This window comes from Somniosus microcephalus, unplaced genomic scaffold (assembly GCF_052327205.1).
Source record: "Somniosus microcephalus isolate GS21.2 unplaced genomic scaffold, FLI_Smic_1.0 unresolved_chr5, whole genome shotgun sequence".
NCBI classification, from domain to species: Eukaryota; Metazoa; Chordata; class Chondrichthyes; order Squaliformes; family Somniosidae; genus Somniosus; species Somniosus microcephalus.
The window spans coordinates 856,076-1,000,254 of record NW_028225183.1 but is presented as its reverse complement, the minus strand read 5'-3'; positions in this window follow the sequence as shown (position 1 = coordinate 1,000,254).

Below are 144,179 nucleotides of genomic sequence, written 5' to 3'. Positions count from 1 at the left end.
CAATCTAATCCCACTGCCCCGCTCTCTCCCCAAAGCCCTGTATCAATCCCAAAGTAATCCCACTGCCTCGCTTTCCCCCCATAGCTCTGTCTTGATCCCAAACTAATCCCACTGCTCTGCTCTCCCCCCATAGCCCTGAATCAATCCCAAACTAATCCCACTGCCCCACTCTCTCCCCATAGCCCTGCATCAATCCCAAACTAACCCCACTGCCACGTTCTCTCCCCATAGTCCTGGGAGTGTTTGATGGGACAGTGTAGAGGGAGCATTACTATATATATCTAACCCGTGCAGCACCTGCCTTGGGAATGTTTGATGGGACAGTGTCGAGGGAGCTTTTTGTCTGTATCTAACCCGTGCAGTACCTGCCTTGGGAGTGTTTGATGGGACAGTGTAGAGGGAGCTTCACTCTGTATCTAACCCGTGTTGTTCCTGCCCTGGGAGTTTTTGATGGGCTGGTTTAAAGAGAGCTTTACTCTTTCGATTCTGTAGCAAACCTTGATAGATTGCAAGTCCGGGGATTCAGCGCATACACAGCGCAGACGGAAACACGGAACTTGCGGGGCCTCTACCAAGGCCTAAGTCATTGGTACGGAGACCATGATTTCAGGGCCATTATCTTTGTTTGATGTAATCCTTCTCTCCTGTGTATAAGACAGTGAGTCTCACGGCCTAAAATTCATTCAAATCTCAGTAGGAATACCCAGAACAGACTTTAATTGTCTTTTATTTGCTTCATTTTTCTAAGGTGTACCCAGATATCTGCAGACCAACATTCATCCGCATGTGAATCCCTCCTCTTCATTTAAATCAAATCACGGTAACACTTTTATTTAATCTACCGAGGTTCAGTATTGAAATATACCAGGAGATCCAGGCACGTTTTGATAAAGCAGATTAACCGTGAGTTCAGTGGGGAAATTGAGCAAACAACAGGCCGATTTTAATATGATAAGGCAGGATCTGTCCAAAGTGGACTAGGAACAGCTACTTGACAACCCTCTGTCTCAGTCCCAAACTAATCCCACTGCCCTGCTCTCTCCTGTTAGCCCTTTATCAATCGCCAACCTAATCCCACTGCCCCGCTCTCTCCCCATAGCCCTGTATCAGTCCCCAACCTAATCCCACTGCCGCGCTCTCTCCCCATAGCCCTGTATCAATCACAAACTATTTCCACTGCCCTGCACTCTCCCCATAGCCCTGTATCAATCCCCAACGTAAGCCCACTGCCCGCTTTCTCCCCATAGCCCTGTGTTATATCGAAACAAATCCCACTGCCCGCTTTCTCCCCATAGCCCTGTGTTATATCCAAACTAATCCCACTGCCCCGCTCTCTCCCCATAGCCCTGTATCAGTCCCCAACCTAATCCCACTGCCCCGCTCTCTCCCCATAGCCCTGTATCAGTCCCCAACCTAATCCCACTGCCCCGCTCTCTCCCGATTGCCCTGTATCAGTCCCCAACCTAATCCCACTGCCCCGCTCTCTCCCCATAGCTCTGTATCAATCCCAAATTAATCCCACTGCCTCGCTCTCTCCCCATAGCCCTGTATCAGTCCCCAACCTAATCCCACTGCCTCGCTCTCTCCCCATAGCCCTGTATCAGTCCCCAACCTAATCCCACTGCCTCGCTCTCTCCCCATAGCCCTGTATCAGTCCCCAACCTAATCCCACTGCCCCGCTCTCTCCCGATTGCCCTGTATCAGTCCCCAACCTAATCCCACTGCCCCGCTCTCTCCCCATAGCTCTGTATCAATCCCAAATTAATCCCACTGCCCCGCTCTCTCCCCATAGCCCTGTATCAGTCCCCAACCTAATCCCACTGCCTCGCTCTCTCCCCATAGCCCTGTATCAGTCCCCAACCTAATCCCACTGCCTCGCTCTCTCCCCATAGCCCTGTATCAATCCCCAACCTAATCCCACTGCCCCGCTCTCTCCCGATAGCCCTGTATCAATCCCGAACTATTCCCAATGCCTCGCTCGCTCCCGATAACCCTGTATCAATCCCAAACTAATCAGACTGCCCGGCTCTCACCCCATAGATATGTATCAATCCCCAAGCTAATCCCACTGCCCCGCGCTCTCCCCATAGCCCTGTATCAATCCCCAAACTAATCCCACTGCCCCGCTCTCTCCCGATTGCCCTGTATCAATCCCAAACTAATCCCACTGCCCCGCTCTCTCCCCATAGTCCTGTATCAATCCCAAACTAATCAAACTGCCCCGCTCTCTCCCCATAGCCCAGTATCAATCCCCAAACTAATCCCACTGCCCCGCTCTCTCCCCATAGCCCTGTATCAATCCGCAAAATAATCCCACTGCCCCGCTCACTCCCCATAGCCCTGTATCAATCCCAAACTAATCCCAGTGCCCCGCTCACTCCCGATAGCCCTGTATCAATCCAAAACTGATCCCAAAGCCCCACTCTCTCCCCATAGTCCTGTATCAATCCCAAACTAATCCCAATGCCCCGCTCTCTCCCCATAGCCCTGTATCAATCCCCAAACTAATCCCACTGCCCCGCTTTCTCCCCATAGCCCTGTATCAATCCCAAACAAATCCCACTGCCCCGCTCTCTCCCCATAGCCCTGTATCAATCACCAAACTAATCCCACTGCCCCGCTTTCTCCCCATAGCCCTGTATCAATCCCGAAACTAATCCCACTGCCCCGCTTTCTCCCCATAGCCCTGTATCAATCACCAAACTAATCCCACTGCCCCGCTTTCTCCCCATAGCCCTGTATCAATCACAAACTATTTCCACTGCCCCGCTTTCTCCCCAAAGCCCTGTATCAATCCCAAACAAATCCCACTGCCCCGCTCTCTCCCCATAGCCCTGTATCAATCCCCAAACTAATCCCACTGCCCCGCTCTCTCCCCATAGCCCTGTATCAATCCCCAAACTAATCCCACTGCCCCGCTCTCTCCCCATAGTCCTGTACCAACCCCAAACTAATCCCACTGCCCCGCTCTCTCACCATAGCCCTGTATCAATCCCAAACTAATCCCACTGCCTCGCTTTCCCCCCATAGCTCTGTCTTGATCCCAAACTAATCCCACTGCCCTGCTCTCCCCCCATAGCCCTGAATCAATCCCAAACTAATCCCACTGCCCCACTCTCTCCCCATAGCCCTGCCTCAATCCCAAACTTTTCCCAATAGCCCTGCATCAATTCCAAACTAATCCCTCTGCCCCACTCTCTGCCCATAGCCCTGCATCATTCCCAATCTAACCCCACTGCTACGTTCTCTCCCCATAGCCCTGGGAGTGTTTGATGGGACAGTGTAGAGGGAGCATTACTATATATATCTAACCCGTGCAGCACCTGCCTTGGGAATGTTTGATGGGACAGTGTAGAGGCAGCTTTTTGTCTGTATCTAACCTGTGCGGTACCTGCCTTGGGAGTGTTTCATGGGACAGTGTAGAGGGAGCATTACTCTATATGTAACCCGTGCTGTACCTGCCTTGGGAGTGTTTGATGGGACAGCGTAGAGGGAGCTTTACTCTGTATCTAACCCGTGCAGTACCTGCGTTGGGAGTGTTTGATGGGACAGTGTAGAGGGAGCTTCACTCTGTATCTAACCCGTCTTGTTCCTGCCCTGGGAGTTTTTGATGGGCTGGTTTAAAGAGAGCTTTACTCTATCGATTCTGTAGCAAACCTTGATAGATTGCAAGTCCGGGGATTCAGCGCATACACAGCGCAGACGGAAACACGGAACTTGCGGGGCCTCTACCAAGGCCTAAGTCGTTGGTACGGAGACCATGATTTCAGGGCCATTATCTTTGTTTGATGTAATCCTTCACTCCTGTGTATAAGACAGTGAGTCTCACGGCCTAAAATTCATTCAAATCTCAGTAGGAATACCCAGAACAGACTTTAATTGTCTTTTATTTGCTTCATTTTTCTAAGGTGTACCCAGATATCTGCAGACCAACATTCATCCGCATGTGAATCCCTCCTCTGCATTTAAATCAAATCACGGTAACACTTTTATTTAATCTACCAAGGTTCAGTATTGAAATATACCAGGAGATCCAGGCACGTTTTGATAAAGCAGATTAACAATGAGTTCAGTGGGGAAATTTAGCAAACAACAGGCCGATTTTAAGGCAGGATCTGTCCAAAGTGGACTAGGAACAGCTACTTGACAACCCTCTGTCTCAGCCCCAAACTAATCCCACTGCCCTGCTCTCTCCTGTTAGCCCTTTATCAATCGCCAACCGAATCCCACTGCCTCGCTCTCTCCCCATAGCCCTGTATCAGTCCCCAACCTAATCCCACTGCCCCGCTCTCTCCCCATAGCTCTGTATCAATCCCAAATTAATCCCACTGCCCCGCACTCTCCCCATAGCCCTGTATCAATTACAAACAAATCACACTGCCCCGCTCTCACCCCATAGCCCTGTATCAAATCCCAAACTAATCCCACTGCCCCGCTCTCTCCCCATAGCCCTGTATCAATCCCAAATTAATCCCACGACCCCGCTCTCTCCCCATAGCCCTGTATCAATCTCAAAGGGGAAATCATCCAGGGTACCTGCTCCTGATCACTGCCCAATGACCACTGGCTTAGAGAGAGGGGGAATCAGCCAGGGTTCCTGCTCCTGATCGCTGTCCAGTGACCCCTGGGTTAGAGAGAGGGGAAATCAGCCAGGGTTCCTGCTCCTGATCACTGCCCAGTGACCCCTGGGTTAGAGAGAGGGGAAATCAGCCAGGGTTCCTGCTCCTGATCACTGCCCAGTGACCCCTGGGTTAGAGAGAGAGGGAAATCAGCCAGGGTTCCTGCTCCTGATCACTGTCCAGTGACCCCTGGGTTAGAGAGAGGGGGAAATCAGCCGGGGTTCCTGCTCCTGATCACTGCCCAGTGACTCCTGGGTTAGAGAGAGGAGGAAATCAGCCAGGGTTCCTGCTCCTGATCACTGACCAGTGACCACTGGGTTGGAAAGAGGGGAAATCAGCCAGGGTTCCTGCTCCTGATCACTGCCCAGTGACCCCTGGGTTGGAAAGAGGGGAAATCAGCCAGGGTTCCTGCTCCTGATCACTGCCCAGTGACCCCTGGTTTAGAGAGAGGGGGAAATCAGCCGGGGTTCCTGCTCCTGATCACTGCCCAGTGACTCCTGGGTTAGAGAGAGGAGGAAATCAGCCAGGGTTCCTGCTCCTGATCACTGACCAGTGACCACTGGGTTAGAGAGAGAGGGGAAATCAGCCAGGGTTCCTGCTCCTGATCACTGTCCAGTGACCACTGGGTTAGAGAGCGGGGAATTCAGCCAGGGTTCCTGCTCCTGATCATTGTCCAGTGACCCCTGGGTTAGAGAGAGGGGAAATCAGCCAGGGTTCCTGCTCCTGATCACTGTCCAGTGACCCCTGAGTTAGAGAGAGGGGAAATCAGCCAGGGTTCCTGCTCCTGATCATTGTCCAGTGACCCCTGGGTTAGAGAGAGGGGAAATCAGCCAGGGTTTCTGCTCCTGATCACTGTCCAGTGACCCCTGGGTTAGAGAGAGGGGGAAATCAGCCAGGGTTCATGCTCCTGATCACAGTCCAGTGACCCCTGGGTTAGAGAGAGGGGAAATCAGCCAGGGTTCTTGCTCCTGATCACTGTCCAGTGACCCCTGGGTTAGAGAGAGAGGTGAAATCAGCCAGGGTTCCTGCTCCTGATCACAGTCCAGTGACCCCTGGGTTAGAGAGAGAGGGGAAATCAGCCAGGGTACCTGCTCCTGATCACTGCCCAATGACCACTGGCTTGGAGAGAGGGGGAATCAGCCAGGGTTCCTGCTCCTGATCGCTGTCCAGTGACTCCGGGTTAGAGAGAGGGGAAATCAGCCAGGGTTCCTGCTCCTGATCACTGCCCAGTGACCCCTGGGTTAGAGAGAGGGGAAATCAGCCAGGGTTCCTGCTCCTGATCACTGCCCAGTGACCCCTGGGTTAGAGAGAGAGGGAAATCAGCCAGGGTTCCTGCTCCTGATCACTGTCCAGTGACCCCTGGGTTAGAGAGAGAGGTGAAATCAGCCAGGGTTCCTGCTCCTGATCACTGCCCAGTGACCCCTGGGTTAGAGAGAGAGGGAAATCAGCCAGGGTTCCTGCTCCTGATCACTGTCCAGTGACCCCTGGGTTAGAGAGAGAGGTGAAATCAGCCAGGGTTCCTGCTCCTGATCACTGCCCAGTGACCCCTGGGTTAGAGAGAGGGGAAATCAGCCAGGGTTCCTGCTCCTGATCATTGTCCAGTGAACCCTGGGTTGAGAGAGTGGAAATCAGCCTGGGTTCCTGCTCCTGATCACAGTCCAGTGACCCCTGGGTTAGAGAGAGAGGGGAAATCAGCCAGGGTTCATGCTCCTGATCACTGTCCAGTGACTCCTGGGTTAGAGAGGGGAAATCAGCCAGGGTTCCTGCTCCTGATCACTATCCAGAGATCCCTGGGTTAGAGAGAGGGGAAATCAGCCAGGGTTCCTGCTCCTGATCACAGTCCAGTGACCCCTGGGTTAGAGAGAGAGGGAAATCAGCCAGGGTTCCTGCTCCTGATCACAGTCCAGTGACCCCTGGGTTAGAGAGAGAGCGAAATCAGCCAGGGTTCATGCTCCTGATCACAGTCCAGTGACCCCTGGGTTAGAGAGAGGGAAAATCAGCCGGGGTTCCAGCTCCTGATCACTGCCCAGTGACCCCTGGGTTAGAGAGAGAGGGAAATCAGCCAGGGTTCATGCTCCTGATCACTATCCACTGACCCCTGGGTTAGAGAGAGAGGGAAATCAGCCAGGATTCCTGCTCCTGATCACAGTCCAGTGAACCCTGGGTTAGAGAGAGGGGAAATCAGCCAGGGTTCATGCTCCTGATCACTATCCACTGACCCCTGGGTTAGAGAGAGGTGAAATCAGCCAGGATTCCTGCTCCTGATCACTGCCCAGTGACCCCTGGGTTAGAGAGAGAGGGAAATCAGCCAGTGTTCCTGCTCCTGATCACTGCCCAGTGAACCCTGGGTGAGAGAGAGTGGAAATCAGCCTGGGTTCCTGCTCCTGATCACTGCCCAGTGACCCCTGGGTTAGAGAGAGAGGGGAATTCAGCCAGGGTTCCTGCTCCTGATCACTGTCCAGTGACCCCTGGGTTAGAGAGGGGAAATCAGCCAGGGTTTCTGCTCCTGATCACTGCCCAGTGACCCCTGGGTTAGAGAGAGGGGAAATCAGCCAGGGTTCCTGCTCCTGATCACTGCCCAGTGACCCCTGGGTTAGAGAGAGGGGAAATCAGCCAGGGTTCCTGCTCCTGATCACAGTCCAGTGACCCCTGGTTTAGAGAGAGAGGGCAATCAGCCTGGGTTCCTGCTGCTGATCACTGCCCAGTGACCCCTGAGTTAGAGAGAGAGGAAATCAGCTGGGGTTCCTGCCCTGTATCAATCACCAAACTAATCCCACTGCCCCGCTTTCTCCCCATAGCCCTGTATCAATCCCGAAACTAATCCCACTGCCCCGCTTTCTCCCCATAGCCCTGTATCAATCCCAAACAAATCCCACTACCCCGCTCTCTCCCCATAGCCCTGTATCAATCACCAAACTAATCCCACTGCCCCGCTTTCTCCCCATAGCCCTGTATCAATCCCGAAACTAATCCCACTGCCCCGCTTTCTCCCCATAGCCCTGTATCAATCCCCAAACTAATCCCAAAGCCCCACTCTCTCCCCATAGCCCTGTTTCAACCCCCAAACTAATCCCACTGCCCCGCTCTCTCCCCATGGCCCTGTATCAATCCCAAACTAATCCCACTGCTCTGCTCTCCCCCCATAGCCCTGAATCAATCCCAAACTAATCCCACTGCCCCACTCTCTCCCCATAGCCCTGTATCAATCCCCAAACTAATCCCACTGCCCTGCTCTCTCCCCGTAGCCCTGTATCAATCCCCAATCTAATCCCACTGCCCTGCTCTCTCCCCAAAGCCCTGTATCAATCCCAAAGTAATCCCACTGCCTCGCTTTCCCCCCATAGCTCTGTCTTGATCCCAAACTAATCCCACTGCTCTGCTCTCCCCCCATAGCCCTGAATCAATCCCAAACTAATCCCACTGCCCCACTCTCTCCCCATAGCCCTGCATCAATCCCAAACTAACCCCACTGCCACGTTCTCTCCCCATAGTCCTGGGAGTGTTAGATGGGACAGTGTAGAGGGAGCATTGCTATATATATCTAACCCGTGCAGCACCTGCCTTGGGAATGTTTGATGGGACAGTGTAGAGGGAGCTTTTTGTCTGTATCTAACCCGTGCAGTACCTGCCTTGGGAGTGTTTGATGGGACAGTGTAGAGGGAGCTTCACTCTGTATCTAACCTGTGTTGTTCCTGCCCTGGGAGTTTTTGATCGGCTGGTTTAAAGACAGCTTTACTCTATCGATTCTGTAGCAAACCTTGATAGATTGCAAGTCCGGGGATTCAGCGCATACACAGCGCAGACGGAAACACGGAACTTGCGGGGCCTCTACCAAGGCCTAAGTCATTGGTACGGAGACCATGATTTCAGGGCCATTATCTTTGTTTGATGTAATCCTTCTCTCCTGTGTATAAGACAGTGAGTCTCACGGCCTAAAATTCATTCAAATCTCAGTAGGAATACCCAGAACAGACTTTAATTGTCTTTTATTTGCTTCATTTTTCTAAGGTGTACACAGATATCTGCAGACCAACATTCATCCGCATGTGAATCCCTCCTCTTCATTTAAATCAAATCACGGTAACACTTTTATTTAATCTACCGAGGTTCAGTATTGAAATATACCAGGAGATCCAGGCACGTTTTGATAAAGCAGATTAACCGTGAGTTCAGTGGGGAAATTTAGCAAACAACAGGCCGATTTTAATATGATAAGGCAGCAACTGTCCAAAGTGGACGAGGAACAGCTACTTGACAACCCTCTGTCTCAATCCCAAACTAATCCCACTGCCCCACTCTCTCCCCATAGCCCTGCCTCAATCCCAAACTTTTCCCAATAGCCCTGCATCAATTCCAAACTAATCCCTCTGCCCCACTCTCTGCCCATAGCCCTGCATCATTCCCAATCTAACCCCACTGCTACGTTCTCTCCCCATAGCCCTGGGAGTGTTTGATGGGACAGTGTAGAGGGAGCATTACTATATATATCTAACCCGTGCAGCACCTGCCTTGGGAATGTTTGATGGGACAGTGTAGAGGCAGCTTTTTGTCTGTATCTAACCTGTGCGGTACCTGCCTTGGGAGTGTTTCATGGGACAGTGTAGAGGGAGCATTACTCTATATGTAACCCGTGCTGTACCTGCCTTGGGAGTGTTTGATGGGACAGCGTAGAGGGAGCTTTACTCTGTATCTAACCCGTGCAGTACCTGCGTTGGGAGTGTTTGATGGGACAGTGTAGAGGGAGCTTCACTCTGCATCTAACCCGTCTTGTTCCTGCCCTGGGAGTTTTTGATGGGCTGGTTTAAAGAGAGCTTTACTCTATCGATTCTGTAGCAAACCTTGATAGATTGCAAGTCCGGGGATTCAGCGCATACACAGCGCAGACGGAAACACGGAACTTGCGGGGCCTCTACCAAGGCCTAAGTCGTTGGTACGGAGACCATGATTTCAGGGCCATTATCTTTGTTTGATGTAATCCTTCACTCCTGTGTATAAGACAGTGAGTCTCACGGCCTAAAATTCATTCAAATCTCAGTAGGAATACCCAGAACAGACTTTAATTGTCTTTTATTTGCTTCATTTTTCTAAGGTGTACCCAGATATCTGCAGACCAACATTCATCCGCATGTGAATCCCTCCTCTGCATTTAAATCAAATCACGGTAACACTTTTATTTAATCTACCAAGGTTCAGTATTGAAATATACCAGGAGATCCAGGCACGTTTTGATAAAGCAGATTAACAATGAGTTCAGTGGGGAAATTTAGCAAACAACAGGCCGATTTTAAGGCAGGATCTGTCCAAAGTGGACTAGGAACAGCTACTTGACAACCCTCTGTCTCAGCCCCAAACTAATCCCACTGCCCTGCTCTCTCCTGTTAGCCCTTTATCAATCGCCAACCGAATCCCACTGCCTCGCTCTCTCCCCATAGCCCTGTATCAGTCCCCAACCTAATCCCACTGCCCCGCTCTCTCCCCATAGCTCTGTATCAATCCCAAATTAATCCCACTGCCCCGCACTCTCCCCATAGCCCTGTATCAATTACAAACAAATCACACTGCCCCGCTCTCACCCCATAGCCCTGTATCAAATCCCAAACTAATCCCACTGCCCCGCTCTCTCCCCATAGCCCTGTATCAATCCCAAACTAATCCCACTGCCCCGCTCTCTCCCCATAGCCCTGTATCAATCTCAAAGGGGAAATCATCCAGGGTACCTGCTCCTGATCACTGCCCAATGACCACTGGCTTAGAGAGAGGGGGAATCAGCCAGGGTTCCTGCTCCTGATCGCTGTCCAGTGACCCCTGGGTTAGAGAGAGGGGAAATCAGCCAGGGTTCCTGCTCCTGATCACTGCCCAGTGACCCCTGGGTTAGAGAGAGGGGAAATCAGCCAGGGTTCCTGCTCCTGATCACTGCCCAGTGACCCCTGGGTTAGAGAGAGAGGGAAATCAGCCAGGGTTCCTGCTCCTGATCACTGTCCAGTGACCCCTGGGTTAGAGAGAGGGGGAAATCAGCCGGGGTTCCTGCTCCTGATCACTGCCCAGTGACTCCTGGGTTAGAGAGAGGAGGAAATCAGCCAGGGTTCCTGCTCCTGATCACTGACCAGTGACCACTGGGTTGGAAAGAGGGGAAATCAGCCAGGGTTCCTGCTCCTGATCACTGCCCAGTGACCCCTGGGTTGGAAAGAGGGGAAATCAGCCAGGGTTCCTGCTCCTGATCACTGCCCAGTGACCCCTGGTTTAGAGAGAGGGGGAAATCAGCCGGGGTTCCTGCTCCTGATCACTGCCCAGTGACTCCTGGGTTAGAGAGAGGAGGAAATCAGCCAGGGTTCCTGCTCCTGATCACTGACCAGTGACCACTGGGTTAGAGAGAGAGGGGAAATCAGCCAGGGTTCCTGCTCCTGATCACTGTCCAGTGACCACTGGGTTAGAGAGCGGGGAATTCAGCCAGGGTTCCTGCTCCTGATCATTGTCCAGTGACCCCTGGGTTAGAGAGAGGGGAAATCAGCCAGGGTTCCTGCTCCTGATCACTGTCCAGTGACCCCTGAGTTAGAGAGAGGGGAAATCAGCCAGGGTTCCTGCTCCTGATCATTGTCCAGTGACCCCTGGGTTAGAGAGAGGGGAAATCAGCCAGGGTTTCTGCTCCTGATCACTGTCCAGTGACCCCTGGGTTAGAGAGAGGGGGAAATCAGCCAGGGTTCATGCTCCTGATCACAGTCCAGTGACCCCTGGGTTAGAGAGAGGGGAAATCAGCCAGGGTTCTTGCTCCTGATCACTGTCCAGTGACCCCTGGGTTAGAGAGAGAGGTGAAATCAGCCAGGGTTCCTGCTCCTGATCACAGTCCAGTGACCCCTGGGTTAGAGAGAGAGGGGAAATCAGCCAGGGTACCTGCTCCTGATCACTGCCCAATGACCACTGGCTTGGAGAGAGGGGGAATCAGCCAGGGTTCCTGCTCCTGATCGCTGTCCAGTGACTCCGGGTTAGAGAGAGGGGAAATCAGCCAGGGTTCCTGCTCCTGATCACTGCCCAGTGACCCCTGGGTTAGAGAGAGGGGAAATCAGCCAGGGTTCCTGCTCCTGATCACTGCCCAGTGACCCCTGGGTTAGAGAGAGAGGGAAATCAGCCAGGGTTCCTGCTCCTGATCACTGTCCAGTGACCCCTGGGTTAGAGAGAGAGGTGAAATCAGCCAGGGTTCCTGCTCCTGATCACTGCCCAGTGACCCCTGGGTTAGAGAGAGAGGGAAATCAGCCAGGGTTCCTGCTCCTGATCACTGTCCAGTGACCCCTGGGTTAGAGAGAGAGGTGAAATCAGCCAGGGTTCCTGCTCCTGATCACTGCCCAGTGACCCCTGGGTTAGAGAGAGGGGAAATCAGCCAGGGTTCCTGCTCCTGATCATTGTCCAGTGAACCCTGGGTTGAGAGAGTGGAAATCAGCCTGGGTTCCTGCTCCTGATCACAGTCCAGTGACCCCTGGGTTAGAGAGAGAGGGGAAATCAGCCAGGGTTCATGCTCCTGATCACTGTCCAGTGACTCCTGGGTTAGAGAGGGGAAATCAGCCAGGGTTCCTGCTCCTGATCACTATCCAGAGATCCCTGGGTTAGAGAGAGGGGAAATCAGCCAGGGTTCCTGCTCCTGATCACAGTCCAGTGACCCCTGGGTTAGAGAGAGAGGGAAATCAGCCAGGGTTCCTGCTCCTGATCACAGTCCAGTGACCCCTGGGTTAGAGAGAGAGCGAAATCAGCCAGGGTTCATGCTCCTGATCACAGTCCAGTGACCCCTGGGTTAGAGAGAGGGAAAATCAGCCGGGGTTCCAGCTCCTGATCACTGCCCAGTGACCCCTGGGTTAGAGAGAGAGGGAAATCAGCCAGGGTTCATGCTCCTGATCACTATCCACTGACCCCTGGGTTAGAGAGAGAGGGAAATCAGCCAGGATTCCTGCTCCTGATCACAGTCCAGTGAACCCTGGGTTAGAGAGAGGGGAAATCAGCCAGGGTTCATGCTCCTGATCACTATCCACTGACCCCTGGGTTAGAGAGAGGTGAAATCAGCCAGGATTCCTGCTCCTGATCACTGCCCAGTGACCCCTGGGTTAGAGAGAGAGGGAAATCAGCCAGTGTTCCTGCTCCTGATCACTGCCCAGTGAACCCTGGGTGAGAGAGAGTGGAAATCAGCCTGGGTTCCTGCTCCTGATCACTGCCCAGTGACCCCTGGGTTAGAGAGAGAGGGGAATTCAGCCAGGGTTCCTGCTCCTGATCACTGTCCAGTGACCCCTGGGTTAGAGAGGGGAAATCAGCCAGGGTTTCTGCTCCTGATCACTGCCCAGTGACCCCTGGGTTAGAGAGAGGGGAAATCAGCCAGGGTTCCTGCTCCTGATCACTGCCCAGTGACCCCTGGGTTAGAGAGAGGGGAAATCAGCCAGGGTTCCTGCTCCTGATCACAGTCCAGTGACCCCTGGTTTAGAGAGAGAGGGCAATCAGCCTGGGTTCCTGCTGCTGATCACTGCCCAGTGACCCCTGAGTTAGAGAGAGAGGAAATCAGCTGGGGTTCCTGCCCTGTATCAATCACCAAACTAATCCCACTGCCCCGCTTTCTCCCCATAGCCCTGTATCAATCCCGAAACTAATCCCACTGCCCCGCTTTCTCCCCATAGCCCTGTATCAATCCCAAACAAATCCCACTACCCCGCTCTCTCCCCATAGCCCTGTATCAATCACCAAACTAATCCCACTGCCCCGCTTTCTCCCCATAGCCCTGTATCAATCCCGAAACTAATCCCACTGCCCCGCTTTCTCCCCATAGCCCTGTATCAATCCCCAAACTAATCCCAAAGCCCCACTCTCTCCCCATAGCCCTGTTTCAACCCCCAAACTAATCCCACTGCCCCGCTCTCTCCCCATGGCCCTGTATCAATCCCAAACTAATCCCACTGCTCTGCTCTCCCCCCATAGCCCTGAATCAATCCCAAACTAATCCCACTGCCCCACTCTCTCCCCATAGCCCTGTATCAATCCCCAAACTAATCCCACTGCCCTGCTCTCTCCCCGTAGCCCTGTATCAATCCCCAATCTAATCCCACTGCCCTGCTCTCTCCCCAAAGCCCTGTATCAATCCCAAAGTAATCCCACTGCCTCGCTTTCCCCCCATAGCTCTGTCTTGATCCCAAACTAATCCCACTGCTCTGCTCTCCCCCCATAGCCCTGAATCAATCCCAAACTAATCCCACTGCCCCACTCTCTCCCCATAGCCCTGCATCAATCCCAAACTAACCCCACTGCCACGTTCTCTCCCCATAGTCCTGGGAGTGTTAGATGGGACAGTGTAGAGGGAGCATTGCTATATATATCTAACCCGTGCAGCACCTGCCTTGGGAATGTTTGATGGGACAGTGTAGAGGGAGCTTTTTGTCTGTATCTAACCCGTGCAGTACCTGCCTTGGGAGTGTTTGATGGGACAGTGTAGAGGGAGCTTCACTCTGTATCTAATCTGTGTTGTTCCTGCCCTGGGAGTTTTTGATCGGCTGGTTTAAAGACAGCTTTACTCTATCGATTCTGTAGCAAACCTTGATAGATTGCAAGTCCGGGGATTCAGCGCATACACAGCGCAGACGGAAACACGGAACTTGCGGGGCCTCTACCAAGGCCTAAGTCATTGGTACGGAGACCATGATTTCAGGGCCATTATCTTTGTTTGATGTAATCCTTCTCTCCTGTGTATAAGACAGTGAGTCTCACGGCCTAAAATTCATTCAAATCTCAGTAGGAATACCCAGAACAGACTTTAATTGTCTTTTATTTGCTTCATTTTTCTAAGGTGTACACAGATATCTGCAGACCAACATTCATCCGCATGTGAATCCCTCCTCTTCATTTAAATCAAATCACGGTAACACTTTTATTTAATCTACCGAGGTTCAGTATTGAAATATACCAGGAGATCCAGGCACGTTTTGATAAAGCAGATTAACCGTGAGTTCAGTGGGGAAATTTAGCAAACAACAGGCCGATTTTAATATGATAAGGCAGCAACTGTCCAAAGTGGACGAGGAACAGCTACTTGACAACCCTCTGTCTCAGTCCCAAACTAATCCCACTGCCCTGCTCTCTCCTGTTAGCCCTTTATCAATCGCCAACCTAATCCCACTGCCCCGCTCTCTCCCCATAGCCCTGTATCAGTCCCCAACCTAATCCCACTGCCGCGCTCTCTCCCCATAGCCCTGTATCAATCACAAACTATTTCCACTGCCCTGCACTCTCCCCATAGCCCTGTATCAATCCCCAACGTAAGCCCACTGCCCGCTTTCTCCCCATAGCCCTGTGTTATATCGAAACAAATCCCACTGCCCGCTTTCTCCCCATAGCCCTGTGTTATATCCAAACTAATCCCACTGCCCCGCTTTCTCCCCATAGCTCTGTATCAATCCGAAACAAATCCCACAGCCCCGCTCTCTCCCCATAGCCCTGTATCAATCCCCAACATAAGTCCACTGCCCTGCTTTCTCCCCATAGCCCTGTGTTATATCCAAACAAATCCCACTGCACCGCTCTCTCCCCATAGCCCTGTATCAATCCCAAACTATTCCCAATGCCTCACTCGCTCCCGATAACCCTGTATCAATCCCAAACTAATCAGACTGCCCTGCTCTCACCCCATAGCCCTGTATCAATCCCCAAACTAATCCCACTGCCCTGCTTTCTCCCCATAGCCCTGTATCAATCACAAACTATTTCCACTGCCCTGCTCTCTCCCCATAGCCCTGTATCAATCCCCAACGTAAGCCCACTGCCCGCTTTCTCCCCATAGCCCTGTGTTATAGCCAAACAAATGCCACTGCCCGCTTTCTCCCCATAGCCCTGTGTTATATCCAAACAAATCCCACTGCCCCGCTTTCTCCCCATAGCCCTGTATCAATCCCCAAATTAATCCCACTGCCCCGCTTTCTCCCCATAGCCCTGTATCAATCCCAAACAAATCCCACTGCCCCGCTCTCTCCCCATAGCCCTGTATCAATCCCCAACGTAAGTCCACTGCCCTGCTTTCACCCCATAGCCCTGTGTTATATCCAAACTAATCCCACTGCACCCTCTCTCCCCATAGCCCTGTATCAATCCCAAACTAATCCCACTGCCCAGCTCTCTCCTCTAGCCCTGTATCAATCACAAACTAATCCTACTGCCACGCTCACTCCCCATTGCCCCGGATCAATCCCACGCTTATCCCGCTCCTGATCACTATCCAGTGATCTCTGTGTTAGAGAGATGGGAAATCAGCCAGGATTCCTGCTCCTGATCACTGTCCAGTGACCCATGGGTTAGAGAGAGATGGGAAATCAGCCAGGGTTCCTGCTCCTGATTACTGTCCAGTGACTCCTGGGTTAGAGAGAGGGGAAATCAGCCAGGGTTCCTGCTCCTGATCACTGCCCAGTCACCCCTGGGTTGGAAAGAGGGGAAATCAGCCAGGGTTCCTGCTCCTGATCACTGCCCAGTGACCCCTGGGTTAGAGAGAGGGGAAATCAGCCGGGGTTCCTGCTCCTGATCACTGCCCAGTGACCCCTGGGTTAGAGAGAGGGGGAAATCAGCCGGGGTTCCTGCTCCTGATCACTGCCCAGTGACTCCTGGGTTAGAGAGAGGAGGAAATCAGCCAGGGTTCCTGCTCCTGATCATTGTCCAGTGACCACTGGGTTAGAGATCGGGGAAATCAGCCAGGGTTCTTGCTCCTGATCACTGCCCAGTGACTCCTGGGTTAGAGAGAGGAGGAAATCAGCCAGGGTTCCTGCTCCTGATCATTGTCCAGTGACCACTGGGTTAGAGAGAGGGGAAATCAGCCGGGGTTCCTGCTCCTGATCACTGCCCAGTGACCCCTGGGTTAGAGAGAGGGGGAAATCAGCCAGGGTTCCTGCTCCTGATCACTGCCCAGTGACTCCTGGGTTAGAGAGAGGGGGAAATCAGCCGGGGTTCCTGCTCCTGATCACTGTCCAGTGACCCCTGGGTTAGAGAGAGGAGGAAATCAGCCAGGGTTCCTGCTCCTGATCACTGACCAGTGACCACTGGGTTAGAGAGCGGGGAATTCAGCCAGGGTTCCTGCTCCTGATCATTGTCCAGTGACCCCTGGGTTAGAGAGAGGGGAAATCAGCCAGGGTTCCTGCTCCTGATCACTGTCCAGTGACCCCTGAGTTAGAGAGAGGGGAAATCAGCCGGGGTTCCTGCTCCTGATCATTGTCCAGTGACCCCTGGGTTAGAGAGAGGGGAAATCAGCCAGGGTTCTTGCTCCTGATCACTGTCCAGTGACCCCTGAGTTAGAGAGAGAGGGAAATCAGCCGGGGTTCCTGCTCCTGATCAGTGCCCAGTGACTCCTGGGTTAGAGAGAGGAGGAAATCAGCCAGGGTTCCTGCTCCTGATCACTGCCCAGTGACCCCTGAGTTAGAGAGAGGGGAAATCAGCCAGGGTTCCTGCTCCTGATCATTGTCCAGTGACCCCTGGGTTAGAGAGAGGGGAAATCAGCCAGGGTTCTTGCTCCTGATCACTGTCCAGTGACCCCTGGGTTAGAGAGAGAGGTGAAATCAGCCAGGGTTCCTGCTCCTGATCACAGTCCAGTGACCCCTGGGTTAGAGAGAGAGGGGAAATCAGCCAGGGTCCCTGCTCCTGATCACTGCCCAATGACCACTGGCTTAGAGAGAGGGGGAATCAGCCAGGGTTCCTGCTCCTGATTGCTGTCCAGTGACCCCTGGGTTAGAGAGAGGGGAAATCAGCCAGGGTTCCTGCTCCTGATCACTGCCCAGTGACCCCTGTGTTAGAGAGAGGGGAAATCAGCCAGGGTTCCTGCTCCTGATCACTGTCCAGTGACCCCTGGGTTAGAGAGAGAGGTGAAATCAGCCAGGGTTCCTGTTCCTGATCACTGCCCAGTGACCCCTGGGTTAGAGAGAGGGGAAATCAGCCAGGGTTCCTGCTCCTGATCACAGTCCAGTGACCCCTGGGTTAGAGAGAGGGGAAATCAGCCAGGGTTCCTGCTCCTGATCACAGTCGAGTGACACCTGGGTTAGAGGGAGAGGGGAAATCAGCCAGGGTTCGTGCTCCTGATCATTGTCCAGTGAACCCTGGTTTGAGAGAGTGGAAATCAGCCTGGGTTCCTGCTCCTGATCACAGTCCAGTGACCCCTGGGTTAGAGAGAGAGGGGAAATCAGCCAGGGTTCATGCTCCTGATCACTGTCCAGTGACTCCTGGGTTAGAGAGGGGAAATCAGCCAGGGTTCCTGCTCCTGATCACTATCCAGAGATCCCTGGGTTAGAGAGAGGGGAAATCAACCAGGGTTCCGGCTCCTGATCACTGTCCAGTGACTCCTGGGTTAGAGAGGGGAAATCAGCCAGGGTTCATGCTCCTGATCACAGTCCAGTGACCCCTGGGTTAGAGAGAGGGGAAATCAGCCAGGGTTCCTGCTCCTGATCACTGCCCATTGACCCCTGGGTTAGAGAGAGAGGGAAATCAGCCAGGGTTCCTGCTCCTGATCACTGCCCATTGACCCCTGGGTTAGAGAGAGAGGGAAATCAGCCAGGGTTCATGCTCCTGATCACAGTCCAGTGACCCCTGGGTTAGAGAGAGAGGGAAATCAGCCAGGGTTCATGCTCCTGATCACTGCACAGTGAACCCTGGGTTAGAGAGAGAGGGAAATCAGCCAGGGCTCATGCTCCTGATCACAGTCCAGTGACCCCTGGGTTAGAGAGAGGGGAAATCAGCCAGGGTTCATGCTCCTGATCACTATCCACTGACCCCTGGGTTAGAGAGAGGGGAAATCAGCCAGGATTCCTGCTCCTGATCAATGCCCAGTGACCCCTGGGTTAGAGAGAGAGGGAAATCAGCCAGGGTTCCTGCTCCTGATCACTGCCCAGTGAACCCTGGGTTAGAGAGAGTGGAAATCAGCCTGGGTTCCTGCTCCTGATCACTGCCCAGTGACCCCTGGGTTAGAGAGAGAGGGGAATTCAGCCAGGGTTCCTGCTCCTGATCACTGTCCAGTGACCCCTGGGTTAGAGAGGGGAAATCAGCCAGGGTTTCTGCTCCTGATCACTGCCCAGTGACCCCTGGGTTAGAGAGAGGGGAAATCAGCCAGGGTTCCTGCTCCTGATCACTGCCCAGTGACCCCTGAGTTAGAGAGAGAGGAAATCAGCTGGGGTTCCTGCTCCTGATCACAGTCCAGTGACCCCTGGGATAGAGAGAGAGGGAAATCAGCCAGGGTTCCTGCTCCTGATCACTGTCCAGTGACCCCTGGGTTAGAGAGAGGGGGAAATCAGCCAGGGTTCCTGCTCCTGATCACTGTCCAGTGACCCCTGGGATAGAGAGAGAGGGAAATCAGCCAGGGTTCCTGCTCCTGATCACAGTCCAGTGACACCTGGGTGAGAGAGAGAGGGAAATCAGCCAGGGTTCGTGCTCCTGATCACTGTCCAGCGACTCCTGGGTTAGAGAGAGGGGAAATCAGCCCGGGTTCCAGCTCCTGATCACTGTCCAGTGACCCCTGGGTTAGAGAGAGGGGGAAATCAGCCAGGGTTCCTGCTCCTGATCACAGTCCAGTGACACCTGGGTGAGAGAGAGAGGGAAATCAGCCAGGGTTCGTGCTCCTGATCACTGTCCAGTGACCCCTGGGTTAGAGAGAGGGGAAAGCAGCCGGGTTCCAGCTCCTGATTACAGTCCAGTGAACCCTGGGTTAGAGAGAGGGGAAATCAGCCAGGGTTCCTGCTCCTGATCACAGTCCAGTGACCCCTGGGTTAGAGAGAGGGGGAACCAGCCAGGGTTCCTGCTCCTGATCACTGTCCAGTGACTCCTGGGTTAGAGAGAGGGGAAATCAGCCAGGGTTCCTGCTCCTGATCATTGTCCAGTGACCCCTGGGTTAGACAGAGGGGAAATCAGCCAGGGTTCCTGCTCCTGATCACTGTCCAGTGACTCCTGGGTTAGAGAGAGAGGGAAATCAGCCAGGGTTCCTGCTCCTGATCATTGTCCAGTGACCCCTGGGTTAGAGAGAGGGGAAATCAGCCAGGGTTCCTGCTCCTGATCACTGTCCAGTGACCCCTGAGTTAGAGAGAGGGGAAATCAGCCAGGGTTCCTGCACCTGATCATTGTCCAGTGACCCCTGGGTTAGAGAGAGGGGAAATCAGCCAGGGTTCTTGCTCCTGATCACTGTCCAGTGACCCCTGGGTTAGAGAGAGAGGTGAAATCAGCCAGGGTTCCTGCTCCTGATCACAGTCCAGTGACCCCTGGGTTAGAGAGAGAGGGGAAATCAGCCAGGGTCCCTGCTCCTGATCACTGCCCAATGACCGCTGGCTTAGAGAGAGGGGGAATCAGCCAGGGTTCCTGCTCCTGATTGCTGTCCAGTGACCCCTGGGTTAGAGAGAGGGGAAATCAGCCAGGGTTCCTGCTCCTGATCACTGCCCAGTGACCCCTGTGTTAGAGAGAGGGGAAATCAGCCAGGGTTCCTGCTCCTGATCACTGCCCAGTGACACCTGGGTTAGAGAGAGAGGGAAATCAGCCAGGGTTCCTGCTCCTGATCACTGTCCAGTGACCCCTGGGTTAGAGAGAGAGGTGAAATCAGCCAGGGTTCCTGCTCCTGATCACTGCCCAGTGACCCCTGGGTTAGAGAGAGAGGGAAATCAGCCAGGGTTCCTGCTCCTGATCACTGTCCAGTGACCCCTGGGTTAGAGAGAGAGGTGAAATCAGCCAGGGTTCCTGCTCCTGATCACTGCCCAGTGACCCCTGGGTTAGAGAGAGGGGAAATCAGCCAGGGTTCCTGCTCCTGATCACTGTCCAGTGACCCCTGGGTTAGAGAGAGAGGGAAATCAGCCAGGGTTCCTGCTCCTGATCACAGTCCAGTGACCCCTCGGTTAGAGAGAGGGGAAATCAGCCAGGGTTCCTGCTCCTGATCACTGCCCAGTGACCTCTGGGTTAGAGAGAGAGGGGAAATCAGCCAGGGTTCCTGCTCCTGATCACTATCCAGTGACCCCTGAGTTAGAGAGAGGAGGAAATCAGCCAGGGTTCCTGCTCCTGAACACTATCCAGTGACGCCTGGTTAGAGAGAAGGGAAGTCAGCCTGGGTTCCTGCTCCTGATCACTGCCCAGTGACCCCTGGGTTAGAGAGAGAGGGAAATCAGCCAGGGTTCCTGCTCCTGATCACAGTCCAGTGACCCCTGGTTTAGAGAGAGGGGGAACCAGCCAGGGTTCCTGCTCCTGATCACTGTCCAGTGACCCCTGGGTTAGAGATAGAGGGGAAATCAGCCAGGGTTCCTGCTCCTGATCACAGTCCAGTGACCCCTGGGTTAGAGAGAGGGGAAATCAGCCAGGGTTCGTGCTCCTGATCACTGTCCAATGACCCTTGGGTTAGAGAGAGATGAAAGCAGCCAGGGTTCCTGCTCCTGATTACAGTCCAGTGAACCCTGGGTTAGAGAGAGAGGGGAAATCAGCCAGGGTTCCTGCTCCTGATCACAGTCCAGTGACCCCTCGGTTAGAGAGAGGGGAAATCAGCCAGGGTTCCTGCTCCTGATCACTGCCCAGTGACCTCTGGGTTAGAGAGAGAGGGGAAATCAGCCAGGATTCATGCTCCTGATCACTGTCCAGTGACCCCTGGGTTAGAGAGACAGGTGAAATCAGCCAGGGTTCCTGCTCCTTATCACAGTCCAGTGACACCTGGGTTAGAGAGAGAGTGGAAATCAGCCAGGGTTCATGCTCCTGATCACTATCCAGTGACCCCTGGGTTAGAGAGAGGGGAAATCAGCCAGGGTTCCTGCTCCTGATCATTGTCCAGTGACCCCTGGGTTAGAGAGAGAGGGAAATCAGCCAGGGTTCCAGCTCCTGATCACTATCCAGTGACCTAGAGAGAGGGGGAACCATCCAGGGTTCATGCTCCTGATCATTGTCCAGTGACCCGTGGGTTAGAGAGAGGGGAAATGAGCCAGGGTTCGTGCTCCTGATCTCTGTCCAGTGATCCCTGGGTTAGAGAGAGGGGAAATCAGGCAGGGTTCCTGCTCCTGATCACTGCCCAGTGACCCCTGGGTTAGAGAGAGGGGAAAATCAGCTAGGGTTCCTGCTCCTGATCATTGTCCAGTGACCCCTGGGTTAGAGAGAGAGGGAAATCAGCCAGGGTTATTTAAATCATGTTGCGAGAAAGGGAAATAGTTTGTGCCCCCGTTTGTACCTCAGACTCTTAGAGACGGAGGGAACGGCAACAGAAAAAGAGGAAACAACATCTCCAAAAACTGATCCCAGCTCATCGCCAAGGCTGGGGATAGATAACCTCGCCGCCTTCTTCGGAAGTTTAACCACTTTATTCACTTTCTGATTGGAGCTCCGTTTGGAATTAGACTTTATTTTGTCGGATGTTTAACGACAGCATTGAAGGGGGAAGGAGAAACTTGGAGCAACTTCTTCTGTCAAAGCTGCAGTGAGACTTGAAAGATTTTAACGATTTTTAATGAACTTTTCACCAAAAATGAGTGTAAAAAACACTTTTTCCCCCTAAGTTTCGAACATGATTTTGGAAGAGACTGAAGCAAAAGCCAATTTCCCCCTCACCTAAACAAGTTTCAACCAGGTCTTGAAGTCCAAACGCTTTTAAAGTGCTCTGAAATGGTTAAAATGTTTTCAAATTGAAATATCTCAAGATTTGATTTTGAGTGATTGACTGAAGTGAGTAGCTTTACACAAACTTGCAACCATGGGGTTGAGGAGGGGGAAGGTAGGGGAGGATTTGTAGGAGTTACAGATTACTTTTTAATGACTTTTTAAAAATATACCATTAAGACATTTAGGAAGAGAACCAAGAAAGGGGAAAAACACAAACCATTTTATAATGTCTGTCGTTCGATAGTCCTAACAAGTCGCAGGAATAACGTAAATATAGATTTCCTCTTAAACATTTAGTGGAGTGTTAATTGAAGCAAGAGTTATGTAATGATGTATAAAAATTGCAGGAAGCTACTTTAGAAGAAACCACTCTTTGTTTATTGAGAGAGACACAGAAAATACATTGATTAAAGTGATAACGTACAATTCGATTTGGTTTGAATGTTTGAAATAGGAGATTAAAATTTGTGAGTATAATGAAGTTTGTTTCCTGCTTTTAATTGCGAAGTACCTAAAATAATTCAACACTCCTTGTGACAAGAGCAGGGATTAATATTGTGGAGAATGTTTGAGAGAAAAACATTAGAAGCGAAATTGGTCAATTATAAATCTTTACGTCAACATATCAGTAAACATTTGCAAGTCAGTCTGACTGGTTTTGCTGTCCAGGAAGAAAAACAAGTGTTTATTTCTGTTAAGTCATAGCTTTGCCTGCTTTTTGTTTATAATTCAGTGACACAAATTGTGTGTATATTTGTAAATTGTAAAATAACAGCAATAAATCACATTTCTGTGACATTCTTTCTGTCTTAAACGATTCAATTTGTGGCTCGGAATCTAGAAGCTTCTTTAACTGAAAGGTTTGAATGGTTAAAGTTGATCTCAGCTATCAAAAGCTGTTTGCGACATTCCTGCATTGTGGAACAGCATGATGTCTTTGCAGAGACAGGAATTCGCATTGTTGAATGGAGGTTTTTCTGATCTGTTGCATCCTGTGTAGATCAGAAACAGGTAAAGATGTTCATAGTAAACAGCCCAAGACAATGAAATGCTAAAACAATGTCTGGCCAATGTCAGAGACTTCAAGCACAGGACATGTGGAATATACAAAACCCCATAGCCCTGTATCAATCCCAAACTAATCACACTGCCCCGATCTCTCCCGATAGCCCTGTATCAATCCCAAACTATTCCCAATGCCTCGCTCTCTCCCCATAGCCCTGTATCAATCCCCAAACTAATCCCACTGCCCCGCTCTCTCCCCATAGCCCTGTATCAATCCGCAAACTAATCCCGCTGCCCCGCTCACTCCCCATAGCCCTGTATCAATCCCAAACTAATCCCAGTGCCCCGCTCACTCCCGATAGCCCTGTATGAATCCAAAACTAATCCCAAAGCCCCACTCTCTCCCCATAGTCCTGTATCAATCCCAAACTAATCCCAATGCCCCGCTCTCTCCCCATAGCCCTGTTTCAATCCCCAAACTAATCCCACTGCCCCGCTCTCTCCCCATAGCCCTGTATCAATCCCAAACTAATCCCACTGCCCCGCTCTCTCCCCATAGCCCTTTATCAATCCCAAACTAATCCCACTGCCCTGCTCTCTCCCCATAGCCCTGTATCAATCCCAAACTAATCCCACTGCCCCGCTCTATCCCCATAGCCCTGTATCAATCCCCAAACTAATCCCACTGCCCTGCTCTCTCCCCATAGCCCTGTATCAATCCCCAAACTAATCCCACTGCCCCGCTCTCTCCCCATACCCTGTATCAATCCCCAAACTAATCCCACGGCCCTGCTGACTCCCCATAGCCCTGTATCAATCCCCAATCTAATCCCACTGCCCCGCTCTCTCCCCATAGCCCTGTATCAATCCCAAACTAATCCCAGTGCCTCGCTTTCCCCCCATAGCTCTGTCTTGATCCCAAACTAACCCCACTGCCCTGCTCTCCCCCCATAGCCCTGCATCAATTCCAAACTAATCCCTCTGCCCCAGTCTCCGCCCATAGCCCTGCATCATTCCCAAACTAACCCCACTGCCACGTTCTCTCCCCATAGCCCTGGGAGTGTTTGATGGGACAGTGTAGAGGGAGCATTACTATATATATCTAACCCGTGCAGCACCTGCCTTGGGAATGTTTGATGGGACAGTGTAGAGGGAGGTTTTTGTCTGTATCTAACCCGTGCGGTACCTGCCTTGGGAGTGTTTGATGGGACAGTGTAGAGGGAGCATTACTCTATATCTAACCCGTGCTGTACCTGCCTTGGGAGTGTTTGATGGGACAGCATAGAGGGAGCTTTACTCTGTATCTGACCCGTGCAGTCCCTGCCATGGGAGTGTTTGATGGGACAGTGTAGAGGGAGCTTCACTCTGTATCTAACCCGTGTTGTTCCTGCCCTGGGAGTTTTTGATGGGCTGGTTTAAAGAGAGCTTTTCTCTATCGATTCTGTAGCAAACCTTGATAGATTGCAAGTCCGGGGATTCAGCGCATACACAGCGCAGACGGAAACACGGAACTTGCGGGGCCTCTACCAAGGCCTAAGTCGTTGGTACGGGGACCATGATTTCAGGGCCATTATCTTTGTTTGATGTAATCCTTCACTCCTGTGCATAAGACAGTGGGTCTCACGGCCTAAAATTCATTCAAATCTCAGTAAAAATACCCAGAACAGACTTTAATTGTCTTTTATTTGCTTCATTTTTCTACGGTGTACCCAGATATCTGCAGACCAACATTCATCCGCATGTGAATCCCTCCTCTGCATTAAATCAATTCTCGGTAACACTTTCATTTAATCTACCGAGGTTCAGTATTAAAATATACCAGGAGACCCAGGCACGTTTTGATAAAGCAGATTAACAATGAGTTCAGTGGGGAAATTTAGCAAACAACAGGCCGATTTTAATATGATAAGGCAGGATCTGTCCAAAGTGGACTGGGAACAGCTACTTGACAACCCTCTGTCTCAGTCCCAAACTAATCCCACTGCCCTGCTCTCTCCTGTTAGCCCTTTATCAATCGCCAACCTAATCCCACTGCCTCGCTCTCTCCCCATAGTCCTGTATCAGTCCGCAACCTAATCCCACTGCCCCGCTCTCCCCCCATAGCCCTACATCAATCCTAAACTAATCCCACTGCCCTGCTCTCTCCTGTTAGCCCTTTATCAATCGCCAACCTAATCCCACTGCCTCGCTCTCTCCCCATAGTCCTGTATCAGTCCCCAACCTAATCCCACTGCCCCGCTCTCCCCCCATAGCCCTACATCAATCCTAAACTAATCCCACTGCCCCGCTCTCTCCCCATAGTCCTGCATCAATCCCAAACTAATCACACTGCCCCGCTATCTCCCCAAAGCCCTGTATCAATCCCCAAAACTAATCCCATTGCCCCGCTCTCTCCCCATAGCCGTTTATCAATCCCAAACTAATCCAACTGCCCCGCTCTCTCCCCATAGCCCTGTATCAATCCCAAACTAATCCCACTGCCCCGCTCACTCCCCATAGCCCTGTATCAATCCGCAAACTAATCCCACTGCCCCGCTCACTCCCCAAAGCCCTGTATCAATCCCAAACTAATCCCAGTGCCCCGCTCACTCCCGATAGGCCTGTATCAATCCTAAACTAATCCCAAAGCCCCACTCCCTCCCCATAGCCCTGTATCAATCCCAAACTAATCACACTGCCCCGATCTCTCCCGATAGCCCTGTATCAATCCCAAACTATTCCCAATGCCTCGCTCGCTCCCGATAACCCTGTATCAATCCCAAACTAATCAGACTGCCCTGCTCTCACCCCAAAGCCCTGTATCAATCCCCAAACGAATCCCACTGCCCCGCTCTCTTCCGATTGCCCTGTATCAATTCCAAACTAATCACACTGCCCCGCTCTCTCCCCATAGCCCTGTATCAATCCCCAAACTAATCCCACTGCCCCGCTCTCTCCCCATAGCTCTGTATCAATCCCAAACTAATCCCACTGTCCTGCACTCTCCCCATAGCCCTGTATCAATCCCAAACAAATCACACTGCCCCGCTCTCACCCCATAGCCCTGTATCAAATCCCAAACTAATCCCACTGCCCCGCTCTCTCCCCATAGCCCTGTATCAATCCGCAAAATAATCCCACTGCCCTGCTCACTCCCCATAGCCCTGTATCAATCCCAAACTAATCCCAGTGCCCCGCTCACTCCCGATAGCCGTGTATCAATCCAAAACTAATCCCAAAGCCCCACTCTGTCCCCATAGTCCTGTATCAATCCCAAACTAATCCCAATGCCCCGCTCTCTCCCCATAGCCCTGTTTCAATCCCCAAACTAATCCCGCTGCCCCGCTCTCTCCCCATAGCCCTGTATCAATCACCAAACTAATCCCACTGCCCCGCTTTCTCCCCATAGCCCTGTATCAATCCCGAAACTAATCCCACTGCCCCGCTTTCTCCCCATAGCCCTGTATCAATCCCAAACAAATCCCACTGCCCCGCTCTCTCCCCATAGCCCTGTATCAATCACCAAACTAATCCCACTGCCCCGCTTTCTCCCCATAGCCCTGTATCAATCCCGAAACTAATCCCACTGCCCCGCTTTCTCCCCATAGCCCTGTATCAATCACCAAACTAATCCCACTGCCCCGCTTTCTCCCCATAGCCCTGTATCAATCACAAACTATTTCCACTGCCCTGCTTTCTCCCCAAAGCCCTGTATCAATCCCAAACAAATCCCACTGCCCCGCTCTCTCCCCATAGCCCTGTATCAATCCCCAAACTAATCCCACTGCCCCGCTCTCTCCCCATAGCCCTGTATCAATCCCCAAACTAATCCCACTGCCCCGCTCTCTCCCCATAGTCCTGTACCAACCCCAAACTAATCCCACTGCCCCGCTCTCTCACCATAGCCCTGTATCAATCCCAAACTAATCCCACTGCCTCCCTTTCCCCCCATAGCTCTGTCTTGATCCCAAACTAATCCCACTGCCCTGCTCTCCCCCCATTGCCCTGAATCAATCCCAAACTAATCCCACTGCCCCACTCTCTCCCCATAGCCCTGCCTCAATCCCAAACTTTTCCCAATAGCCCTGCATCAATTCCAAACTAATCCCTCTGCCCCACTCTCTGCCCATAGCCCTGCATCATTCCCAAACTAACCCCACTGCTACGTTCTCTCCCCATAGCCCTGGGAGTGTTTGATGGGACAGTGTAGAGGGAGCATTACTATATATATCTAACCCGTGCAGCACCTGCCTTGGGAATGTTTGATGGGACAGTGTAGAGGCAGCTTTTTGTCTGTATCTAACCTGTGCGGTACCTGCCTTGGGAGTGTTTCATGGGACAGTGTAGAGGGAGCATTACTCTATATGTAACCCGTGCTGTACCTGCCTTGGGAGTGTTTGATGGGACAGCGTAGAGGGAGCTTTACTCTGTATCTAACCCGTGCAGTACCTGCGTTGGGAGTGTTTGATGGGACAGTGTAGAGGGAGCTTCACTCTGTATCTAACCCGTCTTGTTCCTGCCCTGGGAGTTTTTGATGGGCTGGTTTAAAGAGAGCTTTACTCTATCGATTCTGTAGCAAACCTTGATAGATTGCAAGTCCGGGGATTCAGCACATACACAGCGCAGACGGAAACACGGAACTTGCGGGGCCTCTACCAAGGCCTAAGTCGTTGGTACGGAGACCATGATTTCAGGGCCATTATCTTTGTTTGATGTAATCCTTCACTCCTGTGTATAAGACAGTGAGTCTCACGGCCTAAAATTCATTCAAATCTCAGTAGGAATACCCAGAACAGACTTTAATTGTCTTTTATTTGCTTCATTTTTCTAAGGTGTACCCAGATATCTGCAGACCAACATTCATCCGCATGTGAATCCCTCCTCTGCATTTAAATCAAATCACGGTAACACTTTTATTTAATCTACCAAGGTTCAGTATTGAAATATACCAGGAGATCCAGGCACGTTTTGATAAAGCAGATTAACAATGAGTTCAGTGGGGAAATTTAGCAAACAACAGGCCGATTTTAAGGCAGGATCTGTCCAACGTGGACTAGGAACAGCTACTTGACAACCCTCTGTCTCAGCCCCAAACTAATCCCACTGCCCTGCTCTCTCCTGTTAGCCCTTTATCAATCGCCAACCGAATCCCACTGCCTCGCTCTCTCCCCATAGCCCTGTATCAGTCCCCAACCTAATCCCACTGCCCCGCTCTCTCCCCATAGCTCTGTATCAATCCCAAATTAATCCCACTGCCCCGCACTCTCCCCATAGCCCTGTATCAATTACAAACAAATCACACTGCCCCGCTCTCACCCCATAGCCCTGTATCAAATCCCAAACTAATCCCACTGCCCCGCTCTCTCCCCATAGCCCTGTATCAATCCCAAACTAATCCCACTGCCCCGCTCTCTCCCCATAGCCCTGTATCAATCCCAAATTAATCCCACGACCCCGCTCTCTCCCCATAGCCCTGTATCAATCTCAAACTAATCCCACTGCCTCGATTTCTCCCGATAGCCCTGTATCAATCCCAAACTAATCCCACTGCCCCGCTCTCTACATAGCCCTGTATCAATCCCCAAACTAATCAAACGTCCCCGCTCTCTCCCCATAGCCCTGTATCAATCCGCAAACTAATCCCACTGCCCCGCTCTCTCCCCATAGCCCTGTATCAATCCGCAAACTAATCCCACTGCCCCGCTCACTCCCCATAGCCCTGTATCAATCCCAAACTAATGCCAGTGCCCCGCTCACTCCCGATAGCCCTGTATCAATCCAAAACTAATCCCAAAGCCCCACTCTCTCCCCATAGTCCTGTATCAATCCCAAACTAATCCCAGTGCCCCGTTCACTCCCGATAGCCCTGTATCAATCCAAAACTAATCCCAAAGCCCCACTCTCTCCCCATTGTCCTGTATCAATCCCAAACTAATCCCAATGCCCCGCTCTCTCCCCATAGCCCTGTTTCAACCCCCAAACTAATCCCACTGCCCCGCTCTCTCCCCATGGCCCTGTATCAATCCCAAACTAATCCCACTGCTCTGCTCTCCCCCCATAGCCCTGAATCAATCCCAAACTAATCCCACTGCCCCACTCTCTCCCCATAGCCCTGTATCAATCCCCAAACTAATCCCACTGCCCTGCTCTCTCCCCATAGCCCTGTATCAATCCCCAAACTAATCCCACTGCCCCGCTCTCTCCCCATACCCTGTATCAATCCCCAAACTAATCCCACTGCCCTGCTGACTCCCCGTAGCCCTGTATCAATCCCCAATCTAATCCCACTGCCCCGCTCTCTCCCCATGGCCCTGTATCAATCCCAAACTAATCCCACTGCTCTGCTCTCCCCCCATAGCCCTGAATCAATCCCAAACTAATCCCACTGCCCTGCTGACTCCCCGTAGCCCTGTATCAATCCCCAATCTAATCCCACTGCCCCGCTCTCTCCCCAAAGCCCTGTATCAATCCCAAAGTAATCCCACTGCCTCGCTTTCCCCCCATAGCTCTGTCTTGATCCCAAACTAATCCCACTGCTCTGCTCTCCCCCCATAGCCCTGAATCAATCCCAAACTAATCCCACTGCCCCACTCTCTCCCCATAGCCCTGCATCAATCCCAAACTAACCCCACTGCCACGTTCTCTCCCCATAGTCCTGGGAGTGTTTGATGGGACAGTGTAGAGGGAGCATTACTATATATATCTAACCCGTGCAGCACCTGCCTTGGGAATGTTTGATGGGACAGTGTAGAGGGAGCTTTTTGTCTGTATCTAACCCGTGCAGTACCTGCCTTGGGAATGTTTGATGGGACAGTGTAGAGGGAGCTTCACTCTGTATCTAACCCGTGTTGTTCCTGCCCTGGGAGTTTTTGATGGGCTGGTTTAAAGAGAGCTTTACTCTATCGATTCTGTAGCAAACCTTGATAGATTGCAAGACCGGGGATTCAGCGCATACACAGCGCAGACGGAAACACGGAACTTGCGGGGCCTCTACCAAGGCCTAAGTCATTGGTACGGAGACCATGATTTCAGGGCCATTATCTTTGTTTGATGTAATCCTTCTCTCCTGTGTATAAGACAGTGAGTCTCACGGCCTAAAATTCATTCAAATCTCAGTAGGAATACCCAGAACAGACTTTAATTGTCTTTTATTTGCTTCATTTTTCTAAGGTGTACCCAGATATCTGCAGACCAACATTCATCCGCATGTGAATCCCTCCTCTTCATTTAAATCAAATCACGGTAACACTTTTATTTAATCTACCGAGGTTCAGTATTGAAATATACCAGGAGATCCAGGCACGTTTTGATAAAGCAGATTAACCGTGAGTTCAGTGGGGAAATTTAGCAAACAACAGGCCGATTTTAATATGATAAGGCAGGATCTGTCCAAAGTGGACTAGGAACAGCTACTTGACAACCCTCTGTCTCAGTCCCAAACTAATCCCACTGCCCTGCTCTCTCCTGTTAGCCCTTTATCAATCGCCAACCTAATCCCACTGCCCCGCTCTCTCCCCATAGCCCTGTATCAGTCCCCAACCTAATCCCACTGCCGCGCTCTCTCCCCATAGCCCTGTATCAATCACAAACTATTTCCACTGCCCTGCACTCTCCCCATAGCCCTGTATCAATCCCCAACGTAAGCCCACTGCCCGCTTTCTCCCCATAGCCCTGTGTTATATCCAAACAAATCCCACTGCCCGCTTTCTCCCCATAGCCCTGTGTTATATCCAAACTAATCCCACTGCCCCGCTTTCTCCCCATAGCCCTGTATCAATCCCCAAATTAATCCCACTGCCCCGCTTTCTCCCCATAGCTCTGTATCAATCCGAAACAAATCCCACAGCCCCGCTCTCTCCCCATAGCCCTGTATCAATCCCCAACATAAGTCCACTGCCCTGCTTTCTCCCCATAGCCCTGTGTTATATCCAAACAAATCCCACTGCACCGCTCTCTCCCCATAGCCCTGTATCAATCCCAAACTATTCCCAATGCCTCACTCGCTCCCGATAACCCTGTATCAATCCCAAACTAATCAGACTGCCCTGCTCTCACCCCATAGCCCTGTATCAATCCCCAAACTAATCCCACTGCCCTGCTTTCTCCCCATAGCCCTGTATCAATCACAAACTATTTCCACTGCCCTGCTCTCTCCCCATAGCCCTGTATCAATCCCCAACGTAAGCCCACTGCCCGCTTTCTCCCCATAGCCCTGTGTTATAGCCAAACAAATGCCACTGCCCGCTTTCTCCCCATAGCCCTGTGTTATATCCAAACAAATCCCACTGCCCCGCTTTCTCCCCATAGCCCTGTATCAATCCCCAAATTAATCCCACTGCCCCGCTTTCTCCCCATAGCCCTGTATCAATCCCAAACAAATCCCACTGCCCCGCTCTCTCCCCATAGCCCTGTATCAATCCCCAACGTAAGTCCACTGCCCTGCTTTCACCCCATAGCCCTGTGTTATATCCAAACTAATCCCACTGCACCCTCTCTCCCCATAGCCCTGTATCAATCCCAAACTAATCCCACTGCCCAGCTCTCTCCTCTAGCCCTGTATCAATCACAAACTAATCCTACTGCCACGCTCACTCCCCATTGCCCCGGATCAATCCCATGCTTATCCCGCTCCTGATCACTATCCAGTGATCTCTGTGTTAGAGAGATGGGAAATCAGCCAGGATTCCTGCTCCTGATCACTGTCCAGTGACCCATGGGTTAGAGAGAGATGGGAAATCAGCCAGGGTTCCTGCTCCTGATTACTGTCCAGTGACTCCTGGGTTAGAGAGAGGGGAAATCAGCCAGGGTTCCTGCTCCTGATCACTGCCCAGTGACCCCTGGGTTGGAAAGAGGGGAAATCAGCCAGGGTTCCTGCTCCTGATCACTGCCCAGTGACCCCTGGTTTAGAGAGAGGGGGAAATCAGCCGGGGTTCCTGCTCCTGATCACTGACCAGTGACTCCTGGGTTAGAGAGAGGAGGAAATCAGCCAGGGTTCCTGCTCCTGATCACTGACCAGTGACCACTGGGTTAGAGAGCGGGGAATTCAGCCAGGGTTCCTGCTCCTGATCACTGCCCAGTGACCCCTGGGTTAGAGAGAGGGGAAATCAGCCAGGGTTCCTGCTCCTGATCACTGCCCAGTGACCCCTGGGTTAGAGAGCGGGGAATTCAGCCAGGGTTCCTGCTCCTGATCATTGTCCAGTGACCCCTGAGTTAGAGAGAGGGGAAATCAGCCAGGGTTCCTGCTCCTGATCATTGTCCAGTGACCCCTGGGTTAGAGAGAGGGGAAATCAGCCAGGGTTCTTGCTCCTGATCACTGTCCAGTGACCCCTGGGTTAGAGAGAGAGGGGAAATCAGCCAGGGTACCTGCTCCTGATCACTGCCCAATGACCACTGGCTTAGAGAGAGGGGGAATCAGCCAGGGTTCCTGCTCCTGATCGCTGTCCAGTGACCCCTGGGTTAGAGAGAGGGGAAATCAGCCAGGGTTCCTGCTCCTGATCACTGCCCAGTGACCCCTGGGTTAGAGAGAGGGGAAATCAGCCAGGGTTCCTGCTCCTGATCACTGCCCAGTGACCCCTGGGTTAGAGAGAGAGGGAAATCAGCCAGGGTTCCTGCTCCTGATCACTGTCCAGTGACCCCTGGGTTAGAGAGAGGGGGAAATCAGCCGGGGTTCCTGCTCCTGATCATTGTCCAGTGACCCCTGGGTTAGAGAGAGCGGGAAATCAGCCGGGGTTCCTGCTCCTGATCACTGCCCAGTGACTCCTGGGTTAGAGAGAGGAGGAAATCAGCCAGGGTTCCTGCTCCTGATCACTGACCAGTGACCACTGGGTTGGAAAGAGGGGAAATCAGCCAGGGTTCCTGCTCCTGATCACTGCCCAGTGACCCCTGGGTTGGAAAGAGGGGAAATCAGCCAGGGTTCCTGCTCCTGATCACTGCCCAGTGACCCCTGGTTTAGAGAGAGGGGGAAATCAGCCGGGGTTCCTGCTCCTGATCACTGCCCAGTGACTCCTGGGTTAGAGAGAGCAGGAAATCAGCCAGGGTTCCTGCTCCTGATCACTGCCCAGTGACCCCTGGTTTAGAGAGAGGGGGAAATCAGCCGGGGTTCCTGCTCCTGATCACTGCCCAGTGACTCCTGGGTTAGAGAGAGGAGGAAATCAGCCAGGGTTCCTGCTCCTGATCACTGACCAGTGACCACTGGGTTAGAGAGCGGGGAATTCAGCCTGGGTTCCTGCTCCTGATCATTTTCCAGTGACCCCTGGGTTAGAGAGAGGGGAAATCAGCCAGGGTTCCTGCTCCTGATCACTGTCCAGTGACCCCTGAGTTAGAGAGAGGGGAAATCAGCCAGGGTTCCTGCTCCTGATCATTGTCCAGTGACCCCTGGGTTAGAGAGAGGGGAAATCAGCCAGGGTTCTTGCTCCTGATCACTGTCCAGTGACCCCTGGGTTAGAGAGAGAGGTGAAATCAGCCAGGGTTCCTGCTCCTGATCACAGTCCAGTGACCCCTGGGTTAGAGAGAGAGGGGAAATCAGCCAGGGTACCTGCTCCTGATCACTGCCCAATGACCACTGGCTTGGAGAGAGAGGGAATCAGCCAGGGTTCCTGCTCCTGATCGCTGTCCAGTGACCCCTGGGTTAGAGAGAGGGGAAATCAGCCAGGGTTCCTGCTCCTGATCACTGCCCAGTGACCCCTGGGTTAGAGAGAGGGGAAATCAGCCAGGGTTCCTGCTCCTGATCACTGCCCAGTGACCCCTGGGTTAGAGAGAGAGGGAAATCAGCCAGGGTTCCTGCTCCTGATCACTGTCCAGTGACCCCTGGGTTAGAGAGAGAGGTGAAATCAGCCAGGGTTCCTGCTCCTGATCACTGCCCAGTGACCCCTGGGTTAGAGAGAGAGGGAAATCAGCCAGGGTTCCTGCTCCTGATCACTGTCCAGTGACCCCTGGGTTAGAGAGAGAGGTGAAATCAGCCAGGGTTCCTGCTCCTGATCACTGCCCAGTGACCCCTGGGTTAGAGAGAGGGGAAATCAGCCAGGGTTCCTGCTCCTGATCATTGTCCAGTGAACCCTGGGTTGAGAGAGTGGAAATCAGCCTGGCTTCCTGCTCCTGATCACAGTCCAGTGACCCCTGGGTTAGAGAGAGAGGGGAAATCTGCCAGGGTTCATGCTCCTGATCACTATCCAGAGATCCCTGGGTTAGAGAGAGGGGAATTCAGCCAGGGTTCCTGCTCCTGATCACAGTCCAGTGACCCCTGGGTTAGAGAGAGAGGGAAATCAGCCAGGGTTCCTGCTCCTGATCACTGCACAGTGAACCCTGGGTTAGAGAGAGAGGGAAATCAGCCAGGGTTCATGCTCCTGATCACAGTCCAGTGACCCCTGGGTTAGAGAGAGGGGAAATCAGCCAGGGTTCATGCTCCTGATCACTATCCACTGACCCCTGGGTTAGAGAGAGAGGGAAATCAGCCAGGATTCCTGCTCCTGATCACAGTCCAGTGAACCCTGGGTTAGAGAGAGGGGAAATCAGCCAGGGTTCATGCTCCTGATCACTATCCACTGACCCCTGGGTTAGAGAGAGGTGAAATCAGCCAGGATTCCTGCTCCTGATCACTGCCCAGTGACCCCTGGGTTAGAGAGAGAGGGAAATCAGCCAGTGTTCCTGCTCCTGATCACTGCCCAGTGAACCCTGGGTGAGAGAGAGTGGAAATCAGCCTGGGTTCCTGCTCCTGATCACTGCCCAGTGACCCCTGGGTTAGAGAGAGAGGGGAATTCAGCCAGGGTTCCTGCTCCTGATCACTGTCCAGTGACCCCTGGGTTAGAGAGGGGAAATCAGCCAGGGTTTCTGCTCCTGATCACTGCCCAGTGACCCCTGGGTTAGAGAGAGGGGAAATCAGCCAGGGTTCCTGCTCCTGATCACTGCCCAGTGACCCCTGGGTTAGAGAGAGGGGAAATCAGCCAGGGTTCCTGCTCCTGATCACAGTCCAGTGACCCCTGGTTTAGAGAGAGAGGGCAATCAGCCTGGGTTCCTGCTGCTGATCACTGCCCAGTGACCCCTGAGTTAGAGAGAGAGGAAATCAGCTGGGGTTCCTGCTCCTGATCACAGTCCAGTGACCCCTGGGTTAGAGAGAGGGGGAACCAGCCAGGGTTCCTGCTCCTGATCACTGTCCAGTGACTCCTGGGTTAGAGAGAGGGGAAATCAGCCAGGGTTCCTGCTCCTGATCATTGTCCAGTGACCCCTGGGTTAGAGAGACAGGTGAAATCAGCCAGGGTTCATGCTCCTGATCACTATCCAGTGACCCCTGGTTAGAGAGAGAGGGAAATCAGCGAGAGTTCCTGCTCCTGATCATTGTCCATTAACCCCTGGGTTAGAGAGAGGGGAAACCAGCCCGGGTTCCAGCTCCTGATCACTATCCAGTGACCTCTGAGTTAGAGAGAGGGGGAACCAGCCAGGGTTCCTGCTCCTGATCACTGTCCAGTGACCCCTGGGTTAGAGAGAGAGGGGAAATCAGCCAGGGTTCCTGCTCCTGATCACTGTCCAGTGACCCCTGGGTTAGAGAGAGAGGGGAAATCAGCCAGGGTTCCTGCTCCTGATCACTGCCCAGTGACCCCTGGGTTAGAGAGAGGGGAAATCAGCCAGGGTTCCTGCTCCTGATCACTGCCCAGTGACCCCTGGGTTAGAGAGAGAGGGAAATCAGCCAGGGTTCCTGCTCCTGATCACTGTCCAGTGACCCCTGGGTTAGAGAGAGAGGTGAAATCAGCCAGGGTTCCTGCTCCTGATCACTGCCCAGTGACCCCTGGGTTAGAGAGAAAGGGAAATCAGCCAGGGTTCCTGCTCCTGATCACTGTCCAGTGACCCCTGGGTTAGAGAGAGAGGTGAAATCAGCCAGGGTTCCTGCTCCTGATCACTGCCCAGTGACCCCTGGGTTAGAGAGAGGGGAAATCAGCCAGGGTTCCTGCTCCTGATCACTATCCAGAGATCCCTGGGTTAGAGAGAGGGGAAATCAGCCAGGGTTCCTGCTCCTGATCACAGTCCAGTGACCCCTGGGTTAGAGAGAGAGGGAAATCAGCCAGGGTTCCTGCTCCTGATCACAGTCCAGTGACCCCTGGGTTAGAGAGAGAGCGAAATCAGCCAGGGTTCATGCTCCTGATCACAGTCCAGTGAACCCTGGGTTAGAGAGAGGGAAATCAGCCAGGGTTCCAGCTCCTGATCACTGTCCAGTGAACCCTGGGTTAGAGAGAGAGGGGAAATCAGCCAGGGTTCATGCTCCTGATCACAGTCCAGTGACCCCTGGGTTAGAGAGAGGGGAAATCAGCCAGGGTTCATGCTCCTGATCACTATCCACTGACCCCTGGGTTAGAGAGAGAGAGGGGAAATCAGCCAGGATTCCTGCTCCTGATCACAGTCCAGTGAACCCTGGGTTAGAGAGAGGTGAAATCAGCCAGGATTCCTGCTCCTGATCACTGCCCAGTGACCCCTGGGTTAGAGAGAGAGGGAAATCAGCCAGTGTTCCTGCTCCTGATCACTGCCCAGTGAACCCTGGGTTAGAGAGAGAGGGGATTTCAGCCAGGGTTCCTGCTCCTGATCACTGCCCAGTGACCCCTGGGTTAGAGAGAGAGGGGAATTCAGCCAGGGTGTCAGGGTTGGGGAGCCACGGGGCCGTATAAATACGAGGCCGTGCTCTCCAGGCAAAGGTAGGATCTGGACCCAAGTGCAGAAACCAGACAAGAGACAAATATACAATACTTTGTTTGAACTTTACTAAATTCACACATAACCAGATTAACACAAGGGACACAGCAATATACATAAGAACTAGAGACAAGAGAACTAGAGACAAGTTACAAGACAGCTAGTCAAGATAGGAACTCAGGACAGCTTCCATGAGGAAGCCCACTTGTCTATACTGAGCTTGCGACAAGCTACCACAAGGGGCAACCAGCTTGCCGAGGCACAACTCCAGACAAGCTACCCCAAGGATAATCGGCTTATCAATGCAAGGCTCAAGACAAGATCCCAACGGCTCCCACATAGCAACACGCCAGTCCAAACAGCACCCCACCAAGACAAGCAGCTCAACAGAACAAGACCCAAATACATCTTAAATCCAGAGACAAGAACACAGACCTAGATACATAGCTCGAGAGAACTAGAACACAGACTTAGATACATAGCTCAAGAGAACTAGAACACAGACTTAGATACATAGCTCAAGAGAACTATGGCAGCCAGCTTGTGAAGGCAAGCTGCCATAGAGGAAAGGCTAGTCACAGAGAACCTAGTCAAGACAAGGAACATTGTCAAGACTAACACCCTAGTGAGAACTGAGCACTGAGTGAAACAACAACAGAACTTATATACCAAGAAAACCAGGTGCCACCCATAAACAGCTAACAGGCTGATTAAAAACTAACAGGGTTAGGAACAATTAACACCAGAAAACGAGAAACAATTAACAAAAGAACAGTGAAGGTGCCATCTAGAGGTTACAAAAAGGAACTGACTGGCACCCTCACACAGGGTTCCTGCTCCTGATCACTGTCCAGTGACCCCTGGGTTAGAGAGAGGGGAAATCAGCCAGGGTTCCTGCTCCTGATCACTGTCCAGTGACCCCTGGGTTAGAGAGAGAGGGGAAATCAGCCAGGGTTCCTGCTCCTGATCACAGTCCAGTGACCCCTGGGTTAGAGAGAGGGGAAATCAGCCAGGGTTCGTGCTCCTGATCACTGTCCAATGACCCTTGGGTTAGAGAGAGAGGTGAAAGCAGCCAGGGTTCCTGCTCCTGATTACAGTCCAGTGAACCCTGGGTTAGAGAGAGAGGGGAAATCAGCCAGGGTTCTTGCTCCTGATCACTGTCCAGTGACCCCTGGGTTAGAGAGAGAGGTGAAATCAGCCAGGGTTCCTGCTCCTGATCACAGTCCAGTGACCCCTGGGTTAGAGAGAGAGGGGAAATCAGCCAGGGTACCTGCTCCTGATCACTGCCCAATGACCACTGGCTTGGAGAGAGGGGGAATCTGCCAGGGTTCCTGCTCCTGATCGCTGTCCAGTGACCCCTGGGTTAGAGAGAGGGGAAATCAGCCAGGGTTCCTGCTCCTGATCACTGCCCAGTGACCCCTGGGTTAGAGAGAGGGGAAATCAGCCAGGGTTCCTGCTCCTGATCACTGCCCAGTGACCCCTGGGTTAGAGAGAGAGGGAAATCAGCCAGGGTTCCTGCTCCTGATCACTGTCCAGTGACCGCTGGGTTAGAGAGAGAGGTGAAATCAGCCAGCGTTCCTGCTCCTGATCACTGCCCAGTGACCCCTGGGTTAGAGAGAGAGGGAAATCAGCCAGGGTTCCTGCTCCCGATCACTGTCCAGTGACCCCTGGGTTAGAGAGAGAGGTGAAATCAGCCAGGGTTCCTGCTCCTGATCACTGCCCAGTGACCCCTGGGTTAGAGAGAGGGGAAATCAGCCAGGGTTCCTGCTCCTGATCATTGTCCAGTGAACCCTGGGTTGAGAGAGTGGAAATCAGCCTGGGTTCCTGCTCCTGATCACAGTCCAGTGACCCCTGGGTTAGAGAGAGAGGGGAAATCAGCCAGGGTTCATGCTCCTGATCACTGTCCAGTGATTCCTGGGTTAGAGAGTGGAAATCAGCCAGGGTTCCTGCTCCTGATCACTATCCAGAGATCCCTGGGTTAGAGAGAGGGGAAATCAGCCAGGGTTCCTGCTCCTGATCACAGTCCAGTGACCCCTGGGTTAGAGAGAGAGGGAAATCAGCCAGGGTTCCTGCTCCTGATCACAGTCCAGTGACCCCTGGGTTAGAGAGAGAGCGAAATCAGCCAGGGTTCATGCTCCTGATCACAGTCCAGTGACCCCTGGGTTAGAGAGAGGGAAAATCAGCCGGGGTTCCAGCTCCTGATCACTGCCCAGTGAACCCTGGGTTAGAGAGAGAGGGAAATCAGCCAGGGTTCCTGCTCCTGATCACTGCACAGTGAACCCTGGGTTAGAGAGAGAGGGAAATCAGCCAGGGTTCATGCTCCTGATCACAGTCCAGTGACCCCTGGGTTAGAGAGAGGGGAAATCAGCCAGGGTTCATGCTCCTGATCACTATCCACTGACCCCTGGGTTAGAGAGAGAGGGAAATCAGCCAGGATTCCTGCTCCTGATCACAGTCCAGTGAACCCTGGGTTAGAGAGAGGGGAAATCAGCCAGGGTTCATGCTCCTGATCACTATCCACTGACCCCTGGGTTAGAGAGAGGTGAAATCAGCCAGGATTCCTGCTCCTGATCACTGCCCAGTGACCCCTGGGTTAGAGAGAGAGGGAAATCAGCCAGTGTTCCTGCTCCTGATCACTATCCACTGACCCCTGGGTTAGAGAGAGAGGGGAATTCAGCCAGGGTTCCTGCTCCTGATCACTGTCCAGTGACCCCTGGGTTAGAGAGGGGAAATCAGCCAGGGTTTCTGCTCCTGATCACTGCCCAGTGACCCCTGGGTTAGAGAGAGGGGAAATCAGCCAGGGTTCCTGCTCCTGATCACTGCCCAGTGACCCCTGGGTTAGAGAGAGGGGAAATCAGCCAGGGTTCCTGCTCCTCATCACAGTCCAGTGACCCCTGGTTTAGAGAGAGAGGGCAATCAGCCTGGGTTCCTGCTGCTGATCACTGCCCAGTGACCCCTGAGTTAGAGAGAGAGGAAATCAGCTGGGGTTCCTGCTCCTGATCACAGTCCAGTGACCCCTGGGATAGAGAGAGAGGGAAATCAGCCAGGGTTCCTGCTCCTGATCACAGTCCAGTGACCCCTGGGTTAGAGAGAGGGGGAACCAGCCAGGGTTCCTGCTCCTGATCACTGTCCAGTGACCCCTGGGTTAGAGAGAGAGGGAAATCAGCCAGGGTTCCTGCTCCTGATCACAGTCCAGTGACACCTGGGTGAGAGAGAGAGGGAAATCAGCCAGGGTTCGTGCTCCTGATCACTGTCCAGTGACTCCTGGGTTAGAGAGAGGGGAAATCAGCCCGGGTTCCAGCTCCTGATTACAGTCCAGTGAACCCTGGGTTAGAGAGAGGGGAAATCAGCCAGGGTTCCTGCTCCTGATTACAGTCCAGTGACCCCTGGGTTAGAGAGAGGGGGAACCAGCCAGGGTTCCTGCTCCTGATCACTGTCCAGTGACTCCTGGGTTAGAGAGAGGGGAAATCAGCCAGGGTTCCTGCTCCTGATCATTGTCCAGTGACCCCTGGGTTAGAGAGACAGGTGAAATCAGCCAGGGTTCATGCTCCTGATCACTATCCAGTGACCCCTGGTTAGAGAGAGAGGGAAATCAGCGAGAGTTCCTGCTCCTGATCATTGTCCATTAACCCCTGGGTTAGAGAGAGGGGAAACCAGCCCGGGTTCCAGCTCCTGATCACTATCCAGTGACCCCTGAGTTAGAGAGAGGGGGAACCAGCCAGGGTTCCTGCTCCTGATCACTGTCCAGTGACCCCTGGGTTAGAGAGAGAGGGGAAATCAGCCAGGGTTCCTGCTCCTGATCACTGTCCAGTGACCCCTGGGTTAGAGAGAGGGGAAATCAGCCAGGGTTCGTGCTCCTGATCACTGTCCAACGACCCTTGGGTTAGAGAGAGAGGTGAAAGCAGCCAGGGTTCCTGCTCCTGATTACAGTCCAGTGAACCCTGGGTTAGAGAGAGAGGGGAAATCAGCCAGGGTTCCTGCTCCTGATCACAGTCCAGTGACCCCTCGGTTAGAGAGAGGGGAAATCAGCCAGGGTTCCTGCTCCTGATCACTGCCCAGTGACCTCTGGGTTAGAGAGAGAGGGGAAATCAGCCAGGGTTCCTGCTCCTGATCACTATCCAGTGACCGCTGAGTTAGAGAGAGGAGGAAATCAGCCAGGGTTCCTGCTCCTGAACACTATCCAGTGACGCCTGGTTAGAGAGAAGGGAAGTCAGCCTGGGTTCCTGCTCCTGATCACTGCCCAGTGACCCCTGGGTTAGAGAGAGAGGGAAATCAGCCAGGGTTCATGCTCCTGATCACTATCCAGTGACCCCTGGGTTAGAGAGAGGGGAAATCAGCCCGGGTTCCTGCTCCTGATCACTGCCCAGTGACCCCTGGGTTAGAGAGAGAGGGAAATCAGCCAGGATTCATGCTCCTGATCACTGCCCAGTGACCCCTGGGTTAGAGAGAGGGGAAATCAGCCAGGGTTCCTGCTCCTGATCACAGCCCAGTGACCCCTGGTTTAGAGAGAGGGGGAACCAGCCAGGGTTCCTGCTCCTGATCACTGTCCAGTGACCCCTGGGTTAGAGATAGAGGGGAAATCAGCCAGGGTTCCTGCTCCTGATCACAGTCCAGTGACCCCTGGGTTAGAGAGAGGGGAAATCAGCCAGGGTTCGTGCTCCTGATCACTGTCCAATGACCCTTGGGTTAGAGAGAGATGAAAGCAGCCAGGGTTCCTGCTCCTGATTACAGTCCAGTGAACCCTGGGTTAGAGAGAGAGGGGAAATCAGCCAGGGTTCCTGCTCCTGATCACTGCCCAGTGACCTCTGGGTTAGAGAGAGAGGGGAAATCAGCCAGGATTCATGCTCCTGATCACTGTCCAGTGACCCCTGGGTTAGAGAGAGGGGAAATCAGCCTGGGTTCCTGCTCCTGATCACTGCCCAGTGACCCCTGGTTTAGAGAGAGAGGGGAAATCAGCCGGGGTTCCTGCTCCTGATCACAGTCCAGTGACCCCTGGGTTAGAGAGACAGGTGAAATCAGCCAGGGTTCCTGCTCCTTATCACAGTCCAGTGACACCTGGGTTAGAGAGAGAGGGGAAATCAGCCAGGGTTCATGCTCCTGATCACTATCCAGTGACCCCTGGGTTAGAGAGAGGGGAAACAGCCAGGGTTCCTGCTCCTGATCATTGTCCAGTGACCCCTGGGTTAGAGAGAGAGGGAAATCAGCCAGGGTTCCAGGTCCTGATCACTATCCAGTGACCTAGAGAGAGGGGGAACCATCCAGGGTTCATGCTCCTGATCATTGTCCAGTGACCCGTGGGTTAGAGAGAGGGGAAATGAGCCAGGGTTCGTGCTCCTGATCTCTGTCCAGTGATCCCTGGGTTAGAGAGAGGGGAAATCAGGCAGGGTTCCTGCTCCTGATCACTGCCCAGTGACCCCTGGGTTAGAGAGAGGGGAAAATCAGCCAGGGTTCCTGCTCCTGATCATTGTCCAGTGACCCCTGGGTTAGAGAGAGAGGGAAATCAGCCAGGGTTATTTAAATCATGTTGCGAGAAAGGGAAATAGTTTGTGCCCCCGTTTGTACCTCAGAGTCTTAGAGACGGAGGGAACGGCAACAGAAAAAGAGGAAACAACATCTCCAAAAATTGATCCCAGCTCATCGCCAAGGCTGGGGATAGATAACCTCGCCGCCTTCTTAGGAAGTTTAACCACTTTATTCACTTTCTGATTGGAGCTCCGTTTGGAATTAGACTTTATTTTGTCGGATGTTTAACGACAGCATTGAAGGGGGAAGGAGAAACTTGGAGCAACTTCTTCTGTCAAAGCTGCAGTGAGACTTGAAAGATTTTAACGATTTTTAATGAACTTTTCACCAAAAATGAGTGTAAAAAACACTTTTTCCCCCTAAGTTTCGAACATGATTTTGGAAGAGACTGAAGCAAAAGCCAATTTCCCCCTCACCTAAACAAGTTTCAACCAGGTCTTGAAGTCCAAACGCTTTTAAAGTGCTCTGAAATGGTTAAAATGTTTTCAAATTGAAATATCTCAAGATTTGATTTTGAGTGATTGACTGAAGTGAGTAGCTTTACACAAACTTGCAACCATGGTGTTGAGGAGGGGGAAGGTAGGGGAGGATTTGTAGGAGTTACAGATTACTTTTTAATGACTTTTTAAAAATATACCATTAAGACATTTAGGAAGAGAACCAAGAAAGGGGAAAAACACAAACCATTTTATAATGTCTGTCGTTCGATAGTCCTAACAAGTCGCAGGAATAACGTAAATATAGATTTCCTCTTAAACATTTAGTGGAGTGTTAATTGAAGCAAGAGTTATGTAATGATGTATAAAAATTGCAGGAAGCTACTTTAGAAGAAACCACTCTTTGTTTATTGAGAGAGACACAGAAAATACATTGATTAAAGTGATAACGTACAATTCGATTTGGTTTGAATGTTTGAAATAGGAGATTAACATTTGTGAGTATAATGAAGTTTGTTTCCTGCTTTTAATTGCGAAGTACCTAAAATAATTCAACACTCCTTGTGACAAGAGCAGGGATTAATATTGTGGAGAATGTTTGAGAGAAAAACATTAGAAGCGAAATTGGTCAATTATAAATCTTTACGTCAACATATCAGTAAACATTTGCAAGTCAGTCTGACTGGTTTTGCTGTCCAGGAAGAAAAACAAGTGTTTATTTCTGTTAAGTCATAGCTTTGCCTGCTTTTTGTTTATAATTCAGTGACACAAATTGTGTGTATATTTGTAAATTGTAAAATAACAGCAATAAATCACATTTCTGTGACATTCTTTCTGTCTTAAACGATTCAATTTGTGGCTCGGAATCTAGAAGCTTCTTTAACTGAAAGGTTTGAATGGTTAAAGTTGATCTCAGCTATCAAAAGCTGTTTGCGACATTCCTGCATTGTGGAACAGCATGATGTCTTTGCAGAGACAGGAATTCGCATTGTTGAATGGAGGTTTTTCTGATCTGTTGCATCCTGTGTAGATCAGAAACAGGTAAAGATGTTCATAGTAAACAGCCCAAGACAATGAAATGCTAAAACAATGTCTGGCCAATGTCAGAGACTTCAAGCACAGGACATGTGGAATATACAAAACCCCATAGCCCTGTATCAATCCCAAACTAATCACACTGCCCCGATCTCTCCCGATAGCCCTGTATCAATCCCAAACTATTCCCAATGCCTCGCTCTCTCCCCATAGCCCTGTATCAATCCCCAAACTAATCCCACTGCCCCGCTCTCTCCCCATAGCCCTGTATCAATCCGCAAACTAATCCCGCTGCCCCGCTCACTCCCCATAGCCCTGTATCAATCCCAAACTAATCCCAGTGCCCCGCTCACTCCCGATAGCCCTGTATGAATCCAAAACTAATCCCAAAGCCCCACTCTCTCCCCATAGTCCTGTATCAATCCCAAACTAATCCCAATGCCCCGCTCTCTCCCCATAGCCCTGTTTCAATCCCCAAACTAATCCCACTGCCCCGCTCTCTCCCCATAGCCCTGTATCAATCCCAAACTAATCCCACTGCCCCGCTCTCTCCCCATAGCCCTTTATCAATCCCAAACTAATCCCACTGCCCTGCTCTCTCCCCATAGCCCTGTATCAATCCCAAACTAATCCCACTGCCCCGCTCTATCCCCATAGCCCTGTATCAATCCCCAAACTAATCCCACTGCCCTGCTCTCTCCCCATAGCCCTGTATCAATCCCCAAACTAATCCCACTGCCCCGCTCTCTCCCCATACCCTGTATCAATCCCCAAACTAATCCCACGGCCCTGCTGACTCCCCATAGCCCTGTATCAATCCCCAATCTAATCCCACTGCCCCGCTCTCTCCCCATAGCCCTGTATCAATCCCAAACTAATCCCAGTGCCTCGCTTTCCCCCCATTGCTCTGTCTTGATCCCAAACTAACCCCACTGCCCTGCTCTCCCCCCATAGCCCTGAATCAATCCCAAACTAATCCCACTGCCCCACTCTCTCCCCATAGCCCTGCATCAATCCCAAACTAATCCCTCTGCACCACTGTCTGCCCATAGCCCTGCATCATTCCCAAACTAATCCCACTGCCCCACTCTCCCCCCATCGCCCTGAATCAATCCCAAACTAATCCCACTGCCCTGCTCTCCCCCCATAGCCCTGAATCAATCCCAAACTAATCCCACTGCCCTGCTCTCCCCCCATAGCCCTGTATCAATCCCCAAACTAATCCCACTGCCCCGCTCTCTCCCCATAGCCCTGTATCAATCCCCAAACTAATCCCACTGCCCCGCTCTCTCCCCATAGACCTGTACCACCCCCAAACTAATCCCACTGCCCCGCTCTCTCCCCATAGCCCTGTATCAATCCCAAACTAATCCCACTATCTCGCTTTCCCCCCATAGCTCTGTCTTGATCCCAAACTAATCCCACTGCCCTGCTCTCCCCCCATAGCCCTGAATCAATCGCAAACTAATCCCACTGCCCCACTCTCTCCCCATAGCCCTGCCTCAATCCCAAACTTTTCCCAATAGCCCTGCATCAATTCCAAACTAATCCCTCTGCCCCACTCTCTGCCCATAGCCCTGCATCATTCCCAAACTAACCCCACTGCTACGTTCTCTCCCCATAGCCCTGGGAGTGTTTGATGGGACAGTGTAGAGGGAGCATTACTATATATATCTAACCCGTGCAGCACCTGCCTTGGGAATGTTTGATGGGACAGTGTAGAGGGAGGTTTTTGTCTGTATCTAACCCGTGCGGTACCTGCCTTGGGAGTGTTTGATGGGACAGTGTAGAGGGAGCATTACTCTATATCTAACCCGTGCTGTACCTGACCTGGGAGTGTTTGATGGGACAGCGTAGAGGGAGCATTACTCCATATCTAACCCGTGCTGTACCTGCCCTGGGAGTTTTTGATGGGCTGGTTTAAAGAGAGCTTTTCTCTATCGATTCTGCAGCAAACCTTGATAGATTGCAAGTCCGGGGATTCAGCGCATACACAGCGCAGACGGAAACACGGAACTTGCGGGGCCTCTACCAAGGTCTAAGTCGTTGGTACGGGGACCATGATTTCAGGGCCATTCTCTTTGTTTGATGTAATCCTTCACTCCTGTGCATAAGACAGTGAGTCTCACGGCCTAAAATTCATTCAAATCTCAGTAAGAATACCCAGAACAGACTTTAATTGTCTTTTATTTGCTTCATTTTTCTACGGTGTACCCAGATATCTGCAGACCAACATTCATCCGCATGTGAATCCCTCCTCTGCATTAAATCAATTCACGGTAACACTTTCATTTAATCTACCGAGTTTCAGTATTAAAATATACCAGGAGATCCAGGCACGTTTTGATAAAGCAGATTAACAATGAGTTCAGTGGGGAAATTTAGCAAACAACAGGCCGATTTTAATATGATAAGGCAGGATCTGTCCAAAGTGGACTGGGAACAGCTACTTGACAACCCTCTGTCTCAGTCCCAAACTAATCCCACTGCCCTGCTCTCTCCTGTTAGCCCTTTATCAATCGCCAACCTAATCCCACTGCCCCGCTCTCTCCCCATAGCCCTGTATCAGTCCCCAACCTAATCCCACTGCCCCGCTCTCCCCCCATAGCCCTACATCAATCCTAAACTAATCCCACTGCCCCGCTCTCTCCCCATAGTCCTGCATCAATCCCAAACTAATCACACTGCCCCGCTCTCTCCCCATAGCCCTGTATCAATCCCAAACTATTCCCACTGCCCCGCTCTCTCCCTATAGCCCTGTATCAATCCCAAACTAATCCCACTGCCCCGCTCACTCCCCATAGCCCTGTATCAATCCGCAAACTAATCCCAAAGCCCCACTCCCTCCCCATAGCCCTGTATCAATCCCAAACTAATCACACTGCCCCGATCTCTCCCGATAGCTCTGTATCAATCCCAAACTATTCCCAATGCCTCGCTCGCTCCCGATAACCCTGTATCAATCCCAAACTAATCAGACTGCCCTGCTCTCACCCCATAGCCCTGTATCAATCCCCAAACGAATCCCACTGCCCCGCTCTCTTCCGATTGCCCTGTATCAATTCCAAACTAATCACACTGCCCCGCTCTCTCCCCATAGCCCTGTATCAATCCCCAAACTAATCCCACTGCCCCGCTCTCTCCCCATAGCTCTGTATCAATCCCAAACTAATCCCACTGCCCTGCACTCTCCCCATAGCCCTGTATCAATCCCAAACAAATCCCACTGCCCCGCTCTCACCCCATAGCCCTGTATCAAATCCCAAACTAATCCCACTGCCCCGCTCTCTCTGGATAGCCCTGTATCAATCCCAAACTATTCCCACTGCCCCGCTCACTCCCCATAGCCCTGTATCAATCCCCAAACTAATCCCACTGCCCCGCTCTCTCCCCATAGCCCTGTATCAATCCCCAAGCTAATCCCACTGTCCCGCTCTCTCCCCATAGTCCTGTATCAATCCCAAACTAATCAAACTGCCCCGCTGTCTCCCCATTGCCCTGTATCAATCCCAAACTATTCCCACTGCCCCGCTCACTCCCCATAGCCCTGTATCAATCCCCAAACTAATCCCACTGCCCCGCTCACTCCCCATAGCCCTGTATCAATCACAAACTAATCCCAGTGCCCCGCTCACTCCCGATAGCCCTGTATCAATCCAAAACTAATCCCAATGCCCCGCTCTCTCCCCATAGCCCTGTTTCAATCCCCAAACTAATTCCACTGCCCTGCTCTCTCCCCATAGCCCTGTATCAATCCCAAACTAATCCCACTGCCCCGCTCTCTCCCCATAGCCCTGTATCAATCCCAAACTAATCCCACTGCCCCGCTCTCTCCCCATAGCCCTGTATCAATCCCCAAACTAATCCCACTGCCCTGCTCTCTCCCCATAGCCCTGCATTAATCCCAAACTAATCCCACTGCCTCGCTTTCCCCCCATAGCTCTGTCTTGATCCCAAACTAATCCCACTGCTCTGCTCTCCCCCCATAGCCCTGAATCAATCCCAAACTAATCCCACTGCCCCACTCTCTCCCCATAGCCCTGCATCAATCCCAAACTAACCCCACTGCCACGTTCTCTCCCCATAGTCCTGGGAGTGTTAGATGGGACAGTGTAGAGGGAGCATTGCTATATATATCTAACCCGTGCAGCACCTGCCTTGGGAATGTTTGATGGGACAGTGTAGAGGGAGCTTTTTGTCTGTATCTAACCCGTGCAGTACCTGCCTTGGGAGTGTTTGATGGGACAGTGTAGAGGGAGCTTCACTCTGTATCTAACCTGTGTTGTTCCTGCCCTGGGAGTTTTTGATCGGCTGGTTTAAAGACAGCTTTACTCTATCGATTCTGTAGCAAACCTTGATAGATTGCAAGTCCGGGGATTCAGCGCATACACAGCGCAGACGGAAACACGGAACTTGCGGGGCCTCTACCAAGGCCTAAGTCATTGGTACGGAGACCATGATTTCAGGGCCATTATCTTTGTTTGATGTAATCCTTCTCTCCTGTGTATAAGACAGTGAGTCTCACGGCCTAAAATTCATTCAAATCTCAGTAGGAATACCCAGAACAGACTTTAATTGTCTTTTATTTGCTTCATTTTTCTAAGGTGTACACAGATATCTGCAGACCAACATTCATCCGCATGTGAATCCCTCCTCTTCATTTAAATCAAATCACGGTAACACTTTTATTTAATCTACCGAGGTTCAGTATTGAAATATACCAGGAGATCCAGGCACGTTTTGATAAAGCAGATTAACCGTGAGTTCAGTGGGGAAATTTAGCAAACAACAGGCCGATTTTAATATGATAAGGCAGCAACTGTCCAAAGTGGACGAGGAACAGCTACTTGACAACCCTCTGTCTCAATCCCAAACTAATCCCACTGCCCCACTCTCTCCCCATAGCCCTGCCTCAATCCCAAACTTTTCCCAATAGCCCTGCATCAATTCCAAACTAATCCCTCTGCCCCACTCTCTGCCCATAGCCCTGCATCATTCCCAATCTAACCCCACTGCTACGTTCTCTCCCCATAGCCCTGGGAGTGTTTGATGGGACAGTGTAGAGGGAGCATTACTATATATATCTAACCCGTGCAGCACCTGCCTTGGGAATGTTTGATGGGACAGTGTAGAGGCAGCTTTTTGTCTGTATCTAACCTGTGCGGTACCTGCCTTGGGAGTGTTTCATGGGACAGTGTAGAGGGAGCATTACTCTATATGTAACCCGTGCTGTACCTGCCTTGGGAGTGTTTGATGGGACAGCGTAGAGGGAGCTTTACTCTGTATCTAACCCGTGCAGTACCTGCGTTGGGAGTGTTTGATGGGACAGTGTAGAGGGAGCTTCACTCTGCATCTAACCCGTCTTGTTCCTGCCCTGGGAGTTTTTGATGGGCTGGTTTAAAGAGAGCTTTACTCTATCGATTCTGTAGCAAACCTTGATAGATTGCAAGTCCGGGGATTCAGCGCATACACAGCGCAGACGGAAACACGGAACTTGCGGGGCCTCTACCAAGGCCTAAGTCGTTGGTACGGAGACCATGATTTCAGGGCCATTATCTTTGTTTGATGTAATCCTTCACTCCTGTGTATAAGACAGTGAGTCTCACGGCCTAAAATTCATTCAAATCTCAGTAGGAATACCCAGAACAGACTTTAATTGTCTTTTATTTGCTTCATTTTTCTAAGGTGTACCCAGATATCTGCAGACCAACATTCATCCGCATGTGAATCCCTCCTCTGCATTTAACTCAAATCACGGTAACACTTTTATTTAATCTACCAAGGTTCAGTATTGAAATATACCAGGAGATCCAGGCACGTTTTGATAAAGCAGATTAACAATGAGTTCAGTGGGGAAATTTAGCAAACAACAGGCCGATTTTAAGGCAGGATCTGTCCAAAGTGGACTAGGAACAGCTACTTGACAACCCTCTGTCTCAGCCCCAAACTAATCCCACTGCCCTGCTCTCTCCTGTTAGCCCTTTATCAATCGCCAACCGAATCCCACTGCCTCGCTCTCTCCCCATAGCCCTGTATCAGTCCCCAACCTAATCCCACTGCCCCGCTCTCTCCCCATAGCTCTGTATCAATCCCAAATTAATCCCACTGCCCCGCACTCTCCCCATAGCCCTGTATCAATTACAAACAAATCACACTGCCCCGCTCTCACCCCATAGCCCTGTATCAAATCCCAAACTAATCCCACTGCCCCGCTCTCTCCCCATAGCCCTGTATCAATCCCAAACTAATCCCACTGCCCCGCTCTCTCCCCATAGCCCTGTATCAATCTCAAAGGGGAAATCATCCAGGGTACCTGCTCCTGATCACTGCCCAATGACCACTGGCTTAGAGAGAGGGGGAATCAGCCAGGGTTCCTGCTCCTGATCGCTGTCCAGTGACCCCTGGGTTAGAGAGAGGGGAAATCAGCCAGGGTTCCTGCTCCTGATCACTGCCCAGTGACCCCTGGGTTAGAGAGAGGGGAAATCAGCCAGGGTTCCTGCTCCTGATCACTGCCCAGTGACCCCTGGGTTAGAGAGAGAGGGAAATCAGCCAGGGTTCCTGCTCCTGATCACTGTCCAGTGACCCCTGGGTTAGAGAGAGGGGGAAATCAGCCGGGGTTCCTGCTCCTGATCACTGCCCAGTGACTCCTGGGTTAGAGAGAGGAGGAAATCAGCCAGGGTTCCTGCTCCTGATCACTGACCAGTGACCACTGGGTTGGAAAGAGGGGAAATCAGCCAGGGTTCCTGCTCCTGATCACTGCCCAGTGACCCCTGGGTTGGAAAGAGGGGAAATCAGCCAGGGTTCCTGCTCCTGATCACTGCCCAGTGACCCCTGGTTTAGAGAGAGGGGGAAATCAGCCGGGGTTCCTGCTCCTGATCACTGCCCAGTGACTCCTGGGTTAGAGAGAGGAGGAAATCAGCCAGGGTTCCTGCTCCTGATCACTGACCAGTGACCACTGGGTTAGAGAGAGAGGGGAAATCAGCCAGGGTTCCTGCTCCTGATCACTGTCCAGTGACCACTGGGTTAGAGAGCGGGGAATTCAGCCAGGGTTCCTGCTCCTGATCATTGTCCAGTGACCCCTGGGTTAGAGAGAGGGGAAATCAGCCAGGGTTCCTGCTCCTGATCACTGTCCAGTGACCCCTGAGTTAGAGAGAGGGGAAATCAGCCAGGGTTCCTGCTCCTGATCATTGTCCAGTGACCCCTGGGTTAGAGAGAGGGGAAATCAGCCAGGGTTTCTGCTCCTGATCACTGTCCAGTGACCCCTGGGTTAGAGAGAGGGGGAAATCAGCCAGGGTTCATGCTCCTGATCACAGTCCAGTGACCCCTGGGTTAGAGAGAGGGGAAATCAGCCAGGGTTCTTGCTCCTGATCACTGTCCAGTGACCCCTGGGTTAGAGAGAGAGGTGAAATCAGCCAGGGTTCCTGCTCCTGATCACAGTCCAGTGACCCCTGGGTTAGAGAGAGAGGGGAAATCAGCCAGGGTACCTGCTCCTGATCACTGCCCAATGACCACTGGCTTGGAGAGAGGGGGAATCAGCCAGGGTTCCTGCTCCTGATCGCTGTCCAGTGACTCCGGGTTAGAGAGAGGGGAAATCAGCCAGGGTTCCTGCTCCTGATCACTGCCCAGTGACCCCTGGGTTAGAGAGAGGGGAAATCAGCCAGGGTTCCTGCTCCTGATCACTGCCCAGTGACCCCTGGGTTAGAGAGAGAGGGAAATCAGCCAGGGTTCCTGCTCCTGATCACTGTCCAGTGACCCCTGGGTTAGAGAGAGAGGTGAAATCAGCCAGGGTTCCTGCTCCTGATCACTGCCCAGTGACCCCTGGGTTAGAGAGAGAGGGAAATCAGCCAGGGTTCCTGCTCCTGATCACTGTCCAGTGACCCCTGGGTTAGAGAGAGAGGTGAAATCAGCCAGGGTTCCTGCTCCTGATCACTGCCCAGTGACCCCTGGGTTAGAGAGAGGGGAAATCAGCCAGGGTTCCTGCTCCTGATCATTGTCCAGTGAACCCTGGGTTGAGAGAGTGGAAATCAGCCTGGGTTCCTGCTCCTGATCACAGTCCAGTGACCCCTGGGTTAGAGAGAGAGGGGAAATCAGCCAGGGTTCATGCTCCTGATCACTGTCCAGTGACTCCTGGGTTAGAGAGGGGAAATCAGCCAGGGTTCCTGCTCCTGATCACTATCCAGAGATCCCTGGGTTAGAGAGAGGGGAAATCAGCCAGGGTTCCTGCTCCTGATCACAGTCCAGTGACCCCTGGGTTAGAGAGAGAGGGAAATCAGCCAGGGTTCCTGCTCCTGATCACAGTCCAGTGACCCCTGGGTTAGAGAGAGAGCGAAATCAGCCAGGGTTCATGCTCCTGATCACAGTCCAGTGACCCCTGGGTTAGAGAGAGGGAAAATCAGCCGGGGTTCCAGCTCCTGATCACTGCCCAGTGACCCCTGGGTTAGAGAGAGAGGGAAATCAGCCAGGGTTCATGCTCCTGATCACTATCCACTGACCCCTGGGTTAGAGAGAGAGGGAAATCAGCCAGGATTCCTGCTCCTGATCACAGTCCAGTGAACCCTGGGTTAGAGAGAGGGGAAATCAGCCAGGGTTCATGCTCCTGATCACTATCCACTGACCCCTGGGTTAGAGAGAGGTGAAATCAGCCAGGATTCCTGCTCCTGATCACTGCCCAGTGACCCCTGGGTTAGAGAGAGAGGGAAATCAGCCAGTGTTCCTGCTCCTGATCACTGCCCAGTGAACCCTGGGTGAGAGAGAGTGGAAATCAGCCTGGGTTCCTGCTCCTGATCACTGCCCAGTGACCCCTGGGTTAGAGAGAGAGGGGAATTCAGCCAGGGTTCCTGCTCCTGATCACTGTCCAGTGACCCCTGGGTTAGAGAGGGGAAATCAGCCAGGGTTTCTGCTCCTGATCACTGCCCAGTGACCCCTGGGTTAGAGAGAGGGGAAATCAGCCAGGGTTCCTGCTCCTGATCACTGCCCAGTGACCCCTGGGTTAGAGAGAGGGGAAATCAGCCAGGGTTCCTGCTCCTGATCACAGTCCAGTGACCCCTGGTTTAGAGAGAGAGGGCAATCAGCCTGGGTTCCTGCTGCTGATCACTGCCCAGTGACCCCTGAGTTAGAGAGAGAGGAAATCAGCTGGGGTTCCTGCCCTGTATCAATCACCAAACTAATCCCACTGCCCCGCTTTCTCCCCATAGCCCTGTATCAATCCCGAAACTAATCCCACTGCCCCGCTTTCTCCCCATAGCCCTGTATCAATCCCAAACAAATCCCACTACCCCGCTCTCTCCCCATAGCCCTGTATCAATCACCAAACTAATCCCACTGCCCCGCTTTCTCCCCATAGCCCTGTATCAATCCCGAAACTAATCCCACTGCCCCGCTTTCTCCCCATAGCCCTGTATCAATCCCCAAACTAATCCCAAAGCCCCACTCTCTCCCCATAGCCCTGTTTCAACCCCCAAACTAATCCCACTGCCCCGCTCTCTCCCCATGGCCCTGTATCAATCCCAAACTAATCCCACTGCTCTGCTCTCCCCCCATAGCCCTGAATCAATCCCAAACTAATCCCACTGCCCCACTCTCTCCCCATAGCCCTGTATCAATCCCCAAACTAATCCCACTGCCCTGCTCTCTCCCCGTAGCCCTGTATCAATCCCCAATCTAATCCCACTGCCCTGCTCTCTCCCCAAAGCCCTGTATCAATCCCAAAGTAATCCCACTGCCTCGCTTTCCCCCCATAGCTCTGTCTTGATCCCAAACTAATCCCACTGCTCTGCTCTCCCCCCATAGCCCTGAATCAATCCCAAACTAATCCCACTGCCCCACTCTCTCCCCATAGCCCTGCATCAATCCCAAACTAACCCCACTGCCACGTTCTCTCCCCATAGTCCTGGGAGTGTTAGATGGGACAGTGTAGAGGGAGCATTGCTATATATATCTAACCCGTGCAGCACCTGCCTTGGGAATGTTTGATGGGACAGTGTAGAGGGAGCTTTTTGTCTGTATCTAACCCGTGCAGTACCTGCCTTGGGAGTGTTTGATGGGACAGTGTAGAGGGAGCTTCACTCTGTATCTAATCTGTGTTGTTCCTGCCCTGGGAGTTTTTGATCGGCTGGTTTAAAGACAGCTTTACTCTATCGATTCTGTAGCAAACCTTGATAGATTGCAAGTCCGGGGATTCAGCGCATACACAGCGCAGACGGAAACACGGAACTTGCGGGGCCTCTACCAAGGCCTAAGTCATTGGTACGGAGACCATGATTTCAGGGCCATTATCTTTGTTTGATGTAATCCTTCTCTCCTGTGTATAAGACAGTGAGTCTCACGGCCTAAAATTCATTCAAATCTCAGTAGGAATACCCAGAACAGACTTTAATTGTCTTTTATTTGCTTCATTTTTCTAAGGTGTACACAGATATCTGCAGACCAACATTCATCCGCATGTGAATCCCTCCTCTTCATTTAAATCAAATCACGGTAACACTTTTATTTAATCTACCGAGGTTCAGTATTGAAATATACCAGGAGATCCAGGCACGTTTTGATAAAGCAGATTAACCGTGAGTTCAGTGGGGAAATTTAGCAAACAACAGGCCGATTTTAATATGATAAGGCAGCAACTGTCCAAAGTGGACGAGGAACAGCTACTTGACAACCCTCTGTCTCAGTCCCAAACTAATCCCACTGCCCTGCTCTCTCCTGTTAGCCCTTTATCAATCGCCAACCTAATCCCACTGCCCCGCTCTCTCCCCATAGCCCTGTATCAGTCCCCAACCTAATCCCACTGCCGCGCTCTCTCCCCATAGCCCTGTATCAATCACAAACTATTTCCACTGCCCTGCACTCTCCCCATAGCCCTGTATCAATCCCCAACGTAAGCCCACTGCCCGCTTTCTCCCCATAGCCCTGTGTTATATCGAAACAAATCCCACTGCCCGCTTTCTCCCCATAGCCCTGTGTTATATCCAAACTAATCCCACTGCCCCGCTTTCTCCCCATAGCTCTGTATCAATCCGAAACAAATCCCACAGCCCCGCTCTCTCCCCATAGCCCTGTATCAATCCCCAACATAAGTCCACTGCCCTGCTTTCTCCCCATAGCCCTGTGTTATATCCAAACAAATCCCACTGCACCGCTCTCTCCCCATAGCCCTGTATCAATCCCAAACTATTCCCAATGCCTCACTCGCTCCCGATAACCCTGTATCAATCCCAAACTAATCAGACTGCCCTGCTCTCACCCCATAGCCCTGTATCAATCCCCAAACTAATCCCACTGCCCTGCTTTCTCCCCATAGCCCTGTATCAATCACAAACTATTTCCACTGCCCTGCTCTCTCCCCATAGCCCTGTATCAATCCCCAACGTAAGCCCACTGCCCGCTTTCTCCCCATAGCCCTGTGTTATAGCCAAACAAATGCCACTGCCCGCTTTCTCCCCATAGCCCTGTGTTATATCCAAACAAATCCCACTGCCCCGCTTTCTCCCCATAGCCCTGTATCAATCCCCAAATTAATCCCACTGCCCCGCTTTCTCCCCATAGCCCTGTATCAATCCCAAACAAATCCCACTGCCCCGCTCTCTCCCCATAGCCCTGTATCAATCCCCAACGTAAGTCCACTGCCCTGCTTTCACCCCATAGCCCTGTGTTATATCCAAACTAATCCCACTGCACCCTCTCTCCCCATAGCCCTGTATCAATCCCAAACTAATCCCACTGCCCAGCTCTCTCCTCTAGCCCTGTATCAATCACAAACTAATCCTACTGCCACGCTCACTCCCCATTGCCCCGGATCAATCCCACGCTTATCCCGCTCCTGATCACTATCCAGTGATCTCTGTGTTAGAGAGATGGGAAATCAGCCAGGATTCCTGCTCCTGATCACTGTCCAGTGACCCATGGGTTAGAGAGAGATGGGAAATCAGCCAGGGTTCCTGCTCCTGATCATTGTCCAGTGACCCCTGGGTTAGAGAGACAGGTGAAATCAGCCAGGGTTCATGCTCCTGATCACTATCCAGTGACCCCTGGTTAGAGAGAGAGGGAAATCAGCGAGAGTTCCTGCTCCTGATCATTGTCCATTAACCCCTGGGTTAGAGAGAGGGGAAACCAGCCCGGGTTCCAGCTCCTGATCACTATCCAGTGACCCCTGAGTTAGAGAGAGGGGGAACCAGCCAGGGTTCCTGCTCCTGATCACTGTCCAGTGACCCCTGGGTTAGAGAGAGAGGGGAAATCAGCCAGGGTTCCTGCTCCTGATCACTGTCCAGTGACCCCTGGGTTAGAGAGAGGGGAAATCAGCCAGGGTTCGTGCTCCTGATCACTGTCCAACGACCCTTGGGTTAGAGAGAGAGGTGAAAGCAGCCAGGGTTCCTGCTCCTGATTACAGTCCAGTGAACCCTGGGTTAGAGAGAGAGGGGAAATCAGCCAGGGTTCCTGCTCCTGATCACAGTCCAGTGACCCCTCGGTTAGAGAGAGGGGAAATCAGCCAGGGTTCCTGCTCCTGATCACTGCCCAGTGACCTCTGGGTTAGAGAGAGAGGGGAAATCAGCCAGGGTTCCTGCTCCTGATCACTATCCAGTGACCGCTGAGTTAGAGAGAGGAGGAAATCAGCCAGGGTTCCTGCTCCTGAACACTATCCAGTGACGCCTGGTTAGAGAGAAGGGAAGTCAGCCTGGGTTCCTGCTCCTGATCACTGCCCAGTGACCCCTGGGTTAGAGAGAGAGGGAAATCAGCCAGGGTTCATGCTCCTGATCACTATCCAGTGACCCCTGGGTTAGAGAGAGGGGAAATCAGCCCGGGTTCCTGCTCCTGATCACTGCCCAGTGACCCCTGGGTTAGAGAGAGAGGGAAATCAGCCAGGATTCATGCTCCTGATCACTGCCCAGTGACCCCTGGGTTAGAGAGAGGGGAAATCAGCCAGGGTTCCTGCTCCTGATCACAGCCCAGTGACCCCTGGTTTAGAGAGAGGGGGAACCAGCCAGGGTTCCTGCTCCTGATCACTGTCCAGTGACCCCTGGGTTAGAGATAGAGGGGAAATCAGCCAGGGTTCCTGCTCCTGATCACAGTCCAGTGACCCCTGGGTTAGAGAGAGGGGAAATCAGCCAGGGTTCGTGCTCCTGATCACTGTCCAATGACCCTTGGGTTAGAGAGAGATGAAAGCAGCCAGGGTTCCTGCTCCTGATTACAGTCCAGTGAACCCTGGGTTAGAGAGAGAGGGGAAATCAGCCAGGGTTCCTGCTCCTGATCACTGCCCAGTGACCTCTGGGTTAGAGAGAGAGGGGAAATCAGCCAGGATTCATGCTCCTGATCACTGTCCAGTGACCCCTGGGTTAGAGAGAGGGGAAATCAGCCTGGGTTCCTGCTCCTGATCACTGCCCAGTGACCCCTGGTTTAGAGAGAGAGGGGAAATCAGCCGGGGTTCCTGCTCCTGATCACAGTCCAGTGACCCCTGGGTTAGAGAGACAGGTGAAATCAGCCAGGGTTCCTGCTCCTTATCACAGTCCAGTGACACCTGGGTTAGAGAGAGAGGGGAAATCAGCCAGGGTTCATGCTCCTGATCACTATCCAGTGACCCCTGGGTTAGAGAGAGGGGAAACAGCCAGGGTTCCTGCTCCTGATCATTGTCCAGTGACCCCTGGGTTAGAGAGAGAGGGAAATCAGCCAGGGTTCCAGGTCCTGATCACTATCCAGTGACCTAGAGAGAGGGGGAACCATCCAGGGTTCATGCTCCTGATCATTGTCCAGTGACCCGTGGGTTAGAGAGAGGGGAAATGAGCCAGGGTTCGTGCTCCTGATCTCTGTCCAGTGATCCCTGGGTTAGAGAGAGGGGAAATCAGGCAGGGTTCCTGCTCCTGATCACTGCCCAGTGACCCCTGGGTTAGAGAGAGGGGAAAATCAGCCAGGGTTCCTGCTCCTGATCATTGTCCAGTGACCCCTGGGTTAGAGAGAGAGGGAAATCAGCCAGGGTTATTTAAATCATGTTGCGAGAAAGGGAAATAGTTTGTGCCCCCGTTTGTACCTCAGAGTCTTAGAGACGGAGGGAACGGCAACAGAAAAAGAGGAAACAACATCTCCAAAAATTGATCCCAGCTCATCGCCAAGGCTGGGGATAGATAACCTCGCCGCCTTCTTAGGAAGTTTAACCACTTTATTCACTTTCTGATTGGAGCTCCGTTTGGAATTAGACTTTATTTTGTCGGATGTTTAACGACAGCATTGAAGGGGGAAGGAGAAACTTGGAGCAACTTCTTCTGTCAAAGCTGCAGTGAGACTTGAAAGATTTTAACGATTTTTAATGAACTTTTCACCAAAAATGAGTGTAAAAAACACTTTTTCCCCCTAAGTTTCGAACATGATTTTGGAAGAGACTGAAGCAAAAGCCAATTTCCCCCTCACCTAAACAAGTTTCAACCAGGTCTTGAAGTCCAAACGCTTTTAAAGTGCTCTGAAATGGTTAAAATGTTTTCAAATTGAAATATCTCAAGATTTGATTTTGAGTGATTGACTGAAGTGAGTAGCTTTACACAAACTTGCAACCATGGTGTTGAGGAGGGGGAAGGTAGGGGAGGATTTGTAGGAGTTACAGATTACTTTTTAATGACTTTTTAAAAATATACCATTAAGACATTTAGGAAGAGAACCAAGAAAGGGGAAAAACACAAACCATTTTATAATGTCTGTCGTTCGATAGTCCTAACAAGTCGCAGGAATAACGTAAATATAGATTTCCTCTTAAACATTTAGTGGAGTGTTAATTGAAGCAAGAGTTATGTAATGATGTATAAAAATTGCAGGAAGCTACTTTAGAAGAAACCACTCTTTGTTTATTGAGAGAGACACAGAAAATACATTGATTAAAGTGATAACGTACAATTCGATTTGGTTTGAATGTTTGAAATAGGAGATTAACATTTGTGAGTATAATGAAGTTTGTTTCCTGCTTTTAATTGCGAAGTACCTAAAATAATTCAACACTCCTTGTGACAAGAGCAGGGATTAATATTGTGGAGAATGTTTGAGAGAAAAACATTAGAAGCGAAATTGGTCAATTATAAATCTTTACGTCAACATATCAGTAAACATTTGCAAGTCAGTCTGACTGGTTTTGCTGTCCAGGAAGAAAAACAAGTGTTTATTTCTGTTAAGTCATAGCTTTGCCTGCTTTTTGTTTATAATTCAGTGACACAAATTGTGTGTATATTTGTAAATTGTAAAATAACAGCAATAAATCACATTTCTGTGACATTCTTTCTGTCTTAAACGATTCAATTTGTGGCTCGGAATCTAGAAGCTTCTTTAACTGAAAGGTTTGAATGGTTAAAGTTGATCTCAGCTATCAAAAGCTGTTTGCGACATTCCTGCATTGTGGAACAGCATGATGTCTTTGCAGAGACAGGAATTCGCATTGTTGAATGGAGGTTTTTCTGATCTGTTGCATCCTGTGTAGATCAGAAACAGGTAAAGATGTTCATAGTAAACAGCCCAAGACAATGAAATGCTAAAACAATGTCTGGCCAATGTCAGAGACTTCAAGCACAGGACATGTGGAATATACAAAACCCCATAGCCCTGTATCAATCCCAAACTAATCACACTGCCCCGATCTCTCCCGATAGCCCTGTATCAATCCCAAACTATTCCCAATGCCTCGCTCTCTCCCCATAGCCCTGTATCAATCCCCAAACTAATCCCACTGCCCCGCTCTCTCCCCATAGCCCTGTATCAATCCGCAAACTAATCCCGCTGCCCCGCTCACTCCCCATAGCCCTGTATCAATCCCAAACTAATCCCAGTGCCCCGCTCACTCCCGATAGCCCTGTATGAATCCAAAACTAATCCCAAAGCCCCACTCTCTCCCCATAGTCCTGTATCAATCCCAAACTAATCCCAATGCCCCGCTCTCTCCCCATAGCCCTGTTTCAATCCCCAAACTAATCCCACTGCCCCGCTCTCTCCCCATAGCCCTGTATCAATCCCAAACTAATCCCACTGCCCCGCTCTCTCCCCATAGCCCTTTATCAATCCCAAACTAATCCCACTGCCCTGCTCTCTCCCCATAGCCCTGTATCAATCCCAAACTAATCCCACTGCCCCGCTCTATCCCCATAGCCCTGTATCAATCCCCAAACTAATCCCACTGCCCTGCTCTCTCCCCATAGCCCTGTATCAATCCCCAAACTAATCCCACTGCCCCGCTCTCTCCCCATACCCTGTATCAATCCCCAAACTAATCCCACGGCCCTGCTGACTCCCCATAGCCCTGTATCAATCCCCAATCTAATCCCACTGCCCCGCTCTCTCCCCATAGCCCTGTATCAATCCCAAACTAATCCCAGTGCCTCGCTTTCCCCCCATTGCTCTGTCTTGATCCCAAACTAACCCCACTGCCCTGCTCTCCCCCCATAGCCCTGAATCAATCCCAAACTAATCCCACTGCCCCACTCTCTCCCCATAGCCCTGCATCAATCCCAAACTAATCCCTCTGCACCACTGTCTGCCCATAGCCCTGCATCATTCCCAAACTAATCCCACTGCCCCACTCTCCCCCCATCGCCCTGAATCAATCCCAAACTAATCCCACTGCCCTGCTCTCCCCCCATAGCCCTGAATCAATCCCAAACTAATCCCACTGCCCTGCTCTCCCCCCATAGCCCTGTATCAATCCCCAAACTAATCCCACTGCCCCGCTCTCTCCCCATAGCCCTGTATCAATCCCCAAACTAATCCCACTGCCCCGCTCTCTCCCCATAGACCTGTACCACCCCCAAACTAATCCCACTGCCCCGCTCTCTCCCCATAGCCCTGTATCAATCCCAAACTAATCCCACTATCTCGCTTTCCCCCCATAGCTCTGTCTTGATCCCAAACTAATCCCACTGCCCTGCTCTCCCCCCATAGCCCTGAATCAATCGCAAACTAATCCCACTGCCCCACTCTCTCCCCATAGCCCTGCCTCAATCCCAAACTTTTCCCAATAGCCCTGCATCAATTCCAAACTAATCCCTCTGCCCCACTCTCTGCCCATAGCCCTGCATCATTCCCAAACTAACCCCACTGCTACGTTCTCTCCCCATAGCCCTGGGAGTGTTTGATGGGACAGTGTAGAGGGAGCATTACTATATATATCTAACCCGTGCAGCACCTGCCTTGGGAATGTTTGATGGGACAGTGTAGAGGGAGGTTTTTGTCTGTATCTAACCCGTGCGGTACCTGCCTTGGGAGTGTTTGATGGGACAGTGTAGAGGGAGCATTACTCTATATCTAACCCGTGCTGTACCTGACCTGGGAGTGTTTGATGGGACAGCGTAGAGGGAGCATTACTCCATATCTAACCCGTGCTGTACCTGCCCTGGGAGTTTTTGATGGGCTGGTTTAAAGAGAGCTTTTCTCTATCGATTCTGCAGCAAACCTTGATAGATTGCAAGTCCGGGGATTCAGCGCATACACAGCGCAGACGGAAACACGGAACTTGCGGGGCCTCTACCAAGGTCTAAGTCGTTGGTACGGGGACCATGATTTCAGGGCCATTCTCTTTGTTTGATGTAATCCTTCACTCCTGTGCATAAGACAGTGAGTCTCACGGCCTAAAATTCATTCAAATCTCAGTAAGAATACCCAGAACAGACTTTAATTGTCTTTTATTTGCTTCATTTTTCTACGGTGTACCCAGATATCTGCAGACCAACATTCATCCGCATGTGAATCCCTCCTCTGCATTAAATCAATTCACGGTAACACTTTCATTTAATCTACCGAGTTTCAGTATTAAAATATACCAGGAGATCCAGGCACGTTTTGATAAAGCAGATTAACAATGAGTTCAGTGGGGAAATTTAGCAAACAACAGGCCGATTTTAATATGATAAGGCAGGATCTGTCCAAAGTGGACTGGGAACAGCTACTTGACAACCCTCTGTCTCAGTCCCAAACTAATCCCACTGCCCTGCTCTCTCCTGTTAGCCCTTTATCAATCGCCAACCTAATCCCACTGCCCCGCTCTCTCCCCATAGCCCTGTATCAGTCCCCAACCTAATCCCACTGCCCCGCTCTCCCCCCATAGCCCTACATCAATCCTAAACTAATCCCACTGCCCCGCTCTCTCCCCATAGTCCTGCATCAATCCCAAACTAATCACACTGCCCCGCTCTCTCCCCATAGCCCTGTATCAATCCCAAACTATTCCCACTGCCCCGCTCTCTCCCTATAGCCCTGTATCAATCCCAAACTAATCCCACTGCCCCGCTCACTCCCCATAGCCCTGTATCAATCCGCAAACTAATCCCAAAGCCCCACTCCCTCCCCATAGCCCTGTATCAATCCCAAACTAATCACACTGCCCCGATCTCTCCCGATAGCTCTGTATCAATCCCAAACTATTCCCAATGCCTCGCTCGCTCCCGATAACCCTGTATCAATCCCAAACTAATCAGACTGCCCTGCTCTCACCCCATAGCCCTGTATCAATCCCCAAACGAATCCCACTGCCCCGCTCTCTTCCGATTGCCCTGTATCAATTCCAAACTAATCACACTGCCCCGCTCTCTCCCCATAGCCCTGTATCAATCCCCAAACTAATCCCACTGCCCCGCTCTCTCCCCATAGCTCTGTATCAATCCCAAACTAATCCCACTGCCCTGCACTCTCCCCATAGCCCTGTATCAATCCCAAACAAATCCCACTGCCCCGCTCTCACCCCATAGCCCTGTATCAAATCCCAAACTAATCCCACTGCCCCGCTCTCTCTGGATAGCCCTGTATCAATCCCAAACTATTCCCACTGCCCCGCTCACTCCCCATAGCCCTGTATCAATCCCCAAACTAATCCCACTGCCCCGCTCTCTCCCCATAGCCCTGTATCAATCCCCAAGCTAATCCCACTGTCCCGCTCTCTCCCCATAGTCCTGTATCAATCCCAAACTAATCAAACTGCCCCGCTGTCTCCCCATTGCCCTGTATCAATCCCAAACTATTCCCACTGCCCCGCTCACTCCCCATAGCCCTGTATCAATCCCCAAACTAATCCCACTGCCCCGCTCACTCCCCATAGCCCTGTATCAATCACAAACTAATCCCAGTGCCCCGCTCACTCCCGATAGCCCTGTATCAATCCAAAACTAATCCCAATGCCCCGCTCTCTCCCCATAGCCCTGTTTCAATCCCCAAACTAATTCCACTGCCCTGCTCTCTCCCCATAGCCCTGTATCAATCCCAAACTAATCCCACTGCCCCGCTCTCTCCCCATAGCCCTGTATCAATCCCAAACTAATCCCACTGCCCCGCTCTCTCCCCATAGCCCTGTATCAATCCCCAAACTAATCCCACTGCCCTGCTCTCTCCCCATAGCCCTGCATTAATCCCAAACTAATCCCACTGCCTCGCTTTCCCCCCATAGCTCTGTCTTGATCCCAAACTAATCCCACTGCTCTGCTCTCCCCCCATAGCCCTGAATCAATCCCAAACTAATCCCACTGCCCCACTCTCTCCCCATAGCCCTGCATCAATCCCAAACTAACCCCACTGCCACGTTCTCTCCCCATAGTCCTGGGAGTGTTAGATGGGACAGTGTAGAGGGAGCATTGCTATATATATCTAACCCGTGCAGCACCTGCCTTGGGAATGTTTGATGGGACAGTGTAGAGGGAGCTTTTTGTCTGTATCTAACCCGTGCAGTACCTGCCTTGGGAGTGTTTGATGGGACAGTGTAGAGGGAGCTTCACTCTGTATCTAACCTGTGTTGTTCCTGCCCTGGGAGTTTTTGATCGGCTGGTTTAAAGACAGCTTTACTCTATCGATTCTGTAGCAAACCTTGATAGATTGCAAGTCCGGGGATTCAGCGCATACACAGCGCAGACGGAAACACGGAACTTGCGGGGCCTCTACCAAGGCCTAAGTCATTGGTACGGAGACCATGATTTCAGGGCCATTATCTTTGTTTGATGTAATCCTTCTCTCCTGTGTATAAGACAGTGAGTCTCACGGCCTAAAATTCATTCAAATCTCAGTAGGAATACCCAGAACAGACTTTAATTGTCTTTTATTTGCTTCATTTTTCTAAGGTGTACACAGATATCTGCAGACCAACATTCATCCGCATGTGAATCCCTCCTCTTCATTTAAATCAAATCACGGTAACACTTTTATTTAATCTACCGAGGTTCAGTATTGAAATATACCAGGAGATCCAGGCACGTTTTGATAAAGCAGATTAACCGTGAGTTCAGTGGGGAAATTTAGCAAACAACAGGCCGATTTTAATATGATAAGGCAGCAACTGTCCAAAGTGGACGAGGAACAGCTACTTGACAACCCTCTGTCTCAATCCCAAACTAATCCCACTGCCCCACTCTCTCCCCATAGCCCTGCCTCAATCCCAAACTTTTCCCAATAGCCCTGCATCAATTCCAAACTAATCCCTCTGCCCCACTCTCTGCCCATAGCCCTGCATCATTCCCAATCTAACCCCACTGCTACGTTCTCTCCCCATAGCCCTGGGAGTGTTTGATGGGACAGTGTAGAGGGAGCATTACTATATATATCTAACCCGTGCAGCACCTGCCTTGGGAATGTTTGATGGGACAGTGTAGAGGCAGCTTTTTGTCTGTATCTAACCTGTGCGGTACCTGCCTTGGGAGTGTTTCATGGGACAGTGTAGAGGGAGCATTACTCTATATGTAACCCGTGCTGTACCTGCCTTGGGAGTGTTTGATGGGACAGCGTAGAGGGAGCTTTACTCTGTATCTAACCCGTGCAGTACCTGCGTTGGGAGTGTTTGATGGGACAGTGTAGAGGGAGCTTCACTCTGCATCTAACCCGTCTTGTTCCTGCCCTGGGAGTTTTTGATGGGCTGGTTTAAAGAGAGCTTTACTCTATCGATTCTGTAGCAAACCTTGATAGATTGCAAGTCCGGGGATTCAGCGCATACACAGCGCAGACGGAAACACGGAACTTGCGGGGCCTCTACCAAGGCCTAAGTCGTTGGTACGGAGACCATGATTTCAGGGCCATTATCTTTGTTTGATGTAATCCTTCACTCCTGTGTATAAGACAGTGAGTCTCACGGCCTAAAATTCATTCAAATCTCAGTAGGAATACCCAGAACAGACTTTAATTGTCTTTTATCTGCTTCATTTTTCTAAGGTGTACCCAGATATCTGCAGACCAACATTCATCCGCATGTGAATCCCTCCTCTGCATTTAACTCAAATCACGGTAACACTTTTATTTAATCTACCAAGGTTCAGTATTGAAATATACCAGGAGATCCAGGCACGTTTTGATAAAGCAGATTAACAATGAGTTCAGTGGGGAAATTTAGCAAACAACAGGCCGATTTTAAGGCAGGATCTGTCCAAAGTGGACTAGGAACAGCTACTTGACAACCCTCTGTCTCAGCCCCAAACTAATCCCACTGCCCTGCTCTCTCCTGTTAGCCCTTTATCAATCGCCAACCGAATCCCACTGCCTCGCTCTCTCCCCATAGCCCTGTATCAGTCCCCAACCTAATCCCACTGCCCCGCTCTCTCCCCATAGCTCTGTATCAATCCCAAATTAATCCCACTGCCCCGCACTCTCCCCATAGCCCTGTATCAATTACAAACAAATCACACTGCCCCGCTCTCACCCCATAGCCCTGTATCAAATCCCAAACTAATCCCACTGCCCCGCTCTCTCCCCATAGCCCTGTATCAATCCCAAACTAATCCCACTGCCCCGCTCTCTCCCCATAGCCCTGTATCAATCTCAAAGGGGAAATCATCCAGGGTACCTGCTCCTGATCACTGCCCAATGACCACTGGCTTAGAGAGAGGGGGAATCAGCCAGGGTTCCTGCTCCTGATCGCTGTCCAGTGACCCCTGGGTTAGAGAGAGGGGAAATCAGCCAGGGTTCCTGCTCCTGATCACTGCCCAGTGACCCCTGGGTTAGAGAGAGGGGAAATCAGCCAGGGTTCCTGCTCCTGATCACTGCCCAGTGACCCCTGGGTTAGAGAGAGAGGGAAATCAGCCAGGGTTCCTGCTCCTGATCACTGTCCAGTGACCCCTGGGTTAGAGAGAGGGGGAAATCAGCCGGGGTTCCTGCTCCTGATCACTGCCCAGTGACTCCTGGGTTAGAGAGAGGAGGAAATCAGCCAGGGTTCCTGCTCCTGATCACTGACCAGTGACCACTGGGTTGGAAAGAGGGGAAATCAGCCAGGGTTCCTGCTCCTGATCACTGCCCAGTGACCCCTGGGTTGGAAAGAGGGGAAATCAGCCAGGGTTCCTGCTCCTGATCACTGCCCAGTGACCCCTGGTTTAGAGAGAGGGGGAAATCAGCCGGGGTTCCTGCTCCTGATCACTGCCCAGTGACTCCTGGGTTAGAGAGAGGAGGAAATCAGCCAGGGTTCCTGCTCCTGATCACTGACCAGTGACCACTGGGTTAGAGAGAGAGGGGAAATCAGCCAGGGTTCCTGCTCCTGATCACTGTCCAGTGACCACTGGGTTAGAGAGCGGGGAATTCAGCCAGGGTTCCTGCTCCTGATCATTGTCCAGTGACCCCTGGGTTAGAGAGAGGGGAAATCAGCCAGGGTTCCTGCTCCTGATCACTGTCCAGTGACCCCTGAGTTAGAGAGAGGGGAAATCAGCCAGGGTTCCTGCTCCTGATCATTGTCCAGTGACCCCTGGGTTAGAGAGAGGGGAAATCAGCCAGGGTTTCTGCTCCTGATCACTGTCCAGTGACCCCTGGGTTAGAGAGAGGGGGAAATCAGCCAGGGTTCATGCTCCTGATCACAGTCCAGTGACCCCTGGGTTAGAGAGAGGGGAAATCAGCCAGGGTTCTTGCTCCTGATCACTGTCCAGTGACCCCTGGGTTAGAGAGAGAGGTGAAATCAGCCAGGGTTCCTGCTCCTGATCACAGTCCAGTGACCCCTGGGTTAGAGAGAGAGGGGAAATCAGCCAGGGTACCTGCTCCTGATCACTGCCCAATGACCACTGGCTTGGAGAGAGGGGGAATCAGCCAGGGTTCCTGCTCCTGATCGCTGTCCAGTGACTCCGGGTTAGAGAGAGGGGAAATCAGCCAGGGTTCCTGCTCCTGATCACTGCCCAGTGACCCCTGGGTTAGAGAGAGGGGAAATCAGCCAGGGTTCCTGCTCCTGATCACTGCCCAGTGACCCCTGGGTTAGAGAGAGAGGGAAATCAGCCAGGGTTCCTGCTCCTGATCACTGTCCAGTGACCCCTGGGTTAGAGAGAGAGGTGAAATCAGCCAGGGTTCCTGCTCCTGATCACTGCCCAGTGACCCCTGGGTTAGAGAGAGAGGGAAATCAGCCAGGGTTCCTGCTCCTGATCACTGTCCAGTGACCCCTGGGTTAGAGAGAGAGGTGAAATCAGCCAGGGTTCCTGCTCCTGATCACTGCCCAGTGACCCCTGGGTTAGAGAGAGGGGAAATCAGCCAGGGTTCCTGCTCCTGATCATTGTCCAGTGAACCCTGGGTTGAGAGAGTGGAAATCAGCCTGGGTTCCTGCTCCTGATCACAGTCCAGTGACCCCTGGGTTAGAGAGAGAGGGGAAATCAGCCAGGGTTCATGCTCCTGATCACTGTCCAGTGACTCCTGGGTTAGAGAGGGGAAATCAGCCAGGGTTCCTGCTCCTGATCACTATCCAGAGATCCCTGGGTTAGAGAGAGGGGAAATCAGCCAGGGTTCCTGCTCCTGATCACAGTCCAGTGACCCCTGGGTTAGAGAGAGAGGGAAATCAGCCAGGGTTCCTGCTCCTGATCACAGTCCAGTGACCCCTGGGTTAGAGAGAGAGCGAAATCAGCCAGGGTTCATGCTCCTGATCACAGTCCAGTGACCCCTGGGTTAGAGAGAGGGAAAATCAGCCGGGGTTCCAGCTCCTGATCACTGCCCAGTGACCCCTGGGTTAGAGAGAGAGGGAAATCAGCCAGGGTTCATGCTCCTGATCACTATCCACTGACCCCTGGGTTAGAGAGAGAGGGAAATCAGCCAGGATTCCTGCTCCTGATCACAGTCCAGTGAACCCTGGGTTAGAGAGAGGGGAAATCAGCCAGGGTTCATGCTCCTGATCACTATCCACTGACCCCTGGGTTAGAGAGAGGTGAAATCAGCCAGGATTCCTGCTCCTGATCACTGCCCAGTGACCCCTGGGTTAGAGAGAGAGGGAAATCAGCCAGTGTTCCTGCTCCTGATCACTGCCCAGTGAACCCTGGGTGAGAGAGAGTGGAAATCAGCCTGGGTTCCTGCTCCTGATCACTGCCCAGTGACCCCTGGGTTAGAGAGAGAGGGGAATTCAGCCAGGGTTCCTGCTCCTGATCACTGTCCAGTGACCCCTGGGTTAGAGAGGGGAAATCAGCCAGGGTTTCTGCTCCTGATCACTGCCCAGTGACCCCTGGGTTAGAGAGAGGGGAAATCAGCCAGGGTTCCTGCTCCTGATCACTGCCCAGTGACCCCTGGGTTAGAGAGAGGGGAAATCAGCCAGGGTTCCTGCTCCTGATCACAGTCCAGTGACCCCTGGTTTAGAGAGAGAGGGCAATCAGCCTGGGTTCCTGCTGCTGATCACTGCCCAGTGACCCCTGAGTTAGAGAGAGAGGAAATCAGCTGGGGTTCCTGCCCTGTATCAATCACCAAACTAATCCCACTGCCCCGCTTTCTCCCCATAGCCCTGTATCAATCCCGAAACTAATCCCACTGCCCCGCTTTCTCCCCATAGCCCTGTATCAATCCCAAACAAATCCCACTACCCCGCTCTCTCCCCATAGCCCTGTATCAATCACCAAACTAATCCCACTGCCCCGCTTTCTCCCCATAGCCCTGTATCAATCCCGAAACTAATCCCACTGCCCCGCTTTCTCCCCATAGCCCTGTATCAATCCCCAAACTAATCCCAAAGCCCCACTCTCTCCCCATAGCCCTGTTTCAACCCCCAAACTAATCCCACTGCCCCGCTCTCTCCCCATGGCCCTGTATCAATCCCAAACTAATCCCACTGCTCTGCTCTCCCCCCATAGCCCTGAATCAATCCCAAACTAATCCCACTGCCCCACTCTCTCCCCATAGCCCTGTATCAATCCCCAAACTAATCCCACTGCCCTGCTCTCTCCCCGTAGCCCTGTATCAATCCCCAATCTAATCCCACTGCCCTGCTCTCTCCCCAAAGCCCTGTATCAATCCCAAAGTAATCCCACTGCCTCGCTTTCCCCCCATAGCTCTGTCTTGATCCCAAACTAATCCCACTGCTCTGCTCTCCCCCCATAGCCCTGAATCAATCCCAAACTAATCCCACTGCCCCACTCTCTCCCCATAGCCCTGCATCAATCCCAAACTAACCCCACTGCCACGTTCTCTCCCCATAGTCCTGGGAGTGTTAGATGGGACAGTGTAGAGGGAGCATTGCTATATATATCTAACCCGTGCAGCACCTGCCTTGGGAATGTTTGATGGGACAGTGTAGAGGGAGCTTTTTGTCTGTATCTAACCCGTGCAGTACCTGCCTTGGGAGTGTTTGATGGGACAGTGTAGAGGGAGCTTCACTCTGTATCTAATCTGTGTTGTTCCTGCCCTGGGAGTTTTTGATCGGCTGGTTTAAAGACAGCTTTACTCTATCGATTCTGTAGCAAACCTTGATAGATTGCAAGTCCGGGGATTCAGCGCATACACAGCGCAGACGGAAACACGGAACTTGCGGGGCCTCTACCAAGGCCTAAGTCATTGGTACGGAGACCATGATTTCAGGGCCATTATCTTTGTTTGATGTAATCCTTCTCTCCTGTGTATAAGACAGTGAGTCTCACGGCCTAAAATTCATTCAAATCTCAGTAGGAATACCCAGAACAGACTTTAATTGTCTTTTATTTGCTTCATTTTTCTAAGGTGTACACAGATATCTGCAGACCAACATTCATCCGCATGTGAATCCCTCCTCTTCATTTAAATCAAATCACGGTAACACTTTTATTTAATCTACCGAGGTTCAGTATTGAAATATACCAGGAGATCCAGGCACGTTTTGATAAAGCAGATTAACCGTGAGTTCAGTGGGGAAATTTAGCAAACAACAGGCCGATTTTAATATGATAAGGCAGCAACTGTCCAAAGTGGACGAGGAACAGCTACTTGACAACCCTCTGTCTCAGTCCCAAACTAATCCCACTGCCCTGCTCTCTCCTGTTAGCCCTTTATCAATCGCCAACCTAATCCCACTGCCCCGCTCTCTCCCCATAGCCCTGTATCAGTCCCCAACCTAATCCCACTGCCGCGCTCTCTCCCCATAGCCCTGTATCAATCACAAACTATTTCCACTGCCCTGCACTCTCCCCATAGCCCTGTATCAATCCCCAACGTAAGCCCACTGCCCGCTTTCTCCCCATAGCCCTGTGTTATATCGAAACAAATCCCACTGCCCGCTTTCTCCCCATAGCCCTGTGTTATATCCAAACTAATCCCACTGCCCCGCTTTCTCCCCATAGCTCTGTATCAATCCGAAACAAATCCCACAGCCCCGCTCTCTCCCCATAGCCCTGTATCAATCCCCAACATAAGTCCACTGCCCTGCTTTCTCCCCATAGCCCTGTGTTATATCCAAACAAATCCCACTGCACCGCTCTCTCCCCATAGCCCTGTATCAATCCCAAACTATTCCCAATGCCTCACTCGCTCCCGATAACCCTGTATCAATCCCAAACTAATCAGACTGCCCTGCTCTCACCCCATAGCCCTGTATCAATCCCCAAACTAATCCCACTGCCCTGCTTTCTCCCCATAGCCCTGTATCAATCACAAACTATTTCCACTGCCCTGCTCTCTCCCCATAGCCCTGTATCAATCCCCAACGTAAGCCCACTGCCCGCTTTCTCCCCATAGCCCTGTGTTATAGCCAAACAAATGCCACTGCCCGCTTTCTCCCCATAGCCCTGTGTTATATCCAAACAAATCCCACTGCCCCGCTTTCTCCCCATAGCCCTGTATCAATCCCCAAATTAATCCCACTGCCCCGCTTTCTCCCCATAGCCCTGTATCAATCCCAAACAAATCCCACTGCCCCGCTCTCTCCCCATAGCCCTGTATCAATCCCCAACGTAAGTCCACTGCCCTGCTTTCACCCCATAGCCCTGTGTTATATCCAAACTAATCCCACTGCACCCTCTCTCCCCATAGCCCTGTATCAATCCCAAACTAATCCCACTGCCCAGCTCTCTCCTCTAGCCCTGTATCAATCACAAACTAATCCTACTGCCACGCTCACTCCCCATTGCCCCGGATCAATCCCACGCTTATCCCGCTCCTGATCACTATCCAGTGATCTCTGTGTTAGAGAGATGGGAAATCAGCCAGGATTCCTGCTCCTGATCACTGTCCAGTGACCCATGGGTTAGAGAGAGATGGGAAATCAGCCAGGGTTCCTGCTCCTGATTACTGTCCAGTGACTCCTGGGTTAGAGAGAGGGGAAATCAGCCAGGGTTCCTGCTCCTGATCACTGCCCAGTCACCCCTGGGTTGGAAAGAGGGGAAATCAGCCAGGGTTCCTGCTCCTGATCACTGCCCAGTGACCCCTGGGTTAGAGAGAGGGGAAATCAGCCGGGGTTCCTGCTCCTGATCACTGCCCAGTGACCCCTGGGTTAGAGAGAGGGGGAAATCAGCCGGGGTTCCTGCTCCTGATCACTGCCCAGTGACTCCTGGGTTAGAGAGAGGAGGAAATCAGCCAGGGTTCCTGCTCCTGATCATTGTCCAGTGACCACTGGGTTAGAGATCGGGGAAATCAGCCAGGGTTCTTGCTCCTGATCACTGCCCAGTGACTCCTGGGTTAGAGAGAGGAGGAAATCAGCCAGGGTTCCTGCTCCTGATCATTGTCCAGTGACCACTGGGTTAGAGAGAGGGGAAATCAGCCGGGGTTCCTGCTCCTGATCACTGCCCAGTGACCCCTGGGTTAGAGAGAGGGGGAAATCAGCCAGGGTTCCTGCTCCTGATCACTGCCCAGTGACTCCTGGGTTAGAGAGAGGGGGAAATCAGCCGGGGTTCCTGCTCCTGATCACTGTCCAGTGACCCCTGGGTTAGAGAGAGGAGGAAATCAGCCAGGGTTCCTGCTCCTGATCACTGACCAGTGACCACTGGGTTAGAGAGCGGGGAATTCAGCCAGGGTTCCTGCTCCTGATCATTGTCCAGTGACCCCTGGGTTAGAGAGAGGGGAAATCAGCCAGGGTTCCTGCTCCTGATCACTGTCCAGTGACCCCTGAGTTAGAGAGAGGGGAAATCAGCCGGGGTTCCTGCTCCTGATCATTGTCCAGTGACCCCTGGGTTAGAGAGAGGGGAAATCAGCCAGGGTTCTTGCTCCTGATCACTGTCCAGTGACCCCTGAGTTAGAGAGAGAGGGAAATCAGCCGGGGTTCCTGCTCCTGATCAGTGCCCAGTGACTCCTGGGTTAGAGAGAGGAGGAAATCAGCCAGGGTTCCTGCTCCTGATCACTGCCCAGTGACCCCTGAGTTAGAGAGAGGGGAAATCAGCCAGGGTTCCTGCTCCTGATCATTGTCCAGTGACCCCTGGGTTAGAGAGAGGGGAAATCAGCCAGGGTTCTTGCTCCTGATCACTGTCCAGTGACCCCTGGGTTAGAGAGAGAGGTGAAATCAGCCAGGGTTCCTGCTCCTGATCACAGTCCAGTGACCCCTGGGTTAGAGAGAGAGGGGAAATCAGCCAGGGTCCCTGCTCCTGATCACTGCCCAATGACCACTGGCTTAGAGAGAGGGGGAATCAGCCAGGGTTCCTGCTCCTGATTGCTGTCCAGTGACCCCTGGGTTAGAGAGAGGGGAAATCAGCCAGGGTTCCTGCTCCTGATCACTGCCCAGTGACCCCTGTGTTAGAGAGAGGGGAAATCAGCCAGGGTTCCTGCTCCTGATCACTGTCCAGTGACCCCTGGGTTAGAGAGAGAGGTGAAATCAGCCAGGGTTCCTGTTCCTGATCACAGTCCAGTGACCCCTGGGTTAGAGAGAGGGGAAATCAGCCAGGGTTCCTGCTCCTGATCACAGTCGAGTGACCACTGGCTTAGAGAGAGGGGGAATCAGCCAGGGTTCCTGCTCCTGATTGCTGTCCAGTGACCCCTGGGTTAGAGAGAGGGGAAATCAGCCAGGGTTCCTGCTCCTGATCACAGTCCAGTGACCCCTGGGTTAGAGAGAGGGGAAATCAGCCAGGGTTCCTGCTCCTGATCACAGTCGAGTGACACCTGGGTTAGAGGGAGAGGGGAAATCAGCCAGGGTTCGTGCTCCTGATCATTGTCCAGTGAACCCTGGTTTGAGAGAGTGGAAATCAGCCTGGGTTCCTGCTCCTGATCACAGTCCAGTGACCCCTGGGTTAGAGAGAGAGGGGAAATCAGCCAGGGTTCATGCTCCTGATCACTGTCCAGTGACTCCTGGGTTAGAGAGGGGAAATCAGCCAGGGTTCCTGCTCCTGATCACTATCCAGAGATCCCTGGGTTAGAGAGAGGGGAAATCAACCAGGGTTCCGGCTCCTGATCACTGTCCAGTGACTCCTGGGTTAGAGAGGGGAAATCAGCCAGGGTTCATGCTCCTGATCACAGTCCAGTGACCCCTGGGTTAGAGAGAGGGGAAATCAGCCAGGGTTCCTGCTCCTGATCACTGCCCATTGACCCCTGGGTTAGAGAGAGAGGGAAATCAGCCAGGGTTCCTGCTCCTGATCACTGCCCATTGACCCCTGGGTTAGAGAGAGAGGGAAATCAGCCAGGGTTCATGCTCCTGATCACAGTCCAGTGACCCCTGGGTTAGAGAGAGAGGGAAATCAGCCAGGGTTCATGCTCCTGATCACTGCACAGTGAACCCTGGGTTAGAGAGAGAGGGAAATCAGCCAGGGCTCATGCTCCTGATCACAGTCCAGTGACCCCTGGGTTAGAGAGAGGGGAAATCAGCCAGGGTTCATGCTCCTGATCACTATCCACTGACCCCTGGGTTAGAGAGAGGGGAAATCAGCCAGGATTCCTGCTCCTGATCAATGCCCAGTGACCCCTGGGTTAGAGAGAGAGGGAAATCAGCCAGGGTTCCTGCTCCTGATCACTGCCCAGTGAACCCTGAGTTAGAGAGAGTGGAAATCAGCCTGGGTTCCTGCTCCTGATCACTGCCCAGTGACCCCTGGGTTAGAGAGAGAGGGGAATTCAGCCAGGGTTCCTGCTCCTGATCACTGTCCAGTGACCCCTGGGTTAGAGAGGGGAAATCAGCCAGGGTTTCTGCTCCTGATCACTGCCCAGTGACCCCTGGGTTAGAGAGAGGGGAAATCAGCCAGGGTTCCTGCTCCTGATCACTGCCCAGTGACCCCTGAGTTAGAGAGAGAGGAAATCAGCTGGGGTTCCTGCTCCTGATCACAGTCCAGTGACCCCTGGGATAGAGAGAGAGGGAAATCAGCCAGGGTTCCTGCTCCTGATCACTGTCCAGTGACCCCTGGGTTAGAGAGAGGGGGAAATCAGCCAGGGTTCCTGCTCCTGATCACTGTCCAGTGACCCCTGGGATAGAGAGAGAGGGAAATCAGCCAGGGTTCCTGCTCCTGATCACAGTCCAGTGACACCTGGGTGAGAGAGAGAGGGAAATCAGCCAGGGTTCGTGCTCCTGATCACTGTCCAGCGACTCCTGGGTTAGAGAGAGGGGAAATCAGCCCGGGTTCCAGCTCCTGATCACTGTCCAGTGACCCCTGGGTTAGAGAGAGGGGGAAATCAGCCAGGGTTCCTGCTCCTGATCACAGTCCAGTGACACCTGGGTGAGAGAGAGAGGGAAATCAGCCAGGGTTCGTGCTCCTGATCACTGTCCAGTGACCCCTGGGTTAGAGAGAGGGGAAAGCAGCCCGGGTTCCAGCTCCTGATTACAGTCCAGTGAACCCTGGGTTAGAGAGAGGGGAAATCAGCCAGGGTTCCTGCTCCTGATCACAGTCCAGTGACCCCTGGGTTAGAGAGAGGGGGAACCAGCCAGGGTTCCTGCTCCTGATCACTGTCCAGTGACTCCTGGGTTAGAGAGAGGGGAAATCAGCCAGGGTTCCTGCTCCTGATCATTGTCCAGTGACCCCTGGGTTAGACAGAGGGGAAATCAGCCAGGGTTCCTGCTCCTGATCACTGTCCAGTGACTCCTGGGTTAGAGAGAGAGGGAAATCAGCCAGGGTTCCTGCTCCTGATCATTGTCCAGTGACCCCTGGGTTAGAGAGAGGGGAAATCAGCCAGGGTTCCTGCTCCTGATCACTGTCCAGTGACCCCTGAGTTAGAGAGAGGGGAAATCAGCCAGGGTTCCTGCACCTGATCATTGTCCAGTGACCCCTGGGTTAGAGAGAGGGGAAATCAGCCAGGGTTCTTGCTCCTGATCACTGTCCAGTGACCCCTGGGTTAGAGAGAGAGGTGAAATCAGCCAGGGTTCCTGCTCCTGATCACAGTCCAGTGACCCCTGGGTTAGAGAGAGAGGGGAAATCAGCCAGGGTCCCTGCTCCTGATCACTGCCCAATGACCGCTGGCTTAGAGAGAGGGGGAATCAGCCAGGGTTCCTGCTCCTGATTGCTGTCCAGTGACCCCTGGGTTAGAGAGAGGGGAAATCAGCCAGGGTTCCTGCTCCTGATCACTGCCCAGTGACCCCTGTGTTAGAGAGAGGGGAAATCAGCCAGGGTTCCTGCTCCTGATCACTGCCCAGTGACCCCTGGGTTAGAGAGAGAGGGAAATCAGCCAGGGTTCCTGCTCCTGATCACTGTCCAGTGACCCCTGGGTTAGAGAGAGAGGTGAAATCAGCCAGGGTTCCTGCTCCTGATCACTGCCCAGTGACCCCTGGGTTAGAGAGAGAGGGAAATCAGCCAGGGTTCCTGCTCCTGATCACTGTCCAGTGACCCCTGGGTTAGAGAGAGAGGTGAAATCAGCCAGGGTTCCTGCTCCTGATCACTGCCCAGTGACCCCTGGGTTAGAGAGAGGGGAAATCAGCCAGGGTTCCTGCTCCTGATCACTGTCCAGTGACCCCTGGGTTAGAGAGAGAGGGAAATCAGCCAGGGTTCCTGCTCCTGATCACAGTCCAGTGACCCCTCGGTTAGAGAGAGGGGAAATCAGCCAGGGTTCCTGCTCCTGATCACTGCCCAGTGACCTCTGGGTTAGAGAGAGAGGGGAAATCAGCCAGGGTTCCTGCTCCTGATCACTATCCAGTGACCCCTGAGTTAGAGAGAGGAGGAAATCAGCCAGGGTTCCTGCTCCTGAACACTATCCAGTGACGCCTGGTTAGAGAGAAGGGAAGTCAGCCTGGGTTCCTGCTCCTGATCACTGCCCAGTGACCCCTGGGTTAGAGAGAGAGGGAAATCAGCCAGGGTTCCTGCTCCTGATCACAGTCCAGTGACCCCTGGTTTAGAGAGAGGGGGAACCAGCCAGGGTTCCTGCTCCTGATCACTGTCCAGTGACCCCTGGGTTAGAGATAGAGGGGAAATCAGCCAGGGTTCCTGCTCCTGATCACAGTCCAGTGACCCCTGGGTTAGAGAGAGGGGAAATCAGCCAGGGTTCGTGCTCCTGATCACTGTCCAATGACCCTTGGGTTAGAGAGAGATGAAAGCAGCCAGGGTTCCTGCTCCTGATTACAGTCCAGTGAACCCTGGGTTAGAGAGAGAGGGGAAATCAGCCAGGGTTCCTGCTCCTGATCACAGTCCAGTGACCCCTCGGTTAGAGAGAGGGGAAATCAGCCAGGGTTCCTGCTCCTGATCACTGCCCAGTGACCTCTGGGTTAGAGAGAGAGGGGAAATCAGCCAGGATTCATGCTCCTGATCACTGTCCAGTGACCCCTGGGTTAGAGAGACAGGTGAAATCAGCCAGGGTTCCTGCTCCTTATCACAGTCCAGTGACACCTGGGTTAGAGAGAGAGTGGAAATCAGCCAGGGTTCATGCTCCTGATCACTATCCAGTGACCCCTGGGTTAGAGAGAGGGGAAATCAGCCAGGGTTCCTGCTCCTGATCATTGTCCAGTGACCCCTGGGTTAGAGAGAGAGGGAAATCAGCCAGGGTTCCAGCTCCTGATCACTATCCAGTGACCTAGAGAGAGGGGGAACCATCCAGGGTTCATGCTCCTGATCATTGTCCAGTGACCTGTGGGTTAGAGAGAGGGGAAATGAGCCAGGGTTCGTGCTCCTGATCTCTGTCCAGTGATCCCTGGGTTAGAGAGAGGGGAAATCAGGCAGGGTTCCTGCTCCTGATCACTGCCCAGTGACCCCTGGGTTAGAGAGAGGGGAAAATCAGCTAGGGTTCCTGCTCCTGATCATTGTCCAGTGACCCCTGGGTTAGAGAGAGAGGGAAATCAGCCAGGGTTATTTAAATCATGTTGCGAGAAAGGGAAATAGTTTGTGCCCCCGTTTGTACCTCAGACTCTTAGAGACGGAGGGAACGGCAACAGAAAAAGAGGAAACAACATCTCCAAAAACTGATCCCAGCTCATCGCCAAGGCTGGGGATAGATAACCTCGCCGCCTTCTTCGGAAGTTTAACCACTTTATTCACTTTCTGATTGGAGCTCCGTTTGGAATTAGACTTTATTTTGTCGGATGTTTAACGACAGCATTGAAGGGGGAAGGAGAAACTTGGAGCAACTTCTTCTGTCAAAGCTGCAGTGAGACTTGAAAGATTTTAACGATTTTTAATGAACTTTTCACCAAAAATGAGTGTAAAAAACACTTTTTCCCCCTAAGTTTCGAACATGATTTTGGAAGAGACTGAAGCAAAAGCCAATTTCCCCCTCACCTAAACAAGTTTCAACCAGGTCTTGAAGTCCAAACGCTTTTAAAGTGCTCTGAAATGGTTAAAATGTTTTCAAATTGAAATATCTCAAGATTTGATTTTGAGTGATTGACTGAAGTGAGTAGCTTTACACAAACTTGCAACCATGGGGTTGAGGAGGGGGAAGGTAGGGGAGGATTTGTAGGAGTTACAGATTACTTTTTAATGACTTTTTAAAAATATACCATTAAGACATTTAGGAAGAGAACCAAGAAAGGGGAAAAACACAAACCATTTTATAATGTCTGTCGTTCGATAGTCCTAACAAGTCGCAGGAATAACGTAAATATAGATTTCCTCTTAAACATTTAGTGGAGTGTTAATTGAAGCAAGAGTTATGTAATGATGTATAAAAATTGCAGGAAGCTACTTTAGAAGAAACCACTCTTTGTTTATTGAGAGAGACACAGAAAATACATTGATTAAAGTGATAACGTACAATTCGATTTGGTTTGAATGTTTGAAATAGGAGATTAAAATTTGTGAGTATAATGAAGTTTGTTTCCTGCTTTTAATTGCGAAGTACCTAAAATAATTCAACACTCCTTGTGACAAGAGCAGGGATTAATATTGTGGAGAATGTTTGAGAGAAAAACATTAGAAGCGAAATTGGTCAATTATAAATCTTTACGTCAACATATCAGTAAACATTTGCAAGTCAGTCTGACTGGTTTTGCTGTCCAGGAAGAAAAACAAGTGTTTATTTCTGTTAAGTCATAGCTTTGCCTGCTTTTTGTTTATAATTCAGTGACACAAATTGTGTGTATATTTGTAAATTGTAAAATAACAGCAATAAATCACATTTCTGTGACATTCTTTCTGTCTTAAACGATTCAATTTGTGGCTCGGAATCTAGAAGCTTCTTTACCTGAAAGGTTTGAATGGTTAAAGTTGATCTCAGCTATCAAAAGCTGTTTGCGACATTCCTGCATTGTGGAACAGCATGATGTCTTTGCAGAGACAGGAATTCGCATTGTTGAATGGAGGTTTTTCTGATCTGTTGCATCCTGTGTAGATCAGAAACAGGTAAAGATGTTCATAGTAAACAGCCCAAGACAATGAAATGCTAAAACAATGTCTGGCCAATGTCAGAGACTTCAAGCACAGGACATGTGGAATATACAAAACCCCATAGCCCTGTATCAATCCCAAACTAATCACACTGCCCCGATCTCTCCCGATAGCCCTGTATCAATCCCAAACTATTCCCAATGCCTCGCTCTCTCCCCATAGCCCTGTATCAATCCCCAAACTAATCCCACTGCCCCGCTCTCTCCCCATAGCCCTGTATCAATCCGCAAACTAATCCCGCTGCCCCGCTCACTCCCCATAGCCCTGTATCAATCCCAAACTAATCCCAGTGCCCCGCTCACTCCCGATAGCCCTGTATGAATCCAAAACTAATCCCAAAGCCCCACTCTCTCCCCATAGTCCTGTATCAATCCCAAACTAATCCCAATGCCCCGCTCTCTCCCCATAGCCCTGTTTCAATCCCCAAACTAATCCCACTGCCCCGCTCTCTCCCCATAGCCCTGTATCAATCCCAAACTAATCCCACTGCCCCGCTCTCTCCCCATAGCCCTTTATCAATCCCAAACTAATCCCACTGCCTTGCTCTCTCCCCATAGCCCTGTATCAATCCCAAACTAATCCCACTGCCCCGCTCTATCCCCATAGCCCTGTATCAATCCCCAAACTAATCCCACTGCCCTGCTCTCTCCCCATAGCCCTGTATCAATCCCCAAACTAATCCCACTGCCCCGCTCTCTCCCCATACCCTGTATCAATCCCCAAACTAATCCCACGGCCCTGCTGACTCCCCATAGCCCTGTATCAATCCCCAATCTAATCCCACTGCCCCGCTCTCTCCCCATAGCCCTGTATCAATCCCAAACTAATCCCAGTGCCTCGCTTTCCCCCCATAGCTCTGTCTTGATCCCAAACTAACCCCACTGCCCTGCTCTCCCCCCATAGCCCTGCATCAATTCCAAACTAATCCCTCTGCCCCAGTCTCCGCCCATAGCCCTGCATCATTCCCAAACTAACCCCACTGCCACGTTCTCTCCCCATAGCCCTGGGAGTGTTTGATGGGACAGTGTAGAGGGAGCATTACTATATATATCTAACCCGTGCAGCACCTGCCTTGGGAATGTTTGATGGGACAGTGTAGAGGGAGGTTTTTGTCTGTATCTAACCCGTGCGGTACCTGCCTTGGGAGTGTTTGATGGGACAGTGTAGAGGGAGCATTACTCTATATCTAACCCGTGCTGTACCTGCCTTGGGAGTGTTTGATGGGACAGCATAGAGGGAGCTTTACTCTGTATCTGACCCGTGCAGTCCCTGCCATGGGAGTGTTTGATGGGACAGTGTAGAGGGAGCTTCACTCTGTATCTAACCCGTGTTGTTCCTGCCCTGGGAGTTTTTGATGGGCTGGTTTAAAGAGAGCTTTTCTCTATCGATTCTGTAGCAAACCTTGATAGATTGCAAGTCCGGGGATTCAGCGCATACACAGCGCAGACGGAAACACGGAACTTGCGGGGCCTCTACCAAGGCCTAAGTCGTTGGTACGGGGACCATGATTTCAGGGCCATTATCTTTGTTTGATGTAATCCTTCACTCCTGTGCATAAGACAGTGGGTCTCACGGCCTAAAATTCATTCAAATCTCAGTAAAAATACCCAGAACAGACTTTAATTGTCTTTTATTTGCTTCATTTTTCTACGGTGTACCCAGATATCTGCAGACCAACATTCATCCGCATGTGAATCCCTCCTCTGCATTAAATCAATTCTCGGTAACACTTTCATTTAATCTACCGAGGTTCAGTATTAAAATATACCAGGAGACCCAGGCACGTTTTGATAAAGCAGATTAACAATGAGTTCAGTGGGGAAATTTAGCAAACAACAGGCCGATTTTAATATGATAAGGCAGGATCTGTCCAAAGTGGACTGGGAACAGCTACTTGACAACCCTCTGTCTCAGTCCCAAACTAATCCCACTGCCCTGCTCTCTCCTGTTAGCCCTTTATCAATCGCCAACCTAATCCCACTGCCTCGCTCTCTCCCCATAGTCCTGTATCAGTCCGCAACCTAATCCCACTGCCCCGCTCTCCCCCCATAGCCCTACATCAATCCTAAACTAATCCCACTGCCCTGCTCTCTCCTGTTAGCCCTTTATCAATCGCCAACCTAATCCCACTGCCTCGCTCTCTCCCCATAGTCCTGTATCAGTCCCCAACCTAATCCCACTGCCCCGCTCTCCCCCCATAGCCCTACATCAATCCTAAACTAATCCCACTGCCCCGCTCTCTCCCCATAGTCCTGCATCAATCCCAAACTAATCACACTGCCCCGCTATCTCCCCAAAGCCCTGTATCAATCCCCAAAACTAATCCCATTGCCCCGCTCTCTCCCCATAGCCGTTTATCAATCCCAAACTAATCCAACTGCCCCGCTCTCTCCCCATAGCCCTGTATCAATCCCAAACTAATCCCACTGCCCCGCTCACTCCCCATAGCCCTGTATCAATCCGCAAACTAATCCCACTGCCCCGCTCACTCCCCAAAGCCCTGTATCAATCCCAAACTAATCCCAGTGCCCCGCTCACTCCCGATAGGCCTGTATCAATCCTAAACTAATCCCAAAGCCCCACTCCCTCCCCATAGCCCTGTATCAATCCCAAACTAATCACACTGCCCCGATCTCTCCCGATAGCCCTGTATCAATCCCAAACTATTCCCAATGCCTCGCTCGCTCCCGATAACCCTGTATCAATCCCAAACTAATCAGACTGCCCTGCTCTCACCCCAAAGCCCTGTATCAATCCCCAAACGAATCCCACTGCCCCGCTCTCTTCCGATTGCCCTGTATCAATTCCAAACTAATCACACTGCCCCGCTCTCTCCCCATAGCCCTGTATCAATCCCCAAACTAATCCCACTGCCCCGCTCTCTCCCCATAGCTCTGTATCAATCCCAAACTAATCCCACTGTCCTGCACTCTCCCCATAGCCCTGTATCAATCCCAAACAAATCACACTGCCCCGCTCTCACCCCATAGCCCTGTATCAAATCCCAAACTAATCCCACTGCCCCGCTCTCTCCCCATAGCCCTGTATCAATCCGCAAAATAATCCCACTGCCCTGCTCACTCCCCATAGCCCTGTATCAATCCCAAACTAATCCCAGTGCCCCGCTCACTCCCGATAGCCGTGTATCAATCCAAAACTAATCCCAAAGCCCCACTCTGTCCCCATAGTCCTGTATCAATCCCAAACTAATCCCAATGCCCCGCTCTCTCCCCATAGCCCTGTTTCAATCCCCAAACTAATCCCGCTGCCCCGCTCTCTCCCCATAGCCCTGTATCAATCACCAAACTAATCCCACTGCCCCGCTTTCTCCCCATAGCCCTGTATCAATCCCGAAACTAATCCCACTGCCCCGCTTTCTCCCCATAGCCCTGTATCAATCCCAAACAAATCCCACTGCCCCGCTCTCTCCCCATAGCCCTGTATCAATCACCAAACTAATCCCACTGCCCCGCTTTCTCCCCATAGCCCTGTATCAATCCCGAAACTAATCCCACTGCCCCGCTTTCTCCCCATAGCCCTGTATCAATCACCAAACTAATCCCACTGCCCCGCTTTCTCCCCATAGCCCTGTATCAATCACAAACTATTTCCACTGCCCTGCTTTCTCCCCAAAGCCCTGTATCAATCCCAAACAAATCCCACTGCCCCGCTCTCTCCCCATAGCCCTGTATCAATCCCCAAACTAATCCCACTGCCCCGCTCTCTCCCCATAGCCCTGTATCAATCCCCAAACTAATCCCACTGCCCCGCTCTCTCCCCATAGTCCTGTACCAACCCCAAACTAATCCCACTGCCCCGCTCTCTCACCATAGCCCTGTATCAATCCCAAACTAATCCCACTGCCTCCCTTTCCCCCCATAGCTCTGTCTTGATCCCAAACTAATCCCACTGCCCTGCTCTCCCCCCATTGCCCTGAATCAATCCCAAACTAATCCCACTGCCCCACTCTCTCCCCATAGCCCTGCCTCAATCCCAAACTTTTCCCAATAGCCCTGCATCAATTCCAAACTAATCCCTCTGCCCCACTCTCTGCCCATAGCCCTGCATCATTCCCAAACTAACCCCACTGCTACGTTCTCTCCCCATAGCCCTGGGAGTGTTTGATGGGACAGTGTAGAGGGAGCATTACTATATATATCTAACCCGTGCAGCACCTGCCTTGGGAATGTTTGATGGGACAGTGTAGAGGCAGCTTTTTGTCTGTATCTAACCTGTGCGGTACCTGCCTTGGGAGTGTTTCATGGGACAGTGTAGAGGGAGCATTACTCTATATGTAACCCGTGCTGTACCTGCCTTGGGAGTGTTTGATGGGACAGCGTAGAGGGAGCTTTACTCTGTATCTAACCCGTGCAGTACCTGCGTTGGGAGTGTTTGATGGGACAGTGTAGAGGGAGCTTCACTCTGTATCTAACCCGTCTTGTTCCTGCCCTGGGAGTTTTTGATGGGCTGGTTTAAAGAGAGCTTTACTCTATCGATTCTGTAGCAAACCTTGATAGATTGCAAGTCCGGGGATTCAGCACATACACAGCGCAGACGGAAACACGGAACTTGCGGGGCCTCTACCAAGGCCTAAGTCGTTGGTACGGAGACCATGATTTCAGGGCCATTATCTTTGTTTGATGTAATCCTTCACTCCTGTGTATAAGACAGTGAGTCTCACGGCCTAAAATTCATTCAAATCTCAGTAGGAATACCCAGAACAGACTTTAATTGTCTTTTATTTGCTTCATTTTTCTAAGGTGTACCCAGATATCTGCAGACCAACATTCATCCGCATGTGAATCCCTCCTCTGCATTTAAATCAAATCACGGTAACACTTTTATTTAATCTACCAAGGTTCAGTATTGAAATATACCAGGAGATCCAGGCACGTTTTGATAAAGCAGATTAACAATGAGTTCAGTGGGGAAATTTAGCAAACAACAGGCCGATTTTAAGGCAGGATCTGTCCAACGTGGACTAGGAACAGCTACTTGACAACCCTCTGTCTCAGCCCCAAACTAATCCCACTGCCCTGCTCTCTCCTGTTAGCCCTTTATCAATCGCCAACCGAATCCCACTGCCTCGCTCTCTCCCCATAGCCCTGTATCAGTCCCCAACCTAATCCCACTGCCCCGCTCTCTCCCCATAGCTCTGTATCAATCCCAAATTAATCCCACTGCCCCGCACTCTCCCCATAGCCCTGTATCAATTACAAACAAATCACACTGCCCCGCTCTCACCCCATAGCCCTGTATCAAATCCCAAACTAATCCCACTGCCCCGCTCTCTCCCCATAGCCCTGTATCAATCCCAAACTAATCCCACTGCCCCGCTCTCTCCCCATAGCCCTGTATCAATCCCAAATTAATCCCACGACCCCGCTCTCTCCCCATAGCCCTGTATCAATCTCAAACTAATCCCACTGCCTCGATTTCTCCCGATAGCCCTGTATCAATCCCAAACTAATCCCACTGCCCCGCTCTCTACATAGCCCTGTATCAATCCCCAAACTAATCAAACGTCCCCGCTCTCTCCCCATAGCCCTGTATCAATCCGCAAACTAATCCCACTGCCCCGCTCTCTCCCCATAGCCCTGTATCAATCCGCAAAGTAATCCCACTGCCCCGCTCACTCCCCATAGCCCTGTATCAATCCCAAACTAATGCCAGTGCCCCGCTCACTCCCGATAGCCCTGTATCAATCCAAAACTAATCCCAAAGCCCCACTCTCTCCCCATAGTCCTGTATCAATCCCAAACTAATCCCAGTGCCCCGTTCACTCCCGATAGCCCTGTATCAATCCAAAACTAATCCCAAAGCCCCACTCTCTCCCCATTGTCCTGTATCAATCCCAAACTAATCCCAATGCCCCGCTCTCTCCCCATAGCCCTGTTTCAACCCCCAAACTAATCCCACTGCCCCGCTCTCTCCCCATGGCCCTGTATCAATCCCAAACTAATCCCACTGCTCTGCTCTCCCCCCATAGCCCTGAATCAATCCCAAACTAATCCCACTGCCCCACTCTCTCCCCATAGCCCTGTATCAATCCCCAAACTAATCCCACTGCCCTGCTCTCTCCCCATAGCCCTGTATCAATCCCCAAACTAATCCCACTGCCCCGCTCTCTCCCCATACCCTGTATCAATCCCCAAACTAATCCCACTGCCCTGCTGACTCCCCGTAGCCCTGTATCAATCCCCAATCTAATCCCACTGCCCCGCTCTCTCCCCATGGCCCTGTATCAATCCCAAACTAATCCCACTGCTCTGCTCTCCCCCCATAGCCCTGAATCAATCCCAAACTAATCCCACTGCCCTGCTGACTCCCCGTAGCCCTGTATCAATCCCCAATCTAATCCCACTGCCCCGCTCTCTCCCCAAAGCCCTGTATCAATCCCAAAGTAATCCCACTGCCTCGCTTTCCCCCCATAGCTCTGTCTTGATCCCAAACTAATCCCACTGCTCTGCTCTCCCCCCATAGCCCTGAATCAATCCCAAACTAATCCCACTGCCCCACTCTCTCCCCATAGCCCTGCATCAATCCCAAACTAACCCCACTGCCACGTTCTCTCCCCATAGTCCTGGGAGTGTTTGATGGGACAGTGTAGAGGGAGCATTACTATATATATCTAACCCGTGCAGCACCTGCCTTGGGAATGTTTGATGGGACAGTGTAGAGGGAGCTTCACTCTGTATCTAACCCGTGTTGTTCCTGCCCTGGGAGTTTTTGATGGGCTGGTTTAAAGAGAGCTTTACTCTATCGATTCTGTAGCAAACCTTGATAGATTGCAAGACCGGGGATTCAGCGCATACACAGCGCAGACGGAAACACGGAACTTGCGGGGCCTCTACCAAGGCCTAAGTCATTGGTACGGAGACCATGATTTCAGGGCCATTATCTTTGTTTGATGTAATCCTTCTCTCCTGTGTATAAGACAGTGAGTCTCACGGCCTAAAATTCATTCAAATCTCAGTAGGAATACCCAGAACAGACTTTAATTGTCTTTTATTTGCTTCATTTTTCTAAGGTGTACCCAGATATCTGCAGACCAACATTCATCCGCATGTGAATCCCTCCTCTTCATTTAAATCAAATCACGGTAACACTTTTATTTAATCTACCGAGGTTCAGTATTGAAATATACCAGGAGATCCAGGCACGTTTTGATAAAGCAGATTAACCGTGAGTTCAGTGGGGAAATTTAGCAAACAACAGGCCGATTTTAATATGATAAGGCAGGATCTGTCCAAAGTGGACTAGGAACAGCTACTTGACAACCCTCTGTCTCAGTCCCAAACTAATCCCACTGCCCTGCTCTCTCCTGTTAGCCCTTTATCAATCGCCAACCTAATCCCACTGCCCCGCTCTCTCCCCATAGCCCTGTATCAGTCCCCAACCTAATCCCACTGCCGCGCTCTCTCCCCATAGCCCTGTATCAATCACAAACTATTTCCACTGCCCTGCACTCTCCCCATAGCCCTGTATCAATCCCCAACGTAAGCCCACTGCCCGCTTTCTCCCCATAGCCCTGTGTTATATCCAAACAAATCCCACTGCCCGCTTTCTCCCCATAGCCCTGTGTTATATCCAAACTAATCCCACTGCCCCGCTTTCTCCCCATAGCCCTGTATCAATCCCCAAATTAATCCCACTGCCCCGCTTTCTCCCCATAGCTCTGTATCAATCCGAAACAAATCCCACAGCCCCGCTCTCTCCCCATAGCCCTGTATCAATCCCCAACATAAGTCCACTGCCCTGCTTTCTCCCCATAGCCCTGTGTTATATCCAAACAAATCCCACTGCACCGCTCTCTCCCCATAGCCCTGTATCAATCCCAAACTATTCCCAATGCCTCACTCGCTCCCGATAACCCTGTATCAATCCCAAACTAATCAGACTGCCCTGCTCTCACCCCATAGCCCTGTATCAATCCCCAAACTAATCCCACTGCCCTGCTTTCTCCCCATAGCCCTGTATCAATCACAAACTATTTCCACTGCCCTGCTCTCTCCCCATAGCCCTGTATCAATCCCCAACGTAAGCCCACTGCCCGCTTTCTCCCCATAGCCCTGTGTTATAGCCAAACAAATGCCACTGCCCGCTTTCTCCCCATAGCCCTGTGTTATATCCAAACAAATCCCACTGCCCCGCTTTCTCCCCATAGCCCTGTATCAATCCCCAAATTAATCCCACTGCCCCGCTTTCTCCCCATAGCCCTGTATCAATCCCAAACAAATCCCACTGCCCCGCTCTCTCCCCATAGCCCTGTATCAATCCCCAACGTAAGTCCACTGCCCTGCTTTCACCCCATAGCCCTGTGTTATATCCAAACTAATCCCACTGCACCCTCTCTCCCCATAGCCCTGTATCAATCCCAAACTAATCCCACTGCCCAGCTCTCTCCTCTAGCCCTGTATCAATCACAAACTAATCCTACTGCCACGCTCACTCCCCATTGCCCCGGATCAATCCCATGCTTATCCCGCTCCTGATCACTATCCAGTGATCTCTGTGTTAGAGAGATGGGAAATCAGCCAGGATTCCTGCTCCTGATCACTGTCCAGTGACCCATGGGTTAGAGAGAGATGGGAAATCAGCCAGGGTTCCTGCTCCTGATTACTGTCCAGTGACTCCTGGGTTAGAGAGAGGGGAAATCAGCCAGGGTTCCTGCTCCTGATCACTGCCCAGTGACCCCTGGGTTGGAAAGAGGGGAAATCAGCCAGGGTTCCTGCTCCTGATCACTGCCCAGTGACCCCTGGTTTAGAGAGAGGGGGAAATCAGCCGGGGTTCCTGCTCCTGATCACTGACCAGTGACTCCTGGGTTAGAGAGAGGAGGAAATCAGCCAGGGTTCCTGCTCCTGATCACTGACCAGTGACCACTGGGTTAGAGAGCGGGGAATTCAGCCAGGGTTCCTGCTCCTGATCACTGCCCAGTGACCCCTGGGTTAGAGAGAGGGGAAATCAGCCAGGGTTCCTGCTCCTGATCACTGCCCAGTGACCCCTGGGTTAGAGAGCGGGGAATTCAGCCAGGGTTCCTGCTCCTGATCATTGTCCAGTGACCCCTGAGTTAGAGAGAGGGGAAATCAGCCAGGGTTCCTGCTCCTGATCATTGTCCAGTGACCCCTGGGTTAGAGAGAGGGGAAATCAGCCAGGGTTCTTGCTCCTGATCACTGTCCAGTGACCCCTGGGTTAGAGAGAGAGGGGAAATCAGCCAGGGTACCTGCTCCTGATCACTGCCCAATGACCACTGGCTTAGAGAGAGGGGGAATCAGCCAGGGTTCCTGCTCCTGATCGCTGTCCAGTGACCCCTGGGTTAGAGAGAGGGGAAATCAGCCAGGGTTCCTGCTCCTGATCACTGCCCAGTGACCCCTGGGTTAGAGAGAGGGGAAATCAGCCAGGGTTCCTGCTCCTGATCACTGCCCAGTGACCCCTGGGTTAGAGAGAGAGGGAAATCAGCCAGGGTTCCTGCTCCTGATCACTGTCCAGTGACCCCTGGGTTAGAGAGAGGGGGAAATCAGCCGGGGTTCCTGCTCCTGATCATTGTCCAGTGACCCCTGGGTTAGAGAGAGCGGGAAATCAGCCGGGGTTCCTGCTCCTGATCACTGCCCAGTGACTCCTGGGTTAGAGAGAGGAGGAAATCAGCCAGGGTTCCTGCTCCTGATCACTGACCAGTGACCACTGGGTTGGAAAGAGGGGAAATCAGCCAGGGTTCCTGCTCCTGATCACTGCCCAGTGACCCCTGGGTTGGAAAGAGGGGAAATCAGCCAGGGTTCCTGCTCCTGATCACTGCCCAGTGACCCCTGGTTTAGAGAGAGGGGGAAATCAGCCGGGGTTCCTGCTCCTGATCACTGCCCAGTGACTCCTGGGTTAGAGAGAGCAGGAAATCAGCCAGGGTTCCTGCTCCTGATCACTGCCCAGTGACCCCTGGTTTAGAGAGAGGGGGAAATCAGCCGGGGTTCCTGCTCCTGATCACTGCCCAGTGACTCCTGGGTTAGAGAGAGGAGGAAATCAGCCAGGGTTCCTGCTCCTGATCACTGACCAGTGACCACTGGGTTAGAGAGCGGGGAATTCAGCCTGGGTTCCTGCTCCTGATCATTTTCCAGTGACCCCTGGGTTAGAGAGAGGGGAAATCAGCCAGGGTTCCTGCTCCTGATCACTGTCCAGTGACCCCTGAGTTAGAGAGAGGGGAAATCAGCCAGGGTTCCTGCTCCTGATCATTGTCCAGTGACCCCTGGGTTAGAGAGAGGGGAAATCAGCCAGGGTTCTTGCTCCTGATCACTGTCCAGTGACCCCTGGGTTAGAGAGAGAGGTGAAATCAGCCAGGGTTCCTGCTCCTGATCACAGTCCAGTGACCCCTGGGTTAGAGAGAGAGGGGAAATCAGCCAGGGTACCTGCTCCTGATCACTGCCCAATGACCACTGGCTTGGAGAGAGAGGGAATCAGCCAGGGTTCCTGCTCCTGATCGCTGTCCAGTGACCCCTGGGTTAGAGAGAGGGGAAATCAGCCAGGGTTCCTGCTCCTGATCACTGCCCAGTGACCCCTGGGTTAGAGAGAGGGGAAATCAGCCAGGGTTCCTGCTCCTGATCACTGCCCAGTGACCCCTGGGTTAGAGAGAGAGGGAAATCAGCCAGGGTTCCTGCTCCTGATCACTGTCCAGTGACCCCTGGGTTAGAGAGAGAGGTGAAATCAGCCAGGGTTCCTGCTCCTGATCACTGCCCAGTGACCCCTGGGTTAGAGAGAGAGGGAAATCAGCCAGGGTTCCTGCTCCTGATCACTGTCCAGTGACCCCTGGGTTAGAGAGAGAGGTGAAATCAGCCAGGGTTCCTGCTCCTGATCACTGCCCAGTGACCCCTGGGTTAGAGAGAGGGGAAATCAGCCAGGGTTCCTGCTCCTGATCATTGTCCAGTGAACCCTGGGTTGAGAGAGTGGAAATCAGCCTGGCTTCCTGCTCCTGATCACAGTCCAGTGACCCCTGGGTTAGAGAGAGAGGGGAAATCTGCCAGGGTTCATGCTCCTGATCACTATCCAGAGATCCCTGGGTTAGAGAGAGGGGAATTCAGCCAGGGTTCCTGCTCCTGATCACAGTCCAGTGACCCCTGGGTTAGAGAGAGAGGGAAATCAGCCAGGGTTCCTGCTCCTGATCACTGCACAGTGAACCCTGGGTTAGAGAGAGAGGGAAATCAGCCAGGGTTCATGCTCCTGATCACAGTCCAGTGACCCCTGGGTTAGAGAGAGGGGAAATCAGCCAGGGTTCATGCTCCTGATCACTATCCACTGACCCCTGGGTTAGAGAGAGAGGGAAATCAGCCAGGATTCCTGCTCCTGATCACAGTCCAGTGAACCCTGGGTTAGAGAGAGGGGAAATCAGCCAGGGTTCATGCTCCTGATCACTATCCACTGACCCCTGGGTTAGAGAGAGGTGAAATCAGCCAGGATTCCTGCTCCTGATCACTGCCCAGTGACCCCTGGGTTAGAGAGAGAGGGAAATCAGCCAGTGTTCCTGCTCCTGATCACTGCCCAGTGAACCCTGGGTGAGAGAGAGTGGAAATCAGCCTGGGTTCCTGCTCCTGATCACTGCCCAGTGACCCCTGGGTTAGAGAGAGAGGGGAATTCAGCCAGGGTTCCTGCTCCTGATCACTGTCCAGTGACCCCTGGGTTAGAGAGGGGAAATCAGCCAGGGTTTCTGCTCCTGATCACTGCCCAGTGACCCCTGGGTTAGAGAGAGGGGAAATCAGCCAGGGTTCCTGCTCCTGATCACTGCCCAGTGACCCCTGGGTTAGAGAGAGGGGAAATCAGCCAGGGTTCCTGCTCCTGATCACAGTCCAGTGACCCCTGGTTTAGAGAGAGAGGGCAATCAGCCTGGGTTCCTGCTGCTGATCACTGCCCAGTGACCCCTGAGTTAGAGAGAGAGGAAATCAGCTGGGGTTCCTGCTCCTGATCACAGTCCAGTGACCCCTGGGTTAGAGAGAGGGGGAACCAGCCAGGGTTCCTGCTCCTGATCACTGTCCAGTGACTCCTGGGTTAGAGAGAGGGGAAATCAGCCAGGGTTCCTGCTCCTGATCATTGTCCAGTGACCCCTGGGTTAGAGAGACAGGTGAAATCAGCCAGGGTTCATGCTCCTGATCACTATCCAGTGACCCCTGGTTAGAGAGAGAGGGAAATCAGCGAGAGTTCCTGCTCCTGATCATTGTCCATTAACCCCTGGGTTAGAGAGAGGGGAAACCAGCCCGGGTTCCAGCTCCTGATCACTATCCAGTGACCTCTGAGTTAGAGAGAGGGGGAACCAGCCAGGGTTCCTGCTCCTGATCACTGTCCAGTGACCCCTGGGTTAGAGAGAGAGGGGAAATCAGCCAGGGTTCCTGCTCCTGATCACTGTCCAGTGACCCCTGGGTTAGAGAGAGAGGGGAAATCAGCCAGGGTTCCTGCTCCTGATCACTGCCCAGTGACCCCTGGGTTAGAGAGAGGGGAAATCAGCCAGGGTTCCTGCTCCTGATCACTGCCCAGTGACCCCTGGGTTAGAGAGAGAGGGAAATCAGCCAGGGTTCCTGCTCCTGATCACTGTCCAGTGACCCCTGGGTTAGAGAGAGAGGTGAAATCAGCCAGGGTTCCTGCTCCTGATCACTGCCCAGTGACCCCTGGGTTAGAGAGAAAGGGAAATCAGCCAGGGTTCCTGCTCCTGATCACTGTCCAGTGACCCCTGGGTTAGAGAGAGAGGTGAAATCAGCCAGGGTTCCTGCTCCTGATCACTGCCCAGTGACCCCTGGGTTAGAGAGAGGGGAAATCAGCCAGGGTTCCTGCTCCTGATCACTATCCAGAGATCCCTGGGTTAGAGAGAGGGGAAATCAGCCAGGGTTCCTGCTCCTGATCACAGTCCAGTGACCCCTGGGTTAGAGAGAGAGGGAAATCAGCCAGGGTTCCTGCTCCTGATCACAGTCCAGTGACCCCTGGGTTAGAGAGAGAGCGAAATCAGCCAGGGTTCATGCTCCTGATCACAGTCCAGTGACCCCTGGGTTAGAGAGAGGGAAAATCAGCCGGGGTTCCAGCTCCTGATCACTGCCCAGTGACCCCTGGGTTAGAGAGAGAGGGAAATCAGCCAGGGTTCCTGCTCCTGATCACTGCACAGTGAACCCTGGGTTAGAGAGAGAGGGAAATCAGCCAGGGTTCATGCTCCTGATCACAGTCCAGTGACCCCTGGGTTAGAGAGAGGGGAAATCAGCCAGGGTTCATGCTCCTGATCACTATCCACTGACCCCTGGGTTAGAGAGAGAGAGGGGAAATCAGCCAGGATTCCTGCTCCTGATCACAGTCCAGTGAACCCTGGGTTAGAGAGAGGTGAAATCAGCCAGGATTCCTGCTCCTGATCACTGCCCAGTGACCCCTGGGTTAGAGAGAGAGGGAAATCAGCCAGTGTTCCTGCTCCTGATCACTGCCCAGTGAACCCTGGGTTAGAGAGAGAGGGGAAATCAGCCAGGGTTCCTGCTCCTGATCACAGTCCAGTGACCCCTGGGTTAGAGAGAGGGGAAATCAGCCAGGGTTCCTGCTCCTGATCACAGTCCAGTGACCCCTGGGTTAGAGAGAGAGGGAAATCAGCCAGGGTTCCTGCTCCTGATCACAGTCCAGTGACCCCTGGGTTAGAGAGAGAGCGAAATCAGCCAGGGTTCATGCTCCTGATCACAGTCCAGTGACCCCTGGGTTAGAGAGAGGGAAAATCAGCCGGGGTTCCAGCTCCTGATCACTGCCCAGTGACCCCTGGGTTAGAGAGAGAGGGAAATCAGCCAGGGTTCCTGCTCCTGATCACTGCACAGTGAACCCTGGGTTAGAGAGAGAGGGAAATCAGCCAGGGTTCATGCTCCTGATCACAGTCCAGTGACCCCTGGGTTAGAGAGAGGGGAAATCAGCCAGGGTTCATGCTCCTGATCACTATCCACTGACCCCTGGGTTAGAGAGAGAGGGGAAATCAGCCAGGATTCCTGCTCCTGATCACAGTCCAGTGAACCCTGGGTTAGAGAGAGGTGAAATCAGCCAGGATTCCTGCTCCTGATCACTGCCCAGTGACCCCTGGGTTAGAGAGAGAGGGAAATCAGCCAGTGTTCCTGCTCCTGATCACTGCCCAGTGAACCCTGGGTTAGAGAGAGAGGGGATTTCAGCCAGGGTTCCTGCTCCTGATCACTGCCCAGTGACCCCTGGGTTAGAGAGAGAGGGAAATCAGCCAGTGTTCCTGCTCCTGATCACTGCCCAGTGAACCCTGGGTTAGAGAGAGAGGGGATTTCAGCCAGGGTTCCTGCTCCTGATCACTGCCCAGTGACCCCTGGGTTAGAGAGAGAGGGGAATTCAGCCAGGGTGTCAGGGTTGGGGAGCCACGGGGCCGTATAAATACGAGGCCGTGCTCTCCAGGCAAAGGTAGGATCTGGACCCAAGTGCAGAAACCAGACAAGAGACAAATATACAATACTTTGTTTGAACTTTACTAAATTCACACATAACCAGATTAACACAAGGGACACAGCAATATACATAAGAACTAGAGACAAGAGAACTAGAGACAAGTTACAAGACAGCTAGTCAAGATAGGAACTCAGGACAGCTTCCATGAGGAAGCCCACTTGTCTATACTGAGCTTGCGACAAGCTACCACAAGGGGCAACCAGCTTGCCGAGGCACAACTCCAGACAAGCTACCCCAAGGATAATCGGCTTATCAATGCAAGGCTCAAGACAAGATCCCAACGGCTCCCACATAGCAACACGCCAGTCCAAACAGCACCCCACCAAGACAAGCAGCTCAACAGAACAAGACCCAAATACATCTTAAATCCAGAGACAAGAACACAGACCTAGATACATAGCTCGAGAGAACTAGAACACAGACTTAGATACATAGCTCAAGAGAACTAGAACACAGACTTAGATACATAGCTCAAGAGAACTATGGCAGCCAGCTTGTGAAGGCAAGCTGCCATAGAGGAAAGGCTAGTCACAGAGAACCTAGTCAAGACAAGGAACATTGTCAAGACTAACACCCTAGTGAGAACTGAGCACTGAGTGAAACAACAACAGAACTTATATACCAAGAAAACCAGGTGCCACCCATAAACAGCTAACAGGCTGATTAAAAACTAACAGGGTTAGGAACAATTAACACCAGAAAACGAGAAACAATTAACAAAAGAACAGTGAAGGTGCCATCTAGAGGTTACAAAAAGGAACTGACTGGCACCCTCACACAGGGTTCCTGCTCCTGATCACTGTCCAGTGACCCCTGGGTTAGAGAGAGGGGAAATCAGCCAGGGTTCCTGCTCCTGATCACTGTCCAGTGACCCCTGGGTTAGAGAGAGGGGAAATCAGCCAGGGTTCCTGCTCCTGATCATTGCCCAGTGACCCCTGGGTTAGAGAGGGGAAATCAGCCAGGGTTCCTGCTCCTGATCACAGTCCAGTGACCCCTGGTTTAGAGAGAGAGGGCAATCAGCCTGGGTTCCTGCTGCTGATCACTGCCCAGTGACCCCTGAGTTAGAGAGAGAGGAAATCAGCTGGGGTTCCTGCTCCTGATCACAGTCCAGTGACACCTGGGTGAGAGAGAGAGGGAAATCAGCCAGGGTTCGTGCTCCTGATCACTGTCCAGTGACTCCTGGGTTAGAGAGAGGGGAAATCAGCCCGGGTTCCAGCTCCTGATTACAGTCCAGTGAACCCTGGGTTAGAGAGAGGGGAAATCAGCCAGGGTTCCTGCTCCTGATTACAGTCCAGTGACCCCTGGGTTAGAGAGAGGGGGAACCAGCCAGGGTTCCTGCTCCTGATCACTGTCCAGTGACTCCTGGGTTAGAGAGAGGGGAAATCAGCCAGGGTTCCTGCTCCTGATCATTGTCCAGTGACCCCTGGGTTAGAGAGACAGGTGAAATCAGCCAGGGTTCATGCTCCTGATCACTATCCAGTGACCCCTGGTTAGAGAGAGAGGGAAATCAGCGAGAGTTCCTGCTCCTGATCATTGTCCATTAACCCCTGGGTTAGAGAGAGGGGAAACCAGCCCGGGTTCCAGCTCCTGATCACTATCCAGTGACCCCTGAGTTAGAGAGAGGGGGAACCAGCCAGGGTTCCTGCTCCTGATCACTGTCCAGTGACCCCTGGGTTAGAGAGAGAGGGGAAATCAGCCAGGGTTCCTGCTCCTGATCACTGTCCAGTGACCCCTGGGTTAGAGAGAGAGGGGAAATCAGCCAGGGTTCCTGCTCCTGATCACAGTCCAGTGACCCCTGGGTTAGAGAGAGGGGAAATCAGCCAGGGTTCGTGCTCCTGATCACTGTCCAATGACCCTTGGGTTAGAGAGAGAGGTGAAAGCAGCCAGGGTTCCTGCTCCTGATTACAGTCCAGTGAACCCTGGGTTAGAGAGAGAGGGGAAATCAGCCAGGGTTCTTGCTCCTGATCACTGTCCAGTGACCCCTGGGTTAGAGAGAGAGGTGAAATCAGCCAGGGTTCCTGCTCCTGATCACAGTCCAGTGACCCCTGGGTTAGAGAGAGAGGGGAAATCAGCCAGGGTACCTGCTCCTGATCACTGCCCAATGACCACTGGCTTGGAGAGAGGGGGAATCTGCCAGGGTTCCTGCTCCTGATCGCTGTCCAGTGACCCCTGGGTTAGAGAGAGGGGAAATCAGCCAGGGTTCCTGCTCCTGATCACTGCCCAGTGACCCCTGGGTTAGAGAGAGGGGAAATCAGCCAGGGTTCCTGCTCCTGATCACTGCCCAGTGACCCCTGGGTTAGAGAGAGAGGGAAATCAGCCAGGGTTCCTGCTCCTGATCACTGTCCAGTGACCGCTGGGTTAGAGAGAGAGGTGAAATCAGCCAGCGTTCCTGCTCCTGATCACTGCCCAGTGACCCCTGGGTTAGAGAGAGAGGGAAATCAGCCAGGGTTCCTGCTCCCGATCACTGTCCAGTGACCCCTGGGTTAGAGAGAGAGGTGAAATCAGCCAGGGTTCCTGCTCCTGATCACTGCCCAGTGACCCCTGGGTTAGAGAGAGGGGAAATCAGCCAGGGTTCCTGCTCCTGATCATTGTCCAGTGAACCCTGGGTTGAGAGAGTGGAAATCAGCCTGGGTTCCTGCTCCTGATCACAGTCCAGTGACCCCTGGGTTAGAGAGAGAGGGGAAATCAGCCAGGGTTCATGCTCCTGATCACTGTCCAGTGATTCCTGGGTTAGAGAGTGGAAATCAGCCAGGGTTCCTGCTCCTGATCACTATCCAGAGATCCCTGGGTTAGAGAGAGGGGAAATCAGCCAGGGTTCCTGCTCCTGATCACAGTCCAGTGACCCCTGGGTTAGAGAGAGAGGGAAATCAGCCAGGGTTCCTGCTCCTGATCACAGTCCAGTGACCCCTGGGTTAGAGAGAGAGCGAAATCAGCCAGGGTTCATGCTCCTGATCACAGTCCAGTGACCCCTGGGTTAGAGAGAGGGAAAATCAGCCGGGGTTCCAGCTCCTGATCACTGCCCAGTGAACCCTGGGTTAGAGAGAGAGGGAAATCAGCCAGGGTTCCTGCTCCTGATCACTGCACAGTGAACCCTGGGTTAGAGAGAGAGGGAAATCAGCCAGGGTTCATGCTCCTGATCACAGTCCAGTGACCCCTGGGTTAGAGAGAGGGGAAATCAGCCAGGGTTCATGCTCCTGATCACTATCCACTGACCCCTGGGTTAGAGAGAGAGGGAAATCAGCCAGGATTCCTGCTCCTGATCACAGTCCAGTGAACCCTGGGTTAGAGAGAGGGGAAATCAGCCAGGGTTCATGCTCCTGATCACTATCCACTGACCCCTGGGTTAGAGAGAGGTGAAATCAGCCAGGATTCCTGCTCCTGATCACTGCCCAGTGACCCCTGGGTTAGAGAGAGAGGGAAATCAGCCAGTGTTCCTGCTCCTGATCACTATCCACTGACCCCTGGGTTAGAGAGAGAGGGGAATTCAGCCAGGGTTCCTGCTCCTGATCACTGTCCAGTGACCCCTGGGTTAGAGAGGGGAAATCAGCCAGGGTTTCTGCTCCTGATCACTGCCCAGTGACCCCTGGGTTAGAGAGAGGGGAAATCAGCCAGGGTTCCTGCTCCTGATCACTGCCCAGTGACCCCTGGGTTAGAGAGAGGGGAAATCAGCCAGGGTTCCTGCTCCTCATCACAGTCCAGTGACCCCTGGTTTAGAGAGAGAGGGCAATCAGCCTGGGTTCCTGCTGCTGATCACTGCCCAGTGACCCCTGAGTTAGAGAGAGAGGAAATCAGCTGGGGTTCCTGCTCCTGATCACAGTCCAGTGACCCCTGGGATAGAGAGAGAGGGAAATCAGCCAGGGTTCCTGCTCCTGATCACAGTCCAGTGACCCCTGGGTTAGAGAGAGGGGGAACCAGCCAGGGTTCCTGCTCCTGATCACTGTCCAGTGACCCCTGGGTTAGAGAGAGAGGGAAATCAGCCAGGGTTCCTGCTCCTGATCACAGTCCAGTGACACCTGGGTGAGAGAGAGAGGGAAATCAGCCAGGGTTCGTGCTCCTGATCACTGTCCAGTGACTCCTGGGTTAGAGAGAGGGGAAATCAGCCCGGGTTCCAGCTCCTGATTACAGTCCAGTGAACCCTGGGTTAGAGAGAGGGGAAATCAGCCAGGGTTCCTGCTCCTGATTACAGTCCAGTGACCCCTGGGTTAGAGAGAGGGGGAACCAGCCAGGGTTCCTGCTCCTGATCACTGTCCAGTGACTCCTGGGTTAGAGAGAGGGGAAATCAGCCAGGGTTCCTGCTCCTGATCATTGTCCAGTGACCCCTGGGTTAGAGAGACAGGTGAAATCAGCCAGGGTTCATGCTCCTGATCACTATCCAGTGACCCCTGGTTAGAGAGAGAGGGAAATCAGCGAGAGTTCCTGCTCCTGATCATTGTCCATTAACCCCTGGGTTAGAGAGAGGGGAAACCAGCCCGGGTTCCAGCTCCTGATCACTATCCAGTGACCCCTGAGTTAGAGAGAGGGGGAACCAGCCAGGGTTCCTGCTCCTGATCACTGTCCAGTGACCCCTGGGTTAGAGAGAGAGGGGAAATCAGCCAGGGTTCCTGCTCCTGATCACTGTCCAGTGACCCCTGGGTTAGAGAGAGGGGAAATCAGCCAGGGTTCGTGCTCCTGATCACTGTCCAACGACCCTTGGGTTAGAGAGAGAGGTGAAAGCAGCCAGGGTTCCTGCTCCTGATTACAGTCCAGTGAACCCTGGGTTAGAGAGAGAGGGGAAATCAGCCAGGGTTCCTGCTCCTGATCACAGTCCAGTGACCCCTCGGTTAGAGAGAGGGGAAATCAGCCAGGGTTCCTGCTCCTGATCACTGCCCAGTGACCTCTGGGTTAGAGAGAGAGGGGAAATCAGCCAGGGTTCCTGCTCCTGATCACTATCCAGTGACCGCTGAGTTAGAGAGAGGAGGAAATCAGCCAGGGTTCCTGCTCCTGAACACTATCCAGTGACGCCTGGTTAGAGAGAAGGGAAGTCAGCCTGGGTTCCTGCTCCTGATCACTGCCCAGTGACCCCTGGGTTAGAGAGAGAGGGAAATCAGCCAGGGTTCATGCTCCTGATCACTATCCAGTGACCCCTGGGTTAGAGAGAGGGGAAATCAGCCCGGGTTCCTGCTCCTGATCACTGCCCAGTGACCCCTGGGTTAGAGAGAGAGGGAAATCAGCCAGGATTCATGCTCCTGATCACTGCCCAGTGACCCCTGGGTTAGAGAGAGGGGAAATCAGCCAGGGTTCCTGCTCCTGATCACAGCCCAGTGACCCCTGGTTTAGAGAGAGGGGGAACCAGCCAGGGTTCCTGCTCCTGATCACTGTCCAGTGACCCCTGGGTTAGAGATAGAGGGGAAATCAGCCAGGGTTCCTGCTCCTGATCACAGTCCAGTGACCCCTGGGTTAGAGAGAGGGGAAATCAGCCAGGGTTCGTGCTCCTGATCACTGTCCAATGACCCTTGGGTTAGAGAGAGATGAAAGCAGCCAGGGTTCCTGCTCCTGATTACAGTCCAGTGAACCCTGGGTTAGAGAGAGAGGGGAAATCAGCCAGGGTTCCTGCTCCTGATCACTGCCCAGTGACCTCTGGGTTAGAGAGAGAGGGGAAATCAGCCAGGATTCATGCTCCTGATCACTGTCCAGTGACCCCTGGGTTAGAGAGAGGGGAAATCAGCCTGGGTTCCTGCTCCTGATCACTGCCCAGTGACCCCTGGTTTAGAGAGAGAGGGGAAATCAGCCGGGGTTCCTGCTCCTGATCACAGTCCAGTGACCCCTGGGTTAGAGAGACAGGTGAAATCAGCCAGGGTTCCTGCTCCTTATCACAGTCCAGTGACACCTGGGTTAGAGAGAGAGGGGAAATCAGCCAGGGTTCATGCTCCTGATCACTATCCAGTGACCCCTGGGTTAGAGAGAGGGGAAACAGCCAGGGTTCCTGCTCCTGATCATTGTCCAGTGACCCCTGGGTTAGAGAGAGAGGGAAATCAGCCAGGGTTCCAGGTCCTGATCACTATCCAGTGACCTAGAGAGAGGGGGAACCATCCAGGGTTCATGCTCCTGATCATTGTCCAGTGACCCGTGGGTTAGAGAGAGGGGAAATGAGCCAGGGTTCGTGCTCCTGATCTCTGTCCAGTGATCCCTGGGTTAGAGAGAGGGGAAATCAGGCAGGGTTCCTGCTCCTGATCACTGCCCAGTGACCCCTGGGTTAGAGAGAGGGGAAAATCAGCCAGGGTTCCTGCTCCTGATCATTGTCCAGTGACCCCTGGGTTAGAGAGAGAGGGAAATCAGCCAGGGTTATTTAAATCATGTTGCGAGAAAGGGAAATAGTTTGTGCCCCCGTTTGTACCTCAGAGTCTTAGAGACGGAGGGAACGGCAACAGAAAAAGAGGAAACAACATCTCCAAAAATTGATCCCAGCTCATCGCCAAGGCTGGGGATAGATAACCTCGCCGCCTTCTTAGGAAGTTTAACCACTTTATTCACTTTCTGATTGGAGCTCCGTTTGGAATTAGACTTTATTTTGTCGGATGTTTAACGACAGCATTGAAGGGGGAAGGAGAAACTTGGAGCAACTTCTTCTGTCAAAGCTGCAGTGAGACTTGAAAGATTTTAACGATTTTTAATGAACTTTTCACCAAAAATGAGTGTAAAAAACACTTTTTCCCCCTAAGTTTCGAACATGATTTTGGAAGAGACTGAAGCAAAAGCCAATTTCCCCCTCACCTAAACAAGTTTCAACCAGGTCTTGAAGTCCAAACGCTTTTAAAGTGCTCTGAAATGGTTAAAATGTTTTCAAATTGAAATATCTCAAGATTTGATTTTGAGTGATTGACTGAAGTGAGTAGCTTTACACAAACTTGCAACCATGGTGTTGAGGAGGGGGAAGGTAGGGGAGGATTTGTAGGAGTTACAGATTACTTTTTAATGACTTTTTAAAAATATACCATTAAGACATTTAGGAAGAGAACCAAGAAAGGGGAAAAACACAAACCATTTTATAATGTCTGTCGTTCGATAGTCCTAACAAGTCGCAGGAATAACGTAAATATAGATTTCCTCTTAAACATTTAGTGGAGTGTTAATTGAAGCAAGAGTTATGTAATGATGTATAAAAATTGCAGGAAGCTACTTTAGAAGAAACCACTCTTTGTTTATTGAGAGAGACACAGAAAATACATTGATTAAAGTGATAACGTACAATTCGATTTGGTTTGAATGTTTGAAATAGGAGATTAACATTTGTGAGTATAATGAAGTTTGTTTCCTGCTTTTAATTGCGAAGTACCTAAAATAATTCAACACTCCTTGTGACAAGAGCAGGGATTAATATTGTGGAGAATGTTTGAGAGAAAAACATTAGAAGCGAAATTGGTCAATTATAAATCTTTACGTCAACATATCAGTAAACATTTGCAAGTCAGTCTGACTGGTTTTGCTGTCCAGGAAGAAAAACAAGTGTTTATTTCTGTTAAGTCATAGCTTTGCCTGCTTTTTGTTTATAATTCAGTGACACAAATTGTGTGTATATTTGTAAATTGTAAAATAACAGCAATAAATCACATTTCTGTGACATTCTTTCTGTCTTAAACGATTCAATTTGTGGCTCGGAATCTAGAAGCTTCTTTAACTGAAAGGTTTGAATGGTTAAAGTTGATCTCAGCTATCAAAAGCTGTTTGCGACATTCCTGCATTGTGGAACAGCATGATGTCTTTGCAGAGACAGGAATTCGCATTGTTGAATGGAGGTTTTTCTGATCTGTTGCATCCTGTGTAGATCAGAAACAGGTAAAGATGTTCATAGTAAACAGCCCAAGACAATGAAATGCTAAAACAATGTCTGGCCAATGTCAGAGACTTCAAGCACAGGACATGTGGAATATACAAAACCCCATAGCCCTGTATCAATCCCAAACTAATCACACTGCCCCGATCTCTCCCGATAGCCCTGTATCAATCCCAAACTATTCCCAATGCCTCGCTCTCTCCCCATAGCCCTGTATCAATCCCCAAACTAATCCCACTGCCCCGCTCTCTCCCCATAGCCCTGTATCAATCCGCAAACTAATCCCGCTGCCCCGCTCACTCCCCATAGCCCTGTATCAATCCCAAACTAATCCCAGTGCCCCGCTCACTCCCGATAGCCCTGTATGAATCCAAAACTAATCCCAAAGCCCCACTCTCTCCCCATAGTCCTGTATCAATCCCAAACTAATCCCAATGCCCCGCTCTCTCCCCATAGCCCTGTTTCAATCCCCAAACTAATCCCACTGCCCCGCTCTCTCCCCATAGCCCTGTATCAATCCCAAACTAATCCCACTGCCCCGCTCTCTCCCCATAGCCCTTTATCAATCCCAAACTAATCCCACTGCCCTGCTCTCTCCCCATAGCCCTGTATCAATCCCAAACTAATCCCACTGCCCCGCTCTATCCCCATAGCCCTGTATCAATCCCCAAACTAATCCCACTGCCCTGCTCTCTCCCCATAGCCCTGTATCAATCCCCAAACTAATCCCACTGCCCCGCTCTCTCCCCATACCCTGTATCAATCCCCAAACTAATCCCACGGCCCTGCTGACTCCCCATAGCCCTGTATCAATCCCCAAACTAATCCCACTGCCCCGCTCTCTCCCCATAGCCCTGTATCAATCCCCAAACTAATCCCACTGCCCCGCTCTCTCCCCATAGTCCTGTACCAACCCCAAACTAATCCCACTGCCCCGCTCTCTCACCATAGCCCTGTATCAATCCCAAACTAATCCCACTGCCTCCCTTTCCCCCCATAGCTCTGTCTTGATCCCAAACTAATCCCACTGCCCTGCTCTCCCCCCATTGCCCTGAATCAATCCCAAACTAATCCCACTGCCCCACTCTCTCCCCATAGCCCTGCCTCAATCCCAAACTTTTCCCAATAGCCCTGCATCAATTCCAAACTAATCCCTCTGCCCCACTCTCTGCCCATAGCCCTGCATCATTCCCAAACTAACCCCACTGCTACGTTCTCTCCCCATAGCCCTGGGAGTGTTTGATGGGACAGTGTAGAGGGAGCATTACTATATATATCTAACCCGTGCAGCACCTGCCTTGGGAATGTTTGATGGGACAGTGTAGAGGCAGCTTTTTGTCTGTATCTAACCTGTGCGGTACCTGCCTTGGGAGTGTTTCATGGGACAGTGTAGAGGGAGCATTACTCTATATGTAACCCGTGCTGTACCTGCCTTGGGAGTGTTTGATGGGACAGCGTAGAGGGAGCTTTACTCTGTATCTAACCCGTGCAGTACCTGCGTTGGGAGTGTTTGATGGGACAGTGTAGAGGGAGCTTCACTCTGTATCTAACCCGTCTTGTTCCTGCCCTGGGAGTTTTTGATGGGCTGGTTTAAAGAGAGCTTTACTCTATCGATTCTGTAGCAAACCTTGATAGATTGCAAGTCCGGGGATTCAGCACATACACAGCGCAGACGGAAACACGGAACTTGCGGGGCCTCTACCAAGGCCTAAGTCGTTGGTACGGAGACCATGATTTCAGGGCCATTATCTTTGTTTGATGTAATCCTTCACTCCTGTGTATAAGACAGTGAGTCTCACGGCCTAAAATTCATTCAAATCTCAGTAGGAATACCCAGAACAGACTTTAATTGTCTTTTATTTGCTTCATTTTTCTAAGGTGTACCCAGATATCTGCAGACCAACATTCATCCGCATGTGAATCCCTCCTCTGCATTTAAATCAAATCACGGTAACACTTTTATTTAATCTACCAAGGTTCAGTATTGAAATATACCAGGAGATCCAGGCACGTTTTGATAAAGCAGATTAACAATGAGTTCAGTGGGGAAATTTAGCAAACAACAGGCCGATTTTAAGGCAGGATCTGTCCAACGTGGACTAGGAACAGCTACTTGACAACCCTCTGTCTCAGCCCCAAACTAATCCCACTGCCCTGCTCTCTCCTGTTAGCCCTTTATCAATCGCCAACCGAATCCCACTGCCTCGCTCTCTCCCCATAGCCCTGTATCAGTCCCCAACCTAATCCCACTGCCCCGCTCTCTCCCCATAGCTCTGTATCAATCCCAAATTAATCCCACTGCCCCGCACTCTCCCCATAGCCCTGTATCAATTACAAACAAATCACACTGCCCCGCTCTCACCCCATAGCCCTGTATCAAATCCCAAACTAATCCCACTGCCCCGCTCTCTCCCCATAGCCCTGTATCAATCCCAAACTAATCCCACTGCCCCGCTCTCTCCCCATAGCCCTGTATCAATCCCAAATTAATCCCACGACCCCGCTCTCTCCCCATAGCCCTGTATCAATCTCAAACTAATCCCACTGCCTCGATTTCTCCCGATAGCCCTGTATCAATCCCAAACTAATCCCACTGCCCCGCTCTCTACATAGCCCTGTATCAATCCCCAAACTAATCAAACGTCCCCGCTCTCTCCCCATAGCCCTGTATCAATCCGCAAACTAATCCCACTGCCCCGCTCTCTCCCCATAGCCCTGTATCAATCCGCAAACTAATCCCACTGCCCCGCTCACTCCCCATAGCCCTGTATCAATCCCAAACTAATGCCAGTGCCCCGCTCACTCCCGATAGCCCTGTATCAATCCAAAACTAATCCCAAAGCCCCACTCTCTCCCCATAGTCCTGTATCAATCCCAAACTAATCCCAGTGCCCCGTTCACTCCCGATAGCCCTGTATCAATCCAAAACTAATCCCAAAGCCCCACTCTCTCCCCATTGTCCTGTATCAATCCCAAACTAATCCCAATGCCCCGCTCTCTCCCCATAGCCCTGTTTCAACCCCCAAACTAATCCCACTGCCCCGCTCTCTCCCCATGGCCCTGTATCAATCCCAAACTAATCCCACTGCTCTGCTCTCCCCCCATAGCCCTGAATCAATCCCAAACTAATCCCACTGCCCCACTCTCTCCCCATAGCCCTGTATCAATCCCCAAACTAATCCCACTGCCCTGCTCTCTCCCCATAGCCCTGTATCAATCCCCAAACTAATCCCACTGCCCCGCTCTCTCCCCATACCCTGTATCAATCCCCAAACTAATCCCACTGCCCTGCTGACTCCCCGTAGCCCTGTATCAATCCCCAATCTAATCCCACTGCCCCGCTCTCTCCCCATGGCCCTGTATCAATCCCAAACTAATCCCACTGCTCTGCTCTCCCCCCATAGCCCTGAATCAATCCCAAACTAATCCCACTGCCCTGCTGACTCCCCGTAGCCCTGTATCAATCCCCAATCTAATCCCACTGCCCCGCTCTCTCCCCAAAGCCCTGTATCAATCCCAAAGTAATCCCACTGCCTCGCTTTCCCCCCATAGCTCTGTCTTGATCCCAAACTAATCCCACTGCTCTGCTCTCCCCCCATAGCCCTGAATCAATCCCAAACTAATCCCACTGCCCCACTCTCTCCCCATAGCCCTGCATCAATCCCAAACTAACCCCACTGCCACGTTCTCTCCCCATAGTCCTGGGAGTGTTTGATGGGACAGTGTAGAGGGAGCATTACTATATATATCTAACCCGTGCAGCACCTGCCTTGGGAATGTTTGATGGGACAGTGTAGAGGGAGCTTTTTGTCTGTATCTAACCCGTGCAGTACCTGCCTTGGGAATGTTTGATGGGACAGTGTAGAGGGAGCTTCACTCTGTATCTAACCCGTGTTGTTCCTGCCCTGGGAGTTTTTGATGGGCTGGTTTAAAGAGAGCTTTACTCTATCGATTCTGTAGCAAACCTTGATAGATTGCAAGACCGGGGATTCAGCGCATACACAGCGCAGACGGAAACACGGAACTTGCGGGGCCTCTACCAAGGCCTAAGTCATTGGTACGGAGACCATGATTTCAGGGCCATTATCTTTGTTTGATGTAATCCTTCTCTCCTGTGTATAAGACAGTGAGTCTCACGGCCTAAAATTCATTCAAATCTCAGTAGGAATACCCAGAACAGACTTTAATTGTCTTTTATTTGCTTCATTTTTCTAAGGTGTACCCAGATATCTGCAGACCAACATTCATCCGCATGTGAATCCCTCCTCTTCATTTAAATCAAATCACGGTAACACTTTTATTTAATCTACCGAGGTTCAGTATTGAAATATACCAGGAGATCCAGGCACGTTTTGATAAAGCAGATTAACCGTGAGTTCAGTGGGGAAATTTAGCAAACAACAGGCCGATTTTAATATGATAAGGCAGGATCTGTCCAAAGTGGACTAGGAACAGCTACTTGACAACCCTCTGTCTCAGTCCCAAACTAATCCCACTGCCCTGCTCTCTCCTGTTAGCCCTTTATCAATCGCCAACCTAATCCCACTGCCCCGCTCTCTCCCCATAGCCCTGTATCAGTCCCCAACCTAATCCCACTGCCGCGCTCTCTCCCCATAGCCCTGTATCAATCACAAACTATTTCCACTGCCCTGCACTCTCCCCATAGCCCTGTATCAATCCCCAACGTAAGCCCACTGCCCGCTTTCTCCCCATAGCCCTGTGTTATATCCAAACAAATCCCACTGCCCGCTTTCTCCCCATAGCCCTGTGTTATATCCAAACTAATCCCACTGCCCCGCTTTCTCCCCATAGCCCTGTATCAATCCCCAAATTAATCCCACTGCCCCGCTTTCTCCCCATAGCTCTGTATCAATCCGAAACAAATCCCACAGCCCCGCTCTCTCCCCATAGCCCTGTATCAATCCCCAACATAAGTCCACTGCCCTGCTTTCTCCCCATAGCCCTGTGTTATATCCAAACAAATCCCACTGCACCGCTCTCTCCCCATAGCCCTGTATCAATCCCAAACTATTCCCAATGCCTCACTCGCTCCCGATAACCCTGTATCAATCCCAAACTAATCAGACTGCCCTGCTCTCACCCCATAGCCCTGTATCAATCCCCAAACTAATCCCACTGCCCTGCTTTCTCCCCATAGCCCTGTATCAATCACAAACTATTTCCACTGCCCTGCTCTCTCCCCATAGCCCTGTATCAATCCCCAACGTAAGCCCACTGCCCGCTTTCTCCCCATAGCCCTGTGTTATAGCCAAACAAATGCCACTGCCCGCTTTCTCCCCATAGCCCTGTGTTATATCCAAACAAATCCCACTGCCCCGCTTTCTCCCCATAGCCCTGTATCAATCCCAAACAAATCCCACTGCCCCGCTCTCTCCCCATAGCCCTGTATCAATCCCCAACGTAAGTCCACTGCCCTGCTTTCACCCCATAGCCCTGTGTTATATCCAAACTAATCCCACTGCACCCTCTCTCCCCATAGCCCTGTATCAATCCCAAACTAATCCCACTGCCCAGCTCTCTCCTCTAGCCCTGTATCAATCACAAACTAATCCTACTGCCACGCTCACTCCCCATTGCCCCGGATCAATCCCATGCTTATCCCGCTCCTGATCACTATCCAGTGATCTCTGTGTTAGAGAGATGGGAAATCAGCCAGGATTCCTGCTCCTGATCACTGTCCAGTGACCCATGGGTTAGAGAGAGATGGGAAATCAGCCAGGGTTCCTGCTCCTGATTACTGTCCAGTGACTCCTGGGTTAGAGAGAGGGGAAATCAGCCAGGGTTCCTGCTCCTGATCACTGCCCAGTGACCCCTGGGTTGGAAAGAGGGGAAATCAGCCAGGGTTCCTGCTCCTGATCACTGCCCAGTGACCCCTGGTTTAGAGAGAGGGGGAAATCAGCCGGGGTTCCTGCTCCTGATCACTGACCAGTGACTCCTGGGTTAGAGAGAGGAGGAAATCAGCCAGGGTTCCTGCTCCTGATCACTGACCAGTGACCACTGGGTTAGAGAGCGGGGAATTCAGCCAGGGTTCCTGCTCCTGATCACTGCCCAGTGACCCCTGGGTTAGAGAGAGGGGAAATCAGCCAGGGTTCCTGCTCCTGATCACTGCCCAGTGACCCCTGGGTTAGAGAGCGGGGAATTCAGCCAGGGTTCCTGCTCCTGATCATTGTCCAGTGACCCCTGAGTTAGAGAGAGGGGAAATCAGCCAGGGTTCCTGCTCCTGATCATTGTCCAGTGACCCCTGGGTTAGAGAGAGGGGAAATCAGCCAGGGTTCTTGCTCCTGATCACTGTCCAGTGACCCCTGGGTTAGAGAGAGAGGGGAAATCAGCCAGGGTACCTGCTCCTGATCACTGCCCAATGACCACTGGCTTAGAGAGAGGGGGAATCAGCCAGGGTTCCTGCTCCTGATCGCTGTCCAGTGACCCCTGGGTTAGAGAGAGGGGAAATCAGCCAGGGTTCCTGCTCCTGATCACTGCCCAGTGACCCCTGGGTTAGAGAGAGGGGAAATCAGCCAGGGTTCCTGCTCCTGATCACTGCCCAGTGACCCCTGGGTTAGAGAGAGAGGGAAATCAGCCAGGGTTCCTGCTCCTGATCACTGTCCAGTGACCCCTGGGTTAGAGAGAGGGGGAAATCAGCCGGGGTTCCTGCTCCTGATCATTGTCCAGTGACCCCTGGGTTAGAGAGAGCGGGAAATCAGCCGGGGTTCCTGCTCCTGATCACTGCCCAGTGACTCCTGGGTTAGAGAGAGGAGGAAATCAGCCAGGGTTCCTGCTCCTGATCACTGACCAGTGACCACTGGGTTGGAAAGAGGGGAAATCAGCCAGGGTTCCTGCTCCTGATCACTGCCCAGTGACCCCTGGGTTGGAAAGAGGGGAAATCAGCCAGGGTTCCTGCTCCTGATCACTGCCCAGTGACCCCTGGTTTAGAGAGAGGGGGAAATCAGCCGGGGTTCCTGCTCCTGATCACTGCCCAGTGACTCCTGGGTTAGAGAGAGCAGGAAATCAGCCAGGGTTCCTGCTCCTGATCACTGCCCAGTGACCCCTGGTTTAGAGAGAGGGGGAAATCAGCCGGGGTTCCTGCTCCTGATCACTGCCCAGTGACTCCTGGGTTAGAGAGAGGAGGAAATCAGCCAGGGTTCCTGCTCCTGATCACTGACCAGTGACCACTGGGTTAGAGAGCGGGGAATTCAGCCTGGGTTCCTGCTCCTGATCATTTTCCAGTGACCCCTGGGTTAGAGAGAGGGGAAATCAGCCAGGGTTCCTGCTCCTGATCACTGTCCAGTGACCCCTGAGTTAGAGAGAGGGGAAATCAGCCAGGGTTCCTGCTCCTGATCATTGTCCAGTGACCCCTGGGTTAGAGAGAGGGGAAATCAGCCAGGGTTCTTGCTCCTGATCACTGTCCAGTGACCCCTGGGTTAGAGAGAGAGGTGAAATCAGCCAGGGTTCCTGCTCCTGATCACAGTCCAGTGACCCCTGGGTTAGAGAGAGAGGGGAAATCAGCCAGGGTACCTGCTCCTGATCACTGCCCAATGACCACTGGCTTGGAGAGAGAGGGAATCAGCCAGGGTTCCTGCTCCTGATCGCTGTCCAGTGACCCCTGGGTTAGAGAGAGGGGAAATCAGCCAGGGTTCCTGCTCCTGATCACTGCCCAGTGACCCCTGGGTTAGAGAGAGGGGAAATCAGCCAGGGTTCCTGCTCCTGATCACTGCCCAGTGACCCCTGGGTTAGAGAGAGAGGGAAATCAGCCAGGGTTCCTGCTCCTGATCACTGTCCAGTGACCCCTGGGTTAGAGAGAGAGGTGAAATCAGCCAGGGTTCCTGCTCCTGATCACTGCCCAGTGACCCCTGGGTTAGAGAGAGAGGGAAATCAGCCAGGGTTCCTGCTCCTGATCACTGTCCAGTGACCCCTGGGTTAGAGAGAGAGGTGAAATCAGCCAGGGTTCCTGCTCCTGATCACTGCCCAGTGACCCCTGGGTTAGAGAGAGGGGAAATCAGCCAGGGTTCCTGCTCCTGATCATTGTCCAGTGAACCCTGGGTTGAGAGAGTGGAAATCAGCCTGGCTTCCTGCTCCTGATCACAGTCCAGTGACCCCTGGGTTAGAGAGAGAGGGGAAATCTGCCAGGGTTCATGCTCCTGATCACTATCCAGAGATCCCTGGGTTAGAGAGAGGGGAATTCAGCCAGGGTTCCTGCTCCTGATCACAGTCCAGTGACCCCTGGGTTAGAGAGAGAGGGAAATCAGCCAGGGTTCCTGCTCCTGATCACTGCACAGTGAACCCTGGGTTAGAGAGAGAGGGAAATCAGCCAGGGTTCATGCTCCTGATCACAGTCCAGTGACCCCTGGGTTAGAGAGAGGGGAAATCAGCCAGGGTTCATGCTCCTGATCACTATCCACTGACCCCTGGGTTAGAGAGAGAGGGAAATCAGCCAGGATTCCTGCTCCTGATCACAGTCCAGTGAACCCTGGGTTAGAGAGAGGGGAAATCAGCCAGGGTTCATGCTCCTGATCACTATCCACTGACCCCTGGGTTAGAGAGAGGTGAAATCAGCCAGGATTCCTGCTCCTGATCACTGCCCAGTGACCCCTGGGTTAGAGAGAGAGGGAAATCAGCCAGTGTTCCTGCTCCTGATCACTGCCCAGTGAACCCTGGGTGAGAGAGAGTGGAAATCAGCCTGGGTTCCTGCTCCTGATCACTGCCCAGTGACCCCTGGGTTAGAGAGAGAGGGGAATTCAGCCAGGGTTCCTGCTCCTGATCACTGTCCAGTGACCCCTGGGTTAGAGAGGGGAAATCAGCCAGGGTTTCTGCTCCTGATCACTGCCCAGTGACCCCTGGGTTAGAGAGAGGGGAAATCAGCCAGGGTTCCTGCTCCTGATCACTGCCCAGTGACCCCTGGGTTAGAGAGAGGGGAAATCAGCCAGGGTTCCTGCTCCTGATCACAGTCCAGTGACCCCTGGTTTAGAGAGAGAGGGCAATCAGCCTGGGTTCCTGCTGCTGATCACTGCCCAGTGACCCCTGAGTTAGAGAGAGAGGAAATCAGCTGGGGTTCCTGCTCCTGATCACAGTCCAGTGACCCCTGGGTTAGAGAGAGGGGGAACCAGCCAGGGTTCCTGCTCCTGATCACTGTCCAGTGACTCCTGGGTTAGAGAGAGGGGAAATCAGCCAGGGTTCCTGCTCCTGATCATTGTCCAGTGACCCCTGGGTTAGAGAGACAGGTGAAATCAGCCAGGGTTCATGCTCCTGATCACTATCCAGTGACCCCTGGTTAGAGAGAGAGGGAAATCAGCGAGAGTTCCTGCTCCTGATCATTGTCCATTAACCCCTGGGTTAGAGAGAGGGGAAACCAGCCCGGGTTCCAGCTCCTGATCACTATCCAGTGACCTCTGAGTTAGAGAGAGAGAGGGGGAACCAGCCAGGGTTCCTGCTCCTGATCACTGTCCAGTGACCCCTGGGTTAGAGAGAGAGGGGAAATCAGCCAGGGTTCCTGCTCCTGATCACTGTCCAGTGACCCCTGGGTTAGAGAGAGAGGGGAAATCAGCCAGGGTTCCTGCTCCTGATCACTGCCCAGTGACCCCTGGGTTAGAGAGAGGGGAAATCAGCCAGGGTTCCTGCTCCTGATCACTGCCCAGTGACCCCTGGGTTAGAGAGAGAGGGAAATCAGCCAGGGTTCCTGCTCCTGATCACTGTCCAGTGACCCCTGGGTTAGAGAGAGAGGTGAAATCAGCCAGGGTTCCTGCTCCTGATCACTGCCCAGTGACCCCTGGGTTAGAGAGAAAGGGAAATCAGCCAGGGTTCCTGCTCCTGATCACTGTCCAGTGACCCCTGGGTTAGAGAGAGAGGTGAAATCAGCCAGGGTTCCTGCTCCTGATCACTGCCCAGTGACCCCTGGGTTAGAGAGAGGTGAAATCAGCCAGGGTTCCTGCTCCTGATCACTGCCCAGTGACCCCTGGGTTAGAGAGAGGGGAAATCAGCCAGGGTTCCTGCTCCTGATCACTATCCAGAGATCCCTGGGTTAGAGAGAGGGGAAATCAGCCAGGGTTCCTGCTCCTGATCACAGTCCAGTGACCCCTGGGTTAGAGAGAGAGGGAAATCAGCCAGGGTTCCTGCTCCTGATCACAGTCCAGTGACCCCTGGGTTAGAGAGAGAGCGAAATCAGCCAGGGTTCATGCTCCTGATCACAGTCCAGTGACCCCTGGGTTAGAGAGAGGGAAAATCAGCCGGGGTTCCAGCTCCTGATCACTGCCCAGTGACCCCTGGGTTAGAGAGAGAGGGAAATCAGCCAGGGTTCCTGCTCCTGATCACTGCACAGTGAACCCTGGGTTAGAGAGAGAGGGAAATCAGCCAGGGTTCATGCTCCTGATCACAGTCCAGTGACCCCTGGGTTAGAGAGAGGGGAAATCAGCCAGGGTTCATGCTCCTGATCACTATCCACTGACCCCTGGGTTAGAGAGAGAGGGGAAATCAGCCAGGATTCCTGCTCCTGATCACAGTCCAGTGAACCCTGGGTTAGAGAGAGGTGAAATCAGCCAGGATTCCTGCTCCTGATCACTGCCCAGTGACCCCTGGGTTAGAGAGAGAGGGAAATCAGCCAGTGTTCCTGCTCCTGATCACTGCCCAGTGAACCCTGGGTTAGAGAGAGAGGGGATTTCAGCCAGGGTTCCTGCTCCTGATCACTGCCCAGTGACCCCTGGGTTAGAGAGAGAGGGAAATCAGCCAGTGTTCCTGCTCCTGATCACTGCCCAGTGAACCCTGGGTTAGAGAGAGAGGGGATTTCAGCCAGGGTTCCTGCTCCTGATCACTGCCCAGTGACCCCTGGGTTAGAGAGAGAGGGGAATTCAGCCAGGGTGTCAGGGTTGGGGAGCCACGGGGCCGTATAAATACGAGGCCGTGCTCTCCAGGCAAAGGTAGGATCTGGACCCAAGTGCAGAAACCAGACAAGAGACAAATATACAATACTTTGTTTGAACTTTACTAAATTCACACATAACCAGATTAACACAAGGGACACAGCAATATACATAAGAACTAGAGACAAGAGAACTAGAGACAAGTTACAAGACAGCTAGTCAAGATAGGAACTCAGGACAGCTTCCATGAGGAAGCCCACTTGTCTATACTGAGCTTGCGACAAGCTACCACAAGGGGCAACCAGCTTGCCGAGGCACAACTCCAGACAAGCTACCCCAAGGATAATCGGCTTATCAATGCAAGGCTCAAGACAAGATCCCAACGGCTCCCACATAGCAACACGCCAGTCCAAACAGCACCCCACCAAGACAAGCAGCTCAACAGAACAAGACCCAAATACATCTTAAATCCAGAGACAAGAACACAGACCTAGATACATAGCTCGAGAGAACTAGAACACAGACTTAGATACATAGCTCAAGAGAACTAGAACACAGACTTAGATACATAGCTCAAGAGAACTATGGCAGCCAGCTTGTGAAGGCAAGCTGCCATAGAGGAAAGGCTAGTCACAGAGAACCTAGTCAAGACAAGGAACATTGTCAAGACTAACACCCTAGTGAGAACTGAGCACTGAGTGAAACAACAACAGAACTTATATACCAAGAAAACCAGGTGCCACCCATAAACAGCTAACAGGCTGATTAAAAACTAACAGGGTTAGGAACAATTAACACCAGAAAACGAGAAACAATTAACAAAAGAACAGTGAAGGTGCCATCTAGAGGTTACAAAAAGGAACTGACTGGCACCCTCACACAGGGTTCCTGCTCCTGATCACTGTCCAGTGACCCCTGGGTTAGAGAGAGGGGAAATCAGCCAGGGTTCCTGCTCCTGATCACTGTCCAGTGACCCCTGGGTTAGAGAGAGGGGAAATCAGCCAGGGTTCCTGCTCCTGATCATTGCCCAGTGACCCCTGGGTTAGAGAGGGGAAATCAGCCAGGGTTCCTGCTCCTGATCACAGTCCAGTGACCCCTGGTTTAGAGAGAGAGGGCAATCAGCCTGGGTTCCTGCTGCTGATCACTGCCCAGTGACCCCTGAGTTAGAGAGAGAGGAAATCAGCTGGGGTTCCTGCTCCTGATCACAGTCCAGTGACACCTGGGTGAGAGAGAGAGGGAAATCAGCCAGGGTTCGTGCTCCTGATCACTGTCCAGTGACTCCTGGGTTAGAGAGAGGGGAAATCAGCCCGGGTTCCAGCTCCTGATTACAGTCCAGTGAACCCTGGGTTAGAGAGAGGGGAAATCAGCCAGGGTTCCTGCTCCTGATTACAGTCCAGTGACCCCTGGGTTAGAGAGAGGGGGAACCAGCCAGGGTTCCTGCTCCTGATCACTGTCCAGTGACTCCTGGGTTAGAGAGAGGGGAAATCAGCCAGGGTTCCTGCTCCTGATCATTGTCCAGTGACCCCTGGGTTAGAGAGACAGGTGAAATCAGCCAGGGTTCATGCTCCTGATCACTATCCAGTGACCCCTGGTTAGAGAGAGAGGGAAATCAGCGAGAGTTCCTGCTCCTGATCATTGTCCATTAACCCCTGGGTTAGAGAGAGGGGAAACCAGCCCGGGTTCCAGCTCCTGATCACTATCCAGTGACCCCTGAGTTAGAGAGAGGGGGAACCAGCCAGGGTTCCTGCTCCTGATCACTGTCCAGTGACCCCTGGGTTAGAGAGAGAGGGGAAATCAGCCAGGGTTCCTGCTCCTGATCACTGTCCAGTGACCCCTGGGTTAGAGAGAGAGGGGAAATCAGCCAGGGTTCCTGCTCCTGATCACAGTCCAGTGACCCCTGGGTTAGAGAGAGGGGAAATCAGCCAGGGTTCGTGCTCCTGATCACTGTCCAATGACCCTTGGGTTAGAGAGAGAGGTGAAAGCAGCCAGGGTTCCTGCTCCTGATTACAGTCCAGTGAACCCTGGGTTAGAGAGAGAGGGGAAATCAGCCAGGGTTCTTGCTCCTGATCACTGTCCAGTGACCCCTGGGTTAGAGAGAGAGGTGAAATCAGCCAGGGTTCCTGCTCCTGATCACAGTCCAGTGACCCCTGGGTTAGAGAGAGAGGGGAAATCAGCCAGGGTACCTGCTCCTGATCACTGCCCAATGACCACTGGCTTGGAGAGAGGGGGAATCTGCCAGGGTTCCTGCTCCTGATCGCTGTCCAGTGACCCCTGGGTTAGAGAGAGGGGAAATCAGCCAGGGTTCCTGCTCCTGATCACTGCCCAGTGACCCCTGGGTTAGAGAGAGGGGAAATCAGCCAGGGTTCCTGCTCCTGATCACTGCCCAGTGACCCCTGGGTTAGAGAGAGAGGGAAATCAGCCAGGGTTCCTGCTCCTGATCACTGTCCAGTGACCGCTGGGTTAGAGAGAGAGGTGAAATCAGCCAGCGTTCCTGCTCCTGATCACTGCCCAGTGACCCCTGGGTTAGAGAGAGAGGGAAATCAGCCAGGGTTCCTGCTCCCGATCACTGTCCAGTGACCCCTGGGTTAGAGAGAGAGGTGAAATCAGCCAGGGTTCCTGCTCCTGATCACTGCCCAGTGACCCCTGGGTTAGAGAGAGGGGAAATCAGCCAGGGTTCCTGCTCCTGATCATTGTCCAGTGAACCCTGGGTTGAGAGAGTGGAAATCAGCCTGGGTTCCTGCTCCTGATCACAGTCCAGTGACCCCTGGGTTAGAGAGAGAGGGGAAATCAGCCAGGGTTCATGCTCCTGATCACTGTCCAGTGATTCCTGGGTTAGAGAGTGGAAATCAGCCAGGGTTCCTGCTCCTGATCACTATCCAGAGATCCCTGGGTTAGAGAGAGGGGAAATCAGCCAGGGTTCCTGCTCCTGATCACAGTCCAGTGACCCCTGGGTTAGAGAGAGAGGGAAATCAGCCAGGGTTCCTGCTCCTGATCACAGTCCAGTGACCCCTGGGTTAGAGAGAGAGCGAAATCAGCCAGGGTTCATGCTCCTGATCACAGTCCAGTGACCCCTGGGTTAGAGAGAGGGAAAATCAGCCGGGGTTCCAGCTCCTGATCACTGCCCAGTGAACCCTGGGTTAGAGAGAGAGGGAAATCAGCCAGGGTTCCTGCTCCTGATCACTGCACAGTGAACCCTGGGTTAGAGAGAGAGGGAAATCAGCCAGGGTTCATGCTCCTGATCACAGTCCAGTGACCCCTGGGTTAGAGAGAGGGGAAATCAGCCAGGGTTCATGCTCCTGATCACTATCCACTGACCCCTGGGTTAGAGAGAGAGGGAAATCAGCCAGGATTCCTGCTCCTGATCACAGTCCAGTGAACCCTGGGTTAGAGAGAGGGGAAATCAGCCAGGGTTCATGCTCCTGATCACTATCCACTGACCCCTGGGTTAGAGAGAGGTGAAATCAGCCAGGATTCCTGCTCCTGATCACTGCCCAGTGACCCCTGGGTTAGAGAGAGAGGGAAATCAGCCAGTGTTCCTGCTCCTGATCACTATCCACTGACCCCTGGGTTAGAGAGAGAGGGGAATTCAGCCAGGGTTCCTGCTCCTGATCACTGTCCAGTGACCCCTGGGTTAGAGAGGGGAAATCAGCCAGGGTTTCTGCTCCTGATCACTGCCCAGTGACCCCTGGGTTAGAGAGAGGGGAAATCAGCCAGGGTTCCTGCTCCTGATCACTGCCCAGTGACCCCTGGGTTAGAGAGAGGGGAAATCAGCCAGGGTTCCTGCTCCTCATCACAGTCCAGTGACCCCTGGTTTAGAGAGAGAGGGCAATCAGCCTGGGTTCCTGCTGCTGATCACTGCCCAGTGACCCCTGAGTTAGAGAGAGAGGAAATCAGCTGGGGTTCCTGCTCCTGATCACAGTCCAGTGACCCCTGGGATAGAGAGAGAGGGAAATCAGCCAGGGTTCCTGCTCCTGATCACAGTCCAGTGACCCCTGGGTTAGAGAGAGGGGGAACCAGCCAGGGTTCCTGCTCCTGATCACTGTCCAGTGACCCCTGGGTTAGAGAGAGAGGGAAATCAGCCAGGGTTCCTGCTCCTGATCACAGTCCAGTGACACCTGGGTGAGAGAGAGAGGGAAATCAGCCAGGGTTCGTGCTCCTGATCACTGTCCAGTGACTCCTGGGTTAGAGAGAGGGGAAATCAGCCCGGGTTCCAGCTCCTGATTACAGTCCAGTGAACCCTGGGTTAGAGAGAGGGGAAATCAGCCAGGGTTCCTGCTCCTGATTACAGTCCAGTGACCCCTGGGTTAGAGAGAGGGGGAACCAGCCAGGGTTCCTGCTCCTGATCACTGTCCAGTGACTCCTGGGTTAGAGAGAGGGGAAATCAGCCAGGGTTCCTGCTCCTGATCATTGTCCAGTGACCCCTGGGTTAGAGAGACAGGTGAAATCAGCCAGGGTTCATGCTCCTGATCACTATCCAGTGACCCCTGGTTAGAGAGAGAGGGAAATCAGCGAGAGTTCCTGCTCCTGATCATTGTCCATTAACCCCTGGGTTAGAGAGAGGGGAAACCAGCCCGGGTTCCAGCTCCTGATCACTATCCAGTGACCCCTGAGTTAGAGAGAGGGGGAACCAGCCAGGGTTCCTGCTCCTGATCACTGTCCAGTGACCCCTGGGTTAGAGAGAGAGGGGAAATCAGCCAGGGTTCCTGCTCCTGATCACTGTCCAGTGACCCCTGGGTTAGAGAGAGGGGAAATCAGCCAGGGTTCGTGCTCCTGATCACTGTCCAACGACCCTTGGGTTAGAGAGAGAGGTGAAAGCAGCCAGGGTTCCTGCTCCTGATTACAGTCCAGTGAACCCTGGGTTAGAGAGAGAGGGGAAATCAGCCAGGGTTCCTGCTCCTGATCACAGTCCAGTGACCCCTCGGTTAGAGAGAGGGGAAATCAGCCAGGGTTCCTGCTCCTGATCACTGCCCAGTGACCTCTGGGTTAGAGAGAGAGGGGAAATCAGCCAGGGTTCCTGCTCCTGATCACTATCCAGTGACCGCTGAGTTAGAGAGAGGAGGAAATCAGCCAGGGTTCCTGCTCCTGAACACTATCCAGTGACGCCTGGTTAGAGAGAAGGGAAGTCAGCCTGGGTTCCTGCTCCTGATCACTGCCCAGTGACCCCTGGGTTAGAGAGAGAGGGAAATCAGCCAGGGTTCATGCTCCTGATCACTATCCAGTGACCCCTGGGTTAGAGAGAGGGGAAATCAGCCCGGGTTCCTGCTCCTGATCACTGCCCAGTGACCCCTGGGTTAGAGAGAGAGGGAAATCAGCCAGGATTCATGCTCCTGATCACTGCCCAGTGACCCCTGGGTTAGAGAGAGGGGAAATCAGCCAGGGTTCCTGCTCCTGATCACAGCCCAGTGACCCCTGGTTTAGAGAGAGGGGGAACCAGCCAGGGTTCCTGCTCCTGATCACTGTCCAGTGACCCCTGGGTTAGAGATAGAGGGGAAATCAGCCAGGGTTCCTGCTCCTGATCACAGTCCAGTGACCCCTGGGTTAGAGAGAGGGGAAATCAGCCAGGGTTCGTGCTCCTGATCACTGTCCAATGACCCTTGGGTTAGAGAGAGATGAAAGCAGCCAGGGTTCCTGCTCCTGATTACAGTCCAGTGAACCCTGGGTTAGAGAGAGAGGGGAAATCAGCCAGGGTTCCTGCTCCTGATCACTGCCCAGTGACCTCTGGGTTAGAGAGAGAGGGGAAATCAGCCAGGATTCATGCTCCTGATCACTGTCCAGTGACCCCTGGGTTAGAGAGAGGGGAAATCAGCCTGGGTTCCTGCTCCTGATCACTGCCCAGTGACCCCTGGTTTAGAGAGAGAGGGGAAATCAGCCGGGGTTCCTGCTCCTGATCACAGTCCAGTGACCCCTGGGTTAGAGAGACAGGTGAAATCAGCCAGGGTTCCTGCTCCTTATCACAGTCCAGTGACACCTGGGTTAGAGAGAGAGGGGAAATCAGCCAGGGTTCATGCTCCTGATCACTATCCAGTGACCCCTGGGTTAGAGAGAGGGGAAACAGCCAGGGTTCCTGCTCCTGATCATTGTCCAGTGACCCCTGGGTTAGAGAGAGAGGGAAATCAGCCAGGGTTCCAGGTCCTGATCACTATCCAGTGACCTAGAGAGAGGGGGAACCATCCAGGGTTCATGCTCCTGATCATTGTCCAGTGACCCGTGGGTTAGAGAGAGGGGAAATGAGCCAGGGTTCGTGCTCCTGATCTCTGTCCAGTGATCCCTGGGTTAGAGAGAGGGGAAATCAGGCAGGGTTCCTGCTCCTGATCACTGCCCAGTGACCCCTGGGTTAGAGAGAGGGGAAAATCAGCCAGGGTTCCTGCTCCTGATCATTGTCCAGTGACCCCTGGGTTAGAGAGAGAGGGAAATCAGCCAGGGTTATTTAAATCATGTTGCGAGAAAGGGAAATAGTTTGTGCCCCCGTTTGTACCTCAGAGTCTTAGAGACGGAGGGAACGGCAACAGAAAAAGAGGAAACAACATCTCCAAAAATTGATCCCAGCTCATCGCCAAGGCTGGGGATAGATAACCTCGCCGCCTTCTTAGGAAGTTTAACCACTTTATTCACTTTCTGATTGGAGCTCCGTTTGGAATTAGACTTTATTTTGTCGGATGTTTAACGACAGCATTGAAGGGGGAAGGAGAAACTTGGAGCAACTTCTTCTGTCAAAGCTGCAGTGAGACTTGAAAGATTTTAACGATTTTTAATGAACTTTTCACCAAAAATGAGTGTAAAAAACACTTTTTCCCCCTAAGTTTCGAACATGATTTTGGAAGAGACTGAAGCAAAAGCCAATTTCCCCCTCACCTAAACAAGTTTCAACCAGGTCTTGAAGTCCAAACGCTTTTAAAGTGCTCTGAAATGGTTAAAATGTTTTCAAATTGAAATATCTCAAGATTTGATTTTGAGTGATTGACTGAAGTGAGTAGCTTTACACAAACTTGCAACCATGGTGTTGAGGAGGGGGAAGGTAGGGGAGGATTTGTAGGAGTTACAGATTACTTTTTAATGACTTTTTAAAAATATACCATTAAGACATTTAGGAAGAGAACCAAGAAAGGGGAAAAACACAAACCATTTTATAATGTCTGTCGTTCGATAGTCCTAACAAGTCGCAGGAATAACGTAAATATAGATTTCCTCTTAAACATTTAGTGGAGTGTTAATTGAAGCAAGAGTTATGTAATGATGTATAAAAATTGCAGGAAGCTACTTTAGAAGAAACCACTCTTTGTTTATTGAGAGAGACACAGAAAATACATTGATTAAAGTGATAACGTACAATTCGATTTGGTTTGAATGTTTGAAATAGGAGATTAACATTTGTGAGTATAATGAAGTTTGTTTCCTGCTTTTAATTGCGAAGTACCTAAAATAATTCAACACTCCTTGTGACAAGAGCAGGGATTAATATTGTGGAGAATGTTTGAGAGAAAAACATTAGAAGCGAAATTGGTCAATTATAAATCTTTACGTCAACATATCAGTAAACATTTGCAAGTCAGTCTGACTGGTTTTGCTGTCCAGGAAGAAAAACAAGTGTTTATTTCTGTTAAGTCATAGCTTTGCCTGCTTTTTGTTTATAATTCAGTGACACAAATTGTGTGTATATTTGTAAATTGTAAAATAACAGCAATAAATCACATTTCTGTGACATTCTTTCTGTCTTAAACGATTCAATTTGTGGCTCGGAATCTAGAAGCTTCTTTAACTGAAAGGTTTGAATGGTTAAAGTTGATCTCAGCTATCAAAAGCTGTTTGCGACATTCCTGCATTGTGGAACAGCATGATGTCTTTGCAGAGACAGGAATTCGCATTGTTGAATGGAGGTTTTTCTGATCTGTTGCATCCTGTGTAGATCAGAAACAGGTAAAGATGTTCATAGTAAACAGCCCAAGACAATGAAATGCTAAAACAATGTCTGGCCAATGTCAGAGACTTCAAGCACAGGACATGTGGAATATACAAAACCCCATAGCCCTGTATCAATCCCAAACTAATCACACTGCCCCGATCTCTCCCGATAGCCCTGTATCAATCCCAAACTATTCCCAATGCCTCGCTCTCTCCCCATAGCCCTGTATCAATCCCCAAACTAATCCCACTGCCCCGCTCTCTCCCCATAGCCCTGTATCAATCCGCAAACTAATCCCGCTGCCCCGCTCACTCCCCATAGCCCTGTATCAATCCCAAACTAATCCCAGTGCCCCGCTCACTCCCGATAGCCCTGTATGAATCCAAAACTAATCCCAAAGCCCCACTCTCTCCCCATAGTCCTGTATCAATCCCAAACTAATCCCAATGCCCCGCTCTCTCCCCATAGCCCTGTTTCAATCCCCAAACTAATCCCACTGCCCCGCTCTCTCCCCATAGCCCTGTATCAATCCCAAACTAATCCCACTGCCCCGCTCTCTCCCCATAGCCCTTTATCAATCCCAAACTAATCCCACTGCCCTGCTCTCTCCCCATAGCCCTGTATCAATCCCAAACTAATCCCACTGCCCCGCTCTATCCCCATAGCCCTGTATCAATCCCCAAACTAATCCCACTGCCCTGCTCTCTCCCCATAGCCCTGTATCAATCCCCAAACTAATCCCACTGCCCCGCTCTCTCCCCATACCCTGTATCAATCCCCAAACTAATCCCACGGCCCTGCTGACTCCCCATAGCCCTGTATCAATCCCCAATCTAATCCCACTGCCCCGCTCTCTCCCCATAGCCCTGTATCAATCCCAAACTAATCCCAGTGCCTCGCTTTCCCCCCATTGCTCTGTCTTGATCCCAAACTAACCCCACTGCCCTGCTCTCCCCCCATAGCCCTGAATCAATCCCAAACTAATCCCACTGCCCCACTCTCTCCCCATAGCCCTGCATCAATCCCAAACTAATCCCTCTGCACCACTGTCTGCCCATAGCCCTGCATCATTCCCAAACTAATCCCACTGCCCCACTCTCCCCCCATCGCCCTGAATCAATCCCAAACTAATCCCACTGCCCTGCTCTCCCCCCATAGCCCTGAATCAATCCCAAACTAATCCCACTGCCCTGCTCTCCCCCCATAGCCCTGTATCAATCCCCAAACTAATCCCACTGCCCCGCTCTCTCCCCATAGCCCTGTATCAATCCCCAAACTAATCCCACTGCCCCGCTCTCTCCCCATAGACCTGTACCACCCCCAAACTAATCCCACTGCCCCGCTCTCTCCCCATAGCCCTGTATCAATCCCAAACTAATCCCACTATCTCGCTTTCCCCCCATAGCTCTGTCTTGATCCCAAACTAATCCCACTGCCCTGCTCTCCCCCCATAGCCCTGAATCAATCGCAAACTAATCCCACTGCCCCACTCTCTCCCCATAGCCCTGCCTCAATCCCAAACTTTTCCCAATAGCCCTGCATCAATTCCAAACTAATCCCTCTGCCCCACTCTCTGCCCATAGCCCTGCATCATTCCCAAACTAACCCCACTGCTACGTTCTCTCCCCATAGCCCTGGGAGTGTTTGATGGGACAGTGTAGAGGGAGCATTACTATATATATCTAACCCGTGCAGCACCTGCCTTGGGAATGTTTGATGGGACAGTGTAGAGGGAGGTTTTTGTCTGTATCTAACCCGTGCGGTACCTGCCTTGGGAGTGTTTGATGGGACAGTGTAGAGGGAGCATTACTCTATATCTAACCCGTGCTGTACCTGACCTGGGAGTGTTTGATGGGACAGCGTAGAGGGAGCATTACTCCATATCTAACCCGTGCTGTACCTGCCCTGGGAGTTTTTGATGGGCTGGTTTAAAGAGAGCTTTTCTCTATCGATTCTGCAGCAAACCTTGATAGATTGCAAGTCCGGGGATTCAGCGCATACACAGCGCAGACGGAAACACGGAACTTGCGGGGCCTCTACCAAGGTCTAAGTCGTTGGTACGGGGACCATGATTTCAGGGCCATTCTCTTTGTTTGATGTAATCCTTCACTCCTGTGCATAAGACAGTGAGTCTCACGGCCTAAAATTCATTCAAATCTCAGTAAGAATACCCAGAACAGACTTTAATTGTCTTTTATTTGCTTCATTTTTCTACGGTGTACCCAGATATCTGCAGACCAACATTCATCCGCATGTGAATCCCTCCTCTGCATTAAATCAATTCACGGTAACACTTTCATTTAATCTACCGAGTTTCAGTATTAAAATATACCAGGAGATCCAGGCACGTTTTGATAAAGCAGATTAACAATGAGTTCAGTGGGGAAATTTAGCAAACAACAGGCCGATTTTAATATGATAAGGCAGGATCTGTCCAAAGTGGACTGGGAACAGCTACTTGACAACCCTCTGTCTCAGTCCCAAACTAATCCCACTGCCCTGCTCTCTCCTGTTAGCCCTTTATCAATCGCCAACCTAATCCCACTGCCCCGCTCTCTCCCCATAGCCCTGTATCAGTCCCCAACCTAATCCCACTGCCCCGCTCTCCCCCCATAGCCCTACATCAATCCTAAACTAATCCCACTGCCCCGCTCTCTCCCCATAGTCCTGCATCAATCCCAAACTAATCACACTGCCCCGCTCTCTCCCCATAGCCCTGTATCAATCCCAAACTATTCCCACTGCCCCGCTCTCTCCCTATAGCCCTGTATCAATCCCAAACTAATCCCACTGCCCCGCTCACTCCCCATAGCCCTGTATCAATCCGCAAACTAATCCCAAAGCCCCACTCCCTCCCCATAGCCCTGTATCAATCCCAAACTAATCACACTGCCCCGATCTCTCCCGATAGCTCTGTATCAATCCCAAACTATTCCCAATGCCTCGCTCGCTCCCGATAACCCTGTATCAATCCCAAACTAATCAGACTGCCCTGCTCTCACCCCATAGCCCTGTATCAATCCCCAAACGAATCCCACTGCCCCGCTCTCTTCCGATTGCCCTGTATCAATTCCAAACTAATCACACTGCCCCGCTCTCTCCCCATAGCCCTGTATCAATCCCCAAACTAATCCCACTGCCCCGCTCTCTCCCCATAGCTCTGTATCAATCCCAAACTAATCCCACTGCCCTGCACTCTCCCCATAGCCCTGTATCAATCCCAAACAAATCCCACTGCCCCGCTCTCACCCCATAGCCCTGTATCAAATCCCAAACTAATCCCACTGCCCCGCTCTCTCTGGATAGCCCTGTATCAATCCCAAACTATTCCCACTGCCCCGCTCACTCCCCATAGCCCTGTATCAATCCCCAAACTAATCCCACTGCCCCGCTCTCTCCCCATAGCCCTGTATCAATCCCCAAGCTAATCCCACTGTCCCGCTCTCTCCCCATAGTCCTGTATCAATCCCAAACTAATCAAACTGCCCCGCTGTCTCCCCATTGCCCTGTATCAATCCCAAACTATTCCCACTGCCCCGCTCACTCCCCATAGCCCTGTATCAATCCCCAAACTAATCCCACTGCCCCGCTCACTCCCCATAGCCCTGTATCAATCACAAACTAATCCCAGTGCCCCGCTCACTCCCGATAGCCCTGTATCAATCCAAAACTAATCCCAATGCCCCGCTCTCTCCCCATAGCCCTGTTTCAATCCCCAAACTAATTCCACTGCCCTGCTCTCTCCCCATAGCCCTGTATCAATCCCAAACTAATCCCACTGCCCCGCTCTCTCCCCATAGCCCTGTATCAATCCCAAACTAATCCCACTGCCCCGCTCTCTCCCCATAGCCCTGTATCAATCCCCAAACTAATCCCACTGCCCTGCTCTCTCCCCATAGCCCTGCATTAATCCCCAAACTAATCCCACTGCCCCGCTCTCTCCCCATAGCTCTGTATCAATCCCAAACTAATCCCACTGCCCTGCACTCTCCCCATAGCCCTGTATCAATCCCAAACAAATCACACTGCCCCGCTCTCACCCCATAGCCCTGTATCAAATCCCAAACTAATCCCACTGCCCCGCTCTCTCCGGATAGCCCTGTATCAATCCCAAACTATTCCCACTGCCCCGCTCACTCCCCATAGCCCTGTATCAATCCCCAAGCTAATCCCACTGTCCCGCTCTCTCCCCATAGTCCTGTATCAATCCCAAACTAATCAAACTGCCCCGCTGTCTCCCCATTGCCCTGTATCAATCCCCAAACTAATCCCACTGCCCCGCTTTCTCCCCATAGCCCTGTATCAATCCGCAAAATAATCCCACTGCCCCGCTCACTCCCCATAGCCCTGTATCAATCACAAACTAATCCCAGTGCCCCGCTCACTCCCGACAGCCCTGTATCAATCCAAAACTAATCCCAAAGCCCCACTCTCTCCCCATAGTCCTGTATCAATCCCAAACTTATCCCAATGCCCCGCTCTCTCCCCATAGCCCTGTTTCAATCCCCAAACTAATTCCACTGCCCTGCTCTCTCCCCATAGCCCTGTATCAATCCCCAAACTAATCCCACTGCCCCGCTCTCTCCCCATAGCCCTGTATCAATCCCCAAACTAATCCCACTGCCCCGCTCTCTCCCCATAGCCCTGTGTTATATCCAAACTAATCCCACTGCCCCGCTTTCTCCCCATAGCCCTGTGTTATATCCAAACTAATCCCACTGCCCCGCTTTCTCCCCATAGCCCTGTATCAATCCCGAAACTAATCCGACTGCCTTGCTTTCCCCCCATAGCTCTGTTTTGATCCCAAACTAATCCCACTGCCCTGCACTCCCCCCATAGCCCTGCATCAATCCCAAACTTTTCCCAATGCCTCTCTCTCTCCCGATAGCCCTGCATCAATTCCAAACTAATCCCTCTGCCCCACTCTCTGCCCATAGCCCTGCATCATTCCCAAACTAACCCCACTGCCACGTTCTCTCCCCATAGCCCTGGGAGTGTTTGATGGGACAGTGTAGAGGGAGCATTACTCTATATCTAACCCGTGCAGCACCTGCCTTGGGAATGTTTGATGGGACAGTGTAGAGGGAGCTTTTTATCTGTATCTAACCCGTGCGGTACCTGCCTTGGGAGTGTTTGATGGGACAGTGTAGAGGGAGCTTTACTCTATATCTAACCCGTGCTGTACCTGCCTTGGGAGTGTTTGATGGGACAGCGTAGAGGGAGCTTTACTCTGTATCTAACCCGAGCAGTACCTGCCTTGGGAGTGTTTGATGGGACAGTGTAGAGGGAGCTTTACTCTATATCTAACCCGTGCTGTACCTGCCTTGGGAGTGTTTGATGGGACAGCGTAGAGGGAGCTTTACTCTGTATCTAACCCGAGCAGTACCTGCCTTGGGAGTGTTTGATGGGATAGTGTAGAGGGAGCATTACTCTATATCTAACCCATGCTGTACCTGCCTTGGGAGTGTTTGATGGGGCAGTGTAGAGGGAACTTTACTCTGTATCTAACCCGTGCGGTACCTGCCTTGGGAGTGTTTGATGGGACAGTGTAGAGGGAGCTTCACTCTGTATCTAACCCGTGTTGTTCCTGCCCTGGGAGTTTTTGATGGGCTGGTTTAAAGACAGCTTTACTCTATCGATTCTGTAGCAAACCTTGATAGATTGCAAGTCCGGGGATTCAGCGCATACACAGCGCAGACAGAAACACGGAACTTGCGGGGCCTCTACCAAGGCCTAAGTCGTTGGTACGGAGACCATGATTTCAGGGCCATTATCTTTGTTTGATGTAATCCTTCACTCCTGTGTATAAGACAGTGAGTCTCACGGCCTAAAATTCATTCAAATCTCAGTAAGAATACCCAGAACGGACTTTATTTGTCTTTTATTTGCTTCATATTTCTAAGGTGTACCCAGATATCTGCGGACCAACATTCATCCGCATGTGAATCCCTCCTCTGCATTTAAATCAAATCACGGTAACACTTTTATTTAATCTACCGAGGTTCAGCATTGAAATATACCAGGAGATCCAGGCACGTTTTGATAAAGCAGATTAACAATGAGTTCAGTGGGGAAATTTAGCAAACAACAGGCTGATTTTAATATGATAAGGCAGGATCTGTCCAAAGTGGACTGGGAACAGCTACTTGACAACCCTCTGTCTCAGTCCCAAACTAATCCCACTGCCCTGCTCTCTCCTGTTAGCCCTTTATCAATTGCCAACCTAACCCCACTGCCCCGCTCTCTCCCCATAGCCCTGTATCAGTCCCCAACCTAATCCCACTGCCGTGCTCTCTCCCCATAGCCCTGTATCAATCTCCAAACAAATCCCACTGCCCTGCTTTCTCCCCATAGCCCTGTATCAATCACAAACTACTTCCACTGCCCTGCTCTCTCCCCATAGCCCTGTATCAATCCCCAACGTAAGCCCACTGCCCGCTTTCTCCCCATAGCCCTGTGTTATATCCAAACAAATCCCACTGCCCGCTTTCTCCCCATAGCCCTGTGTTATATCCAAACCAATCCCACTGCCCCGCTTTCTCCCCATAGCCCTGTATCAATCCCCAAATTAATCCCACTGCCCCGCTTTCTCCCCATAGCCCTGTATCAATCCCAATCAAATGCCACTGCCCCGCTCTCTCCCCATAGCCCTGTATCAATCCCCAACGTAAGTCCACTGCCCTGCTTTCTCCCCATAGCCCTGTGTTATATCCAAACAAATCCCACTGCCCCGATCTCTCCCGATAGCACTGCATCAATCCCAAACTATTCCCAATGCTTCGCTCGCTCCCCATAGTCCTGCATCAATCCCAAACTAATCCCACTGCCCCCGTCTCCCCCCAAAGCCGTATCAATCCCTAACTAATCACACTGCCCCGCTCTCTCCCCATAGCCCTGCATCAATCGCAAACTAATACCACTGCCCTGCTCTCACCCCATAGCCCTGTATCAATCCCCAAACTAATCCCACTGCCCCGCGCTCTCCCCATAGCCCTGTATCAATCCCCAAACTAATCCCACTGCCCCGCTCTCTCCCGATTGCCCTGTATCAATCCCAACCGAAGCACACTGCCCCGCTCTCTCCCCATAGCCCTTCATCAATCCCAAACTAATCCAACTGCCCCGCTCTCTCCCCATAGCCCTGTATCAATCCCAAACTAATCCCACTGCCCCGCACTCTCCCCATAGCCCTGTATCAATCCCAAACTAATCCCACTGCCCCGCTCACTCCCCATAGCCCTGCATCAATCCGCAAACTAATCCCACTGCCCCGCTCACTCCCCATAGCCCTGTATCAATCCCAAACTAATCCCACTGCCCCGCTCACTCCCGATAGCCCTGTATCAATCCCAAACTAATCCCACTGCCCCACTCTCTCACCATAACCCTGTATCAATCCCAAACTAATCACACAGCCCCGATCTCTCCCGATAGACCTGTCTCAATCCCAAACTATTCCCAATGCCTCGCTCGCTCCCGATAACCCTGTATCAATCCCAAACTAATCAGACTGCCCTGCTCTCACCCCATAGCCCTGTATCAATCCCCAAACTAATCCCACTGCCCCGCGCTCTTCCCATAGCCCTATATCAATCCCCAAACTAATCCCACTGCCCCGCTCTCTCCCAATTGCCCTGTATCAGTCCCAAACTAATCACACTGCCCCGCTGTCTCCCCATAGCCCTGTATCAATCCCCAAACTAATCCCACTGCCCCGCTCTCACCCCAAAGCCCTGTATCAAATCCCAAACTAATCCCACTGCCCCGCTCTATCCCCATAGCCCTGTATCAATCCCCAAACTAATCCCACTGCCCTGCTGACTCCCCATAGCCCTGTATCAATCCTCAATCTAATCCCACTGCCCCGCTCTCTCCCCATAGCCCTGTATCAATCCCAAACTAATCCCACTGCCTCGCTTTCCCCCCATAGCTCTGTCTTGATCCCAAACTAATCCCACTGCCCTGCTCTCCCCCCATAGCCCTGAATCAATCCCAAACTAATCCCACTGCCCCACTCTCTCCCCATAGCCCTGCATCAATCCCAAACTTTTTCCAATCGCCCTGCATCAATTCCAAACTAATCCCTCTGCCCCACTCTCTGCCCATAGCCCTGCATCATTCCCAAACTAACCCCACTGCCACATTCTCTCCCCATAGCCCTGGGAGTGTTTGATGGGACAGTGTAGAGGGAGCATTACTATATATATCTAACCCGTGCAGCACCTGCCTTGGGAATGTTTGATGGGACAGTGTAGAGGGAGCTTTTTGTCTGTATCTAACCCGTGCGGTACCTGCCTTGGGAGTGTTTGATGGGACAGTGTAGAGGGAGCATTACTCTATATCTAACCCGTGCTGTACCTGCCTTGGGAGTGTTTGATGGGACAGCGTAGAGGGAGCATTACACTGTATCTAACCCGTGCAGTACCTGCCTTGGGAGTGTTTGATGGGACAGTGTAGAGGGAGCTTCACTCTGTATCTAACCCGTGTTGTTCCTGCCCTGGGAGTTTTTGATGGGCTGGTTTAAAGAGAGCTTTCCTCTATCGATTCTGTAGCAAACCTTGATAGATTGCAAGTCCGGGGATTCAGCGCAGACGGAAACACGGAACTTGCGGGGCCTCTACCAAGGCCTAAGTCGTTGGTACGGAGACCATGATTTCAGGGCCATTATCTTTGTTTGATGTAATCCTTCACTCCTGTGTATAAGACAGTGAGTCTCACGGCCTAAAATTCATTCAAATCTCAGTAAGAATACCCAGAACAGACTTTAATTGTCTTTTATTTGCTTCATTTTTCTAAGGTGTACCCAGATATCTGCAGACCAACATTCATCCGCATGTGAATCCCTCCTCTGCATTTAAATCAAATCACGGTAACACTTTTATTTAATCTACCGAGGTTCAGTATTGACATATACCAGGAGATCCAGGCACGTTTTGATAAAGCAGATGAACAATGAGTTCAGTGGGGAAATTTAGCAAACAACAGGCCGATTTTAATATGATAAGGCAGGATCTGTCCAAAGTGGACTGGGAACAGCTACTTGACAACCCTCTGTCTCAGTCCCAAACTAATCCCACTGCCCTGCTCTCTCCTGTTAGCCCTTTATCAATCGCCAACCTAATCCCACTGCCCCGCTCTCTCCCCATAGCCCTGTATCAGTCCCCAACCTAATCCCACTGCCCCGCTCTCTCCCCATTGCCCTGTATCAGTCCCCAACCTAATCCCACTGCCCCGCTCTCTCCCCATAGCCCTGTATCAGTCCCCAACCTAATCCCACTGCCCCGCTCTCTCCCCATAGCCGTGTATCAGTCCCCAACCTAATCCCACTGCCCTGCTCTCTCCTGTTAGCCCTTTATCAATCGCCAACCTAATCCCACTGCCCCGCTCTCTCCCCATAGCCCTGTATCAGTCCCCAACCTAATCCCACTGCCCTGCTTTCTCCCCATAGCCCTGTATCAATCAGAAACTATTTCCACTGCCCTGCTCTCTCCCCATAGCCCTGTATCAATTCCCAACGTAAGCCCACTGCCCGCTTTCTCCCCATAGACCTGTGTTATAGCCAAACTAATCCCACTGCCCCGCTTTCTCCCGTTAGCCCTTTATCAATCGCCAACCTAATCCCACTGCCCCGCTCTCTCCCTATAGCCCTGTATCAGTCCCCAGCCTAATCCCACTGCCGCGCTCTCTCCCCATAGCCCTGTATCAATCCCCAAATTAATCCTACTGCCCTGCTTTCTTCCCATAGCCCTGTATCAATCACAAACTATTTCCACTGCCCTGCTCTCTCCTGTTAACCCTTTATCAATCCCCAACCTAATCCCACTGCCCCGCTCTCTCCCCATAGCCCTGTATCAGTCCCCAGCCTAATCCCACTGCCGCGCTCTCTCCCCATAGCCCTGTATCAATCACCACACTAATCCCACTGCCCCGCTCTCTCCTGTTAGCCCTTTATCAAGCCCCAACCTAATCCCACTGCCCCGCTCTATCCCCATAGCCCTGTATCAGTCCCCAACCTAATCCCACTGCCCCGCTCTCTCCCCATAGCCCTGTATCAATCTCCAAACTAATCCCACTGCCCCGCTTTCTCCCCATAGCCCTGTATCAATCACAAACTATTTCCACTGCCTGCTCTCTCCCCATAGCCCTGTATCAATCCCCAACGTAAGCCCATTGCCCGCTTTCTCCCCATAGCCCTGTGTTATATCCAAACAATTCCCACTGCCCGCTTTCTCCCCATAGCCCTGTGTTATATCCAAACTAATCCCACTGCCCCGCTTTCTCCCCATAGCCCTGTATCAGTCCCCAACCTAATCCCACTGCCCCGCTCTCTCCCCATAGCCCTGCATCAATCACCAAACAAATCCCACTGCCCCGCTCTCTCCCCATAGCCCTTTATCAATCACCAAACTAATCCCACTGCCCCGCTTTCTCCCCATAGCCCTGTATCAATCCCAAAACTAATCCCACTGCCCCGCTTTCTCCCCATAGCCCTGTATCAATCACCAAACTAATCCCACTGCCTCGCTTTCTCCCCATAGCCCTGTATCAATCACAAACTATTTCCACTGCCCCGCTTTCTCCCCATAGCCCTGTATCAATCCCAAACAAATCCCACTGCCCCGCTCTCTCCCCATAGCCCTGTATCAATCCCCAAACTAATCCCACTGCCCCGCTCTCTCCCCATAGCCCTGTATCAATCCCCAAACTAATCCCACTGCCCCGCTCTCTCCCCATAGACCTGTACCACCCCCAAACTAATCCCACTGCCCCGCTCTCTCCCCATAGCCCTGTATCAATCCCAAACTAATCCCACTATCTCGCTTTCCCCCCATAGCTCTGTCTTGATCCCAAACTAATCCCACTGCCCTGCTCTCCCCCCATAGCCCTGAATCAATCGCAAACTAATCCCACTGCCCCACTCTCTCCCCATAGCCCTGCCTCAATCCCAAACTTTTCCCAATAGCCCTGCATCAATTCCAAACTAATCCCTCTGCCCCACTCTCTGCCCATAGCCCTGCATCATTCCCAAACTAACCCCACTGCCACGTTCTCTCCCCATAGCCCTGGGAGTGTTTGATGGGCCAGTGTAGAGGGAGCATTACTATATATATCTAACCCGTGCAGCACCTGCCTTGGGAATGTTTGATGGGACAGTGTAGAGGCAGCTTTTTGTCTGTATCTAACCTGTGCGGTACCTGCCTTGGGAGTGTTTGATGGAACAGCGTAGAGGGAGCTTTACTCTGTATCTAACCCGTGCTGTACCTGCCTTGGGAGTGTTTGATGGGACAGTGTAGAGGGAGCTTTACTCTGTATCTAACCCGTGCGGTACCTGCCTTCGGAGTGTTTCATGGGACAGTGTAGAGGGAGCATTACTCTATATCTAACCCGTGCTGTACCTGCCTTGGGAGTGTTTGATGGGACAGCGTAGAGGGAGCTTTATTCTGTATCTAACCCGTGCAGCACCTGCCTTGGGAGTGTTTGATGGGACAGTGTAGAGAGAGCTTTACTCTATATCTAACCCGTGCTGTACCTGCCTTGGGAGTGTTTGATGGGACAGTGTAGAGGGAGCTGTACTCTGTATCTAACCCGTGCTGTACCTGCCTTGGGAGTGTTTGATGGGACAGCGTAGAGGGAGCTTTACTCTGTATCTAACCCGTGCAGTACCTGCCTTGGGAGTGTTTGATGGGACAGTGTAGAGGGAGCTTCACTCTGTATCTAACCCGTCTTGTTCCTGCCCTGGGAGTTTTTGATGGGCTGGTTTAAAGAGAGCTTTACTCTATCGATTCTGTAGCAAACCTTGATAGATTGCAAGTCCGGGGATTCAGCGCATACACAGCGCAGACGGAAACACGGAACTTGCGAGGCCTCTACCAAGGCCTAAGTCGTTGGTACGGAGACCATGATTTCAGGGCCATTATCTTTGTTTGATGTAATCCTTCACTCCTGTGTATAAGACAGTGAGTCTCACGGCCTAAAATTCATTCAAATCTCAGTAAGAATACCCAGAACAGACTTTAATTGTCTTTTATTTGCTTCATTTTTCTAAGGTGTACCCAGACATCTGCGGACCAACATTCATCCGCATGTGAAGCCCTCCTCTGCATTTAAATCAAATCACGGTAACACTTTTATTTAATCTACCGAGGTTCAGGATTGAAATATACCAGGAGATCCAGGCACGTTTTGATAAAGCAGATTAACAATGAGTTCAGTGGGGAAATTTAGCAAACAACAGGCTGATTTTAAGGCAGGATCTGTCCAAAGTGGACTAGGAACAGCTACTTGACAACCCTCTGTCTCAGTCCCAAACTAATCCCACTGCCCTGCTCTCTCCTGTTAGCCCTTTATCAATCGCCAACCTAATCCCACTGCCTCGCTCTCTCCCCATAGCCCTGTATCAGTCCCCAAACTAATCCCACTGCCCTGCTCTCTCCTGTTAGCCCTTTATCAATCGCCAACCGAATCCCACTGCCCCGCTCTCTCCCCGTAGCCCTGTATCAGTCCCCAGCCTAATCCCACTGCCCCGCTCTCCCCCCATAGCCCTGTATCAGTCCCCAACCTAATCCCACTGCCCCGCTCTCCCCCCATAGCCCTTTATCAATCCCCAACCTAATCCCACTGCCCCGCTCTCCCCCCATAGCCCTGTATCAGTCCCCAACCTAATCCCACTGCCCCGCTCTCTCCCCATAGCCCTGTATCAGTCCCCAACCTAATCCCACTGCCCCGCTCTCTCCTCATAGCCCTGTATCAGACCCCAACCTAATCCCACTGCCCTGCTCTCTCCCCATAGCCCTGTATCAGTCCCCAACCTAATCCCACTGCCCCGCTCTCTCCTCATAGCCCTGTATCAGTCGCCAACCTAATCCCACTGCCCTGCTCTCTCCCCATAGCCCTGTATCAGTCCCCAACCTAATCCCACTGCCCCGCTCTCTCCCCATAGCTCTGTATCAATCCCAAACTAATCCCACTGCCCCGCTCTCTCCCCATAGTTCTGTATCAATCCCAAATTAATCCCACTGCCCCGCACTCTCCCTATAGCCCTGTCGCAATCACAAACAAATCACACTGCCCCGCTCTCACCCCATAGCCCTGTATCAAATCCCAAACTAATCCCACTGCCCCGATCTCTCCCGATAGCCCTGTATCAATCCCAAACAAATCCCACTGCCCCGCTCTCTCCCCATAGCCCTGTATCAATCCGCAAACTAATCCCACTGCCCCGCTCACTCCCCATAGCCCTGTATCAATCCCAAACTAATCCCAGTGCCCCGCTCACTCCCGATAGCCCTGTATCAATCCAAAACTAATCCCAAAGCCCCACTCTCTCCCCATAGTCCTGTATCAATCCCAAACTAATCCCAGTGCCCTGCTCACTCCCGATAGCCGTGTATCAATCCAAAACTAATCCCAAAGCCCCACTCTCTCCCCATAGTCCTGTATCAATCCCAAACTAATCCCAATGCCCCGCTCTCTCCCCAGAGCCCTGTTTCAATCCCCAAACTAATCCCACTGCCCCGCTCTCTCCCCATAGCCCTGTATCAATCGCAAACTAATCCCAATGCCCCGCTCTCTCCCCATAGCCCTGTATCAATCCCAAACTAATCCCACTGCCCTGCTCTCTCCCCATAGCCCTGTATCAATCCCAAACTAATCCCACTGCCCCGCTCTATCCCCATAGCCCTGTATCAATCCCCAAACTAATCCCACTGCCCTGCTCTCTCCCCATAGCCCTGTATCAATCCCCAAACTAATCCCACTGCCCCGCTCTCTCCCCATACCCTGTATCAATCCCCAAACTAATCCTACTGCCCTGCTGACTCCCCATAGCCCTGTATCAATCCCCAATCTAATCCCACTGCCCCGCTCTCTCCCCATAGCCCTGTATCAATCCCAAAGTAATCCCACTGCCTCGCTTTCCCCCCATAGCTCTGTCTTGATCCCAAACTAATCCCACTGCTCTGCTCTCCCCCCATAGCCCTGAATCAATCCCAAACTAATCCCACTGCCCCACTCTCTCCCCATAGCCCTGCATCAATCCCAAACTAACCCCACTGCCACGTTCTCTCCCCATAGTCCTGGGAGTGTTTGATGGGACAGTGTAGAGGGAGCTTCACTCTGTATCTAACCCGTCTTGTTCCTGCCCTGGGAGTTTTTGATGGGCTGGTTTAAAGAGAGCTTTACTCTATCGATTCTGTAGCAAACCTTGATAGATTGCAAGTCCGGGGATTCAGCACATACACAGCGCAGACGGAAACACGGAACTTGCGGGGCCTCTACCAAGGCCTAAGTCGTTGGTACGGAGACCATGATTTCAGGGCCATTATCTTTGTTTGATGTAATCCTTCACTCCTGTGTATAAGACAGTGAGTCTCACGGCCTAAAATTCATTCAAATCTCAGTAAGAATACCCAGAACAGACTTTAATTGTCTTTTATTTGCTTCATTTTTCTAAGGTGTACCCAGATATCTGCAGACCAACATTCATCCGCATGTGAATCCCTCCTCTGCATTTAAATCAAATCACGGTAACACTTTTATTTAATCTACCGAGGTTCAGTATTGAAATATACCAGGAGATCCAGGCACGTTTTGATAAAGCAGATTAACAATGAGTTCAGTGGGGAAATTTAGCAAACAACAGGCCGATTTTAAGGCAGGATCTGTCCAAAGTGGACTAGGAACAGCTACTTGACAACCCTCTGTCTCAGCCCCAAACTAATCCCACTGCCCTGCTCTCTCCTGTTAGCCCTTTATCAATCGCCAACCGAATCCCACTGCCTCGCTCTCTCCCCATAGCCCTGTATCAGTCCCCAACCTAATCCCACTGCCCCGCTCTCTCCCCATAGCTCTGTATCAATCCCAAATTAATCCCACTGCCCCGCACTCTCCCGATAGCCCTGTATCAATTACAAACAAATCACACTGCCCCGCTCTCACCCCATAGCCCTGTATCAAATCCCAAACTAATCCCACTGCCCCGCTCTCTCCCCATAGCCCTGTATCAATCTCAAACTAATCCCACTGCCCCGATCTCTCCCGATAGCCCTGTATCAATCCCAAACTAATCCCACTGCCCCGCTCTCTCCATAGCCCTGTATCAATCCCCAAACTAATCAAACTTCCCCGCTCTCTCCCCATAGCCCTGTATCAATCCCCAAACTAATCCCACTGCCCCGCTCTCTCCCCATAGCCCTGTATCAATCCGCAAACTAATCCCACTGCCCCTCTCACTCCCCATAGCCCTGTATCAATCCCAAACTAATGCCAGTGCCCCGCTCACTCCCGATAGCCCTGTATCAATCCAAAACTAATCCCAAAGCCCCACTCTCTCCCCATAGTCCTGTATCAACCCCAAACTAATCCCAGTGCCCCGCTCACTCCCGATAGCCCTGTATCAATCCAAAACTAATCCCAAAGCCCCACTCTCTCCCCATAGTCCTGTATCAATCCCAAACTAATCCCAGTGCCCCGCTCACTCCCGATAGCCCTGTATCAATCCAAAACTAATCCCAAAGCCCCACTCTCTCCCCATTGTCCTGTATCAATCCCAAACTAATCCCAATGCCCCGCTCTCTCCCCATAGCCCTGTTTCAACCCCCAAACTAATCCCACTGCCCCGCTCTCTCCCCATGGCCCTGTATCAATCCCAAACTAATCCCACTGCTCTGCTCTCCCCCCATAGCCCTGAATCAATCCCAAACTAATCCCACTGCCCCACTCTCTCCCCATAGCCCTGTATCAATCCCCAAACTAATCCCACTGCCCTGCTCTCTCCCCATAGCCCTGTATCAATCCCCAAACTAATCCCACTGCCCCGCTCTCTCCCCATACCCTGTATCAATCCCCAAACTAATCCCACTGCCCTGCTGACTCCCCGTAGCCCTGTATCAATCCCCAATCTAATCCCACTGCCCCGCTCTCTCCCCAAAGCCCTGTATCAATCCCAAAGTAATCCCACTGCCTCGCTTTCCCCTCATAGCTCTGTCTTGATCCCAAACTAATCCCACTGCTCTGCTCTCCCCCCATAGCCCTGAATCAATCCCAAACTAATCCCACTGCCCCACTCTCTCCCCATAGCCCTGCATCAATCCCAAACTAACCCCACTGCCACGTTCTCTCCCCATAGTCCTGGGAGTGTTTGATGGGACAGTGTAGAGGGAGCATTGCTATATATATCTAACCCGTGCAGCACCTGCCTTGGGAATGTTTGATGGGACAGTGTAGAGGGAGCTTTTTGTCTGTATCTAACCCGTGCAGTACCTGCCTTGGGAGTGTTTGATGGGACAGTGTAGAGGGAGCTTCACTCTGTATCTAACCTGTGTTGTTCCTGTCCTGGGAGTTTTTGATGGGCTGGTTTAAAGACAGCTTTACTCTATCGATTCTGTAGCAAACCTTGATAGATTGCAAGTCCGGGGATTCAGCGCATACACAGCGCAGACGGAAACACGGAACTTGCGGGGCCTCTACCAAGGCCTAAGTCATTGGTACGGAGACCATGATTTCAGGGCCATTATCTTTGTTTGATGTAATCCTTCTCTCCTGTGTATAAGACAGTGAGTCTCACGGCCTAAAATTCATTCAAATCTCAGTAGGAATACCCAGAACAGACTTTAATTGTCTTTTATTTGCTTCATTTTTCTAAGGTGTACCCAGATATCTGCAGGCCAACATTCATCCGCATGTGAATCCCTCCTCTTCATTTAAATCAAATCACGGTAACACTTTTATTTAATCTACCGAGGTTCAGTATTGAAATATACCAGGAGATCCAGGCACGTTTTGATAAAGCAGATTAACCGTGAGTTCAGTGCGGAAATTTAGCAAACAACAGGCCGACTTTAATATGATAAGGCAGGAACTGTCCAAAGTGGACTGGGAACAGCTACTTGACAACCCTCTGTCTCAGTCCCAAACTAATCCCACTGCCCTGCTCTCTCCTGTTAGCCCTTTATCAATCCCCAACCTAATCCCACTGCCTCGCTCTCTCCCCATAGCCCTGTATCAGTCCCCAGCCTAATCCCACTGCCGCGCTCTCTCCCCATTGCCCTGTATCAATCCCCAACGTAAGCCCACTGCCCGCTTTCTCCCCATAGCCCTGTGTTATATCCAAACAAATCCCACTGCCCGCTTTCTCCCCATAGCCCTGTGTTATATCCAAACTAATCCCACTGCCCCGCTTTCTCCCCATAGCCCTGTATCAATCCCCAAATTAATCCCACTGCCCCGCTTTCTCCCCATAGCTCTGTATCAATCCGAAACAAATCCCACAGCCCCGCTCTCTCCCCATAGCCCTGTATCAATCCCCAACATAAGTCCACTGCCCTGCTTTCTCCCCATAGCCCTGTGTTATATCCAAACAAATCCCACTGCACCGCTCTCTCCCCATAGCCCTGTATCAATCCCAAACTATTCCCAATGCCTCACTCGCTCCCGATAACCCTGTATCAATCCCAAACTAATCAGACTGCCCTGCTCTCACCCCATAGCCCTGTATCAATCCCCAAACTAATCCCACTGCCCTGCTTTCTCCCCATAGCCCTGCCTCAATCCCAAACTTTTCCCAATAGCCCTGCATCAATTCCAAACTAATCCCTCTGCCCCACTCTCTGCCCATAGCCCTGCATCATTCCCAAACTAACCCCACTGCTACGTTCTCTCCCCATAGCCCTGGGAGTGTTTGATGGGACAGTGTAGAGGGAGCATTACTATATATATCTAACCCGTGCAGCACCTGCCTTGGGAATGTTTGATGGGACAGTGTAGAGGCAGCTTTTTGTCTGTATCTAACCTGTGCGGTACCTGCCTTGGGAGTGTTTCATGGGACAGTGTAGAGGGAGCATTACTCTATATGTAACCCGTGCTGTACCTGCCTTGGGAGTGTTTGATGGGACAGCGTAGAGGGAGCTTTACTCTGTATCTAACCCGTGCAGTACCTGCGTTGGGAGTGTTTGATGGGACAGTGTAGAGGGAGCTTCACTCTGTATCTAACCCGTCTTGTTCCTGCCCTGGGAGTTTTTGATGGGCTGGTTTAAAGAGAGCTTTACTCTATCGATTCTGTAGCAAACCTTGATAGATTGCAAGTCCGGGGATTCAGCACATACACAGCGCAGACGGAAACACGGAACTTGCGGGGCCTCTACCAAGGCCTAAGTCGTTGGTACGGAGACCATGATTTCAGGGCCATTATCTTTGTTTGATGTAATCCTTCACTCCTGTGTATAAGACAGTGAGTCTCACGGCCTAAAATTCATTCAAATCTCAGTAAGAATACCCAGAACAGACTTTAATTGTCTTTTATTTGCTTCATTTTTCTAAGGTGTACCCAGATATCTGCAGACCAACATTCATCCGCATGTGAATCCCTCCTCTGCATTTAAATCAAATCACGGTAACACTTTTATTTAATCTACCGAGGTTCAGTATTGAAATATACCAGGAGATCCAGGCACGTTTTGATAAAGCAGATTAACAATGAGTTCAGTGGGGAAATTTAGCAAACAACAGGCCGATTTTAAGGCAGGATCTGTCCAAAGTGGACTAGGAACAGCTACTTGACAACCCTCTGTCTCAGCCCCAAACTAATCCCACTGCCCTGCTCTCTCCTGTTAGCCCTTTATCAATCGCCAACCTAATCCCACTGCCCCGCTCTCTCCCCATAGCCCTGTATCAGTCCCCAACCTAATCCCACTGCCCCGCTCTCTCCCCATAGCTCTGTATCAATCCCAAATTAATCCCACTGCCCCGCACTCTCCCCATAGCCCTGTATCAATTACAAAGAAATCACACTGCCCCGCTCTCACCCCATAGCCCTGTATCAAATCCCAAACTAATCCCACTGCCCCGCTCTCTCCCCATAGCCCTGTATCAATCCCAAACTAATCCCACTGCCCCGCTCTCTCCCCATAGCCCTGTATCAATCCCAAATTAATCCCACGACCCCGCTCTCTCCCCATAGCCCTGTATCAATCTCAAACTAATCCCACTGCCCCGATCTCTCCCGATAGCCCTGTATCAATCCCAAACTAATCCCACTGCCCCGCTCTCTACATAGCCCTGTATCAATCCCCAAACTAATCAAACTTCCCTGCTCTCTCCCCATAGCCCTGTATCAATCCCCAAACTAATCCCACTGCCCCGCTCTCTCCCCATAGCCCTGTATCAATCCGCAAACTAATCCCACTGCCCCGCTCACTCCCCATAGCCCTGTATCAATCCCAAACTAATGCCAGTGCCCCGCTCACTCCCAATAGCCCTGTATCAATCCAAAACTAATCCCAAAGCCCCACTCTCTCCCCATAGTCCTGTATCAATCCCAAACTAATCCCAGTGCCCCGCTCACTCCCGATAGCCCTGTATCAATCCAAAACTAATCCCAAAGCCCCACTCTCTCCCCATAGTCCTGTATCAATCCCAAACTAATCCCAGTGCCCCGCTCACTCCCGATAGCCCTGTATCAATCCAAAACTAATCCCAAAGCCCCACTCTCTCCCCATTGTCCTGTATCAATCCCAAACTAATCCCAATGCCCCGCTCTCTCCCCATAGCCCTGTTTCAACCCCCAAACTAATCCCACTGCCCCGCTCTCTCCCCATGGCCCTGTATCAATCCCAAACTAATCCCACTGCTCTGCTCTCCCCCCATAGCCCTGAATCAATCCCAAACTAATCCCACTGCCCCACTCTCTCCCCATAGCCCTGTATCAATCCCCAAACTAATCCCACTGCCCTGCTCTCTCCCCATAGCCCTGTATCAATCCCCAAACTAATCCCACTGCCCCGCTCTCTCCCCATACCCTGTATCAATCCCCAAACTAATCCCACTGCCCTGCTGACTCCCCGTAGCCCTGTATCAATCCCCAATCTAATCCCACTGCCCCGCTCTCTCCCCAAAGCCCTGTATCAATCCCAAAGTAATCCCACTGCCTCGCTTTCCCCTCATAGCTCTGTCTTGATCCCAAACTAATCCCACTGCTCTGCTCTCCCCCCATAGCCCTGAATCAATCCCAAACTAATCCCACTGCCCCACTCTCTCCCCATAGCCCTGCATCAATCCCAAACTAACCCCACTGCCACGTTCTCTCCCCATAGTCCTGGGAGTGTTTGATGGGACAGTGTAGAGGGAGCATTGCTATATATATCTAACCCGTGCAGCACCTGCCTTGGGAATGTTTGATGGGACAGTGTAGAGGGAGCTTTTTGTCTGTATCTAACCCGTGCAGTACCTGCCTTGGGAGTGTTTGATGGGACAGTGTAGAGGGAGCTTCACTCTGTATCTAACCTGTGTTGTTCCTGCCCTGGGAGTTTTTGATGGGCTGGTTTAAAGACAGCTTTACTCTATCGATTCTGTAGCAAACCTTGATAGATTGCAAGTCCGGGGATTCAGCGCATACACAGCGCAGACGGAAACACAGAACTTGCGGGGCCTCTACCAAGGCCTAAGTCATTGGTACGGAGACCATGATTTCAGGGCCATTATCTTTGTTTGATATAATCCTTCTCTTCTGTGTATAAGACAGTGAGTCTCACGGCCTAAAATTCATTCAAATCTCAGTAGGAATACCCAGAACAGACTTTAATTGTCTTTTATTTGCTTCATTTTTCTAAGGTGTACCCAGATATCTGCAGACCAACATTCATCCGCATGTGAATCCCTCCTCTGCATTTAAATCAAATCACGGTAACACTTTTATTTAATCTACCGAGGTTCAGTATTGAAATATACCAGGAGATCCAGGCACGTTTTGATAAAGCAGATTAACCGTGAGTTCAGTGGGGAAATTTAGCAAACAACAGGCCGATTTTAATATGATAAGGCAGGATCTGTCCAAAGTGGACTAGGAACAGCTACTTGACAACCCTCTGTCTCAGTCCCAAACTAATCCAACTGCCCTGCTCTCTCCTGTTAGCCCTTTATCAATCGCCAACCTAATCCCACTGCCCCGCTCTCTCCCCATAGCCCTGTATCAGTCCCCAACCTAATCCCACTGCCGCGCTCTCTCCCCATAGCCCTGTATCAATCACAAACTATTTCCACTGCCCTGCACTCTCCCCATAGCCCTGTATCAATCCCCAACGTAAGCCCACTGCCCGCTTTCTCCCCATAGCCCTGTGTTATATCCAAACAAATCCCACTGCCCGCTTTCTCCCCATAGCCCTGTGTTATATCCAAACTAATCCCACTGCCCCGCTTTCTCCCCATAGCCCTGTATCAATCCCCAAATTAATCCCACTGCCCCGCTTTCTCCCCATAGCTCTGTATCAATCCGAAACAAATCCCACAGCCCCGCTCTCTCCCCATAGCCCTGTATCAATCCCCAACATAAGTCCACTGCCCTGCTTTCTCCCCATAGCCCTGTGTTATATCCAAACAAATCCCACTGCACCGCTCTCTCCCCATAGCCCTGTATCAATCCCAAACTATTCCCAATGCCTCACTCGCTCCCGATAACCCTGTATCAATCCCAAACTAATCAGACTGCCCTGCTCTCACCCCATAGCCCTGTATCAATCCCCAAACTAATCCCACTGCCCTGCTTTCTCCCCATAGCCCTGTATCAATCACAAACTATTTCCACTGCCCTGCTCTCTCCCCATAGCCCTGTATCAATCCCCAACGTAAGCCCACTGCCCGCTTTCTCCCCATAGCCCTGTGTTATAGCCAAACAAATGCCACTGCCCGCTTTCTCCCCATAGCCCTGTGTTATATCCAAACAAATCCCACTGCCCCGCTTTCTCCCCATAGCCCTGTATCAATCCCCAAATTAATCCCACTGCCCCGCTTTCTCCCCATAGCCCTGTATCAATCCCAAACAAATCCCACTGCCCCGCTCTCTCCCCATAGCCCTGTATCAATCCCCAACGTAAGTCCACTGCCCTGCTTTCACCCCATAGCCCTGTGTTATATCCAAGCTAATCCCACTGCACCCTCTCTCCCCATAGCCCTGTATCAATCCCAAACTAATCCCACTGCCCAGCTCTCTCCTCTAGCCCTGTATCAATCCCAAACTAATCCCACTGCCCAGCTCTCTCCTCTAGCCCTGTATCAATCACAAACTAATCCTACTGCCACGCTCACTCCCCATTGCCCCGGATCAATCCCATGCTTATCCCGCTCCTGATCACTATCCAGTGATCTCTGTGTTAGAGAGATGGGAAATCAGCCAGGATTCCTGCTCCTGATCACTGTCCAGTGACCCATGGGTTAGAGAGAGATGGGAAATCAGCCAGGGTTCCTGCTCCTGATTACTGTCCAGTGACTCCTGGGTTAGAGAGAGGGGAAATCAGCCAGGGTTCCTGCTCCTGATCACTGCCCAGTGACCCCTGGGTTGGAAAGAGGGGAAATCAGCCAGGGTTCCTGCTCCTGATCACTGCCCAGTGACCCCTGGTTTAGAGAGAGGGGGAAATCAGCCGGGGTTCCTGCTCCTGATCACTGCCCAGTGACTCCTGGGTTAGAGAGAGGAGGAAATCAGCCAGGGTTCCTGCTCCTGATCACTGACCAGTGACCACTGGGTTAGAGAGCGGGGAATTCAGCCAGGGTTCCTGCTCCTGATCATTGTCCAGTGACCCCTGAGTTAGAGAGAGGGGAAATCAGCCAGGGTTCCTGCTCCTGATCATTGTCCAGTGACCCCTGGGTTAGAGAGAGGGGAAATCAGCCAGGGTTCTTGCTCCTGATCACTGTCCAGTGACCCCTGGGTTAGAGAGAGAGGTGAAATCAGCCAGGGTTCCTGCTCCTGATCACAGTCCAGTGACCCCTGGGTTAGAGAGAGAGGGGAAATCAGCCAGGGTACCTGCTCCTGATCACTGCCCAATGACCACTGGCTTAGAGAGAGGGGGAATCAGCCAGGGTTCCTGCTCCTGATCGCTGTCCAGTGACCCCTGGGTTAGAGAGAGGGGAAATCAGCCAGGGTTCCTGCTCCTGATCACTGCCCAGTGACCCCTGGGTTAGAGAGAGGGGAAATCAGCCAGGGTTCCTGCTCCTGATCACTGCCCAGTGACCCCTGGGTTAGAGAGAGAGGGAAATCAGCCAGGGTTCCTGCTCCTGATCACTGTCCAGTGACCCCTGGGTTAGAGAGAGGGGGAAATCAGCCGGGGTTCCTGCTCCTGATCACTGCCCAGTGACTCCTGGGTTAGAGAGAGGAGGAAATCAGCCAGGGTTCCTGCTCCTGATCACTGACCAGTGACCCCTGGGTTAGAGAGAGAGGGGAAATCAGCCAGGGTTCTTGCTCCTGATCACTGTCCAGTGACCCCTGGGTTAGAGAGAGAGGTGAAATCAGCCAGGGTTCCTGCTCCTGATCACAGTCCAGTGACCCCTGGGTTAGAGAGAGAGGGGAAATCAGCCAGGGTACCTGCTCCTGATCACTGCCCAATGACCACTGGCTTGGAGAGAGGGGGAATCAGCCAGGGTTCCTGCTCCTGATCGCTGTCCAGTGACCCCGGGTTAGAGAGAGGGGAAATCAGCCAGGGTTCCTGCTCCTGATCACTGCCCAGTGACCCCTGGGTTAGAGAGAGGGGAAATCAGCCAGGGTTCCTGCTCCTGATCACTGCCCAGTGACCCCTGGGTTAGAGAGAGAGGGAAATCAGCCAGGGTTCCTGCTCCTGATCACTGTCCAGTGACCCCTGGGTTAGAGAGAGAGGTGAAATCAGCCAGGGTTCCTGCTCCTGATCACTGCCCAGTGACCCCTGGGTTAGAGAGAGAGGGAAATCAGCCAGGGTTCCTGCTCCTGATCACTGTCCAGTGACCCCTGGGTTAGAGAGAGAGGTGAAATCAGCCAGGGTTCCTGCTCCTGATCACTGCCCAGTGACCCCTGGGTTAGAGAGAGGGGAAATCAGCCAGGGTTCCTGCTCCTGATCATTGTCCAGTGAACCCTGGGTTGAGAGAGTGGAAATCAGCCTGGGTTCCTGCTCCTGATCACAGTCCAGTGACCCCTGGGTTAGAGAGAGAGGGGAAATCAGCCAGGGTTCATGCTCCATATCACTGTCCAGTGACTCCTGGGTTAGAGAGGGGAAATCAGCCAGGGTTCCTGCTCCTGATCACTATCCAGAGATCCCTGGGTTAGAGAGAGGGGAAATCAGCCAGGGTTCCTGCTCCTGATCACAGTCCAGTGACCCCTGGGTTAGAGAGAGAGGGAAATCAGCCAGGGTTCCTGCTCCTGATCACAGTCCAGTGACCCCTGGGTTAGAGAGAGAGCGAAATCAGCCAGGGTTCATGCTCCTGATCACAGTCCAGTGACCCCTGGGTTAGAGAGAGGGAAAATCAGCCGGGGTTCCAGCTCCTGATCACTGCCCAGTGACCCCTGGGTTAGAGAGAGAGGGAAATCAGCCAGGGTTCCTGCTCCTGATCACTGCACAGTGAACCCTGGGTTAGAGAGAGAGGGAAATCAGCCAGGGTTCATGCTCCTGATCACAGTCCAGTGACCCCTGGGTTAGAGAGAGGGGAAATCAGCCAGGGTTCATGCTCCTGATCACTATCCACTGACCCC